Source organism: Embiotoca jacksoni, unplaced genomic scaffold (assembly GCF_022577435.1).
Source record: "Embiotoca jacksoni isolate LCO1_2020_lvr unplaced genomic scaffold, fEmbJac1.0.p SCAF_92, whole genome shotgun sequence".
Classification (NCBI taxonomy): Eukaryota; Metazoa; Chordata; class Actinopteri; family Embiotocidae; genus Embiotoca; species Embiotoca jacksoni.
In genome coordinates this window covers 98,707-242,885 of record NW_027185450.1, presented here as the reverse complement: position 1 = coordinate 242,885, position 144,179 = coordinate 98,707, and the positions used below count along the sequence as shown (strand labels likewise).

At 39.0% G+C, this 144,179-nt stretch overlaps 2 protein-coding genes across 4 annotated transcripts; one reads left to right on the top strand and one right to left on the bottom strand.

The window, feature by feature from the left end:
- The first annotated feature begins 49,305 nt into the window (after positions 1-49,305).
- Positions 49,306-104,324, top strand: rasgrp3 (RAS guanyl releasing protein 3 (calcium and DAG-regulated)). The gene is made up of 17 exons (XM_069141865.1): positions 49,306-49,445; positions 75,798-75,955; positions 76,569-76,674; positions 77,395-77,454; positions 77,883-78,014; positions 78,773-78,920; positions 80,980-81,153; positions 81,546-81,662; positions 87,089-87,367; positions 91,638-91,718; positions 92,454-92,567; positions 92,654-92,769; positions 96,131-96,278; positions 98,784-98,820; positions 100,949-101,098; positions 101,287-101,654; positions 103,538-104,324. Exons 2-17 carry the CDS (start codon positions 75,886-75,888, stop codon positions 103,544-103,546), a joined length of 2,109 nt encoding a protein of 702 aa, XP_068997966.1. The 5' UTR covers positions 49,306-49,445; positions 75,798-75,885; the 3' UTR covers positions 103,547-104,324.
- A 2,862-nt stretch (positions 104,325-107,186) lies between these two features.
- Positions 107,187-130,155, bottom strand: LOC138193684 (B-cadherin-like). 3 transcript variants are annotated; one of them, XM_069141862.1, is made up of 19 exons: positions 129,984-130,155; positions 128,757-128,871; positions 122,583-122,671; positions 120,712-120,924; positions 119,585-119,725; positions 119,020-119,175; positions 117,881-118,025; positions 116,627-116,799; positions 116,277-116,405; positions 115,034-115,219; positions 114,606-114,850; positions 114,113-114,255; positions 113,563-113,654; positions 113,319-113,451; positions 112,880-113,098; positions 111,814-111,944; positions 111,542-111,685; positions 110,456-110,700; positions 107,187-107,382 (listed from the first exon to the last, which is right to left on the bottom strand). In XM_069141862.1, exons 1-18 carry the CDS (start codon positions 130,032-130,034, stop codon positions 110,488-110,490), a joined length of 2,718 nt encoding a protein of 905 aa, XP_068997963.1. In that variant the 5' UTR covers positions 130,035-130,155; the 3' UTR covers positions 107,187-107,382; positions 110,456-110,487. The 3 variants fall into 3 exon arrangements, with proteins under 3 accessions (XP_068997963.1, XP_068997962.1, XP_068997964.1); XM_069141861.1 differs by lacking the exon at positions 107,187-107,382 and having other exon boundaries at positions 109,913-110,700; XM_069141863.1 differs by lacking the exons at positions 107,187-107,382; positions 128,757-128,871; positions 129,984-130,155 and adding an exon at positions 123,499-123,518 and having other exon boundaries at positions 109,913-110,700.
- Between the last annotated feature and the right edge of the window lie 14,024 nt (positions 130,156-144,179).

Sequence of the window (144,179 nt, the reverse complement as noted above, 5' to 3'; positions counted from 1 at the left end):
GAAGACACGTTACAGTTTGACAGTTTTATTATATGTTTGACGACATGTTACAGTTTTATCATATTTTAGACGACATGTTACAGTTTGACAGTTTTATCATATTTTAGAAGACACGTTACAGTTTGACAGTTTTATCATATTTTAGACGACACGTTACAGTTTGACAGTTTTATCATATTTTAGACGACACGTTACAGTTTTATTATATTTTAGACGACACGTTACAGTTTGACAGTTTTATCGTATGTTTGACGACACGTTAGTTTGACAGTTTTATCGTATTTTAGACATGTTACAGTTTGACAGTTTTATCGAATGTTAGACGACACGTTACAGTTTGACAGTTTTATCGTATTTTAGACGACATGTTACAGTTTGACAGTTTTATCATATTTTAGACGACATGTTACAGTTTGACAGTTTTATCATATTTTAGACGACACGTTACAGTTTGATAGTTTTATCGTGTTAGATGACGCGTTACATGTTTGACAGTTTTATCGTATGTCAGATGACACGTTACAGTTTGACAGTTTTATCATATTTTAGACGACACGTTACAGTTTTATTATATTTTAGACGACACGTTACAGTTTGACAGTTTTATCGTATGTTTGACGACACGTTAGTTTGACAGTTTTATCGTATTTTAGACATGTTACAGTTTGACAGTTTTATCGTATGTTAGACGACACGTTACAGTTTGACAGTTTTATCGTATTTTAGACGACATGTTACAGTTTGACAGTTTTATCATATTTTAGACGACATGTTACAGTTTGACAGTTTTATCATATTTTAGACATGTTAGTTTGACGGTTTTATCATATTTTAGACGACATGGTACAGTTTGACAGTTTTATTACATGTTTGATGACATGTTACAGTTTTATTATATTTTAGACGACACGTTACAGTTTGACAGTTTTATCATATTTTAGACGACACGTTACAGTTTGACAGTTTTATTATATGTTTGATGACATGTTACAGTTTTATTATATTTTAGACGACACGTTACAGTTTGACCGTTTTATCGTATGTTAGACGACACGTTACAGTTTGATAGTTTTGTCGTATGTTAGACGACATGTTACAGTTTGACAGTTTTATAGTATTTTAGACGACATGTTACAGTTTGACAGTTTTGTCGTATGTTAGACGACAAGTTACAGTTTGACAGTTTTATCGTATTTTAGATGACATGTTTCAGTTTGACAGTTTTATTATATGTTTGACGACATGTTACAGTTTTATTATATTTTAGACGACACGTTACAGTTTGACAGTTTTATCATATGTTTGACGACACGTTAGTTTGACAGTTTTATCATTTGTTTGACGACACGTTAGTTTGACAGTTTTATCGTATTTTAGACATGTTACAGTTTGACAGTTTTATCGTATGTTAGATGACATGTTACAGTTTGATCATTTTATCGTATGTTAGACATGTTACAGTTTGACAGTTTTATCGTATGTTAGACGACACGTTACAGTTTGATAGTTTTATCATATTTTAGACATTTTACAGTTTGACAGTTTTATCGTATGTTAGACAAGTTACAGTTTGACAGTTTTATCATATTTTAGATAACATGTTACAGTTTGACAGTTTTATCATATTTTAGAAGACACGTTACAGTTTGACAGTTTTATTATATGTTTGACGACATGTTACAGTTTTATCATATTTTAGACGACATGTTACAGTTTGACAGTTTTATCATATTTTAGAAGACACGTTACAGTTTGACAGTTTTATCATATTTTAGACGACACGTTACAGTTTGACAGTTTTATCATATTTTAGACGACACGTTACAGTTTTATTATATTTTAGACGACACGTTACAGTTTGACAGTTTTATCGTATGTTTGACGACACGTTAGTTTGACAGTTTTATCGTATTTTAGACATGTTACAGTTTGACAGTTTTATCGAATGTTAGACGACACGTTACAGTTTGACAGTTTTATCGTATTTTAGACGACATGTTACAGTTTGACAGTTTTATCATATTTTAGACGACATGTTACAGTTTGACAGTTTTATCATATTTTAGACGACACGTTACAGTTTGATAGTTTTATCGTGTTAGATGACGCGTTACATGTTTGACAGTTTTATCGTATGTCAGATAACACGTTACAGTTTGACAGTTTTATCATATTTTAGACGACACGTTACAGTTTTATTATATTTTAGACGACACGTTACAGTTTGACAGTTTTATCGTATGTTTGACGACACGTTAGTTTGACAGTTTTATCGTATTTTAGACATGTTACAGTTTGACAGTTTTATCGTATGTTAGACGACACGTTACAGTTTGACAGTTTTATCGTATTTTAGACGACATGTTACAGTTTGACAGTTTTATCATATTTTAGACGACATGTTACAGTTTGACAGTTTTATTGTATTTTAGACTACATGTTACAGTTTGACAGTTTTGTCGTATGTTAGACGACATGTTACAGTTTGACAGTTTTATAGTATTTTAGACGACATGTTACAGTTTGACAGTTTTGTCGTATGTTAGACGACAAGTTACAGTTTGACAGTTTTATCGTATTTTAGATGACATGTTTCAGTTTGACAGTTTTATTATATGTTTGACGACATGTTACAGTTTTATTATATTTTAGACGACACGTTACAGTTTGACAGTTTTATCATATGTTTGACGACACGTTAGTTTGACAGTTTTATCATTTGTTTGACGACACGTTAGTTTGACAGTTTTATCGTATTTTAGACATGTTACAGTTTGACAGTTTTATCGTATGTTAGATGACATGTTACAGTTTGATCATTTTATCGTATGTTAGACATGTTACAGTTTGACAGTTTTATCGTATGTTAGACGACACGTTACAGTTTGATAGTTTTATCATATTTTAGACATTTTACAGTTTGACAGTTTTATCGTATGTTAGACAAGTTACAGTTTGACAGTTTTATCATATTTTAGATGACATGTTACAGTTTGACAGTTTTATCATATTTTAGAAGACACGTTACAGTTTGACAGTTTTATTATATGTTTGACGACATGTTACAGTTTTATCATATTTTAGACGACATGTTACAGTTTGACAGTTTTATCATATTTTAGAAGACACGTTACAGTTTGACAGTTTTATCATATTTTAGACGACACGTTACAGTTTGACAGTTTTATCATATTTTAGACGACACGTTACAGTTTTATTATATTTTAGACGACACGTTACAGTTTGACAGTTTTATCGTATGTTTGACGACACGTTAGTTTGACAGTTTTATCGTATTTTAGACATGTTACAGTTTGACAGTTTTATCGAATGTTAGACGACACGTTACAGTTTGACAGTTTTATCGTATTTTAGACGACATGTTACAGTTTGACAGTTTTATCATATTTTAGACGACACGTTACAGTTTGATAGTTTTATCGTGTTAGATGACGCGTTACATGTTTGACAGTTTTATCGTATGTCAGATGACACGTTACAGTTTGACAGTTTTATCATATTTTAGACGACACGTTACAGTTTTATTATATTTTAGACGACACGTTACAGTTTGACAGTTTTATCGTATGTTTGACGACACGTTAGTTTGACAGTTTTATCGTATTTTAGACATGTTACAGTTTGACAGTTTTATCGTATGTTAGACGACACGTTACAGTTTGACAGTTTTATCGTATTTTAGACGACATGTTACAGTTTGACAGTTTTATCATATTTTAGACGACATGTTACAGTTTGACAGTTTTATTGTATTTTAGACTACATGTTACAGTTTGACAGTTTTGTCGTATGTTAGACGACATGTTACAGTTTGACAGTTTTATAGTATTTTAGACGACATGTTACAGTTTGACAGTTTTGTCGTATGTTAGACGACAAGTTACAGTTTGACAGTTTTATCGTATTTTAGATGACATGTTTCAGTTTGACAGTTTTATTATATGTTTGACGACATGTTACAGTTTTATTATATTTTAGACGACACGTTACAGTTTGACAGTTTTATCATATGTTTGACGACACGTTAGTTTGACAGTTTTATCATTTGTTTGACGACACGTTAGTTTGACAGTTTTATCGTATTTTAGACATGTTACAGTTTGACAGTTTTATCGTATGTTAGATGACATGTTACAGTTTGATCATTTTATCGTATGTTAGACATGTTACAGTTTGACAGTTTTATCGTATGTTAGACGACACGTTACAGTTTGATAGTTTTATCATATTTTAGACATTTTACAGTTTGACAGTTTTATCGTATGTTAGACAAGTTACAGTTTGACAGTTTTATCATATTTTAGATGACATGTTACAGTTTGACAGTTTTATCATATTTTAGAAGACACGTTACAGTTTGACAGTTTTATTATATGTTTGACGACATGTTACAGTTTTATCATATTTTAGACGACATGTTACAGTTTGACAGTTTTATCATATTTTAGAAGACACGTTACAGTTTGACAGTTTTATCATATTTTAGACGACACGTTACAGTTTTATTATATTTTAGACGACACGTTACAGTTTGACAGTTTTATCGTATGTTTGACGACACGTTAGTTTGACAGTTTTATCGTATTTTAGACATGTTACAGTTTGACAGTTTTATCGAATGTTAGACGACACGTTACAGTTTGACAGTTTTATCGTATTTTAGACGACATGTTACAGTTTGACAGTTTTATCATATTTTAGACGACATGTTACAGTTTGACAGTTTTATCATATTTTAGACGACACGTTACAGTTTGATAGTTTTATCGTGTTAGATGACGCGTTACATGTTTGACAGTTTTATCGTATGTCAGATGACACGTTACAGTTTGACAGTTTTATCATATTTTAGACGACACGTTAGTTTTATTATATTTTAGACGACACGTTACAGTTTGACAGTTTTATCGTATGTTTGACGACACGTTAGTTTGACAGTTTTATCGTATTTTAGACATGTTACAGTTTGACAGTTTTATCGTATGTTAGACGACACGTTACAGTTTGACAGTTTTATCGTATTTTAGACGACATGTTACAGTTTGACAGTTTTATCATATTTTAGACGACATGTTACAGTTTGACAGTTTTATCATATTTTAGACATGTTAGTTTGACGGTTTTATCATATTTTAGACGACATGGTACAGTTTGACAGTTTTATTACATGTTTGATGACATGTTACAGTTTTATTATATTTTAGACGACACGTTACAGTTTGACAGTTTTATCATATTTTAGACGACACGTTACAGTTTGACAGTTTTATTATATGTTTGATGACATGTTACAGTTTTATTATATTTTAGACGACACGTTACAGTTTGACCGTTTTATCGTATGTTAGACGACACGTTACAGTTTGATAGTTTTATCATATTTTAGACGTGTTACAGTTTGACAGTTTTATCGTATGTTAGATAAGTTACAGTTTGACAGTTTTATCGTATGTTAGACGACACGTTACAGTTTGATAGTTTTATCATATTTTAGACCACACGTTACAGTTTGACAGTTTTATCATATTTTAGACGACATGTTACAGTTTGACAGTTTTATTATATGTTTGACGACACGCTAGTTTGACAGTTTTATTATATTTTAGACGACACGTTACAGTTTGACAGTTTTATCATATTTTAGACGACACGCTAGTTTGTCAGTTTTATTATATTTTAGACGACACGTTACAGTTTGACAGTTTTATCATATTTTAGACGACACGTTACAGTTTGACAGTTTTATCATATTTTAGACGACATGTTACAGTTTGACAGTTTTATTATATGTTTGACGACATGCTAGTTTGACAGTTTTATTATATTTTAGACGACACGTTACAGTTTGACAGTTTTATCATATTTTAGACGACATGTTACAGTTTGACAGTTTTATTATATGTTTGACGACATGTTACAGTTTTATTATATTTTAGACGACACGTTACAGTTTGACAGTTTTATCTTATTTTAGATGACATGTTACAGTTTGACAGTTTTATTATGTGTTTGACGACATGTTACAGTTTTATTATATTTTCGACGACACGTTACAGTTTGACAGTTTTATCATATTTTAGACGACACGTTACAGTTTGACAGTTTTATCGTATGTTTGACGACACGTTAGTTTGACAATTCTATCGTATTTTTGACATGTTACAGTTTGACAGTTTTATCGTATGTTAGACATGTTACAGTTTGACAGTTTTATCGTATGTTAGACGACACGTTACAGTTTGACAGTTTTATCGTATTTTAGACGACATGTTACAGTTTGACAGTTTTATCATATTTTAGACGACATGTTACAGTTTGACAGTTTTATCATATTTTAGACGACACGTTACAGTTTGATAGTTTTATCGTGTTAGATGACGCGTTACATGTTTGACAGTTTTATCGTATGTCAGATGACACGTTACAGTTTGACAGTTTTATCATATTTTAGACGACACGTTACAGTTTTATTATATTTTAGACGACACGTTACAGTTTGACAGTTTTATCGTATGTTTGACGACACGTTAGTTTGACAGTTTTATCGTATTTTAGACATGTTACAGTTTGACAGTTTTATCGTATGTTAGACGACACGTTACAGTTTGACAGTTTTATCGTATTTTAGACGACATGTTACAGTTTGACAGTTTTATCATATTTTAGACGACATGTTACAGTTTGACAGTTTTATTGTATTTTAGACGACATGTTACAGTTTGACAGTTTTGTCGTATTTTAGACGACATGTTACAGTTTGACAGTTTTATAGTATTTTAGACGACATGTTACAGTTTGACAGTTTTGTCGTATGTTAGACGACAAGTTACAGTTTGACAGTTTTATCGTATTTTAGATGACATGTTTCAGTTTGACAGTTTTATTATATTTTAGACGACACGTTACAGTTTGACAGTTTTATCATATGTTTGACGACACGTTAGTTTGACAGTTTTATCATTTGTTTGACGACACGTTAGTTTGACAGTTTTATCGTATTTTAGACATGTTACAGTTTGACAGTTTTATCGTTTGTTAGACGACATGTTACAGTTTGATCATTTTATCGTATGTTAGACATGTTACAGTTTGACAGTTTTATCGTATGTTAGACGACACGTTACAGTTTGATAGTTTTATCATATTTTAGACATTTTACAGTTTGACAGTTTTATCGTATGTTAGACAAGTTACAGTTTGACAGTTTTATCATATTTTAGATGACATGTTACAGTTTGACAGTTTTATCATATTTTAGAAGACACGTTACAGTTTGACAGTTTTATTATATGTTTGACGACATGTTACAGTTTTATCATATTTTAGACGACATGTTACAGTTTGACAGTTTTATCATATTTTAGAAGACACGTTACAGTTTGACAGTTTTATCATATTTTAGACGACACGTTACAGTTTGACAGTTTTATCATATTTTAGACGACACGTTACAGTTTTATTATATTTTAGACGACACGTTACAGTTTGACAGTTTTATCGTATGTTTGACGACACGTTAGTTTGACAGTTTTATCGTATTTTAGACATGTTACAGTTTGACAGTTTTATCGAATGTTAGACGACACGTTACAGTTTGACAGTTTTATCATATTTTAGACGACATGTTACAGTTTGACAGTTTTATCATATTTTAGATGACACGTTACAGTTTGATAGTTTTATCGTGTTAGATGACGCGTTACATGTTTGACAGTTTTATCGTATGTCAGATGACACGTTACAGTTTGACAGTTTTATCATATTTTAGACGACACGTTACAGTTTTATTATATTTTATACGACATGTTACAGTTTGACAGTTTTATCGAATGTTAGACGACACGTTACAGTTTGACAGTTTTATCGTATTTTAGACGACATGTTACAGTTTGACAGTTTTATCATATTTTAGACGACATGTTACAGTTTGACAGTTTTATCATATTTTAGACGACACGTTACAGTTTGATAGTTTTATCGTGTTAGATGACGCGTTACATGTTTGACAGTTTTATCGTATGTCAGATGACACGTTACAGTTTGACAGTTTTATCATATTTTAGACGACACGTTACAGTTTTATTATATTTTAGACGACACGTTACAGTTTGACAGTTTTATCGTATGTTTGACGACACGTTAGTTTGACAGTTTTATCGTATTTTAGACATGTTACAGTTTGACAGTTTTATCGTATGTTAGACGACACGTTACAGTTTGACAGTTTTATCGTATTTTAGACGACATGTTACAGTTTGACAGTTTTATCATATTTTAGACGACATGTTACAGTTTGACAGTTTTATTATATGTTTGACGACATGTTACAGTTTTATTATATTTTCGACGACACGTTACAGTTTGACAGTTTTATCATATTTTAGACGACACGTTACAGTTTGACAGTTTTATCGTATGTTTGACGACACGTTAGTTTGACAATTCTATCGTATTTTTGACATGTTACAGTTTGACAGTTTTATCGTATGTTAGACATGTTACAGTTTGACAGTTTTATCGTATGTTAGACATGTTACAGTTTGACAGTTTTATCGTATTTTAGACATGTTGCAGTTTGACAGTTTTATCGTATGTTAGACGACACGTTACAGTTTGACAGTTTTATCATATTTTAGACGACACGTTACAGTTTTATTATATTTTAGACGACACGTTACAGTTTGACAGTTTTATCGTATGTTTGACGACACGTTAGTTTGACAGTTTTATCGTATTTTAGACATGTTACAGTTTGACAGTTTTATCGTATGTTAGACGACACGTTACAGTTTGACAGTTTTATCGTATTTTAGACGACATGTTACAGTTTGACAGTTTTATCATATTTTAGACGACATGTTACAGTTTGACAGTTTTATCATATTTTAGACATGTTAGTTTGACGGTTTTATCATATTTTAGACGACATGGTACAGTTTGACAGTTTTATTATATGTTTGATGACATGTTACAGTTTGACAGTTTTATTGTATTTTAGACGACATGTTACAGTTTGACAGTTTTATTGTATTTTAGACGACATGTTACAGTTTGACAGTTTTGTCGTATGTTAGACGACATGTTACAGTTTGACAGTTTTATAGTATTTTAGACGACATGTTACAGTTTGAAAGTTTTGTCGTATGTTAGACGACAAGTTACAGTTTGACAGTTTTATCGTATTTTAGATGACGTTTCAGTTTGACAGTTTTATTATATGTTTGACGACATGTTACAGTTTTATTATATTTTAGACGACACGTTACAGTTTGACAGTTTTATCATATGTTTGACGACACGTTAGTTTGACAGTTTTATCATTTGTTTGACGACACGTTAGTTTGACAGTTTTATCGTATTTTAGAAATGTTACAGTTTGACAGTTTTATCGTATGTTAGACGACATGTTACAGTTTGATCATTTTATCGTGTGTTAGACATGTTGCAGTTTGACAGTTTTATCGTATGTTAGACGACACGTTACAGTTTGATAGTTTTATCATATTTTAGACATTTTACAGTTTGACAGTTTTATCGTATGTTAGACAAGTTACAGTTTGACAGTTTTATCATATTTTAGACGACACGTTGCAGTTTTATTATATTTTAGACGACACGTTACAGTTTGACAGTTTTATCGTATGTTTGACGACACGTTAGTTTGACAGTTTTATCGTATTTTAGACATGTTACAGTTTGACAGTTTTATCGTATGTTAGACGACACGTTACAGTTTGACAGTTTTATCGTATTTTAGACGACATGTTACAGTTTGACAGTTTTATCATATTTTAGACGACATGTTACAGTTTGACAGTTTTATCATATTTTAGACGACACGTTACAGTTTGATAGTTTTATCGTGTTAGATGACGCGTTACATGTTTGACAGTTTTATCGTATGTCAGATGACACGTTACAGTTTGACAGTTTTATCATATTTTAGACGACACGTTACAGTTTTATTATATTTTAGACGACACGTTACAGTTTGACAGTTTTATCGTATGTTTGACGACACGTTAGTTTGACAGTTTTATCGTATTTTAGACATGTTACAGTTTGACAGTTTTATCGTATGTTAGACGACACGTTACAGTTTGACAGTTTTATCGTATTTTAGACGACATGTTACAGTTTGACAGTTTTATCATATTTTGGACATGTTAGTTTGACGGTTTTATCATATTTTAGACGACATGGTACAGTTTGACAGTTTTATTATATGTTTGATGACATGTTAGTTTTATTATATTTTAGACGACACATTACAGTTTGACAGTTTTATCATATTTTAGACGACACGTTACAGTTTGACAGTTTTATTATATGTTTGATGACGTTACAGTTTTATTATATTTTAGACGACACGTTACAGTTTGACAGTTTTATCATATTTTAGACGACACGTTACAGTTTGACAGTTTTATCATATTTTAGACGACATGTTACAGTTTGACAGTTTTATTATATGTTTGACGACACGTTACAGTTTGACAGTTTTATCGTATGTTTGCCGACACGTTAGTTTGACAGTTTTATCGTATTTTAGACATGTTACAGTTTGACAGTTTTATCGTATGTTACACGACATGTTACAGTTTGATCGTTTTATCGTATGTTAGACATGTTACAGTTTGACCGTTTTATCGTATGTTAGACGACACGTTACAGTTTGATAGTTTTATCATATTTTAGACGTGTTACAGTTTGACAGTTTTATCGTATGTTAGATAAGTTACAGTTTGACAGTTTTATCGTATTTTAGACGACATGTTACAGTTTGACAGTTTTATTATATGTTTGACGACACGCTAGTTTGACAGTTTTATTATATTTTAGACGACACGTTACAGTTTGACAGTTTTATCATATTTTAGACGACACGTTACAGTTTGACAGTTTTATCATATGTTTGACGACATGTTACAGTTTGACAGTTTTATTATATGTTTGACGACATGTTACAGTTTTATTATATTTTAGACAACACGTTACAGTTTGACAGTTTTATCATATGTTTGACGACACGTTAGTTTGACAGTTTTATCATTTGTTTGACGACACGTTAGTTTGACAGTTTTATCGTATTTTAGACATGTTACAGTTTGACAGTTTTATCGTATGTTAGACGACATGTTACAGTTTGATCATTTTATCGTATGTTAGACATGTTACAGTTTGACAGTTTTATCGTATGTTAGACGACACGTTACAGTTTGATAGTTTTATCATATTTTAGACATTTTACAGTTTGACAGTTTTATCGTATGTTAGACAAGTTACAGTTTGACAGTTTTATCATATTTTAGATGACATGTTACAGTTTGACAGTTTTATCATATTTTAGACGACACGTTACAGTTTGACAGTTTTATCATATTTTAGACGACATGTTACAGTTTGACAGTTTTATTATATGTTTGACGACACGTTACAGTTTGACAGTTTTATCGTATGTTTGCCGACACGTTAGTTTGACAGTTTTATCGTATTTTAGACATGTTACAGTTTGACAGTTTTATCGTATGTTAGACGACATGTTACAGTTTGATCGTTTTATCGTATGTTAGACATGTTACAGTTTGACCGTTTTATCGTATGTTAGACGACACGTTACAGTTTGATAGTTTTATCATATTTTAGACGTGTTACAGTTTGACAGTTTTATCGTATGTTAGATAAGTTACAGTTTGACAGTTTTATCGTATGTTAGACGACACGTTACAGTTTGACAGTTTTATCATATGTTTGACGACACGTTAGTTTGACAGTTTTATCATTTGTTTGACGACACGTTAGTTTGACAGTTTTATCGTATTTTAGACATGTTACAGTTTGACAGTTTTATCGTATGTTAGACGACATGTTACAGTTTGATCATTTTATCGTATGTTAGACATGTTACAGTTTGACAGTTTTATCGTATGTTAGACGACACGTTACAGTTTGATAGTTTTATCATATTTTAGACATTTTACAGTTTGACAGTTTTATCGTATGTTAGACAAGTTATAGTTTGACAGTTTTATCATATTTTAGATGACATGTTACAGTTTGACAGTTTTATCATATTTTAGAAGACACGTTACAGTTTGACAGTTTTATTATATGTTTGACGACATGTTACAGTTTTATCATATTTTAGACGACATGTTACAGTTTGACAGTTTTATCATATTTTAGAAGACACGTTACAGTTTGACAGTTTTATCATATTTTAGACGACACGTTACAGTTTTATTATATTTTAGACGACACGTTACAGTTTGACAGTTTTATCGTATGTTTGACGACACGTTAGTTTGACAGTTTTATCGTATTTTAGACATGTTACAGTTTGACAGTTTTATCGTATGTTAGACGACACGTTACAGTTTGACAGTTTTATCGTATTTTAGACGACATGTTACAGTTTGACAGTTTTATCATATTTTAGACGACATGTTACAGTTTGACAGTTTTATCATATTTTAGACGACACGTTACAGTTTGATAGTTTTATCGTGTTAGATGACGCGTTACATGTTTGACAGTTTTATCGTATGTCAGATGACACGTTACAGTTTGACAGTTTTATCATATTTTAGACGACACGTTACAGTTTTATTATATTTTAGACGACACGTTACAGTTTGACAGTTTTATCGTATGTTTGACGACACGTTAGTTTGACAGTTTTATCGTATTTTAGACATGTTACAGTTTGACAGTTTTATCTTATGTTAGACGACACGTTACAGTTTGACAGTTTTATCGTATTTTAGACGACATGTTACAGTTTGACAGTTTTATCATATTTTAGACATGTTAGTTTGACGGTTTTATCATATTTTAGACGACATGGTACAGTTTGACAGTTTTATTATATGTTTGATGACATGTTACAGTTTTATTATATTTTAGACGACACGTTACAGTTTGACAGTTTTATCATATTTTAGACGACACGTTACAGTTTGACAGTTTTATTATATGTTTGATGACGTTACAGTTTTATTATATTTTAGACGACACGTTACAGTTTGACAGTTTTATCATATTTTAGACGACACGTTACAGTTTGACAGTTTTATCATATTTTAGACGACATGTTACAGTTTGACAGTTTTATTATATGTTTGACGACACGTTACAGTTTGACAGTTTTATCGTATGTTTGCCGACACGTTAGTTTGACAGTTTTATCGTATTTTAGACATGTTACAGTTTGACAGTTTTATCGTATGTTAGACGACATGTTACAGTTTGATCGTTTTATCGTATGTTAGACATGTTACAGTTTGACCGTTTTATCGTATGTTAGACGACACGTTACAGTTTGATAGTTTTATCATATTTTAGACGTGTTACAGTTTGACAGTTTTATCGTATGTTAGATAAGTTACAGTTTTATCGTATGTTAGACGACACATTACAGTTTGATAGTTTTATCATATTTTAGAACACACGTTACAGTTTGACAGTTTTATCATATTTTAGACGACATGTTACAGTTTGACAGTTTTATTATATGTTTGACGACACGCTAGTTTGACAGTTTTATTATATTTTAGACGACACGTTACAGTTTGACAGTTTTATCATATTTTAGACGACACGCTAGTTTGACAGTTTTATTATATTTTAGACGACACGTTACAGTTTGACAGTTTTATTATATTTTAGACGACACGTTACAGTTTGACAGTTTTGTCATATTTTAGATGACATGTTACAGTTTGACAGTTTTATCGTATGTTTGACGACACGTTAGTTTGACAATTCTATCGTATTTTTGACATGTTACAGTTTGACAGTTTTATCGTATGTTAGACATGTTACAGTTTGACAGTTTTATCGTATGTTAGACATGTTACAGTTTGACAGTTTTATCGTATTTTAGACATGTTGCAGTTTGACAGTTTTATCGTATGTTAGACGACACGTTACAGTTTGACAGTTTTATCATATTTTAGACGACACGTTACAGTTTTATTATATTTTAGACGACACGTTACAGTTTGACAGTTTTATCGTATGTTTGACGACACGTTAGTTTGACAGTTTTATCGTATTTTAGACATGTTACAGTTTGACAGTTTTATCGTATGTTAGACGACACGTTACAGTTTGACAGTTTTATCGTATTTTAGACGACATGTTACAGTTTGACAGTTTTATCATATTTTAGACGACATGGTACAGTTTGACAGTTTTATTATATGTTTGATGACATGTTACAGTTTTATTATATTTTAGACGACACGTTACAGTTTGACAGTTTTATCATATTTTAGACGACACGTTACAGTTTGACAGTTTTATTATATGTTTGATGACGTTACAGTTTTATTATATTTTAGACGACACGTTACAGTTTGACAGTTTTATCATATTTTAGACGACACGTTACAGTTTGACAGTTTTATCATATTTTAGACGACATGTTACAGTTTGACAGTTTTATTATATGTTTGACGACACGTTACAGTTTGACAGTTTTATCGTATGTTTGCCGACACGTTAGTTTGACAGTTTTATCGTATTTTAGACATGTTACAGTTTGACAGTTTTATCGTATGTTAGACGACATGTTACAGTTTGATCGTTTTATCGTATGTTAGACATGTTACAGTTTGACCGTTTTATCGTATGTTAGACGACACGTTACAGTTTGATAGTTTTATCATATTTTAGACGTGTTACAGTTTGACAGTTTTATCGTATGTTAGATAAGTTACAGTTTGACAGTTTTATCGTATGTTAGACGACACGTTACAGTTTGATAGTTTTATCATATTTTAGACCACACGTTACAGTTTGACAGTTTTATCATATTTTAGACGACATGTTACAGTTTGACAGTTTTATTATATGTTTGACGACACGCTAGTTTGACAGTTTTATTATATTTTAGACGACACGTTACAGTTTGACAGTTTTATCATATTTTAGACGACACGCTAGTTTGACAGTTTTATTATATTTTAGACGACACGTTACAGTTTGACAGTTTTATTATATTTTAGACGACACGTTACAGTTTGACAGTTTTATCATATTTTAGATGACATGTTACAGTTTGACAGTTTTATTATATGTTTGACGACATGTTACAGTTTTATTATATTTTCGACGACACGTTACAGTTTGACAGTTTTATCATATTTTAGACGACACGTTACAGTTTGACAGTTTTATCGTATGTTTGACGACACGTTAGTTTGACAATTCTATCGTATTTTTGACATGTTACAGTTTGACAGTTTTATCGTATGTTAGACATGTTACAGTTTGACAGTTTTATCGTATGTTAGACATGTTACAGTTTGACAGTTTTATCGTATTTTAGACATGTTGCAGTTTGACAGTTTTATCGTATGTTAGACGACACGTTACAGTTTGACAGTTTTATCATATTTTAGACGACACGTTACAGTTTTATTATATTTTAGATGACACGTTACAGTTTGACAGTTTTATCGTATGTTTGACGACACGTTAGTTTGACAGTTTTATCGTATTTTAGACATGTTACAGTTTGACAGTTTTATCGTATGTTAGACGACACGTTACAGTTTGACAGTTTTATCGTATTTTAGACGACATGTTACAGTTTGACAGTTTTATCATATTTTAGACGACATGGTACAGTTTGACAGTTTTATTATATGTTTGATGACATGTTACAGTTTTATTATATTTTAGACGACACGTTACAGTTTGACAGTTTTATCATATTTTAGACGACACGTTACAGTTTGACAGTTTTATTATATGTTTGATGACGTTACAGTTTTATTATATTTTAGACGACACGTTACAGTTTGACAGTTTTATCATATTTTAGACGACACGTTACAGTTTGACAGTTTTATCATATTTTAGACGACATGTTACAGTTTGACAGTTTTATTATATGTTTGACGACACGTTACAGTTTGACAGTTTTATCGTATGTTTGCCGACACGTTAGTTTGACAGTTTTATCGTATTTTAGACATGTTACAGTTTGACAGTTTTATCGTATGTTAGACGACATGTTACAGTTTGATCGTTTTATCGTATGTTAGACATGTTACAGTTTGACCGTTTTATCGTATGTTTGACGACACGTTAGTTTGACAATTCTATCGTATTTTTGACATGTTACAGTTTGACAGTTTTATCGTATGTTAGACATGTTACAGTTTGACAGTTTTATCGTATGTTAGACATGTTACAGTTTGACAGTTTTATCGTATTTTAGACATGTTGCAGTTTGACAGTTTTATCGTATGTTAGACGACACGTTACAGTTTGACAGTTTTATCATATTTTAGACGACACGTTACAGTTTTATTATATTTTAGACGACACGTTACAGTTTGACAGTTTTATCGTATGTTTGACGACACGTTAGTTTGACAGTTTTATCGTATTTTAGACATGTTACAGTTTGACAGTTTTATCGTATGTTAGACGACATGTTACAGTTTGATCGTTTTATCGTATGTTAGACATGTTACAGTTTGACCGTTTTATCGTATGTTAGACGACACGTTACAGTTTGATAGTTTTATCATATTTTAGACGTGTTACAGTTTGACAGTTTTATCGTATGTTAGATAAGTTACAGTTTGACAGTTTTATCGTATGTTAGACGACACGTTACAGTTTGATAGTTTTATCATATTTTAGACCACACGTTACAGTTTGACAGTTTTATCATATTTTAGACGACATGTTACAGTTTGACAGTTTTATTATATGTTTGACGACACGCTAGTTTGACAGTTTTATTATATTTTAGACGACACGTTACAGTTTGACAGTTTTATCATATTTTAGACGACACGCTAGTTTGACAGTTTTATTATATTTTAGACGACACGTTACAGTTTGACAGTTTTATTATATTTTAGACGACACGTTACAGTTTGACAGTTTTATCATATTTTAGATGACATGTTACAGTTTGACAGTTTTATTATATGTTTGACGACATGTTACAGTTTTATTATATTTTCGACGACACGTTACAGTTTGACAGTTTTATCATATTTTAGACGACACGTTACAGTTTGACAGTTTTATCGTATGTTTGACGACACGTTAGTTTGACAATTCTATCGTATTTTTGACATGTTACAGTTTGACAGTTTTATCGTATGTTAGACATGTTACAGTTTGACAGTTTTATCGTATGTTAGACATGTTACAGTTTGACAGTTTTATCGTATTTTAGACATGTTGCAGTTTGACAGTTTTATCGTATGTTAGACGACACGTTACAGTTTGACAGTTTTATCATATTTTAGACGACACGTTACAGTTTTATTATATTTTAGATGACACGTTACAGTTTGACAGTTTTATCGTATGTTTGACGACACGTTAGTTTGACAGTTTTATCGTATTTTAGACATGTTACAGTTTGACAGTTTTATCGTATGTTAGACGACACGTTACAGTTTGACAGTTTTATCGTATTTTAGACGACATGTTACAGTTTGACAGTTTTATCATATTTTAGACGACATGGTACAGTTTGACAGTTTTATTATATGTTTGATGACATGTTACAGTTTTATTATATTTTAGACGACACGTTACAGTTTGACAGTTTTATCATATTTTAGACGACACGTTACAGTTTGACAGTTTTATTATATGTTTGATGACGTTACAGTTTTATTATATTTTAGACGACACGTTACAGTTTGACAGTTTTATCATATTTTAGACGACACGTTACAGTTTGACAGTTTTATCATATTTTAGACGACATGTTACAGTTTGACAGTTTTATTATATGTTTGACGACACGTTACAGTTTGACAGTTTTATCGTATGTTTGCCGACACGTTAGTTTGACAGTTTTATCGTATTTTAGACATGTTACAGTTTGACAGTTTTATCGTATGTTAGACGACATGTTACAGTTTGATCGTTTTATCGTATGTTAGACATGTTACAGTTTGACCGTTTTATCGTATGTTTGACGACACGTTAGTTTGACAATTCTATCGTATTTTTGACATGTTACAGTTTGACAGTTTTATCGTATGTTAGACATGTTACAGTTTGACAGTTTTATCGTATGTTAGACATGTTACAGTTTGACAGTTTTATCGTATTTTAGACATGTTGCAGTTTGACAGTTTTATCGTATGTTAGACGACACGTTACAGTTTGACAGTTTTATCATATTTTAGACGACACGTTACAGTTTTATTATATCTTAGACGACACGTTACAGTTTGACAGTTTTATCGTATGTTTGACGACACGTTAGTTTGACAGTTTTATCGTATTTTAGACATGTTACAGTTTGACAGTTTTATCGTATGTTAGACGACACGTTACAGTTTGACAGTTTTATCGTATTTTAGACGACATGTTACAGTTTGACAGTTTTATCATATTTTAGACGACATGGTACAGTTTGACAGTTTTATTATATGTTTGATGACATGTTACAGTTTTATTATATTTTAGACGACACGTTACAGTTTGACAGTTTTATCATATTTTAGACGACACGTTACAGTTTGACAGTTTTATCATATTTTAGACGACATGTTACAGTTTGACAGTTTTATCGTATGTTTGCCGACACGTTAGTTTGACAGTTTTATCGTATTTTAGACATGTTACAGTTTGACAGTTTTATCGTATGTTAGACGACATGTTACAGTTTGATCGTTTTATCGTATGTTAGACATGTTACAGTTTGACCGTTTTATCGTATGTTAGACGACACGTTACAGTTTGATAGTTTTATCATATTTTAGACGTGTTACAGTTTGACAGTTTTATCGTATGTTAGATAAGTTACAGTTTGACAGTTTTATCGTATGTTAGACGACACGTTACAGTTTGATAGTTTTATCGTATTTTAGACCACACGTTACAGTTTGACAGTTTTATCATATTTTAGACGACATGTTACAGTTTGACAGTTTTATTATATGTTTGACGACACGCTAGTTTGACAGTTTTATTATATTTTAGACGACACGTTACAGTTTGACAGTTTTATCATATTTTAGACGACACGTTACAGTTTGACAGTTTTATCATATTTTAGACGACATGTTACAGTTTGACAGTTTTATTATATGTTTGACGACATGTTACAGTTTTATTATATTTTCGACGACACGTTACAGTTTGACAGTTTTATCATATTTTAGACGACATGTTACAGTTTGACAGTTTTATTATATGTTTGACGACACGCTAGTTTGACAGTTTTATTATATTTTAGACGACACGTTACAGTTTGACAGTTTTATCATATTTTAGACGACACGCTAGTTTGACAGTTTTATTATATTTTAGACGACACGTTACAGTTTGACAGTTTTATCATATTTTAGACGACACGTTACAGTTTGAAAGTTTTATCATATTTTAGACGACATGTTACAGTTTGACAGTTTTATTATATGTTTGACGACATGCTAGTTTGACAGTTTTATTATATTTTAGACGACACGTTACAGTTTGACAGTTTTATCATATTTTAGACGACATGTTACAGTTTGAAAGTTTTATTATATGTTTGACGACATGTTACAGTTTTATTATATTTTAGACGACACGTTACAGTTTGACAGTTTTATCATATTTTAGATGACATGTTACAGTTTGACAGTTTTATTATGTGTTTGACGACATGTTACAGTTTTATTATATTTTCGACGACACGTTACAGTTTGACAGTTTTATCATATTTTAGACGACACGTTACAGTTTGACAGTTTTATCGTATGTTTGACGACACGTTAGTTTGACAATTCTATCGTATTTTTGACATGTTACAGTTTGACAGTTTTATCGTATGTTAGACATGTTACAGTTTGACAGTTTTATCGTATGTTAGACGACACGTTACAGTTTGACAGTTTTATCGTATTTTAGACGACATGTTACAGTTTGACAGTTTTATCATATTTTAGACGACATGTTACAGTTTGACAGTTTTATCATATTTTAGACGACACGTTACAGTTTGATAGTTTTATCGTGTTAGATGACGCGTTACATGTTTGACAGTTTTATCGTATGTCAGATGACACGTTACAGTTTGACAGTTTTATCATATTTTAGACGACACGTTACAGTTTTATTATATTTTAGACGACACGTTAGTTTGACAGTTTTATCGTATGTTTGACGACACGTTAGTTTGACAGTTTTATCGTATTTTAGACATGTTACAGTTTGACAGTTTTATCGTATGTTAGACGACACGTTACAGTTTGACAGTTTTATCGTATTTTAGACGACATGTTACAGTTTGACAGTTTTATCATATTTTAGACGACATGTTACAGTTTGACAGTTTTATTGTATTTTAGACTACATGTTACAGTTTGACAGTTTTGTCGTATGTTAGACGACATGTTGCAGTTTGACAGTTTTATAGTATTTTAGACGACATGTTACAGTTTGACAGTTTTGTCGTATGTTAGACGACAAGTTACAGTTTGACAGTTTTATCGTATTTTAGATGACATGTTTCAGTTTGACAGTTTTATTATATGTTTGACGACATGTTACAGTTTTATTATATTTTAGACGACACGTTACAGTTTGACAGTTTTATCATATGTTTGACGACACGTTAGTTTGACAGTTTTATCATTTGTTTGACGACACGTTAGTTTGACAGTTTTATCGTATTTTAGACATGTTACAGTTTGACAGTTTTATCGTATGTTAGATGACATGTTACAGTTTGATCATTTTATCGTATGTTAGACATGTTACAGTTTGACAGTTTTATCGTATGTTAGACGACACGTTACAGTTTGATAGTTTTATCATATTTTAGACATTTCACAGTTTGACAGTTTTATCGTATGTTAGACAAGTTACAGTTTGACAGTTTTATCATATTTTAGATGACATGTTACAGTTTGACAGTTTTATCATATTTTAGAAGACACGTTACAGTTTGACAGTTTTATTATATGTTTGACGACATGTTACAGTTTTATCATATTTTAGACGACATGTTACAGTTTGACAGTTTTATCATATTTTAGAAGACACGTTACAGTTTGACAGTTTTATCATATTTTAGACGACACGTTACAGTTTGACAGTTTTATCATATTTTAGACGACACGTTACAGTTTTATTATATTTTAGACGACACGTTACAGTTTGACAGTTTTATCGTATGTTTGACGACACGTTAGTTTGACAGTTTTATCGTATTTTAGACATGTTACAGTTTGACAGTTTTATCGAATGTTAGACGACACGTTACAGTTTGACAGTTTTATCGTATTTTAGACGACATGTTACAGTTTGACAGTTTTATCATATTTTAGACGACATGTTACAGTTTGACAGTTTTATCATATTTTAGACGACACGTTACAGTTTGATAGTTTTATCGTGTTAGATGACGCGTTACATGTTTGACAGTTTTATCGTATGTCAGATGACACGTTACAGTTTGACAGTTTTATCATATTTTAGACGACACGTTACAGTTTTATTATATTTTAGACGACACGTTACAGTTTGACAGTTTTATCGTATGTTTGACGACACGTTAGTTTGACAGTTTTATCGTATTTTAGACATGTTACAGTTTGACAGTTTTATCGTATGTTAGACGACACGTTACAGTTTGACAGTTTTATCGTATTTTAGACGACATGTTACAGTTTGACAGTTTTATCATATTTTAGACGACATGTTACAGTTTGACAGTTTTATCATATTTTAGACATGTTAGTTTGACGGTTTTATCATATTTTAGACGACATGGTACAGTTTGACAGTTTTATTACATGTTTGATGACATGTTACAGTTTTATTATATTTTAGACGACACGTTACAGTTTGACAGTTTTATCATATTTTAGACGACACGTTACAGTTTGACAGTTTTATTATATGTTTGATGACATGTTACAGTTTTATTATATTTTAGACGACACGTTACAGTTTGACCGTTTTATCGTATGTTAGACGACACGTTACAGTTTGATAGTTTTGTCGTATGTTAGACGACATGTTACAGTTTGACAGTTTTATAGTATTTTAGACGACATGTTACAGTTTGACAGTTTTGTCGTATGTTAGACGACAAGTTACAGTTTGACAGTTTTATCGTATTTTAGATGACATGTTTCAGTTTGACAGTTTTATTATATGTTTGACGACATGTTACAGTTTTATTATATTTTAGACGACACGTTACAGTTTGACAGTTTTATCATATGTTTGACGACACGTTAGTTTGACAGTTTTATCATTTGTTTGACGACACGTTAGTTTGACAGTTTTATCGTATTTTAGACATGTTACAGTTTGACAGTTTTATCGTATGTTAGATGACATGTTACAGTTTGATCATTTTATCGTATGTTAGACATGTTACAGTTTGACAGTTTTATCGTATGTTAGACGACACGTTACAGTTTGATAGTTTTATCATATTTTAGACATTTTACAGTTTGACAGTTTTATCGTATGTTAGACAAGTTACAGTTTGACAGTTTTATCATATTTTAGATAACATGTTACAGTTTGACAGTTTTATCATATTTTAGAAGACACGTTACAGTTTGACAGTTTTATTATATGTTTGACGACATGTTACAGTTTTATCATATTTTAGACGACATGTTACAGTTTGACAGTTTTATCATATTTTAGAAGACACGTTACAGTTTGACAGTTTTATCATATTTTAGACGACACGTTACAGTTTGACAGTTTTATCATATTTTAGACGACACGTTACAGTTTTATTATATTTTAGACGACACGTTACAGTTTGACAGTTTTATCGTATGTTTGACGACACGTTAGTTTGACAGTTTTATCGTATTTTAGACATGTTACAGTTTGACAGTTTTATCGAATGTTAGACGACACGTTACAGTTTGACAGTTTTATCGTATTTTAGACGACATGTTACAGTTTGACAGTTTTATCATATTTTAGACGACATGTTACAGTTTGACAGTTTTATCATATTTTAGACGACACGTTACAGTTTGATAGTTTTATCGTGTTAGATGACGCGTTACATGTTTGACAGTTTTATCGTATGTCAGATGACACGTTACAGTTTGACAGTTTTATCATATTTTAGACGACACGTTACAGTTTTATTATATTTTAGACGACACGTTACAGTTTGACAGTTTTATCGTATGTTTGACGACACGTTAGTTTGACAGTTTTATCGTATTTTAGACATGTTACAGTTTGACAGTTTTATCGTATGTTAGACGACACGTTACAGTTTGACAGTTTTATCGTATTTTAGACGACATGTTACAGTTTGACAGTTTTATCATATTTTAGACGACATGTTACAGTTTGACAGTTTTATTGTATTTTAGACTACATGTTACAGTTTGACAGTTTTGTCGTATGTTAGACGACATGTTACAGTTTGACAGTTTTATAGTATTTTAGACGACATGTTACAGTTTGACAGTTTTGTCGTATGTTAGACGACAAGTTACAGTTTGACAGTTTTATCGTATTTTAGATGACATGTTTCAGTTTGACAGTTTTATTATATGTTTGACGACATGTTACAGTTTTATTATATTTTAGACGACACGTTACAGTTTGACAGTTTTATCATATGTTTGACGACACGTTAGTTTGACAGTTTTATCATTTGTTTGACGACACGTTAGTTTGACAGTTTTATCGTATTTTAGACATGTTACAGTTTGACAGTTTTATCGTATGTTAGATGACATGTTACAGTTTGATCATTTTATCGTATGTTAGACATGTTACAGTTTGACAGTTTTATCGTATGTTAGACGACACGTTACAGTTTGATAGTTTTATCATATTTTAGACATTTTACAGTTTGACAGTTTTATCGTATGTTAGACAAGTTACAGTTTGACAGTTTTATCATATTTTAGATGACATGTTACAGTTTGACAGTTTTATCATATTTTAGAAGACACGTTACAGTTTGACAGTTTTATTATATGTTTGACGACATGTTACAGTTTTATCATATTTTAGACGACATGTTACAGTTTGACAGTTTTATCATATTTTAGAAGACACGTTACAGTTTGACAGTTTTATCATATTTTAGACGACACGTTACAGTTTGACAGTTTTATCATATTTTAGACGACACGTTACAGTTTTATTATATTTTAGACGACACGTTACAGTTTGACAGTTTTATCGTATGTTTGACGACACGTTAGTTTGACAGTTTTATCGTATTTTAGACATGTTACAGTTTGACAGTTTTATCGAATGTTAGACGACACGTTACAGTTTGACAGTTTTATCGTATTTTAGACGACATGTTACAGTTTGACAGTTTTATCATATTTTAGACGACACGTTACAGTTTGATAGTTTTATCGTGTTAGATGACGCGTTACATGTTTGACAGTTTTATCGTATGTCAGATGACACGTTACAGTTTGACAGTTTTATCATATTTTAGACGACACGTTACAGTTTTATTATATTTTAGACGACACGTTACAGTTTGACAGTTTTATCGTATGTTTGTCGACACGTTAGTTTGACAGTTTTATCGTATTTTAGACATGTTACAGTTTGACAGTTTTATCGTATGTTAGACGACACGTTACAGTTTGACAGTTTTATCGTATTTTAGACGACATGTTACAGTTTGACAGTTTTATCATATTTTAGACGACATGTTACAGTTTGACAGTTTTATTGTATTTTAGACTACATGTTACAGTTTGACAGTTTTGTCGTATGTTAGACGACATGTTACAGTTTGACAGTTTTATAGTATTTTAGACGACATGTTACAGTTTGACAGTTTTGTCGTATGTTAGACGACAAGTTACAGTTTGACAGTTTTATCGTATTTTAGATGACATGTTTCAGTTTGACAGTTTTATTATATGTTTGACGACATGTTACAGTTTTATTATATTTTAGACGACACGTTACAGTTTGACAGTTTTATCATATGTTTGACGACACGTTAGTTTGACAGTTTTATCATTTGTTTGACGACACGTTAGTTTGACAGTTTTATCGTATTTTAGACATGTTACAGTTTGACAGTTTTATCGTATGTTAGATGACATGTTACAGTTTGATCATTTTATCGTATGTTAGACATGTTACAGTTTGACAGTTTTATCGTATGTTAGACGACACGTTACAGTTTGATAGTTTTATCATATTTTAGACATTTTACAGTTTGACAGTTTTATCGTATGTTAGACAAGTTACAGTTTGACAGTTTTATCATATTTTAGATGACATGTTACAGTTTGACAGTTTTATCATATTTTAGAAGACACGTTACAGTTTGACAGTTTTATTATATGTTTGACGACATGTTACAGTTTTATCATATTTTAGACGACATGTTACAGTTTGACAGTTTTATCATATTTTAGAAGACACGTTACAGTTTGACAGTTTTATCATATTTTAGACGACACGTTACAGTTTTATTATATTTTAGACGACACGTTACAGTTTGACAGTTTTATCGTATGTTTGACGACACGTTAGTTTGACAGTTTTATCGTATTTTAGACATGTTACAGTTTGACAGTTTTATCGAATGTTAGACGACACGTTACAGTTTGACAGTTTTATCGTATTTTAGACGACATGTTACAGTTTGACAGTTTTATCATATTTTAGACGACATGTTACAGTTTGACAGTTTTATCATATTTTAGACGACACGTTACAGTTTGATAGTTTTATCGTGTTAGATGACGCGTTACATGTTTGACAGTTTTATCGTATGTCAGATGACACGTTACAGTTTGACAGTTTTATCATATTTTAGACGACACGTTACAGTTTTATTATATTTTAGACGACACGTTACAGTTTGACAGTTTTATCGTATGTTTGACGACACGTTAGTTTGACAGTTTTATCGTATTTTAGACATGTTACAGTTTGACAGTTTTATCGTATGTTAGACGACACGTTACAGTTTGACAGTTTTATCGTATTTTAGACGACATGTTACAGTTTGACAGTTTTATCATATTTTAGACGACATGTTACAGTTTGACAGTTTTATCATATTTTAGACATGTTAGTTTGACGGTTTTATCATATTTTAGACGACATGGTACAGTTTGACAGTTTTATTACATGTTTGATGACATGTTACAGTTTTATTATATTTTAGACGACACGTTACAGTTTGACAGTTTTATCATATTTTAGACGACACGTTACAGTTTGACAGTTTTATTATATGTTTGATGACATGTTACAGTTTTATTATATTTTAGACGACACGTTACAGTTTGACCGTTTTATCGTATGTTAGACGACACGTTACAGTTTGATAGTTTTATCATATTTTAGACGTGTTACAGTTTGACAGTTTTATCGTATGTTAGATAAGTTACAGTTTGACAGTTTTATCGTATGTTAGACGACACGTTACAGTTTGATAGTTTTATCATATTTTAGACCACACGTTACAGTTTGACAGTTTTATCATATTTTAGACGACATGTTACAGTTTGACAGTTTTATTATATGTTTGACGACACGCTAGTTTGACAGTTTTATTATATTTTAGACGACACGTTACAGTTTGACAGTTTTATCATATTTTAGACGACACGCTAGTTTGTCAGTTTTATTATATTTTAGACGACACGTTACAGTTTGACAGTTTTATCATATTTTAGACGACACGTTACAGTTTGACAGTTTTATCATATTTTAGACGACATGTTACAGTTTGACAGTTTTATTATATGTTTGACGACATGCTAGTTTGACAGTTTTATTATATTTTAGACGACACGTTACAGTTTGACAGTTTTATCATATTTTAGACGACATGTTACAGTTTGACAGTTTTATTATATGTTTGACGACATGTTACAGTTTTATTATATTTTAGACGACACGTTACAGTTTGACAGTTTTATCTTATTTTAGATGACATGTTACAGTTTGACAGTTTTATTATGTGTTTGACGACATGTTACAGTTTTATTATATTTTCGACGACACGTTACAGTTTGACAGTTTTATCATATTTTAGACGACACGTTACAGTTTGACAGTTTTATCGTATGTTTGACGACACGTTAGTTTGACAATTCTATCGTATTTTTGACATGTTACAGTTTGACAGTTTTATCGTATGTTAGACATGTTACAGTTTGACAGTTTTATCGTATGTTAGACGACACGTTACAGTTTGACAGTTTTATCGTATTTTAGACGACATGTTACAGTTTGACAGTTTTATCATATTTTAGACGACATGTTACAGTTTGACAGTTTTATCATATTTTAGACGACACGTTACAGTTTGATAGTTTTATCGTGTTAGATGACGCGTTACATGTTTGACAGTTTTATCGTATGTCAGATGACACGTTACAGTTTGACAGTTTTATCATATTTTAGACGACACGTTACAGTTTTATTATATTTTAGACGACACGTTACAGTTTGACAGTTTTATCGTATGTTTGACGACACGTTAGTTTGACAGTTTTATCGTATTTTAGACATGTTACAGTTTGACAGTTTTATCGTATGTTAGACGACACGTTACAGTTTGACAGTTTTATCGTATTTTAGACGACATGTTACAGTTTGACAGTTTTATCATATTTTAGACGACATGTTACAGTTTGACAGTTTTATTGTATTTTAGACGACATGTTACAGTTTGACAGTTTTGTCGTATGTTAGACGACATGTTACAGTTTGACAGTTTTATAGTATTTTAGACGACATGTTACAGTTTGACAGTTTTGTCGTATGTTAGACGACAAGTTACAGTTTGACAGTTTTATCGTATTTTAGATGACATGTTTCAGTTTGACAGTTTTATTATATGTTTGACGACATGTTACAGTTTTATTATATTTTAGACGACACGTTACAGTTTGACAGTTTTATCATATGTTTGACGACACGTTAGTTTGACAGTTTTATCATTTGTTTGACGACACGTTAGTTTGACAGTTTTATCGTATTTTAGACATGTTACAGTTTGACAGTTTTATCGTTTGTTAGACGACATGTTACAGTTTGATCATTTTATCGTATGTTAGACATGTTACAGTTTGACAGTTTTATCGTATGTTAGACGACACGTTACAGTTTGATAGTTTTATCATATTTTAGACATTTTACAGTTTGACAGTTTTATCGTATGTTAGACAAGTTACAGTTTGACAGTTTTATCATATTTTAGATGACATGTTACAGTTTGACAGTTTTATCATATTTTAGAAGACACGTTACAGTTTGACAGTTTTATTATATGTTTGACGACATGTTACAGTTTTATCATATTTTAGACGACATGTTACAGTTTGACAGTTTTATCATATTTTAGAAGACACGTTACAGTTTGACAGTTTTATCATATTTTAGACGACACGTTACAGTTTGACAGTTTTATCATATTTTAGACGACACGTTACAGTTTTATTATATTTTAGACGACACGTTACAGTTTGACAGTTTTATCGTATGTTTGACGACACGTTAGTTTGACAGTTTTATCGTATTTTAGACATGTTACAGTTTGACAGTTTTATCGAATGTTAGACGACACGTTACAGTTTGACAGTTTTATCGTATTTTAGACGACATGTTACAGTTTGACAGTTTTATCATATTTTAGACGACATGTTACAGTTTGACAGTTTTATCATATTTTAGATGACACGTTACAGTTTGATAGTTTTATCGTGTTAGATGACGCGTTACATGTTTGACAGTTTTATCGTATGTCAGATGACACGTTACAGTTTGACAGTTTTATCATATTTTAGACGACACGTTACAGTTTTATTATATTTTATACGACATGTTACAGTTTGACAGTTTTATCGAATGTTAGACGACACGTTACAGTTTGACAGTTTTATCGTATTTTAGACGACATGTTACAGTTTGACAGTTTTATCATATTTTAGACGACATGTTACAGTTTGACAGTTTTATCATATTTTAGACGACACGTTACAGTTTGATAGTTTTATCGTGTTAGATGACGCGTTACATGTTTGACAGTTTTATCGTATGTCAGATGACACGTTACAGTTTGACAGTTTTATCATATTTTAGACGACACGTTACAGTTTTATTATATTTTAGACGACACGTTACAGTTTGACAGTTTTATCGTATGTTTGACGACACGTTAGTTTGACAGTTTTATCGTATTTTAGACATGTTACAGTTTGACAGTTTTATCGTATGTTAGACGACACGTTACAGTTTGACAGTTTTATCGTATTTTAGACGACATGTTAGTTTGACAGTTTTATCATATTTTAGACGACATGTTACAGTTTGACAGTTTTATTATATGTTTGACGACATGTTACAGTTTTATTATATTTTCGACGACACGTTACAGTTTGACAGTTTTATCATATTTTAGACGACACGTTACAGTTTGACAGTTTTATCGTATGTTTGACGACACGTTAGTTTGACAATTCTATCGTATTTTTGACATGTTACAGTTTGACAGTTTTATCGTATGTTAGACATGTTACAGTTTGACAGTTTTATCGTATGTTAGACATGTTACAGTTTGACAGTTTTATCGTATTTTAGACATGTTGCAGTTTGACAGTTTTATCGTATGTTAGACGACACGTTACAGTTTGACAGTTTTATCATATTTTAGACGACACGTTACAGTTTTATTATATTTTAGACGACACGTTACAGTTTGACAGTTTTATCGTATGTTTGACGACACGTTAGTTTGACAGTTTTATCGTATTTTAGACATGTTACAGTTTGACAGTTTTATCGTATGTTAGACGACACGTTACAGTTTGACAGTTTTATCGTATTTTAGACGACATGTTACAGTTTGACAGTTTTATCATATTTTAGACGACATGTTACAGTTTGACAGTTTTATCATATTTTAGACATGTTAGTTTGACGGTTTTATCATATTTTAGACGACATGGTACAGTTTGACAGTTTTATTATATGTTTGATGACATGTTACAGTTTGACAGTTTTATTGTATTTTAGACGACATGTTACAGTTTGACAGTTTTATTGTATTTTAGACGACATGTTACAGTTTGACAGTTTTGTCGTATGTTAGACGACATGTTACAGTTTGACAGTTTTATAGTATTTTAGACGACATGTTACAGTTTGAAAGTTTTGTCGTATGTTAGACGACAAGTTACAGTTTGACAGTTTTATCGTATTTTAGATGACGTTTCAGTTTGACAGTTTTATTATATGTTTGACGACATGTTACAGTTTTATTATATTTTAGACGACACGTTACAGTTTGACAGTTTTATCATATGTTTGACGACACGTTAGTTTGACAGTTTTATCATTTGTTTGACGACACGTTAGTTTGACAGTTTTATCGTATTTTAGAAATGTTACAGTTTGACAGTTTTATCGTATGTTAGACGACATGTTACAGTTTGATCATTTTATCGTGTGTTAGACATGTTGCAGTTTGACAGTTTTATCGTATGTTAGACGACACGTTACAGTTTGATAGTTTTATCATATTTTAGACATTTTACAGTTTGACAGTTTTATCGTATGTTAGACAAGTTACAGTTTGACAGTTTTATCATATTTTAGACGACACGTTACAGTTTTATTATATTTTAGACGACACGTTACAGTTTGACAGTTTTATCGTATGTTTGACGACACGTTAGTTTGACAGTTTTATCGTATTTTAGACATGTTACAGTTTGACAGTTTTATCGTATGTTAGACGACACGTTACAGTTTGACAGTTTTATCGTATTTTAGACGACATGTTACAGTTTGACAGTTTTATCATATTTTAGACGACATGTTACAGTTTGACAGTTTTATCATATTTTAGACGACACGTTACAGTTTGATAGTTTTATCGTGTTAGATGACGCGTTACATGTTTGACAGTTTTATCGTATGTCAGATGACACGTTACAGTTTGACAGTTTTATCATATTTTAGACGACACGTTACAGTTTTATTATATTTTAGACGACACGTTACAGTTTGACAGTTTTATCGTATGTTTGACGACACGTTAGTTTGACAGTTTTATCGTATTTTAGACATGTTACAGTTTGACAGTTTTATCGTATGTTAGACGACACGTTACAGTTTGACAGTTTTATCGTATTTTAGACGACATGTTACAGTTTGACAGTTTTATCATATTTTAGACGACATGTTACAGTTTGACAGTTTTATCATATTTTGGACATGTTAGTTTGACGGTTTTATCATATTTTAGACGACATGGTACAGTTTGACAGTTTTATTATATGTTTGATGACATGTTAGTTTTATTATATTTTAGACGACACATTACAGTTTGACAGTTTTATCATATTTTAGACGACACGTTACAGTTTGACAGTTTTATTATATGTTTGATGACGTTACAGTTTTATTATATTTTAGACGACACGTTACAGTTTGACAGTTTTATCATATTTTAGACGACACGTTACAGTTTGACAGTTTTATCATATTTTAGACGACATGTTACAGTTTGACAGTTTTATTATATGTTTGACGACACGTTACAGTTTGACAGTTTTATCGTATGTTTGCCGACACGTTAGTTTGACAGTTTTATCGTATTTTAGACATGTTACAGTTTGACAGTTTTATCGTATGTTACACGACATGTTACAGTTTGATCGTTTTATCGTATGTTAGACATGTTACAGTTTGACCGTTTTATCGTATGTTAGACGACACGTTACAGTTTGATAGTTTTATCATATTTTAGACGTGTTACAGTTTGACAGTTTTATCGTATGTTAGATAAGTTACAGTTTGACAGTTTTATCGTATTTTAGACGACATGTTACAGTTTGACAGTTTTATTATATGTTTGACGACACGCTAGTTTGACAGTTTTATTATATTTTAGACGACACGTTACAGTTTGACAGTTTTATCATATTTTAGACGACACGTTACAGTTTGACAGTTTTATCATATGTTTGACGACATGTTACAGTTTGACAGTTTTATTATATGTTTGACGACATGTTACAGTTTTATTATATTTTAGACAACACGTTACAGTTTGACAGTTTTATCATATGTTTGACGACACGTTAGTTTGACAGTTTTATCATTTGTTTGACGACACGTTAGTTTGACAGTTTTATCGTATTTTAGACATGTTACAGTTTGACAGTTTTATCGTATGTTAGACGACATGTTACAGTTTGATCATTTTATCGTATGTTAGACATGTTACAGTTTGACAGTTTTATCGTATGTTAGACGACACGTTACAGTTTGATAGTTTTATCATATTTTAGACATTTTACAGTTTGACAGTTTTATCGTATGTTAGACAAGTTACAGTTTGACAGTTTTATCATATTTTAGATGACATGTTACAGTTTGACAGTTTTATCATATTTTAGAAGACACGTTACAGTTTGACAGTTTTATTATATGTTTGACGACATGTTACAGTTTTATCATATTTTAGACGACATGTTACAGTTTGACAGTTTTATCATATTTTAGAAGACACGTTACAGTTTGACAGTTTTATCATATTTTAGACGACACGTTACAGTTTGACAGTTTTATCATATTTTAGACGACAAGTTACAGTTTTATTATATTTTAGACGACACGTTACAGTTTGACAGTTTTATCGTATGTTTGACGACACGTTAGTTTGACAGTTTTATCGTATTTTAGACATGTTACAGTTTGACAGTTTTATCGAATGTTAGACGACACGTTACAGTTTGACAGTTTTATCGTATTTTAGACGACATGTTACAGTTTGACAGTTTTATCATATTTTAGACGACATGTTACAGTTTGACAGTTTTATCATATTTTAGATGACACGTTACAGTTTGATAGTTTTATCGTGTTAGATGACGCGTTACATGTTTGACAGTTTTATCGTATGTCAGATGACACGTTACAGTTTGACAGTTTTATCATATTTTAGACGACACGTTACAGTTTTATTATATTTTATACGACATGTTACAGTTTGACAGTTTTATCGAATGTTAGACGACACGTTACAGTTTGACAGTTTTATCGTATTTTAGACGACATGTTACAGTTTGACAGTTTTATCATATTTTAGACGACATGTTACAGTTTGACAGTTTTATCATATTTTAGACGACACGTTACAGTTTGATAGTTTTATCGTGTTAGATGACGCGTTACATGTTTGACAGTTTTATCGTATGTCAGATGACACGTTACAGTTTGACAGTTTTATCATATTTTAGACGACACGTTACAGTTTTATTATATTTTAGACGACACGTTACAGTTTGACAGTTTTATCGTATGTTTGACGACACGTTAGTTTGACAGTTTTATCGTATTTTAGACATGTTACAGTTTGACAGTTTTATCGTATGTTAGACGACACGTTACAGTTTGACAGTTTTATCGTATTTTAGACGACATGTTACAGTTTGACAGTTTTATCATATTTTAGACGACATGTTACAGTTTGACAGTTTTATCATATTTTAGACATGTTAGTTTGACGGTTTTATCATATTTTAGACGACATGGTACAGTTTGACAGTTTTATTACATGTTTGATGACATGTTACAGTTTTATTATATTTTAGACGACACGTTACAGTTTGACAGTTTTATCATATTTTAGACGACACGTTACAGTTTGACAGTTTTATTATATGTTTGATGACGTTACAGTTTTATTATATTTTAGACGACACGTTACAGTTTGACAGTTTTATCATATTTTAGACGACATGTTACAGTTTGACAGTTTTATTATATGTTTGACGACACGTTACAGTTTGACAGTTTTATCGTATGTTTGCCGACACGTTAGTTTGACAGTTTTATCGTATTTTAGACATGTTACAGTTTGACAGTTTTATCGTATGTTAGACGACATGTTACAGTTTGATCGTTTTATCGTATGTTAGACATGTTACAGTTTGACCGTTTTATCGTATGTTAGACGACACGTTACAGTTTGATAGTTTTATCATATTTTAGACGTGTTACAGTTTGACAGTTTTATCGTATGTTAGATAAGTTACAGTTTGACAGTTTTATCGTATGTTAGACGACACGTTACAGTTTGATAGTTTTATCATATTTTAGACCACACGTTACAGTTTGACAGTTTTATCATATTTTAGACGACATGTTACAGTTTGACAGTTTTATTATATGTTTGACGACACGCTAGTTTGACAGTTTTATTATATTTTAGACGACACGTTACAGTTTGACAGTTTTATCATATTTTAGACGACACGCTAGTTTGACAGTTTTATTATATTTTAGACGACACGTTACAGTTTGACAGTTTTATCATATTTTAGACGACACGTTACAGTTTGACAGTTTTATCATATTTTAGACGACATGTTACAGTTTGACAGTTTTATTATATGTTTGACGACATGTTACAGTTTTATTATATTTTCGACGACACGTTACAGTTTGACAGTTTTATCATATTTTAGACGACATGTTACAGTTTGACAGTTTTATTATATGTTTGACGACATGTTACAGTTTTATTATATTTTAGACGACACGTTACAGTTTGACAGTTTTATCATATTTTAGATGACATGTTACAGTTTGACAGTTTTATTATGTGTTTGACGACATGTTACAGTTTTATTATATTTTCGACGACACGTTACAGTTTGACAGTTTTATCATATTTTAGACGACACGTTACAGTTTGACAGTTTTATCGTATGTTTGACGACACGTTAGTTTGACAATTCTATCGTATTTTTGACATGTTACAGTTTGACAGTTTTATCGTATGTTAGACATGTTACAGTTTGACAGTTTTATCGTATTTTAGACATGTTGCAGTTTGACAGTTTTATCGTATGTTAGACGACACGTTACAGTTTGACAGTTTTATCATATTTTAGACGACACGTTACAGTTTTATTATATTTTAGACGACACGTTACAGTTTGACAGTTTTATCGTATGTTTGACGACACGTTAGTTTGACAGTTTTATCGTATTTTAGACATGTTACAGTTTGACAGTTTTATCGTATGTTAGACGACACGTTACAGTTTGACAGTTTTATCGTATTTTAGACGACATGTTACAGTTTGACAGTTTTATCATATTTTAGACGACATGTTACAGTTTGACAGTTTTATTATATGTTTGACGACATGTTACAGTTTTATTATATTTTCGACGACACGTTACAGTTTGACAGTTTTATCATATTTTAGACGACACGTTACAGTTTGACAGTTTTATCGTATGTTTGACGACACGTTAGTTTGACAATTCTATCGTATTTTTGACATGTTACAGTTTGACAGTTTTATCGTATGTTAGACATGTTACAGTTTGACAGTTTTATCGTATGTTAGACATGTTACAGTTTGACAGTTTTATCGTATTTTAGACATGTTGCAGTTTGACAGTTTTATCGTATGTTAGACGACACGTTACAGTTTGACAGTTTTATCATATTTTAGACGACACGTTACAGTTTTATTATATTTTAGACGACACGTTACAGTTTGACAGTTTTATCGTATGTTTGACGACACGTTAGTTTGACAGTTTTATCGTATTTTAGACATGTTACAGTTTGACAGTTTTATCGTATGTTAGACGACACGTTACAGTTTGACAGTTTTATCGTATTTTAGACGACATGTTACAGTTTGACAGTTTTATCATATTTTAGACGACATGTTACAGTTTGACAGTTTTATCATATTTTAGACATGTTAGTTTGACGGTTTTATCATATTTTAGACGACATGGTACAGTTTGACAGTTTTATTATATGTTTGATGACATGTTACAGTTTGACAGTTTTATTGTATTTTAGACGACATGTTACAGTTTGACAGTTTTATTGTATTTTAGACGACATGTTACAGTTTGACAGTTTTGTCGTATGTTAGACGACATGTTACAGTTTGACAGTTTTATAGTATTTTAGACGACATGTTACAGTTTGAAAGTTTTGTCGTATGTTAGACGACAAGTTACAGTTTGACAGTTTTATCGTATTTTAGATGACGTTTCAGTTTGACAGTTTTATTATATGTTTGACGACATGTTACAGTTTTATTATATTTTAGACGACACGTTACAGTTTGACAGTTTTATCATATGTTTGACGACACGTTAGTTTGACAGTTTTATCATTTGTTTGACGACACGTTAGTTTGACAGTTTTATCGTATTTTAGAAATGTTACAGTTTGACAGTTTTATCGTATGTTAGACGACATGTTACAGTTTGATCATTTTATCGTGTGTTAGACATGTTGCAGTTTGACAGTTTTATCGTATGTTAGACGACACGTTACAGTTTGATAGTTTTATCATATTTTAGACATTTTACAGTTTGACAGTTTTATCGTATGTTAGACAAGTTACAGTTTGACAGTTTTATCATATTTTAGACGACACGTTACAGTTTTATTATATTTTAGACGACACGTTACAGTTTGACAGTTTTATCGTATGTTTGACGACACGTTAGTTTGACAGTTTTATCGTATTTTAGACATGTTACAGTTTGACAGTTTTATCGTATGTTAGACGACACGTTACAGTTTGACAGTTTTATCGTATTTTAGACGACATGTTACAGTTTGACAGTTTTATCATATTTTAGACGACATGTTACAGTTTGACAGTTTTATCATATTTTAGACGACACGTTACAGTTTGATAGTTTTATCGTGTTAGATGACGCGTTACATGTTTGACAGTTTTATCGTATGTCAGATGACACGTTACAGTTTGACAGTTTTATCATATTTTAGACGACACGTTACAGTTTTATTATATTTTAGACGACACGTTACAGTTTGACAGTTTTATCGTATGTTTGACGACACGTTAGTTTGACAGTTTTATCGTATTTTAGACATGTTACAGTTTGACAGTTTTATCGTATGTTAGACGACACGTTACAGTTTGACAGTTTTATCGTATTTTAGACGACATGTTACAGTTTGAAAGTTTTATCATATTTTAGACGACATGTTACAGTTTGACAGTTTTATCATATTTTGGACATGTTAGTTTGACGGTTTTATCATATTTTAGACGACATGGTACAGTTTGACAGTTTTATTATATGTTTGATGACATGTTAGTTTTATTATATTTTAGACGACACATTACAGTTTGACAGTTTTATCATATTTTAGACGACACGTTACAGTTTGACAGTTTTATTATATGTTTGATGACGTTACAGTTTTATTATATTTTAGACGACACGTTACAGTTTGACAGTTTTATCATATTTTAGACGACACGTTACAGTTTGACAGTTTTATCATATTTTAGACGACATGTTACAGTTTGACAGTTTTATTATATGTTTGACGACACGTTACAGTTTGACAGTTTTATCGTATGTTTGCCGACACGTTAGTTTGACAGTTTTATCGTATTTTAGACATGTTACAGTTTGACAGTTTTATCGTATGTTACACGACATGTTACAGTTTGATCGTTTTATCGTATGTTAGACATGTTACAGTTTGACCGTTTTATCGTATGTTAGACGACACGTTACAGTTTGATAGTTTTATCATATTTTAGACGTGTTACAGTTTGACAGTTTTATCGTATGTTAGATAAGTTACAGTTTGACAGTTTTATCGTATTTTAGACGACATGTTACAGTTTGACAGTTTTATTATATGTTTGACGACTCGCTAGTTTGACAGTTTTATTATATTTTAGACGACACGTTACAGTTTGACAGTTTTATCATATTTTAGACGACACGTTACAGTTTGACAGTTTTATCATATGTTTGACGACATGTTACAGTTTGACAGTTTTATTATATGTTTGACGACATGTTACAGTTTTATTATATTTTCGACGACACGTTACAGTTTGACAGTTTTATCATATTTTAGACGACATGTTACAGTTTGACAGTTTTATTATATGTTTGACGACATGTTACAGTTTTATTATATTTTAGACGACACGTTACAGTTTGACAGTTTTATCATATTTTAGATGACATGTTACAGTTTGACAGTTTTATTGTATTTTAGACGACATGTTACAGTTTGACAGTTTTATTGTATTTTAGACGACATGTTACAGTTTGACAGTTTTGTCGTATGTTAGACGACATGTTACAGTTTGACAGTTTTATAGTATTTTAGACGACATGTTACAGTTTGAAAGTTTTGTCGTATGTTAGACGACAAGTTACAGTTTGACAGTTTTATCGTATTTTAGATGACGTTTCAGTTTGACAGTTTTATTATATGTTTGACGACATGTTACAGTTTTATTATATTTTAGACGACACGTTACAGTTTGACAGTTTTATCATATGTTTGACGACACGTTAGTTTGACAGTTTTATCATTTGTTTGACGACACGTTAGTTTGACAGTTTTATCGTATTTTAGAAATGTTACAGTTTGACAGTTTTATCGTATGTTAGACGACATGTTACAGTTTGATCATTTTATCGTGTGTTAGACATGTTGCAGTTTGACAGTTTTATCGTATGTTAGACGACACGTTACAGTTTGATAGTTTTATCATATTTTAGACATTTTACAGTTTGACAGTTTTATCGTATGTTAGACAAGTTACAGTTTGACAGTTTTATCATATTTTAGACGACACGTTACAGTTTTATTATATTTTAGACGACACGTTACAGTTTGACAGTTTTATCGTATGTTTGACGACACGTTAGTTTGACAGTTTTATCGTATTTTAGACATGTTACAGTTTGACAGTTTTATCGTATGTTAGACGACACGTTACAGTTTGACAGTTTTATCGTATTTTAGACGACATGTTACAGTTTGACAGTTTTATCATATTTTAGACGACATGTTACAGTTTGACAGTTTTATCATATTTTAGACGACACGTTACAGTTTGATAGTTTTATCGTGTTAGATGACGCGTTACATGTTTGACAGTTTTATCGTATGTCAGATGACACGTTACAGTTTGACAGTTTTATCATATTTTAGACGACACGTTACAGTTTTATTATATTTTAGACGACACGTTACAGTTTGACAGTTTTATCGTATGTTTGACGACACGTTAGTTTGACAGTTTTATCGTATTTTAGACATGTTACAGTTTGACAGTTTTATCGTATGTTAGACGACACGTTACAGTTTGACAGTTTTATCGTATTTTAGACGACATGTTACAGTTTGACAGTTTTATCATATTTTAGACGACATGTTACAGTTTGACAGTTTTATCATATTTTGGACATGTTAGTTTGACGGTTTTATCATATTTTAGACGACATGGTACAGTTTGACAGTTTTATTATATGTTTGATGACATGTTAGTTTTATTATATTTTAGACGACACATTACAGTTTGACAGTTTTATCATATTTTAGACGACACGTTACAGTTTGACAGTTTTATTATATGTTTGATGACGTTACAGTTTTATTATATTTTAGACGACACGTTACAGTTTGACAGTTTTATCATATTTTAGACGACACGTTACAGTTTGACAGTTTTATCATATTTTAGACGACATGTTACAGTTTGACAGTTTTATTATATGTTTGACGACACGTTACAGTTTGACAGTTTTATCGTATGTTTGCCGACACGTTAGTTTGACAGTTTTATCGTATTTTAGACATGTTACAGTTTGACAGTTTTATCGTATGTTACACGACATGTTACAGTTTGATCGTTTTATCGTATGTTAGACATGTTACAGTTTGACCGTTTTATCGTATGTTAGACGACACGTTACAGTTTGATAGTTTTATCATATTTTAGACGTGTTACAGTTTGACAGTTTTATCGTATGTTAGATAAGTTACAGTTTGACAGTTTTATCGTATTTTAGACGACATGTTACAGTTTGACAGTTTTATTATATGTTTGACGACACGCTAGTTTGACAGTTTTATTATATTTTAGACGACACGTTACAGTTTGACAGTTTTATCATATTTTAGACGACACGTTACAGTTTGACAGTTTTATCATATGTTTGACGACATGTTACAGTTTGACAGTTTTATTATATGTTTGACGACATGTTACAGTTTTATTATATTTTAGACGACACGTTACAGTTTGACAGTTTTATCATATTTTAGATGACATGTTACAGTTTGACAGTTTTATTATGTGTTTGACGACATGTTACAGTTTTATTATATTTTCGACGACACGTTACAGTTTGACAGTTTTATCATATTTTAGACGACACGTTACAGTTTGACAGTTTTATCGTATGTTTGACGACACGTTAGTTTGACAATTCTATCGTATTTTTGACATGTTACAGTTTGACAGTTTTATCGTATGTTAGACATGTTACAGTTTGACAGTTTTATCGTATGTTAGACGACACGTTACAGTTTGACAGTTTTATCGTATTTTAGACGACATGTTACAGTTTGACAGTTTTATTATATGTTTGACGACACGCTAGTTTGACAGTTTTATTATATTTTAGACGACACGTTACAGTTTGACAGTTTTATCATATTTTAGACGACACGCTAGTTTGACAGTTTTATTATATTTTAGACGACACGTTACAGTTTGACAGTTTTATCATATTTTAGACGACACGTTACAGTTTGACAGTTTTATCATATTTTAGACGACATGTTACAGTTTGACAGTTTTATTATATGTTTGACGACATGTTACAGTTTTATTATATTTTCGACGACACGTTACAGTTTGACAGTTTTATCATATTTTAGACGACATGTTACAGTTTGACAGTTTTATTATATGTTTGACGACATGTTACAGTTTTATTATATTTTAGACGACACGTTACAGTTTGACAGTTTTATCATATTTTAGATGACATGTTACAGTTTGACAGTTTTATTACGTGTTTGACGACATGTTACAGTTTTATTATATTTTCGACGACACGTTACAATTTGACAGTTTTATCATATTTTAGACGACATGTTACAGTTTGACAGTTTTATCATATTTTAGACATGTTAAAGTTTGACAGTTTTATCGTATGTTAGTCATGTTACAGTTTGACAGTTTCATCGGATGTTAGACATGTTACAGTTTGACAGTTTTATCGTATGTTAGACGACACGATACAGTTTGACAGTTTTATCATGTTTTAGACGACACGATACAGTTTGACAGTTTTATCATATTTTAGATGAGACGTTACAGTTTGACAGTTTTATCATATTTTAGACGACATGTTACAGTTTGACAGTTTTATTATATGTTTGATGACATGTTACAGTTTTATTATATTTTAGACGACACGTTACAGTTTGACAGTTTTATCATATTTTAGGCGACACGTTACAGTTTGACAGTTTTATCATATTTTAGATGACATGTTACAGTTTGACAGTTTTATTACGTGTTTGACGACATGTTACAGTTTTATTATATTTTAGACGACACGTTACAGTTTGACAGTTTTATCATATGTTTGACGACACGTTAGTTTGACAGTTTTATCATTTGTTTGACGACACGTTAGTTTGACAGTTTTATCGTATTTTAGAAATGTTACAGTTTGACAGTTTTATCGTATGTTAGACGACATGTTACAGTTTGATCATTTTATCGTGTGTTAGACATGTTGCAGTTTGACAGTTTTATCGTATGTTAGACGACACGTTACAGTTTGATAGTTTTATCATATTTTAGACATTTTACAGTTTGACAGTTTTATCGTATGTTAGACAAGTTACAGTTTGACAGTTTTATCATATTTTAGACGACACGTTACAGTTTTATTATATTTTAGACGACACGTTACAGTTTGACAGTTTTATCGTATGTTTGACGACACGTTAGTTTGACAGTTTTATCGTATTTTAGACATGTTACAGTTTGACAGTTTTATCGTATGTTAGACGACACGTTACAGTTTGACAGTTTTATCGTATTTTAGACGACATGTTACAGTTTGACAGTTTTATCATATTTTAGACGACATGTTACAGTTTGACAGTTTTATAATATTTTAGACGACACGTTACAGTTTGATAGTTTTATCGTGTTAGATGACACGTTACAGTTTGACAGTTTTATCGTATTTTAGACGACATGTTACAGTTTGACAGTTTTATCATATTTTAGACGACATGTTACAGTTTGACAGTTTTATCATATTTTAGACGACACGTTACAGTTTTATTATATTTTAGACGACACGTTACAGTTTGACAGTTTTATCGTATGTTTGACGACACGTTAGTTTGACAGTTTTATCGTATTTTAGACATGTTACAGTTTGACAGTTTTATCGTATGTTAGACGACACGTTACAGTTTGACAGTTTTATCGTATTTTAGACGACATGTTACAGTTTGACAGTTTTATCATATTTTAGACGACATGTTACAGTTTGACAGTTTTATCATATTTTGGACATGTTAGTTTGACGGTTTTATCATATTTTAGACGACATGGTACAGTTTGACAGTTTTATTATATGTTTGATGACATGTTAGTTTTATTATATTTTAGACGACACATTACAGTTTGACAGTTTTATCATATTTTAGACGACACGTTACAGTTTGACAGTTTTATTATATGTTTGATGACGTTACAGTTTTATTATATTTTAGACGACACGTTACAGTTTGACAGTTTTATCATATTTTAGACGACACGTTACAGTTTGACAGTTTTATCATATTTTAGACGACACGTTACAGTTTGACAGTTTTATCGTATGTTTGCCGACACGTTAGTTTGACAGTTTTATCGTATTTTAGACATGTTACAGTTTGACAGTTTTATCGTATGTTACACGACATGTTACAGTTTGATCGTTTTATCGTATGTTAGACATGTTACAGTTTGACCGTTTTATCGTATGTTAGACGACACGTTACAGTTTGATAGTTTTATCATATTTTAGACGTGTTACAGTTTGACAGTTTTATCGTATGTTAGATAAGTTACAGTTTGACAGTTTTATCGTATTTTAGACGACATGTTACAGTTTGACAGTTTTATTATATGTTTGACGACACGCTAGTTTGACAGTTTTATTATATTTTAGACGACATGTTACAGTTTGACAGTTTTATCATATTTTAGACGACACGTTACAGTTTGACAGTTTTATCATATGTTTGACGACATGTTACAGTTTGACAGTTTTATTATATGTTTGACGACATGTTACAGTTTTATTATATTTTCGACGACACGTTACAGTTTGACAGTTTTATCATATTTTAGACGACATGTTACAGTTTGACAGTTTTATTATATGTTTGACGACATGTTACAGTTTTATTATATTTTAGACGACACGTTACAGTTTGACAGTTTTATCGTATGTTAGACATGTTACAGTTTGACAGTTTTATCGTATGTTAGACGACACGTTACAGTTTGACAGTTTTATCGTATTTTAGACGACATGTTACAGTTTGACAGTTTTATTACGTGTTTGACGACATGTTACAGTTTTATTATATTTTCGACGACACGTTACAATTTGACAGTTTTATCATATTTTAGACGACATGTTACAGTTTGACAGTTTTATCATATTTTAGACATGTTAAAGTTTGACAGTTTTATCGTATGTTAGTCATGTTACAGTTTGACAGTTTCATCGTATGTTAGACATGTTACAGTTTGACAGTTTTATCGTATGTTAGACGACACGATACAGTTTGACAGTTTTATCATGTTTTAGACGACACGATACAGTTTGACAGTTTTATCATATTTTAGATGAGACGTTACAGTTTGACAGTTTTATCATATTTTAGACGACATGTTACAGTTTGACAGTTTTATTATATGTTTGATGACATGTTACAGTTTTATTATATTTTAGACGACACGTTACAGTTTGACAGTTTTATCATATTTTAGGCGACACGTTACAGTTTGACAGTTTTATCATATTTTAGATGACATGTTACAGTTTGACAGTTTTATTACGTGTTTGACGACATGTTACAGTTTTATTATATTTTCGACGACACGTTACAATTTGACAGTTTTATCATATTTTAGACGACATGTTACAGTTTGACAGTTTTATCATATTTTAGACATGTTAAAGTTTGACAGTTTTATCGTATGTTAGTCATTTTACAGTTTGACAGTTTCATCGTATGTTAGACATGTTACAGTTTGACAGTTTTATCGTATGTTAGACGACACGATACAGTTTGACAGTTTTATCATATTTTAGATGAGACGTTACAGTTTGACAGTTTTATCATATTTTAGACGACATGTTACAGTTTGACAGTTTTATTATATGTTTGATGACATGTTACAGTTTTATTATTTTTTAGACGACACGTTACAGTTTGACAGTTTTATCATATTTTAGGCGACACGTTACAGTTTGACAGTTTTATCGTATGTTTGCCGACAAGTTAGTTTGACAGTTTTATCGTATGTTCGACAAGTTACAGTTTGACAGTTTTATCGTATGTTAGACGACACGTTACAGTTTGATAATTTTATCATATTTTAGACGACATGTTACAGTTTGATCGTTTTATCGTGTTAGACGACACGTTACAGTTTGACAGTTTTATCGTATGTTAGACAAGTTACAGTTTGACAGTTTTATCGTATGTTAGACGACACGTTACAGTTTGATAATTTTATCATATTTTAGACGACATGTTACAGTTTGATAGTTTTATCATATTTTAGTCGACACGTTACAGGTTGACCGTTTTATCATATTTTAGACGACATGTTACAGTTTGACAGTTTTATTATATGTTTGACGACATTTTACAGTTTTATCATATTTTAGACGACATGTTACAGTTTGACAGTTTTATCATATTTTAGACGACACGCTAGTTTGACAGTTTAATATATTTTAGACGACACGTTACAGTTTGACAGTTTTATCATATTTTAGACGACATGTTGCAGTTTGACAGTTTTATTATATGTTTGACAACATGTTACAGTTTTATTAAATTTTCGACGACACGTTACAGTTTGACAGTTTTATCATATTTTAGACGACACGTTACAGTTTGACAGTTTTATCATATTTTAGACGACACGTTACAGTTTGACAGTTTTATCGTATGTTTGACGACACGTTACAGTTTGACAGTTTTATCATATTTTAGACGACACGTTACAGTTTGACAGTTTTATCATATTTTAGACGACATGTTGCAGTTTGACAGTTTTATTATATGTTTGACAACATGTTACAGTTTTATTATATTTTCGACGACACGTTACAGTTTGACAGTTTTATCATATGTTTGACGACACGTTACAGTTTGACAGTTTTATCGTATGTTTGACGACACGTTAGTTTGACAATTTTATCGTATTTTTGACATGTTACAGTTTGACAGTTTTATCGTATGTTAGACGAGACGGTACAGTTTGATAGTTTTATCATATTTTAGACATGTTACAGTTTGATAGTTTTATCATATGTTAGACATGTTACAGTTTGACAGTTTTATCGTATGTTAGACATGTTACAGTTTGACAGTTTTATCGTATTTTAGACATGTTACAGTTTGACAGTTTTATCGTATGTTAGACGACATGCTACAGTTTGACAGTTTTATTGTATTTTAGACGACATGTTACAGTTTGACAGTTTTATCGTATTTTAGACATGTTACAGTTTGACAGTTTTATCGTGTTAGACGACAAGTTACAGTTTGACAGTTTTATCATATTTTAGATGACATGTTACAGTTTGACAGTTTTATTATGTTTGACGACACGTTACAGTTTGACAGTTTTATCATATTTTAGACGACATGTTACAGTTTGACATTTTTGTTAAATTTTTTGCATCACATAATGAAGTTTTTATCTAAGTTTCAAAAAGATGATCTATTAATTTATTTTTATTGTCAGGTGATCGACTGGGCCGTTCTAGCAGCTTTATTTTCTTTCTCTGAAACCGATGAGAGTTTCCTTGGCTGTGTTTGGGATCATTGTCCTGCTGAAATGTCCACCCTCGTTTCATCTTCATCATCCTGGTGGATGGCAGCAGACCAGGATGGTGGATGGCAACAGATATTTATCATGAATGTCTCGGTACATTTTTCAATTCATCCTTCCTTCAATTCTGTGAAGTTTTCCAGTAGCGTATGTTGAAAGCAGCTCACACCATGATGTTCCCACCTCCAGACTTTACTGTTGGTATGGCGTTGTTAGGGTGATGTGCAGTGTTGTCCTCCTAACATGGTGTATTATGGCATCCAAACAGTTCATTTTTCTCTCATCTGACCAGACTATATTCTCCCAGTATTTCACAGGCTTGTCCAAATGTTGTGCAGCAAACTTTAAACGAGCTTCAACATGCTTTTTCTTCAGCGATGGAGTCTTGCGTGGTGAGCGTGCAGACAGGCCGTGGTGGCGGTTGAGTACATTACTTATTGTTTTCTTTGAAACAATTGTACCTGCTACTTCCAGGTCTTTCTGAAGCTCTCCATAAGGGTCCTTGTCTCTTGGACAACTCTTCTGATAATTATTTTCACTCCTGTCAGAAATCTTGCGAGGAGCATCTGCTCGGCCACAAGCAGGTGCTCCTGCGCCTCCTCCTCCTCCTTCTTCTTCTTCTTCTTCTTCTGTTGTCTCTCAGTGTCTCATCACAGTTTAAACTGCAACATTTACATATATTCAGCTGTGACTTTCAGCAGGTGATGTCTGTTTGAAATTTAGTTTCAGCTTTTGGTGTTTCTTTTCTCCACTTCAGCAATAAGTGGTGTCACGTGTTGTCGATGAAGTCTGTCTGTGTTTGGTGGAAGCCTTCAGAGACCAGAACAGCATGGCTGCAGGTGACTGCTGACCTCAGGTCTGCTGACAAACATCTCATCATTTGGATGGCTGAACACAGATGTTGACTCCTGGTTGTTAACTGTCGTATTGAAGGTTAGTTCACAGAAATAATTATTTAAAGCTTGAAAACACATTTAAACCCGAACCTTGAACCCAAACAGTCTGTATTGAAGTTTTCAGCCTCCAGAGACCTGCTGTTTTATTCTCAGGGTTTCTAACTCCAGTTTGCCAACAAACGAAGCTGAAGTTTGCTGCATGTTGGTGGAAAAAGCTTCTGTGTGGCTTCACTCTCCGCAGACGAACAGTCAGCAGAGTCAAGGACATTTTTAGCTTTTAACTCTAATTTCTTATGACTGTTGGATGTTTGTACATCGGTTGAGTGTTGACCTGTGAGTGCACAACAGCTCTGAGTCTTCATTTATCTGTTCACAAGAATGAGCAACAGCCCTGTGGTTTATATTCAATTATTAAATTTAGTTGTTTTAAGGTGCAATCAAGAAGTTCAGACTTGCTGTTGAGCACACAGAGTAGAGCACACTAATGTGCACACAGCACGAGGATGAGAAACCTTCATCAGTGTTCGTGACCACTGGTCCATCACCACATTTACAGTTTCATCATGGACCTGAAATCTGAGCATAGAGCTCCAATCAAATTTTTTGGGGAAAAGAAAGAAGTCACAGGGAGACGAATCCAACAGGAGGGAGGGGGGGCGGAGCTACAACTGTGTTGTTGTGGTTGAGGAACTTGCCTGTTTTCAACCAGCTGTGAGCGGCATGTTGTCATGGTGGAGAAGCCTGTTGCCATGGTGCCACATTTCAGGTGGTTAGCAATGAATGTTTCCCCTCAGAAGGTCCAGTAGAGCTCGGTGTCGACAGTCTGACTGAAAACTCACCTGGTGTCTCCTGACCTGACGCCTTCTTCGGTCTTGGACAGTGAAGCTCCGCCCCTCGTGAAACGTGAATGTCACTCATCGCTTTATCGCCGTAGATTTTCTGAAGCATTTCAAGGGTCTCTGTGGACAATTTCCAGAGTTTGATATAAAATTTAACGTGTTCTCTTCTCACGTTTGAGGGGAAATCACAAACACACGGACCAGTTGTCACAAAAACAGGTGTCACCCAGGAGCTGATGTTTATCCAACAACGTAACTGAGTACTGACTCATTAAGGTTGTTGCTTCCTTCTTCTCCAGGAGCGTGATTGTGCTCAACAGACATTAGATGGAATGACACACTTTGTTTGGCTGCATGTCCCTGAAGAAGTCTGAGCCTTTGACTTGAGCTGATTTAGTTGCTGTAAGTGTGACGATCAGCTGTCACATCATCAAGATCACTGCTGGTCCAATGAGCAGGAAGAAGCAGTGAGTCCCAGACGTGTTCAGCAGTTTATCAGGTCCCCTGGAAACATGAATATTGCCATCTGTGCTGCAGCTTTTCTAAATGTCGTTTAGATTTGTGAAGATGTTTCTTAGATTACTCGTGTTTTGTGTTTGTTTGCTTGTTTTCTGAAGTTGCAGTAAATTGATCTGTAACTGATTCACTCAACATAATTCTACAGTAATTTACAGGTTGTATTATTATAACTTATTACTTATTTTTTTAATGAAAAGAGACACTTTGTTCTGATTATGTGAAGTTGTTGAAGCCTTAACTTTAGAATAGAAAGATTAATGTGGAGTTTAGGAGGTGATAAGGACATGTGAGTATAAAAGCAATATAGATATAGATGGCTAGAAAATATATCAACCTTCCCTTTGAGGTTGTAGTATTATCTTCATCGTATTTTCATACCAACCGCGTTTCATTAAAGATTCTGTGCAAAACTTTAATTCTTCCATTTTCATCCCAACTTTTCCACTAAAATGTATCCGTCTTTCATTCAAGCCGCAATCACCCTTTTTTTCAAAGTTGAACCACTTTGCGCCCCCATAATATGCCCTCCCCCACTAACCCTCCCCCACCCCACCCACCCCCTGTATGCTGAAATGAGACAATAAAAGCTGGAGTTGAGTTGTTTCTGTCCGGCCGGCAGCAGGATGTTCTGTCACTGCTTTTGTTCCACGGACATTTTTAGAAGCCCAGAGAGACAAAACAATGTGGACCACGTCATGCGAGGGGAACATGGGCCGGCCGGCCCTCCCGCACAACCACACAGATGCACTGCTTCTATCTCTCTATCACAACAATTAGAAAATAAAGAGCAGCTCGTCCACTTTGTGCTTCACTGGACAACGTTATCACGACGGTTTCTGGAGTCTGAAACAGGAAGACACGCAGAAACAAACGCCAACGTGCGCACAAGCGTATTGTGCTCCATTTCCTGCTCTGCCTTTTTGCACTTTACCTTGTGTGGTCTCTATATTTAGACCCGTCCGACCAACACAGGCAGGAAAACTAAGTTGGGAAGAATAGCAGGAAGTCTAGTGGCCGTTTGGACAAACAAACTCCCACACTAGGATCAGAGGTGGCTGAAGACGCAGCAGCGCTGAGACAGACGAAGAGCCTCCGAGGGACGCAGGACATCTGAAGACGGCTGGAGGACTCTGCAGCTTTCTGTAGGACCGGTGGATCCTGGTGGATTTGGGTTTTGATGTGAAGGAACAAACAGGTGGATCTACTCATGGACGTGTTTACAAGTCTCAGATGAGGTAAGGAGGATATGTGGATACCTGAATGTTTGTGTCGTCCAATCAGCTGCTGGCATTGTAAAATCTGGAATCAAAATGTGTTGCTAAGGTCAGGTGGAAGGTGAACTTTCATGTTCTCTAACAGCACCTTTCTGCTGCTTTGGATGGACATGAATCATCTCCGATATGTTGGATTTGTCAGAACTTGTTTGATTACAGGATTGTGTTTCAGTTTTATGGTCGTTACAAAGAAAGTGTGAATCCATTAATTACAATCATTTTGATGTCAAATTTTACTTCTATATAAACTGTGCTTTTATGATGAATGAAATCATTATGAACAAGGCCAATTACCATATTATTTATTGTATTTACCAACAAACACAAACACTTTTTCAGAATTAGTTTTAGATATTAGTATTATTTTATATCGTGGCAGCTTGTGCCAGTTTTATATCTAACATATGTACAGTCCTGTGAAAAAGGTTTTAGACACTAAAGTGAGGATATTTTTTTCAAGAATTGACATTAATGGTTTTTAATCAGTTAACTCGAAAGAGAGAAAAAACTAAATCAAATAAATATTTTGGGTGAGCCTCCATCTTGGAGAAGTTAATACACCTCCTCTGAGGACTCAGACGGTCTCAGTGTCTTCAGTCTGGAACTCCACGCGGACTCGCGGTGTTGAGATCAGGACCCTGAACGTCTCTTACAGGTGTGTTGAGATCAGGACCTTGAACGTCTCTTACAGGTGTGTTGAGATCAGGACCTTGAACGTCTCTTACAGGTGTGTTGAGATCAGGACCCTGAACGTCTCTTACAGGTGTGTTGAGATCAGGACCCTGAACGTCTCTTACAGGTGTGTTGAGATCAGGACCCTGAACGTCTCTTACAGGTGTGTTGAGATCAGGACCCTGAACGTCTCTTACAGGTGTGTTGAGATCAGGACCTTGAACGTCTCTTACAGGTGTGTTGAGATCAGGACCCTGAACGTCTCTTACAGGTGTGTTGAGATCAGGACCCTGAACGTCTCTTACAGGTGTGTTGAGATCAGACCCTGAACGTCTCTTACAGGTGTGTTGTGTTGTGTAGATTTGTACTCTTTACTAGCTCAACATGCAGGAGAGTTATCAGATGACTTTCTTTAATCTTTTCACAATACTGTTGCAGTTTTAATGTCAGTCTGGACAGACTCCTCACCAAGTAAATGTTCTTCTTCTCTTCTTCTGCTGTCTGTAGTGTAGTTGACAAAGAATTTGTCCGTTTTTATTTTTATTATGGAACAGAGGAGGCTGGAGGATGATTCATATCTAAAAATATATCTTCACTGCACCAAAACAAACAGGAGTCATGTAATGTGTCAGAAATGTCCCCCTGCTGCTACGGTTGAAGTGGACACGCCTTCAAACAAGAAGTTCCAGACTGTAATGTGTGTTATGTTTGACATATAGTGGACTGTACATATCTATTCATACTACAATAGCAGGTACATGTACACAAACACGGACTAGAAAACCATTGCGACCTGACAGTTTGTTTGTGAAAAACTCAAAAAAGGAAATAAGACCCTTATTTCCTGGGTTAGGGATAATGATACATGATACATGCCCACAACGAGTGTCCAGTTTAGTTTTAGTTGAAGACAGTGACACACTTTATAAACCATTCAAGTCTCTGCATAATTTTCGGAGTCAGAAAGGTCTCTTGATTGGCTGTAAACTCCAAGTTGAATCAAACTCCGTGTTTTCAACAATCTGCTGCAGTTGCATAAATTCAAAACAAGCAGCAGCACGACCGACACGTGAATCACCTGATCAGAATAATTTTCTCATTGGCTGTCACCTGAGAAACTGCACATAATGGGCTGACGGTAATCTGACTCTGGATTTATAAAGCAGGTCCATTTATTCATGAAGCCAACAGCCTGGCTGCAGCGTCGCCACGTGTGGTTACTTCTGGATTTAATGATTAAATATGGGTTTATGTGATTTGCAAAACATTGCATTCTGTTTTTATTTACATTTTACACAGCGTCCCAACGTTTTGCAAAACGATGTTCTCAGATGAAGAGACCATAATTGTACATCAGTCTATCAGCCTGTGGATCAGAGACACACTGAAGAACAGATGAAAAGGAAACCGAGAGGTTCTTCTTTATTCTCCGGCTGCAGATGTGTGTCCAGTGTGCATGTTCATGTTTGCAAGGTAAAAACACAGTGAAGTGTTGTACTTGGGTTCAGCGAATGAAGTGAAACGGTGCGCTCCTGATCCATTTGATTCTTGTACAACAACTTGTCCTCACCCTGAACTCTAAAGGGCTTCACAAAGGTCCAGGACAGTTTATCACGTTTCTGTTTACCATTTTGTTACAGTTCTACCAGATGACAGTGTGATTAATTCAGATTTATTTCTCCTGTTTGATCCCAAACAGCTGAAATAAGAAGCGTGCCCTGGTTTATTCATGGCTGTGCATGTGAGTGCTCGTCCTCTGATCACAGAGCTGCTCTGAGACCTCGTGACGACACATCAGATGAACTTATCTGTCTCTGCTGTCACAAACACTGCTGGAATTTGAATGTCACAAGTAGACAATCATGAAAACGTAAACAATGAGGTTTACACACACACACACACACACAAATAGAAAGCAACCAAGTGCAACAGTGATTTACATTTTCAGAAAAAAACCCACTTGATTAGAATCTTTTTTTTCAGTGTTTAACTTTAACCTCACTAATATTTTTCCAGAAATGTTTATATTTGTTTTATGGCTCAGTTTGAACTCAGTGCACGAATCACTGAAACAGTCCACTACAGCAAAATGAGAAATAGCCACGCTTCAGCCTGTCTCGGCGTGACAGTTACAAGTTTTGAAAGCGTGAAACTTACACGCACGCAAGTTTAGCCTCTGCTGCGGGATCATGTGACCAAGGCCCCGCAACAGAGGTAACACAGGACAGGTGGGGGTATTAGGAGAAGTAGGGGTTTGTTGGCATTAGTCACATGCTGCCATGTGGGACGATGAGGTTTGAATCCAGGAGGTGACAAAGTTTTAGTTGAGTTGTTTTTTGTTTTCTAACTCCAACCATGAACTTACTCAGTAACCCCAACCTTGTGTTTTAGCTAAAAGTGAAATTTTCCTGTAAATCACACAGCTCTACGCATGCAGTAGTTTTAATTTTCGTCCACTGCAGGAAAACGTGTAACTTCAACACAGAGACAGGCCAAGGCGTGTCCATGTCACACTTTGCTGTGATACCGGGTGGCACAGACACAGTTAAGATGAAGTAGTGAACATAACTGAGCACCCAGCAGCTGAAGACAGATTGTTTCCAGGATTTCCTGAAGACAAATCACAAGCGAAAGGAGCAAATATTGGCCTTCATGTTAATTGTTAAGTGACAGTCAGACAATGGACCGTAACTTTTCCACTTTTCTGGTGGCTTTTCTGTTACTTTTTTACCTCTTTGTAACGGAGAGCCATGCACAGTGGACTGGGGGCATCGTTTACTTGCGCGATCAGCTGATTGCGCTCATAAACCGCTGCTGCTGCCCGGAGCGAGGCCTGAAATCCCGGAGGAACTTCGGAGAAGTCGGGATTGCAGAGCTGGCGGTAAGATGAAGGCGAAGAGGAGGAAATACAAACCATCGGTACTGGCGATTTTAATGGGGAACGTGAGGTCTTTGACCAATAAGACTGATGAGCTCGGCGCGCTGGTAAAGACCTAGAGGGAATACCGGGAGTGCAGCATCCTGTGTTTCACTGAGACATGGCTGCACTCACATTTCCCGGACCACAGCGCGGCTGTACCCGGCTTCAGGACCGTACCGTAGCCCGGACATTGAACTTCTAGCCGTGGGGATGCGCCCGTATTATTTGCAGAGGGAGTTCTCGTCTGCCATTGTTATCGCTGTATACGTTCCTCCATCAGCTGACGTAGAGGCAGCAGTGGACACCATCCACTCCACTGTGTCCAAACTGCATACTCAGCATCCCGGTGCATTTTTGGCAGTTACTGGAGACTTTAACCACTGGGGAAATCCCGAGGTCCTCTACAGCGAGCAGCAACAGACTGGGTACTGGAGTGACCGGGCAGCACGGACTGTAGCACTGGCTAGTAGCAGAACGGGAGCAGGAACAGAGAGACAGAGACTGAGACAGGGAGGGAGGAGGGACGGAGACAGGGAGGGAGGGACAGACAGACATGACTGGCAGTGACAACCTCTCACTGGCAGTATGGACCAACAACTCATGACTGCAGACACCGGGTTCATATAGTCCAGTGAGGTGATCAGTGGAATGAGCCACCTGCAGGTGGTGATTAGTGAGAGTGGTGGCAGCTGCTCAGACCGGTGAGGGGTGTGGCTAGGGGAGGTGACAGGAGGCGGGGAGAGGAGGACACAGAACACATGGGAAAACAATAACAAACAGACAGGGGACTGACAGCACACAGGAGGAGAAGCGACTGGGGACAAAACAGAGGGAGACACACCAGGGTCAGACAGGGATCCTGACAAGCCTGTAACAACCAGCACTGTGAGGAGGTGGACACAGGAGGCTAAAGACACCCTGCAGGACTGCTTTGAGTCCACGGACTGGGATGTGCTGTGTGGACCACATGGGGAGGACATCAACAGCAGGACGGACTGTATCACAGAATACATCAAATTCTGTGAACACTCCACTGTATCATCCCGGACTGGACACTGCTTCCTCAACAACAAGCCATGGATCACCAGTGAGCCTTCAGCTCTGGAGACAGGGAGGAGCTCAGGAGAGTTCAGCGCGACCTGAAGGAGAAGCTCAGGGAGGTCAACGACTCCTACAGGAGGAAGCTGGAGGCCAAACTCCAGCAGAACAATGTGAGGGAGGTGATGACCGGGATGAAGGAGATAACTGGGTTCAAGGTTGGAGGGAGACAACCAGGGGGAACCTGGAGAGGAACAATGAGCTCAACTGATTTAGTTCACAGCCCTCATCTGTCTCCTCCACACACCTCTGCTGCCTCCTCCCCCCCCTCAGTCCTCTCTGGTGAGCTGCATGGACACAGAGCCCTCAACATCAAAGGGCTCTTCCTCCATCTACACCTCGGACCCCCCCCCCCCCCACACACACACACACACCCCTCTCTGTGACGACTGGCCAGGTTAGGAGACAGCTGGAGAGACTCCACCAGCGCAAGGCTGCAGGACCTGACGGCATCAGCCCCGGGGTCCTGAAGACCTGCGCCGTCCAGCTGGCTGAGGTCCTACAACACCTCTTCAACCTGAGCCTGAAGCAGGAGGTGGTCCCGGTGCTGTGGAAGACGTCCTGTCTGGTTCCTGTCCCCAAGAAGAAGACTCCATCTGGCCTCAACGACTACCGACCGGTTGCCCTCACATCTCATGTGATGAAGGTGCTGGAGAGGCTGATCTTGGCCCACCTCAGGCCGCTGGTGAAATCTTCTCTGGACCCTCTGCAATTTGCGTACCAGCCTCATGTTGGAGTGGACGATGCCATCATCTACCTGCTGCAATGAGCTCAGTCTCACCTGGATGGAACCGGTGAATCTGTGAGAATCACTTTCTTTGATTTCTCCAGTGCATTCAACACCATCCAACCACTGCTACTGAGTGAGAAGCTGCAGGTGGTGGAGGTTGGGGGGGTGGACGCGTCCACCGTCTCCTGGATCAATGACTACCTGACAGGCAGACCACAGTTTGTCCATCTGGGCAGTGTGCTGTCTGATACGGTGGTCAGTGGTACTGGAGCTCCTCAGGGAACTGTTCTGTCTCCTTCCTGTTCACCTTCTACACAACTGACTTCCAGAACAACTCAGAGTCAAGACATCTGCAGAAGTTCTCTGATGACTCTGCAGTGGTTGGGTGTATATGTTATGTGGTGGGTGTTTTACCAGGACCCAAATGCAGGCTCACAGACTCGGGTATCGGTTCCAAAATACAGTCTTTATTTCCATAAATAAAAACAAACAAATGAAAAAACAAACCAAAAGGTAGCACCTACAGTGTCCACTTGCTTCCAGTCCGACAGGTCCGCTGGAAAAAATAGAGTCTATAATCCTCCGAGTCGGGAGGGCAACTCCACCAACTGGTGACTCCGACAGGGAGCTCTGCAGGTGGAACAGGAGCCGGAGGAACGGGAACAGGACGGACGGAGGACGGACGGAGAACGGATGGGTGACTAACTAATGAACTGACCACCAGAGGAGTGCCAGGGCAGGGTATATATAGTCCGGGGAGGTGATCAGGGAGATGCAGCACACCTGCAGGTGGTGATCTGGGGTGAGTGGCTGCAGCTGCTGGGACTGGTGAGGGGCCACCTCCACGGGAGGTGAGAAGAGGAGGACACAGAACAAGCAGACAGAGGACTGAGGGGACACAGGAGGAGAGGAGATCGGGGGCAAAACGGAGGAAAACAGGACTCCTGACAGCATAAGGGATGGACGGGAGGAGGAGTCAGTGGTTGGGTGTATAAGGGATGAACCCTAACCCCTGTCCTGAGGGGGGAGGCTTAACAACAGACCAACAGACTTAACAAACTGGTTAAGAAGGCCGGCTCCATCATTGGCTGCACACTTGATAGTCTGGAAAAGGTGGTGGAGAGGAGGACGCTGAACAAACTATTATAATAATACCTGGTAATACCACCTGCTGCAGGGACAGAGGAGTACTTTTTCCAAAAGACTCCTCCAGCTCCGCTGTCACAAGGACAGATACAGGAGATCATTCCTGATACAGGAGATCATTCCAGATACAGGAGATCATTCCAGATACAGGAGATCATTCCAGATACAGGAGATCATTCCAGATACAGGAGATCATTCCTGATACAGGAGATCATTCCTGTCCACTGCAATAAGACTGTACAATAACTCACCTCTGGCAAAATTCATCACACAACAATAACACTGTTGTCTGTTTTCTTGTTTGTTTAAATGTTAAAAAAAAAACAACTATCTATCTATCTATCTATCTATCTATCTATCTATCTATCTATCTATCTATCTATCTATCTATCTATCTATCTATCTATCTATCTATCTATCATTATCTATATTGCTTTCATTCTAAAAGCGTTCAGAAATGTCAACACAAACTACATTTTACAGCCCATTACTCCTGATGAAAGCATTTTTATGTTGTTGCTGAGATAATAAATCAGTATTACAGCAAAATATCATCAGAAAACATGTAAAGAAAAGCAGCTTAATCTGCGGTTGACTGTGTGTAAGAACATTCCTGGAATGGAGCTGAGACGTGCCGTTACTGTCAAACAGTCTATTAAATTATTCACTGTATCTCCTGGAAGAGCATGAACACGAAGATGGCAGAGTGAAGCATTATGTTGAAGGTTATGTGAGTGTGTGTGTGGATGTGTGTGAGGTCAGATTGTCCTACTGATGTGTTCTGATGGATGTAAAACGTATTGCAGGATGAATTTACATCGTGAGTGTGTGCGGCAGCTGGCAGGAAATCACAGAAACTCTCTAAACGAGCATGTTGTCATCCCTGTGTTTTGTTTTTAGTGCGCAGCTTTTATTGGAATGAATGTGTTATCCATGATCAGGAAGTTTGGGCAAACTGAAAATTGCACCGTCAGCAATGCAGGGACACAAATTTGAATGTAAGTTGTAACCCGCTGGTGTCGCTGCTGTGAAGAGTTGTTCAGCGCTGTTAAAGCCATCAGTGTGTTTTCACACAGAAATTAACCAAATAGAAGTTTAAAACCATTTTTATTACATGTTGCCAAAACAGTTTTTATTTCATAATTATTTTGAAATATGTAATTAAATAATGTTAAACATATTTATCTGGATAATGGGGGGGGGGTGTCTTGCACATGCAACCATAGCCATGTTTGAGTCTGGAGCATCAGACCGGCCAGAACTCAGCAGTCTCTCCGTCTTTCTCCAGGTACATCATTTACTGAGGATGATGATGATGATGATGATGATGCTTTTTTTCACTGAATACTGGAAGGATTTTTGAGGATGATGAAACTCGCAAACAAGTCACAAATGACAGAGAATATTGGAGTTTAGTGGAAACACACATTCCTCTTTCAGTTTCATCTCATTAGCAGCTGATGAAGAACACGAGCTGAGACATCTCACATTAAGAAAGCCAAGTCATCAGTGATGAAACAGGATGTGTGATTGACTGTGAACACTCAGAAACACAGAGACCATCTGCTTCCGCCGTCCTACCAGCTGTGTGAAGCCAGATCACCACATCTTGTCCATTCCCAATGAGCTACCTGTCAATGTGCAAATGTTTTAAATCTTCTTCCTAAAGTCTTCCTCGGTCAGTTAGATTACAGACGAAGGTTCAGAGCAGCAGTTATTTGTTGTAAAACTGTATATTCACTGAATTTTGGGCTTCAGCAGGCAGCTGTGGGGACAAGTATGATTACAATTTAGATTTCACCTGATCCATACTCTCATCAGTCTGGTTCTTCATCAATATTCTTGTTGGTTCTTTTTAGACTATCGGTCTGTTTGACCAGTTTCAACAAACATTACAAACTATCAGCAACTCTGTTAAGCTGCTACTTTCACACTCTGCTGTGGTGTCGTTGTCATCTTCACTGCCCTTCCACGCACTCAATCGTTTTTTGTGTTAAAAGTAGTGCAAACCCTGTTTGTTGAGAACAGCTCGCTGCAGGAACTGAAGACTCCTTCTGTTGTGATGTTCTGTGGAACAGCCGATTGCGTTTTTTATTTAACTTCATTACTTTTAAACGTGTCACACGTCCAAATTGCACGAAATTCACTAGAACACGACTGTGGCTCGGCACAAGTGGCCAGCACTCTGTGCAGCAGTGGGGGCGGAGTCACCTCTCCACAGCCACTGTTCCAGAGATCATTGCAGCAGACTTAGTCGAGCACAATCATCAACCATCAGTGATGTCATCATCCATCAGTGATGTCATCAACCATCAGTGATGTCATCGTTGGTTTGTGAATGTCATTAAGCCTCCAGTTTATATTCTGTACATCACCATCTTGCTAGTTCAATTCAATTCAACTTTATTTATATAACGCCAAATCACAACACAGGTTATTTCATGGCACTTAACACATTAAAGTCTTTACAGCAAGACGTTACAATATTATACAGAGAAACCAACAATTGAACAATTCAACAATTCCCACATAACATAGGAGGGGAAAAAAACCTCCAACAGAGGGAGGAAAAACTCCCTTTAACAGGAAGAAACCTCCGACAGAACCAGGATCAGAGGTGGGCGGAGCTTCTGTTAACAGAACCAGGCTCAGGGGTGGGCGGAGCATCTGTTCACAGAACCAGACTCAGAGGTGGGCGGAGCATCTTTTAACAGAACCAGGATCAGAGGTGGGCGGAGCATCTGTTAACAGAACCAGGATCAGAGGTGGGCAGAGCATCTGTTCACAGAACCAGGATCAGAGGTGGGCGGAGCATCTGTTAACAGAACCAGGATCAGAGGTGGGCGGAGCATCTGTTCACAGAACCAGGCTCAGGGGTGGGCGGAGCATCTGTTAACAGAACCAGACTCAGAGGTGGGCGGCCATCTGCCTCGACCGGTTGGGGTGAGAGGAGAGCAGAGAGAGAAAAGGACAGCATAGAGATAGAAGAGAAGAACTGTTGGTGGAGACGACAATCACAGAGCAGAGACATGCAGCTCCATGACGGGACATCTGGAAAAGAAAGAAGAGAAACTACACGAGTGAAGGAACTGAATGGAGACAACAGATAATAAGAAGAAACTATGGGAGAGAAGAAGATGGTGAGGTATGAGTCAGTTAAAGAGTAGGAGGAAAGAAAAGAAGCTCAGCATGTAACGAGGTCCTCCAGCAGCCTCGGCCTATAACAGCATAACTAAGGGTTGGTTCAGGTCTACCTGAGCCAGCCCTAACTATAGGCTTTATCAAGAAGGAACGTTTTGAGTCTAATCTTAAAGCTAGAGAGGGTTTCTGCCCCTCCAACACAAACTGGGAGCTGGTTCCACAGGGGAGGAGCCTGAAAACTGAAGCTCCGCCTCCCATTCTACTTCTATAAACTCTAGGAACCACAAGTAGACCAGCGTACTGAGAGAGAAGTGCTCTGCTAGGATTATATGGTTCTATAAGATCTCTAAGATATGATGGAGCCTGGTCATGTAGAGCTTTGTAAGTCATCAAGAGAATTTTAAATTCTATTCTTGATTTAACAGGAAACCAGTGAAGAGAAGCTAAAATGGGAGAAATATGATCTCTCTTGTTAAATCCCGTCAGTACCCTCGCTGCAGCATTTTGGATCAGCTGCAGGTTTTTAATGAGTAATTTGGACATCCTAACAACAAGGAATTACAACAATCTAGTCTAGAAGTAACAAACGCATGAATGAGTTTTTCTGCGTCACGCTGAGGAAGGATTTTCCTAATTTTATTTATATTACTTAGATGAAAGAAGGCAGTTCTGGAGATTTGCCTTATGTGGTGTCTAAAGGACAAATCCTCATCAAAGATGACTCCAAGGTTCCTCACAGTTTTGCTGGAGGCCAAGACAACATCATCTAGAGTAACTAAGTGATTACAGAAAGAGTTTCTGAGGTGTTTAGGACCAAGTACAAGAACTTCCGTTTTGTCTGAATTTAGAAGCAGGAAGTTTTTGGTCATCCAGGCCTTTATGTCTTTTAGACAGGCTTCAAGTTTTACTAACTGATTAGTTTCATCTGGTTTTATAGAAAGATATAGCTGAGTGTCATCTGCATAACAATGGAAGTTGATGCAGTGCTTCCTGATGACATCTGCTAATGGAAGCATGTACAAAGTAAAAAGTATTGGGCCTAACACTGAGCCTTGTAGAACTCCATAACTAACTCGTTTGTCTGGAAGACTCATTGTTGACATGAACAAACTGGAATCTATCTGATAAGTAGGATTTGAACCAGTCTAATGCAGTTCCTTTAATCCTCGTAACGTCTTCTAATCTCTGTAATAAGATTGTATGATCAATCGTATCAAAAGCAGCACTGAGGTCCAGAAGAACAAGTACAGAGACGAGTCCATTATCTGAGGCTAATAAAAGGTCATTAGTAACTTTCACCAGAGCTGTTTCTGTGCTATGATGAACCCTAAAGCCTGAAAATCTTCAAACAGATCATTCCTTTGTAAATGATCAAGAAGTTGATTTACAACAACTTTTTCAAGGATTTTAGAAATAAACGTCAGGTTGTAAATTGGTCTGTAGTTTCCTAAAACAGCTGATCAAGAGTCGGCTTTTTAAGTAAAGGTTTAATTACAGCCACTTTAAAAGTCTTCGGTACATAGCCGGTTACAATAGATAGGTTGATCTGATCTAATATGGAAGTATTAATTAAAGTGAAGACTTCCTTAAAAAGTTTAGTTGGGATGAGATCTAACAGACAGCTAGAGGATCCAGATGAAGAAATAATTCTAGTTAACTCAGAAAGCTCATTAGGGGGCTAAAAGCTCCTAAAAGCTGCTAAAAGGTCCTAAAAGTTCATAAAAGCTGCTAAAAGCTCCTAAAAGGTCCTATAAGCTGCGTATGTTTCCAGAACAGAGCGTCTGTGACTGGAATATAGAAACAAAGACTACATCAGCTGTCAAAATAAGAGCTTTAGATGCTGTTTAATTCATGTTCATTCAACACATAGACCTGCTGGATGAAACAAACAAAGAGACGTCTCTGACAACTGGACGTGTGGAGAAAACTCATTTAACATCCAATAATATGGAATCACTTCCTTTGATCACAAACATTTAATCATCATTTTAATGTGAAGAACACATTTCCCACAAACCCTGTCACTTCCTGTTTCTCCTCTTGTTCCTGTTTCTACAGTGAAGAGAGTTTTATTTGATGAAAACCGCAGCAGAGACTTTCTGGTTGGAAATGAGGAGTTATTGTTGGTAATTAAGAGTTTTGTTTGAAAAGATTTACTTTATGACGTTAATATTTTCAGCACAGATTCTGATGATGACGTTTTTTGCTAAACAATATTAGGAATTCAAAAAAATTGCAAGTTCCCGCAAAAATTGCGAAGTTTGCTTAAATTTGCGGTAATTATAGCGATCGAAATATTTCCTAGAGGGGCTGAAAATACAAAACCCTGGTCCGACAATACAGGGTTTTGAGGGAATACAATTAAATTTTCAGTTTCCATCCCATACGACAGAACCAGATGGAGGGTGTGGTTACCACGGTGACAGGGTTTTCAAAAATCTGTCAATTTTTATGACATTTTTATTGACAGATCTTTTGTTGAGTTTTTTAAATACAGGTGGTCTGGGTACAGACACAACCTCTATAGGATGTTGAAGGTTTTGGGTGAGAGGCAGCTCTAAAGAAGCTGCAGAGGAGCAGCTCTGCGTCCTGGCCTCAACCCTGGATGTCAGGTTTTAGGGCTGTTAAGAGACATGGCCATATTTCTAGAAAGAAGAGCTGCACCATCCAAAGTAGGATGGATGCCGTCTCTCCGGATCAGACCAGGTTTTCCACAGAAAGTATTCCAATTGTCAATGAAGCCCACATTGTTAGCGGGACAGTTCAGAGTGGTTTGGAGCAGGAAGTGACCATATTTGGACGAGCTGGGGGAGGAGCCAGCAGTGGATCTGACCGATCTGATTGGAAACCTGACGATACTACGTCCTGCCCAACGATAGCTGTAACCTGACTGCACCACAGGCCTGTCAATCAAACAGACACGCCCCCAAAAACAGGTCTTCTTGAATCTTCTTTTCTAATGAATGAGGGATTATTTTCAGATGGACCTCCAGAAAACTAATAAGAAGGAGTGACTTTAGCTAACAACACCGAGATAACTGATGGACACATTTTATTCACTTTGGATTTGATGAGAGAAGTTGAATGGGAGTCTATGGAGCCGGAGGCTTTTTGGAGCCGACCTCTAGTGGCACTCGCTGGTATTGCAGCTGAAGACACTTCTGGATCAGAACCATTTTACAGACCTGAAGCTACGAACTCTTTTATATCCAGTCTGTGGTTTTATATCCAGTCTGTGTTTTATATGCAGCTTGTAGTTATATATCTAGTCTGTAGTTTTATATCCCGTCTGTGGTTATATATCCAGCCTGTATTTATATATCCAGTCTGTGGTTTTATGTCCAGTCTGTGTTTTATATCCAGTCTGTAGTTTTATATCCAGGCTGTGGTTTTATATACAGGCTGTAGTTTTATATCCAGTCTGTAGTTTCATATACAGTCTGTAGTTTTATATCCAGTCTGGTGTTTTACATCCAGTCTGGTGTTTTACATCCAGTCTGTATATTTATAACCAGGCTGTGGTTTTATATCCAGTCTGTAGTTTTATATCCAGTCTGTGTTTTATATCCAGTCTGTGGTTATATATCCAGTCTGTAGTTTCATATCCAGTCTGTGGTTTTATATCCAGGCTGTAGTTTTATATGCAGCTTGTAGTTATATATCTAGTCTGTAGTTTTATATCCAGTCTGTAGTTTTATATCCAGCCTGTAGTTTTATATCCAGTCTGTAGTTATATGTCCAGTCTGTCATTTTATCTCCAGTCTGTGGTTTTATATCCAGTCTGTAGTTTTATATCCCGTCTGTGGTTATATATCCAGCCTGTATTTATATATCCAGTCTGTGGTTTTATATCCAGTCTGTGTTTTATATCCAGTCTGTAGTTTTATATCCAGGCTGTGGTTTTATATACAGGCTGTAGTTTTATATCCAGTCTGTAGTTTCATATACAGTCTGTAGTTTTATATCCAGTCTGGTGTTTTACATCCAGTCTGTAGTTTTACATCCAGTCTGTATATTTATAACCAGGCTGTGGTTTTATATCCAGTCTGTAGTTTTATATCCAGTCTGTGTTTTATATCCAGTCTGTGGTTATATATCCAGTCTGTAGTTTCATATCCAGTCTGTGGTTTTATATCCAGGCTGTAGTTTTATATACAGTCTGTAGTTATATGTCCAGTCTGTCATTTTATCTCCAGTCTGTGGTTTTATATCCAGTCTGTGGTTTTATAACCAGTCTTATATCCAGTCTGTAGTTTTATATCCAGTCTGTAGTTTTATATCCAGTCTGTATATTTATAACCATGCTGTGGTTTTATATCCAGTCTGTAGTTTTATATCCAGTCTGTGTTTTATATCCAGTCTGTAGTTTTATATCCAGTCTGTAGTTTTATATCCAGTCTGTAGTTTTACATCCAGTCTGTAGTTTCATATCCAGTCTGTGGTTAAAAAAACACGGCAAACTGTTGGCAGGTCAGACACAGTTCACCTGTTACATGGTACATGGTCTTGTGACAAGAATTTTGGGCAGAGATGTGTGATAATCTCATTGAGATTCAGCTGCTGATTATTTGGGAGGAGAGCTGTGGACTGTCACCTGTCCCGATCCATGTATTTGTGTTGTACTACCTTCATTTAAAAAGGCTTGTTTGTGGAGTTCTGTCTTTCTCTCATTGCAGGCTGTGGCTCAGACAGCAGAGTGGGTTGCACACTAATTAGAAGGTTGGTGGTTCAATCCCCAGCTCCTCCTGCCCACATGCCTAAGTGTCCTTGAGCAAATCACTGAACCCTAAGCTGCTCCCGATGGTGTACTATCGGTGTGTGAATCTTCTCCTGATGGCAGCACCTTGCATGGTGATCTGTCTCATTAGTGATTGAATGGGTGAATGGAAAAACATGTTAAAGCGCTTTGAGACCGAAAGGTGATAAAACTATACAAATACAGACCATTTTACCATTTATTACCTGCGTGTTGAAAACCCAAGATAACTGTTGTTATGGTGATGATGATAAATTGGAGGATTGCGGTTATTTTGTAATTGTTTAAGAAACAAACTGTTCTTAAAGAAATCTACATTATATTTTCTGTCTTAATTATCAAAGTGAGCATAGCATTAGTTCAGGTCTCTTGACAGCTCATCATCTGATCTCGAGGCCGGCCCCCATCAGCTGACACTCAGCTGATTCCCCACAATGCATTGATTGGTTCATCTCAAACAGGGCGCCTTATTTAAGCGTCTTCAGCCTGCCTGCTCTTCCTGCTTCCTCTGCTAGCCGCTTCCCCCCCACCACCACCCTAGATCTGCTCTGTCTGATTTAATCACTCGTTTCTGTTGTCAATGATGCTGCTCTGTTCTGTCGGTCTTATTCTTCCATGAAGGACGGGGAGTCCCAGAACAGAACCACACCACCAAACGTAACTTACTGCTCAGGCAAAATATAAAACTGGGTCTTCAGGGGCATCAATGATACATGTTCTATTTTAAATCATCTCTACATTTGCATGTACTGATAGTTGAGATTAAGACCAGTGCAATCAGTGGGAGGTTCTCCCAAATCTAAAAAACCTGCCGTGTTTGTGTGTGTGTGGTGGGGGTGGGGGGGGGGGGGGGGGGGTGGGGTCACATGGCAGACTGCAGCTGCTCCAGGCTGCTGTGTTTACCAACAAGAGGAGGAGGAGGAGGAGGAGGAGGAGGAGGAGGAGGAAGCGTAGTATTCTCTCCACCATGGGAGTCTCTGTGTGCTGGACAGCCAGCAGCTTCCAGCAGTTTGTTTTCTCAGCAAAACAACTGGTTATTATTCTGGATGGTTGTTCAGCCGCTGATTCACGGTAAGTTCTGTTTGTTGAATGCTCTACAGATTTGATAGTTTTTGTATTTGCTGTAAATCTTTATACAGCTTTAAAGGCCGGTGAAGAGTGAACATGTTTGAATAAGTAACTCTGGCTTCACTCTTTGTTATTGAGGTTGTCAGTGTTGGAAAGAAACAACATGTTACTGTATTGCTGTGGTACATTCTCTCTGGATGAAGAGGTGTGTGTGTGTGTGTGTGTGTGTGTGTGTGTGTGTGTGTGTGTGTGTGTGTGTGTGTGTGTGTGTGTGTGTGTGTGTGTGTGTGTGTGTGTGTGTGTGTGTGTGTCACTCGACGATGCACATAAGCGCACAATGACGCATCCGCGAGTCAGAGGCAGAGACACAGTGACCCATTGTGGGGGCAGGAAAAGCACAAGTCCTGCTAAAGGGCACAGCTGACTGTAACATGCACAGCCAAGCTGTGAAATCAGAAGGCAGAAAAACTGAAGAATGTTAGTGGGTGTGTCCCATCGATGGACATGTAACACATTACTGTGACATGCCTTGAAAGCAGTGTGATGTAAAGTGAAAGAGGCACTTTGAAAAGTTTCAGAACCGTCTGTTGTGTGTGAGGCGTCACGCCGTCAGCAGGAAGAGTGCTGCTTCAGTTGATTTGGGCTTCTTACTTTTAGTAATTCATTTGTTTGATGATTGATTTGTGCTTCAATTGGCCAACATTGAATGTCACACTCCAACGATGGAGTCCAGTCCCGAGTTGGACGACGAGTCTTCGCTGAAGAAAAAACTCTTTGGATGTGAGATAGGGGATCAAAGCTGTTGCGGTTTAATTATGAAATGTTGGCTAACTCTCTGATGGGTTTCCTGATGGTTCTGGTTTCCTCCCGCTCTCCAAACACATGATGTGTGAATGTGAGATTGAACCCTTTAACAGTTGAAGATCCCGGCGAGGCTCCGGGAGCCCGATCAGCATAAGTGTTTAACATCACATCAGTGATGGTGTCAGGAAGGGTCGGCCCGATTCTCTCCCTGATAGTAAGAATTTTATTAGTAAAGAAGTTAATGAAGTCATTACTGCTGAGAGCTGAAGGAATAGAGGACTCAATAGAACTGGGACTCTTTGTCAGCCTGCTACAGTGCTGAAAAGAAACCTGGGGTTGTTCTTGTTGTCCTCTATTAATGATGAATAATATAAAATAAATGGACTGCTTTCTAATGGATGTGGTTATGTAATGCTGCCTCTGATGTACAGAACTTCTCATCATACATGTTATGCTGCTTTTATGGATGTGGTTGTTTTGCTCAGCCAAGAAAAGTTGTGATAAAGAAATGCTTTCTTATAACAAACAGGTCTGGATTTAGACGTTTCTAAATCCTGCTACCACAATTAATAAAGCATGAGCCAAGCTGGGTGCACTAAAGTTGGCAACGAGGGTTGAAAAATTTACTACTAATTTTACTTCATAAAATAATTTATAGATTACCCTTTTAATTGGTATTAACTATAAGTTATGACTGTATCCTGTCATTTCTACTGCTATTTTTTGCACATATATTAGATTGTACGTCAATGTTTTCTGAATATATCATAAGTGCAACACACTAAAATTTGAAATCCAGTTATTAAGTTGATCTAAGGTCGAGATCAGACCTTATTTGTATCAGTTTGTATTTCACGATGGTAACTATGCTGGTTGTTATGCCATAAATTCTCACCGTGTTTTTGGAAGACCAGCAACACTACAAGTACGATCGTTCCTGTTTGTTGGTGAGTTACTGTGTTGTTGGAGAGGACGGTCAACAAGTTAGCATCAAGTCTGAGGATTACTAACGGTATTTTACAAATGCACGCCAGAGAGCTATCTGTCGTCTTATTGGTCGACATTAAGGAACACCTGGTAGGATATGTCAAACGAGGCAGGTAAAAGCGATAAATTCTGACCTGTTTCCGTTGGGGTGTCGTGTCTTGTCCTGGAAGTTGCATCACTATTCTTCAGTTGTGTCACCTTACGATGCCCCTTCGTTCCCAACGTTCCCACTCGGGCCACAACGCTGGAAATTTGTCTGCGACGACTGAATCGTTTGAAAATTTAGCTGAATATGTGTCATCTCAGTCCGGCGTAAGTGTTGGTCGAGTGGACAGTTCGACCTTAGGGTGGCGCTAGAGTCAAGGAACTGAGCGTCACCAATGTCACCTCTTCTTGGAACAACAAACATCAAGACCTAATTTATTGTTATGTACTATGACATAACAAAAAGGTAACGAGGTAAATTATCAACCACTGGTCACGCTTCAAAATGATTTGTATTTCTATCCTGACTTAGATAGTTTACCTATTTTAGTTTTTTGTCTATTTACCGTTGCTGCAGATAGCAAAACATTGTACATCCAATCCTGGACCTGTTAGGTGAGACCTGGTTGGTGCCAAAGGTCCAGAGGATTGTATCCAAGCAGAAACATGAAATGCTACATCAGAGCGTAGACCCATTTATAATGGTTGCATACTCACAGAACCAGGCCTGAAGAGGCATTCAACACTCAGAAATTAGTATTAATAAAATCTTGATGGGACAATGTGATCACCTGCTGACCCATATACTCTAAATAACTCTGACCCATGCGTACCACAATGTTGTAGACAGGAGCATCATTATATGTATAATGATGTATTTTATATATATATAATAATGCCTCAAATAAATCAAATTTCACTTCATATCATGTTTTATTGATCAGATGGTTGATTTACTTTATCATAAAGGTTCAAACCAGCAGTGTAATTGTGTAAAAGTGAGCGATAAGTATTCCACAAGATTCTTCAAGTTATAAATATATTACATTATATTTAGCTGATGCTTTTATCCAAAGCAACTTACAACATGCTGATGGTGCACCATCGGGAGCAACTTAGGGTTCAGTGTCTTGCTCAAGGACACTTAGGCATGTGGACAGGAGGAGCTGGGGATTGAACCACCAACCTTCTGATTAGTATGCAACCCACTCTACCGACTGAGCTACAGTCTCTCAAATATAGAAGCGCCAGCAGTGTGTAAAGTTTCAGTTTATTGTCGTGGACAACCGGCTCGTGACTATCAGGGTCAAAGCACCACGATACATTAGGTGAGTCCAGAGCTGTGTTCCAGATGTTGTTCTTGTGTTCCAGATGTTCTACTTGTGTTCCAGATGTTGTTCTTGTGTTCCAGATGTTCTACTTGTGTTCCAGATGTTGTTCTTGTGTTCCAGATGTTCTGCTTGTGTTCCAGATGTTGTACTTGTGTTCCAGATGTTGTACCTGTGTTCCAGATGTTCTACTTGTGTTCCAGATGTTCTACTTGTGTTCCAGATGTTGTTCTTGTGTTCCAGATGTTCTGCTTGTGTTCCAGATGTTGTACTTGTGTTCCAGATGTTGTACCTGTGTTCCAGATGTTCTACTTGTGTTCCAGATGTTGTACTTGTGTTCCAGATGTTGTTCTTGTGTTCCAGATGTTCTGCTTGTGTTCCAGATGTTCTACTTGTGTTCCAGATGTTCTACTTGTGTTCCAGACGTTCTACTTGTGTACTAACACTAACATCAGAACACTACCAGTTCCAGGATGAAGCACTCAGAACGCTGCAGAAAAAGAAAAGTTTGAAACTCTGGACGCTTTCCCCCCTAAACGGTCGCCATCTTGGCTCCGTAGTGGAAGGGGCGGGGCCACCGACGTAAAGGATTTTCAGATTAAAAGCGTGTGAGGAAGCTGCAGCTGTTCCTTAACACAAAGTGTTTCTTTTCCACTGCTGCTGCTGGACAGAAGAATCAGTGTGTTTGTGGAGTGCAGTGTGTGAGCAGTGTGATCTGAAACAACACGACTGTCGAGATGAAGACATAGTAAGAGTCCGAACATGGAAGAGAACTATTTGTTCGGGTACTAGAGGAAGTACGTTCTCTGGAACACAGCATAAGGTCTCCTAGTGAGTCTAATACAACTCTGTACGGCTCCTTTCAGTGGGGAGCAAGTTTTATATGGTCTTTCTTTGGATTATGCAGCTATACCAGATCCCCTTTAACCAACAGTTGGTGACAAACCACTCTATTAAAGTATAGTTTTACTTACCGTGTGCATTGGCCTCTAGAAGCCTTCTCCAGCCCCCCAACAGAGAGCTCACAAAGTCAGCATGCGAAAAAAGGTAATTCAAAGTCCCCCATTTTGAGATGGCACCAACACATGCACTGGGACATGGGCTTCCCCTTCATGAGTGAAGTAGCGGGGAGCATAGTTAGTGCAGGCCTGAACCGAGGTGTCTCTTTCACCTCTGCTGGCAGGAAGCGCTCTGGCAAGCTGGTCAATGAGAGCCGATGTGTTGTGTTGTTTCTTAATCGATAAACGCTGATTGACACACTCTTTGAAAAATTTTAGCAATGAACTGCCCTGATCATTAAACCGGACAAGGAACGTAGTCTTCACACAAACATTGTGCTCCTGACGGGGCTGTTTGATTGGTCAGAGCATGCAGATTTACAAACTTAGTAGTCTTCCATTACCAACACATCTGCTTCCCGTAAAAGTCGCTGGTAATTCAAAAAGGTCAGTTGCCATTCTCTGGAGTCACCTGGGATTCCTCCATTGGTGTTCGGTGCTTTGGCAGAGATATGGGTTTGACATGGGATGATCTTCTCATGACCACTGTCAAATACCTTTGGACTTCAAGGTCTGCTCAAGATGACGTGGGAGCGTCAAAATCTCACATTATAGTGAGTTTACCCACAGACTAGATATAAAACTACAGACTGGATATAAAACCACAGACTAGATATAAAACTACAGACTGGATATAAAACCACAGACTGGATATAAAACTACAGACTGGATATAAAACTACAGACTGGATATAAAACCACAGACTAGATATAAAACTACAGACTGGATATAGAACTGCAGACTGGATATAAAACCACAGACTGAATATAAAAAACACAGACTGGATATAAAACCACAGACTGTGCAATACCAGCGAGTGCCACTAGAGGTCGGCTCCAAAAAGCCTCCGGCTCCATAGACTCCCATTCAACTTCTCTCATCAAATCCAAAGTGAATAAAATGTGTCCATCAGTTATCTCGGTGTTGTTAGCTAAAGTCACTCCTTCTTATTAGTTTTCTGGAGGTCCATCTGAAAATAATCCCTCATTCATTAGAAAAGAAGATTCAAGAAGACCTGTTTTTGGGGGCGTGTCTGTTTGATTGACAGGCCTGTGGTGCAGTCAGGTTACAGCTATCGGTGGGCGGGACGTAGTATCGTCAGGTTTCCAATCAGATCGGTCAGTTCCACCGCTGGCTCCTCCCCCAGCTCGTCCAAATATGGTCACTTCCTGCTCCAAACCGCTCTGAACTAGCAAGATGGTGACGGACAGAATCTGAACTGGAGGATTCATAACGTTCACAAACCAATGATGACACCACTGATGGTTGATGACCTCACTGATGGTTGATGACCTCACTGATGGTTGATGACCTCACTGATGGGTTGCTTGGTTACAAAACACTTTACTACTCTGATACTCAACGTGACTGAGTTTAAGTTTACAGTGAGAACTGGCTGTCAGGCATGATGAAGCAAACCTCAGGTTTTAGACCGGCAGCAGAGTTCAGGTACAGCATGAAGGTTCAGAGTGATGTAGGAACAGAGGGGAGATCCTCAGGAGGTAGACAGGCAGGGATGAAGAGAGGACAGGTGAGGTGTTACAGGTGAACTCACAGCAGACATCTTGACTTGTCAGCTCTACTTCATAATATCACTGATGAAGTGTCCCATTAGCCATGAAACAGAAACAGATTTTACATGTTTACATTTCAAGATGTTCAGGATTAAACCAAATGTTTCCTGAACTTTATTTCTTGAGCTTGCAGGAACACATATATCAATGAATGTCATTTCAGTCATGACACTGCGTCAGATTTAACTATTTAATAAGGATATACACACATTTGTGGTTTGGCACGAGTGAAGGTCTCGAACAGTCTGAGCGAGACCAATTCTAAGATCACAAAACATTTAGCAGAACTTGAAATTCACCCTTTTTAATGAGAGGACACAATATAAAGGGAGAAAACATTTGTTAATGAGGGAGAAGGGGGAGCTTTGCAGCAGGTTCATAGTGCTGTGCAGAATGAATGAACGGTTTTAAAGCGCACTAGTTGTGAGGGGGAACTGAAGCCTTTGTATGATTGGATGGGAAAGAGGCCAGAGACCGACTCTGTGCCGGCCTGAACTATTGTGAAGCTCCTCTAATGCACCTTTGTGTTTAATTCTCTGATGAGTCCCGATGTCTGCTGTGAACAAGTTTTCTTCAGTTGCTGAGGAGGTGCAGGAGTCACCACGGTTCTTCCCTCCTCAGTGGGAGTACAGCATGTCTGATTTATGTAATGAATGTAAAATAAACGGACCTTCTCTGATGTATTGTATGATGCTGCTGCTGCTCTGGGTGACGTTCTGTATTCTGCTTCCAGTTTTGAGTTTTGCTTTTGTAACCCCCCTGCAGCTGTTGCTTTAGAGACAGTACAGAATAGACAGAAAATAGGGGAATTATCAAATCTAATCTAGGTTCGATGAGGAGACTGGTTAATAGGTCACTCGTCTGAATGCTGCACAGACAAGAAATATCCACCCCGAATTACACTTACAACAACAGGTTTAATGAGAACACAATATAATAACCAATACTACAACAAATTGACAATTCCACACATCAAAAAGTGTCCAAGCAGGTAATATGAAAATCAAAAACCTCTGAGATCTCAGGAATAAATTAAATTGAAAAAAAGTATAAAAGAAAGAGTTGAGTTCTCAAATCTTCTCAGATTTATCCTGACTGGTTTTAGTAAAATCCACAACTTATTTCTAAATATTGTCTTCCCGCTAATGAAGCTAACATGCAACAGTAAAAGCATTGAACTTCAATAAACTCACCAGGATATCAAATGTTCAAAGTTCTAAGGATCTGTTGGAGAACCTGAAGCTCTTCAATGGCTCGTCGTTCAACATTCAATTTAAAGTTGTTAACTTTTCTTTAGCAGAATCTGATTAATCTTTTCCTGCTCACAACTCCTACCATACCGAAGAACAGACGACAGAAAAACAAAGACCCTCTATTAAGAGATGGATGATCACTTCTTTTTTAAAAATTTTATATCGTTTTTTTATTTGGAAATATTGACAGACACAGAATACAGTAAACATATACTTTGATTAATATTTCCATTGTTTTTCAGCTTTTTGTTAACATATACAAACGAACAACAACCCTATCCCACCCAACCCACCCACTAGTACACCCACCGAGAAGAACAGAGAGAGAAGAAAAACAAAAGAAAAAAAACAAGCACACATACATTGTACCTCTGTATGTAGACATGCCTGCGTCACTCTACAAAGTAAATACACAGTCAGTCCATCATATCAGCACAATATACCCAAAAATCAGATAACAATAACATTGGCCAGTAGGTAGAAATTAAGGTAAAATGAATAAGTAAGTGGATGATCACTTCTATTGATCTCTGTGCATGGAGTAACAAAGATGGTATATTAAGGAAAAGATTGACTCTCCTCATACTTTTCTGTGTACAAAGGAAAAAACGGCTATGTGACAACCTGTCGACCTTACTTAAGGGGACAGTAACATAGTTCCAAAACATAATAATTAAGATCCCAGATTAAATTATTCTGGTTACACTTATACAACCCTAATAGGCCTTAAACCCTAACCCTTAAATCAAAAAAAAAAAATAATAGCCTCATTTTAAAAAAAGGGGCGGCACGGTGGTGCAGTGGTTAGCACTGTCACCTCACAGCAAAAAAAGGTTCCGGGTTCGAATCCGGTCCTGGGCCTTTCTGTGCGGAGTTTGCATGTTCTCCCTGTGCTTGCGTGGGTTCTCTCCGGGTTCTCCGGCTTCCTCCCATCATCCAAAAACATGCACCTCAGGTCAGGTTACCTGGCGCCGAGCTAGTGGCAGCCTGCTGCAGCATCTCCCCCCTGAGAGCCCCCCTGCTGTAGTGAAGACATTTCCCCTCGGGGATTAATAAAGTGTATCAAATCAAAAAAATTAAAAAATTAAAATAAAAAATCAACAAGTAGCTCCGCCCCAGAGATCTGATTGGTCAACAGAACATCTGGAACAAATCATGATGACATCACATCCTGCTTATCACTAGAAATATCACTCCACCTCCTCAATGGGAAAATAGAATTAGAATAGAATTTCATATAATATGTAATATAATGTAGTTTCTACTTGTTATAGTTCTATTAAATGACCCATTTGGTGAAGTCGGGTCTCTTTTGGTCCTTTTTGGTCGCTCCGAGCACCCGTACCGTAACACCACGGATAGTCACGCACTTACAATCCTAGAGGAGGCTAGCTGGACCGGTTTGGTTTGAACACATGACACGGAGCTAAAATGTTAAAAACACATGAGAACATGGATATCTTTGTTCATCAGATATCTTTGTTCATCAGATATCTTTGTTCATTACATATCTTTGTTCATCAGATATCTTTGTTCATCAGATATCTTTGTTCATTACATATCTTTGTTCATCAGATATCTTTTTTCATCAGATGTCTTTGTTCGTCAGATATCTTTGTTCATCAGATATCTTTGTTCATCAGATATCTTTGTTCCAACCAGACTGAGCTAGCTGATCAGTTTAGTGTTTCTATGTTCTGTGTTTATTCAGTTGGAGACTAGAAATCCTCTCTGTTAAAAAATTTACCCTTGGGGATTAATAAAGTAACTACCTAACTACCTAACTACCTACCTACCTACCTGTTGCTAGGTGGTTGCTTGGTGGTTGCTAAGGGTCTGACTACTTCCTGGAGTAGGAAACATTACATACGTTACATAAGAGTACTGACGCCACTGGATGTTTCCCAGTTGTTAGTGTTACCCCATGTGTTGCCATGGAAATGGAGATCAACGTAACAAAAAGTTTTATATTTTAAGAGTGAATTGCTCCACAATATGAACACATGTAGATTACATGTTTTATTTAGATGGAACTTGTTGTATGATCTCAGTATTACACTTTAGTGATGCTTGTGGACTTCGGTCCTGACCGCTGTCGTGTCAATAATCACGTTAAAGTTCAACCTCAAGTGTAATATTGCTTAAATAACAACTAACTAATGTTGAAGTGTCACTCAAACCCACGGAGAACATTCACTCAACTCTCAGCTCTGTTTCGCTCTTTAGCCTCTTTTCGCTCATTGTTTTGGTTTGTTTCCTCAGACTCAGTGTTCTCATGTTTCCACCAAGTGGAGCTTTCAGTGAACAGTACTGACATAAACCCGACATACGCTTCCTGTAGCACCAGACAGACACATGGCGAGCTGCATGCTGGAGCGTTGTGCTGCTAAAGAGACAGAAATGTTCATCAGTCTTGTAATTTTTTGTTGAACCATTATGGTTGTGCGTAAAAATGTTATGTCATGAGTAGAGATGCCCGTGTTGTGGATGGAAACGTGGAATATTTACTTTCACACTGGTTTGGATACATTCATTGTGCTACTTTAATTCATTAATCATTCATTGAATTGATGTAGATTATGTTTAGAGGCTGGTGTCTGCTGATCCCAGGTCTGCTGGTATCTCATCAGGATAAAGGCTGCAGCAGCAGCAGGAGATTCAGATGAGACTCTGAAACTCCTTTTCTGCGGTCACAGTGTTGGAAACAGAAGCAGCAGCTCATATGAACAGGCCACAGTGAGAAGAGGGCAGGTCAGTGAAGGCGGTCAGAGAAAGCTGAACACAGGAAGCAGAAGTGTGTCTGCTATGATGAGTTTACTACTAAACAGGCAGTAACTACGAACTGAACTGTGACCAGGTGAGATGTCCTCTGATGCAGTGAAGAAATGTTTTCAGCAGACATCCCTATAATATGCTGGAACTGCAAATATATCTCACATTGTTATGGATTACACAGTTTTCCTTTATTCATCACATTACCTCATGCACATGCTCTGTTATTATGACATAATCTGTGGCTTCACTTCATCTTTCAGTGGTGCTGACTGACAGGTGTAATGTGCTCTGCAGCTCTTACACAACCCCATTTCTAAAAAAGTTAGGACGCTGTTTAAAATGTAAATAAAAACAGAATGCTATGATTTACATTTATATATTTAATTGAAAATAGACCAAAGACAACATATCAGATGTTGAAACTGAGACATTTTATTGTTTAAAGAAAATAAAAATGCTCTTTTTATAATAAATGATGTCACTGATCTTTAGTTGTCAGATGTTCCACCAGATGTATTTTTTTTTTAGCTTTATGCAACTTTTCCATCTTTTGTTGACCCTGTCTTAACTTTTTTGAGATGTGTTGCAAATTCAAAATAAACATATATTTTTTAATAAAACAATACAATTTCTCCATTTCAACATCTGATGTTGTCTTTGGTCCATTTTCAATTAAATATGGGTTTATGCGATTTGCAAATCATCACATTCTGTTTTAATTTACATTTTACCCAACGTCCAACTTTTTTGGAAACTGATTTTTGTTAACGCACTGTTGAAGCCTCCAGTATGTGTAAAGAGTGAATCATGCCTCTCCTGGTTGCTTCATACAGATTAGTGTTGCTTTTAGATAAAGCATGAATACCTGTGATACAAGTGTTTTCTAAAAGCTATTTAAATAAAGACAAACAACATGACATCGTAGAGTTTCAGGAAACATCTTCATTTCCATGTGAAGAGTTTAGTCCGTTTTTTCAACAGCTTATAAAACTGAGTGATGATGACTCTCTTCTTCCAGGAAAACCCTTGTTGGTGCAGAGCCGTGAGCGAGAAGAGTTGACCCCTGACCTGTGACCCCTGACCTCCCCCACCTGCAGCTCGGCACCATGGGATCGTCCACGCTGGGGAAGGCAGCGTCTCTTGACGCTCTCTTAAATGAATGCATTCATGCATTTGGTGAGTCTGTCTGTGGTCATGTTATGAATGATATCAACTAAAATGGAAACTTGTTTTGTAAAGGAGCCCTGTGTTAAAATCCACTTACAGTCATAAATCAGTTAACAGTATGTTAATTCTTACTTTGAACCAGACGAACTAACTGCAGTATAAAGCTCACAGCTTAGTTTTTACCTTTTGACCCACCTGCAGATTAAATAATAATTAATAAGAAGAAGAAGAAGACTTTAACATTTCATAATTGCTTTAATAAAGCTCAGTAATTTCAAAAGATGGCTGTGATGTAGTTTTTAACAAACAGGAGGACCTGTTGTGCATTTGTTGGGAACTACTTTCAGCAGCGGATGAATCCCCACTTGGTGCTGTGATGAGTTTGGGTCAGCAGGACGGTTTCTGCAGTTTTCATAGGATACATGTTCAGAAACATGTAGACAATCAGCAGATGACATGTTTCCAGGTTGAATCTCGTTCCTTTTTAATAAAGCTCTGTTTATCATAATTCCCAGTCATGCTGCTGAAGGACCAGGTTACTACAATAAATTACTTTAATCTGGATCGTGTTGTTTTGTGGTTGTGATTTTACACTTGAATTGAGTCTTTGTCTCCTCTGCAGATGAGCGTGGAGAGCTGCAGGCCGACCTGCTCCCTCGCAGCCTGCTACTGATGCACCGCTGGTATGTTACATCCTCGGAGCTGGCAGGAAAACTCCTCATGATATATCCCACCTAACTACTGCTGGTTCACAACATGATCACAGATCGTCCGCAGTGTTTGAACAGCAGCGTGAGATCCTGCTGATGAAGACATGTCAGCCTGTAAAGTGATACTGCACTAACTGTCCTTCATCCTACAGGAAATCCTACATGAATATTTCATGGTGTTAATGGGATCCTCATCATTCTTGAGCTGCTGATGTTCACAGTCATTTCAGTGACTCTCAGCTCTCTGACTGAACCACTGTAAGCTAATCAGAAAGTATTGATCTCATCCTGGATCAACGTCCTCAGAGCTGCTCAGGAAGTGCTCTGTTGGTCTGTCGGCATGCATATCTTCAATACTGTATGTGACGTGTAACTTAAAAACTTCAAATAAGTTGACATAAGTTGCAGTAATTTATGCTAAAAAACAAATAAAGGCAGCAAATTTTGAATTAATGCAACAAAAATAATAGCAACAGGGGGATAATATGGGATATGCGAGGCCAATCAGAGCTTTATTAATAAATAAATGATTTACAATACAAAGCCTGTACACGCACAGTCTCTTCAGTAAGAAGCGTCTAATTTTTTTAAGTCATTTTTTGTTTTTGGTATTAAATCAGAGGAGTCATTATCAGTAACTTTACAGACAACATTCACAACGTTATTTATGTCCTCACTGAGTGGATTTATTTCACAGTAGAGTCCTTAAAAAAAAAATCCTTAACTGAACCCCACATACCGCGACTGTGAAGGAGACGGCTGCCAGAGAAGTCGACTGAAGATCTGTTACCTGATGAGGTGAGCTAGTCCACAAACTCACAGAACAGCAGAGAACCTCCTGTTCTCACGGCACACTGATGTACTCTGGTCTTAACCCTGACTTCACACTTTCACATTAAACACCAGCACTCTGGATCAGTGGAAGGTTTCTGGGAGCTAAAATGAAATGTTTTCCAATACATGTCACAGTATCATGAAATATATGAGTGTCATCAGTGGAGGCTGTGGCTCAGACGGTAGAGTGGGTTGCACACTAATCAGAAGGTTGGTGGCTCGATCCCCAGCTCCTCCTGTCCACATTCCTAATTGTCCTTGAGCAAGACACTGAACCCTAAGTTGCTCTCGATGGTGTACCATCAGTATGTTGTAAGTTGCTTTGGATAAAAGCGTCAGCTAAATGAAATGTAATCAGTGTTTGCTGTAAAACTGTAACCGTGTGCATTCAGGTACTGGATCGTGACCTTCCCCGCAGAGTTCAACCTGGACTTGGGTCTGATCCGGATCACTGAGGAGTTCAGAGATGTGGCGGCTCAGCTCGGCTGTGAGGAGCATTTCAATCTCATTGACATCTCCACCATGTAAGACGTCAGACGCACAAACTACCGACAGGATCCAACACAACACATAGATTTAGAGGAATATCTTTATTAACTTTGTTAAGTATTTTTATACTCTCATGCGTGAGAGTATAAAAATACTTCACTACATGTAAAAGTCCTGCATTCATAACTTTAATTCATTAGCAGCAACTTTACCCATTAACGTGACCAGGATAGGACTACTATATAACTAATGATTTTCATGAAGGAATAATCTGCTGACTGTTCTCTTTGTTCATTATTTGGTTTTCCAGCCTCCACATGATTTAAAATAAATTTGAATTAATAAAATGAGCATTTTAAAAAAGGAGAAAAAACTCACATTTGAGAAGGTGAACCATGAAATGTTTGGGATGAAAAATTACGAACGAGAAGTTGATCACCTTCTTGTTTCATCTCTGCTGCTATAAACTGTTTGGCAGTTTAATCTGTGATCATGTTGTGGAGTAGAAGCATAATGAGCAAGAAAATTAAAATACTTCCATAAAGTGCAAGCTCATTAAAATGCTATTTAAGTATGTTACGGAAGAGAATTCATCCCACCAATGATTGAAAATGAATCCCAACTCCAGTTGAGCTCTAAATCTAAATCCTGATCCTGAACTACCTGAAGGATGAATAAAGTTAAAGAGCCAGTTGTTCTTGTTTTGTACCTGATATTCATCACAGGACCGACAGAACAACAGAAACAAAGTGGTTCTTATCGGCTGATAGTTTCTCAACTGTTCTCCTCGCAGTCCGTCGTACGACTGGATGCGGAAGTTGACGCAGCGGAAGAAACAGGCCAAGAAAGGCAAAGCATCACTGCTGTTCGACCACCTGGAGCCCATCGAGCTGGCCGAGCATCTCACCTTCCTGGAGTTCAAGTCCATCCGCAGGATATCGGTACGTTAAGTTTAGTTTCTGCAGGCGACTGTAGCTCCAGAGATCAGATCATCTGGTATTGGTCTGATGAACATGAATCCTCCTGACTCGGGTAATTCCTGGACTTTTTTTTTACTTTTCCTTGGCTCTGCTGTGAGGTTCACATTTTCAGTGATAAATAGAGTATCTTGGCAGCTATTAGATGGAGTGCCATGAAAGTTGATTTTTCAGCTACACGAGCTCCATCCAGGTTAAGATTTCAGTTTGGTTGATGATCAAATACCTGAAAAACTATTTCCATCAGCCTCAGTACTGTTCAGAGAGAGTTTGCACTTCTTGGCATGCACACAAAAAACACAGGAAACAGTTTAAAAAACGGACAAATATCAACATCCCACTGGGAGGATGTGAGCACGTCGAGATTAGAAGTGAATATCCTGCAGGATCCAAGCAGTCGCTGATCACTGATCGCCGACTGAAGACTCCTCTAATGTGCTTTCTTCATCTTTTTCACAAAATTAAAGATCTTTTTATTTTCTGTTACAAATATACATTAAATCTGAAAGTCAATACAAATAACGATTTCCAAATCTTCCAAGATATTGATGAGTATTTAATCTGATCAATAAGATGCTTTGATGAAATGATATAAGGACCATTTACAGGCTAATAAAAGGTACTAATGGAATTGGTAGGTTTTATAATGAGGACATGTTCAAGTATATGTAATGAAAACCAAAGTTTGTTAGAGGTACATATTTGGTTTGGAGCAATTAATGCAAAACAGACCATTTATTTAATGTGTCTTATTTCCTGTAGTCTAATGAAATTGTGTATTTATTACAGTTTCATAATTAGTGTAATTATATCAATTTACATGGAAGCACAGTAGTGATTTAAGTACTTAAATGGTTTATACTTTACTGAACGTTCTAATAAAGAACATACTGCTTCTAGTTTTCTTCTTTCTTCTAAGTACAACTTATTACATTTAATTTATACAGCGTAAAATAAAATGTGACCAGTATTTCTACACTGTGCGTACTTACATGTGTAAGTTTATAGTTACTTTTTACAAACCTAATGTGTTTGCATAACAGAAGCATTTCAAAAAGACGGATAAATCCTACAGAAGAAGCCCTTTACTCTGTGATGTTCGGCTAGTTGACCTCTGACCTGCCTCATGTCCACTGACATGACTGATCGAGCACAATGATCAAAGTCAATATTCAGTGCATTATTGTAAATGTGATAAAACCATGAAATACACGCGTTGTGTTTGTCTTTGAAATGATGTCCTGATGGTGCTTTGAGTCACTTTTCCTACATGCGGTCAGACGTGTCAAATCTCCTTCAGTATGTGAGTTTCCAGTTGACATGTGCAACACTTCATCAGAAAGATTAAAAACTCACTGCCAGATTGCTGTTAGACTCACAATGTTTTCTTAGTTGTGTTGCTGTTAAGTATTGTAATAATAATTGCAGGCTCAGTCCATTTGAAAAGAAGGGCCCCATATTTGATTGAAATCAGTTTGTCAAAAACAAATTGTTCTACCATAAAAATTTGTAATTGTGGAGAAAAGTAGGAGGAAGTTCCTTAGGAAGTAAAAACCAAACACAGTAATCACACTCTGCTAGTTACAGCTAACTGCTAGCCTTAGCTAAACATAATTCACCTCCTTTTTCTTGTTTCTTGAAATTGGAAAACTCAGTTTTGAAGCTCTAACACTTAACACATTGAATTCATTTGACCATATAAATAAGACAGAAACTGAATCTTAAATCATAATGGCATAATAAGACGTCGTCCTGCTAGAGGCTAACTAGCCTAGCGTAGCAGCGTAGCAGTAGCTACTTTGTCTTCAGCAGAATGCAACATATATTAAAGATTAATACAGTAAAGTACCTCATTGGACCCTGCCGTGTCCAAACATTTTGTTTCGGTTTGTGACAATGACTGATTATCAACCTAAAAAAAGACCTGAGAGTTTTGCTGACATTTTTTGAACTACGCTGCCTTTTTGTCCGCTCGTGAAGATGTTGTTGATAAATGATATCTGATTTTCCGCTCCATCTTCAGTTCACCGACTACCAGAGCTACGTGACCCACGGCTGCCTGGTGGACAACCCGACCCTGGAGCGTTCCATCGCTCTGTTCAACGGCGTCTCGCAGTGGGTCCAGCTGATGGTGCTCAGCAAGCTCACCCCTCAGACCCGCGCAGAGGTCATCACCAAGTACATCCACGTGGCCCAGGTGAGGCAGGTTGCTCCCTCGCTGCGAGCTAAACACTCAACAAAATCAAGACTGTTTGCTGTCCTGGCTCCTAAATGGTAGAATGAGCTCCCCACCGACATCAGGACAGCAGAAACTCTGAACATCTTCCACCACAAACTAAAAACACACCTCTTTAGACTTTACCTTGAACAGTAGAACATGAATACTTTCATTTACATCTTTCAAACATCTTCCACGTCGTATCCTGAACTCTACTGAGCTTTTTCTGCTCTTGTATGAAGAACTTTACTATGAAATGAAAAGTACAGAAAACTTCAGGTGTCCTCACCTTTTCCAAACAAATAATATGTTTGGTTGGATGTGCATGAAAAAAGTAAAAAAAGTGAACATTTCCACACGTGACTCTCCAGAAACTGCTGCACCTGCAGAACTTCAACACTCTGATGGCGGTGGTGGGCGGGCTTAGCCACAGCTCCATCTCTCGCCTCAAGGAGACACACTCTTATCTGGCTCCGGAAGTTGTCAAGGTAAATCCCAAACTTTTATTGATCTTATTGCATATTTATTTAGTTCTAGTCACAGGAGATCCAGTAGTCATGTGTTTTTAGAGCCACTGGGCTTGACAGGGTTTTTATGGAACTTTTCCTTCCACTGGTTTCATAATTTAATCATTTAAATCACAAAGTTGGTTGAAAACAGTGTGAAGGGATTTTTATCAATGGAAAACCAACCTTCATAGTTTCATAAGTTTCCCATGTTGAAAAACACACGTGATCACGTGTGTCTCGTGTTTTTTCTGTAAGAGGATGAGATGGTCTACAATTTACTACAATTAAGTCAGCAGCTAAATCCTCCAACTTTTCTCAAAATTCAAATCACTGCAATTTTTCGACATAATGTTGACTGAAAGATTCCATCAGTAAGAACATTTTATATTTGAAAATGGAAAGCATCAGTTTTCATTGCCTTGATGAGTGAACCACAACAGAAACTTTCTGATCCATGTGAAGTGTCACAGACTGTCTATAAAAGTGTCCGGCGCTTCTGTGTCATCATATCATAAATGTGAAGAATTCGCATCTTTTTTTTAAAAGAAAAAATAGTGAACATCAGAGCTGGTATCACAAGCACCAACACTAATACTTCACTAACCTTCCTGCTCGTACACCTTCATCTATGATGTCATCGTTTAGTACTATGACAGAAGATCCCGTCAGTGAAGTAGTTTGCTGATGAAGTCCTCCACTTGTGCTCCAGACTTCATCCCAACCAAGCCGAAGCCTCTCCCAGGTCACAGTCACAACAGACTGGAGAAATGGGCAGGTCCCTCTGGGCATGACCTGGGTTGGTTCAGATCATATTTAACTGGTAGAATTTTTTTTTGTTAACCTGGGTGATCATGTATCGGAAACTCATTCCATCATTTATGGCATTCCCCAAGGAAGGATTCTTGGCCCACTTTATTTTTCATTGTAAATGCTTCCACTTGGAAACATTATCAGTCAACACCAAGTCAGCTACCATTTCAATTCAATTCAATTCAACTTTATTTATATAGCGCCAAATCACAACACAAATTATTTCATGGCACTTAACACATTAAAGTCTTTACAGCAAGACTTTACAATATTATACAGAGAAACCAACAATTCAACAATTCAACAATTCAACAATTCAACAATTCCCACATAAGCTAGGAGGGAAAAAAAACCCTCCTCTTTAAGGGAGAAAAACCTCCAACAGAGGGAAGAAAAACTCTCTTTAACAGGAAGAAACCTCCAACAGAACCAGGATCAGAGGTGGGCGGAGCATCTGTTAACAGAACCAGGCTCAGAGGTAGGCGGAGCATCTGTTAACAGAACCAGGCTCAGGGGTGGGCGGAGCATCTGTTAACAGAACCAGGCTCAGAGGTGGGCGGAGCATCTGTTAACAGAACCAGGCTCAGAGGTAGGCGGAGCATCTGTTAACAGAACCAGGCTCAGGGGTGGGCGGAGCATCTGTTAATAGAACCAAGCTCAGGGGTGGGCGGAGCATCTGTTAACAGAACCAGGCTCAGAGGTGGGCGGAGCATCTGTTAACAGAACCAGACTCAGAGGTGGGCGGCCATCTGCCTCGACTGGTTGGGGTGAGAGGAGAGCAGAGAGAGAAAAGGACAGCATAGAGATAGAAGAGAAGAACTGTTGGTGGAGACAACAAGCGCAGAGCAGAGACATGCAGCTCCATGACGGGACATCTGGAAAAGAAAGAACAAAAACTACACGAGTGAAGGAACTGAATGGAGACAACAGATAATAAGAAGAAACTATGGGAGAGAAGAAGATGGTGAGGTATGAGTCAGTTAAAGAGTAGGAGGAAAGAAAAGAAGCTCAGCATGTAACGAGGTCCTCCAGCAGCCTCGGCCTATAACAGCATAACTAAGGGTTGGTTCAGGTCTACCTGAGCCAGCCCTAACTATAGGCTTCATCAAGAAGGAACGTTTTGAGTCTAATCTTAAAGCCAGAGAGGGTTTCTGCCCCTCCAACACAAACTGGGAGCTGGTTCCACAGGGGAGGAGCCTGAAAACTGAAGCTCCGCCTCCCATTCTACTTCTGGAAACTCTAGGAACCACAAGTAGACCAGCGTAGTGAGAGAGAAGTGCTCTGCTAGGATTATATGGTTCTATAAGATCTCTAAGATATGATGGAGCCTGGTCATGTAGAGCTTTGTAAGTCATCAAGAGAATTTTAAATTCTATTCTTGATTTCACAGGAAGTCAGTGAAGAGAAGATAAAACTGGAGAAATATGATCTCTCTTGTTAAATCCCATCAGTACTCTTGCTGCAGCATTTTGGATCAGCTGCAGGTTTTTAATGAGATGACATCCTAACAACAAGGAATTATAATAATCTAGTCTAGAAGTAACAAATGCATGAATGAGTTTTTCTGCGTCACGCTGAGGAAGGATTTTCCTAATTTTATTAATATTACGTAGATGAAAGAAGACAGTTCTGGAGATTTGCTTTATATGGTGTCTAAAGGACAAATCCTCATCAAAGATGACTCCAAGGTTCCTCACAGTTTTGCTGGAGGCCAAAACAATGTCATCTAGAGCAGGGGTGGGCAAACTTTTTGGCTCAGGGGCCACATTGACTTTTTAAATTTGACAGACTGGCTGGGCCAGCACCAGATGCATACATATCAAACATAAACATAAAAAAGGCATTACAGTGTTAATACCTACATTCACTTTTAGTGGGAACAGTGTTGTTGATCACCTTCTCTGTCAGTGCATCGAAGTCTGCTGTTAGTTTGGTTGTGTTCTCAGAACAGATCTGAGGTTTCATCACTCAACTGGGATCTGTGAGGTGCTTTGTTGGTGTTCATCACACTAAAAGTCTGTTCACACACAGTAGAGACAAACAACACCAGCATCTTCTGGGACATCTTCTGGATGTTTGGAAATTTGGCTGCTTTAATGAAGCAAAAAACTCATCCAGTTTAAGAGAGTTGAACTTCTCCTTGAAGACGGTGTCACATTGGAGATCAGTCGGTTCCAACTGCAGCTCCTGTGGCGCCGTTTCAGGGTCTTGTGTGAAGGGACAGGACACCAGCTGGAGGGACACGACACCAGCTGAAGGGACATAACACCAGCTGGAGGGACAGGACACCAGCTGAAGTGACTTGTCAATTTTTCCAAAATCAGAGAACCGATGGCAGAACTCTCCGTGCAGGTCGTCCAGTGATTTCCTGTATGTCTTCATGTCGAGGACGTCTTCCAGCGTAGCCAGCGTGGGGAAATGAGCAAATGACTTGTTTGACATTTGCTTTGAGAATAAAGCTAGCTTGGTTTTGAAGGCTCTGACATTTGTGTACATTTCATGGACAAACTGGTCTTTCCCTCGTAGCTTCACGTTCAGCTCATTCATGTGTGTCAGTACGTCCTCAGCAAAAGATAAATCACAAAGACGATCTGCGTCACTCAGCTCAGGAAAATCGTCAGCTTTCTCAAGTAGCTCCAAAAATGAGATAATCTCCTGTTTGAGCTCCCACACTCGTTGACATACTTTCCCCAAACTTAACCAGCGGATGTTGGAGTGGTGAAGCAAGTCCTGGTGATCAGAGTCAGTTTCTTCAAGAAACTTAATAACCTGATGGTGAAGTCCCCTCGCTCCAATAAAGTTAACCACTTCTACAACTGGCTTCACTACGTGGTCGAGCTGCAGGATGGATTTACACAGTGTAAGAAAATGACCTCCTGCTCAGGGTTGTCCTCTTTCACCCTCTCCTGGATTCTTTTGAGCAACCCGACGTTTTTTCCAGTCAGATTTGGCGATCCGTCTGTGGTAACGTTGGTGAGCGGACTCCAAGGTAGCTTGAGCCTCTCGATGACCCCCGACACGCCGTCATACAAGTCCTCTCCCCGCGTTTTCCCCTTCAGGGATAACTTCTGTTTTGTCTGAATTTAGAAGCAGGAAGTTTTTGGTCATCCAGGCCTTTATGTCTTTTAGACAGGCTTCAAGTTTTACTAACTGATTAGTTTCATCTGGTTTTATAGAAAGATATAGCTGAGTGTCATCTGCATAACAATGGAAGTTGATGCAGTGCCTCCTGATGACATCTCCTAATGGAAGCATGTACAAAGTAAAAAGTATTGGGCCTAACACTGAGCCTTGTGGAACTCCATAACTAACTCTTGTTTGTCTGGAAGACTCATTGTTGACATGGACAAACTGGAATCTATCTGATAAGTAGGATTTGAACCAGTCTAATGCAGTTCCTTTAATCCTCGTAACATCTTCTAATCTCTGTAATAAGATCGTATGATCAATCGTATCAAAAGCAGCACTGAGGTCCAGAAGAACAAGTACAGAGACTAGTCCATTATCTGAGGCTAATAAAAGGTCGTTAGTAACTTTCACCAGAGCTGTTTCTGTGCTATGATGAACTCTAAAGACTGAACATCTTCAAACAGATCATTCCTTTGTAAATGATCACAAAGTTGATTTGCAACAACTTTTTCAAGGATTTTAGAAATAAATGTCAGGTTGTAAATTGATTCTTATAACTTTGTTTTTACTGTTTTAATTTCTTTATTTTATTTAACCAATATTTTTATGAGTTTTACCTTATTTCTTATCTTATTGTTTTGTTTTGTATGCCTGTCAGTTTTTTTGGATCTTTGCTTTTTATGTGTGTATGTTGCTCCGATGTGAAGCACTTTGGGCTACAGGCTTGTATGAAAGGTGCGATATAAATAAAGCTGAGTTGATTTGAAGTGTCTTGAACTGCAATACCAGCGAGTGCCACTAGAGGTCGGCTCCAAAAAGCCTCCGGCTCCATAGACTCCCATTTAACTTCTCTCATCAAATCCAAAGTGAATAAAATGTGTCCATCAGTTATCTCGGTGTTGTTAGCTAAAGTCACTTCTTCTTATTAGTTTTCAGGAGGTCCATCCGAAAATAACCCCTCATTCATTAGAATGCGGGGCGTGACATCACTGATGGTTGATGACATCACTGATGGTTGATGGTTGTGACGTGTGAAGCATTTTTATCCAGAAGTTCTGCATTTGAATAATTTAGTCAGTTAAAAATATCAGCTCGGTCAGCTGGGATGGTGAGTTCCAGAAAATGTTCCAGAAGAAAGAGCTTCAGCTCCTCTTTGAGCTCTTAAGTTGACTTTTCCCTCCACTGGACTTGGATCAGGTGCACCAAATGGGTCTGAATGAAGCCAAACTCCAATTATTCCTCATCATATTTTCTGCTTCTACAACTGTGTGTTTTCTTGTGTTGGCCTTTTGGCTTCATTGAATACAAATTGCTCTTTGTGTCTGTTGTCCATCTACACTGATGAAGTAACCCGTGCAATCAGGTGACAGCTTCATGTACAGCAGAACCATCCATGACACATGAGTATCCACACTACATACTTTGTAATTTATACAAATCCAAACGTTTGAACCTTCCTGCCGCAGATCTGGAGCGAGATGACCGAGCTCGTCTCCTCCAACAACAACTACTCCTGCTATCGAAAGGCCTTCAGCGAAAGCCAGGGCTTTAAAATCCCCATTCTGGGCGTGCACCTCAAGGACCTGATTGCAGTGCATGTGGTCTTTCCTGACTGGTTTGGTGACAGTAATAAGGTGAACCTGGTGAAGATGCATCAGCTGTACATGACCTTCAATGAGCTGGTGTCTCTGCAGAGCACAGTGGCTCAGGTGGAGCCCAACATGGACCTGATCTACCTGCTCACGGTGAGGGATTACCACAGGAAGTGTCTTACAGACAAAAGACTTTTATATAAAGACGAGTTATCTCAAGGCATAAACACAGTACAGTCCTCAGGAACGAACTTCACATCGTTATAGAGAGGAGGGGAGTTTAAAAGAGAAGGTAATATTGATACTGGATATAAAACACAGACTGGATATAAAACCACAGACTGGATATAAAACACAGACTGGATATAAAACTACAGACTGGATATAAAACTACAGACTGGATATAAAACCACAAACTGAATATAAAACTACAGACTGGATATAAAACCACAGACTGGATATAAAACCACAGACTGGATATAAACCCACAGACTGGATATAAAACACAGACTGGATATAAAACTACAGACTGGATATAAAACCACAAACTGAATATAAAACTACAGACTGGATATAAAACCACAGACTGGATATAAAACCACAGACTGGATATAAACCCACAGACTGGATATAAAAGTGTTTGTAGCTTCCAGGTCTGAAAAATGGTTCCGATGCATAAGTGTCTTAAGCTGCAAAACCATCGAGTGCCACTAGAGGTTAGTTGGTTTGGACATACAAGGAATTTGCCAAATGTTTACAAAACAGATGCAAATTTGCTGTTTCTTCTTCCTCTGCTTTCTACGAAGCCCCTGAAAGGTCACAGCGAGGATTTGTTTGAGGACTAGTTTTGCACTTTTAGGTTTTATTATTCTAAATGGCAAAACTCTGCAGATATTCCAAAAAGGAGAAAAGATGTGTAACTTCACATGATGCATTTTGTGCTCATGACTTATTTTTAAAAGGCTGAACTCTGACAGGATCCAACACTCACCAGCACAACCACTAAACACCCATCAGAGTTTTCGTGACATTGGAAGCACAGCCACAGCTACAGCCACCATCAGAGCGGCAGCTACAGCATATAGTCTGCCGTCAGTCACAGGTCCAGCCTGTCTCAGCAGCGATCAGTCACCGTGTTTGATTTAGAGACAGAACTGGACCCAAACACTGGACACTGGCCAGAAATTACAAGAACAAGAGATATTTTAGGTTAGGTTAGGTAAGTTACTTTATTAATCCCCGAGGGGAAATTTTTTTCGCCACAGCAGCATACAGGAAAGCAATAAAATAATAATAAAATAATAAAAAGCAATAAAATAACAGTAAAAAATATTAAATATAAAATGCACAGTATATACAGTATATATAGTACAGTATATATATAGTATATACAACAACCAAGAAACACAGACAACAGTGTTATTGTTGTGTGATGGATTTTGCCAGAAGTGAGTTATTGTAAAGTCTTATTACAGTGGACAGGAATGATCTCCTGTATCAGGAATGATCTCCTGGATCAGAAATGATCTCCTGTATCTGGAATGATCTCCTGTATCTGGAATGATCTCCTGTATCTGGAATGATCTCCTGTATCAGGAATGATCTCCTGTATCTGGAATGATCTCCTGTATCAGGAATGATCTCCTCTATCAGGAATGATCTCCTGTATCAGGAATGATCTCCTCTATCAGGAATGACCTCCTGTATCTGGAATGATCTCCTGTATCTGGAATGATCTCTTGTATCAGGAATGATCTCCTGTATCTGGAATGATCTCCTGTATCTGGAATGATCTCTTGTATCGGGAATGATCTCCTGTATCTGGAATGATTTCCTGTATCAGGAATGATCTCCTGTATCAGGAATGATCTCCTGTATCTGGAATGATCTCCTGTATCAGGAATGATCTCCTGTATCTGGAATGATCTCCTGTATCAGGAATAATCTCCTGTATCTGGAATGATCTCCTGTATCTGTCCTTGTGACAGCGGAGCTGGATGAGTCTTTTGGAGAACGTCCTCCTCTGTCCCTGCAGCAGATGGAGAGGGTGGTCAGGATTATCCAATATGGATAATAGTTTGTTCAGCGTCTTCCTCTCCACCACCTTTTCCAGACTATCCAGTTTGTAGCCAATGATGGAGCCGGCCTTCTTAACCAGTTTGTTAAGTCTGTTGGTGTCTCCGGCTCCAATGCTGCCCTCCCCTCCCCCCTTTTCCCCCTCAGCAGACTACTAGAAGTACAGTTCACTGGCCACAACAGATGGTAGAACATCTCCAACATCTTGCTGCACACATTGAAGGATCGAAGTTTCCTCAAGAAAAAGAGTCGACTCATCCCCTTCTTGTAGACAGCGTTGATGTTGGTCTTCCAGTTCAGTCTGTTGTCATGGAGACACCAGGTACTTGTACTCCTCCACCATGTCCACCTCCTCTCCCAGAACTCTCAGCGGTTGTTGAGCCGTCGTCTTCCTCCTGAAGTCGACCACCATCTCTGGTTTTGGCCACGTTCAAGAGGAGGTGATTTCTACCAGCCCACTCCACAAAGTCCTCCACTACTGCCTTGTACTCCTCCGTCCATCCCTTATACACCGACCACTGACTCCTCCTCCCGTCCATCCCTTATACACCGACCACTGACTCCTCCTCCCGTCCATCCTTATACACCGACCACTGACTCCTCCTCCCGTCCATCCCTTATACACCGACCACTGACTCCTCCTCCCGTCCATCCCTTATACTCCGACTACTGACTCCTCCTCCCGTCCATCCCTTATACACCGTCCACTGACTCCTCCTCCCGTCCATCCCTTATACTCTGACCACTGATTCCTCCTCCCGTCCATCTCTTATACACCGACCACTGACTCCTCCTCCCGTCCATCCCTTATACACCGACCACTGACTCCTCCTCCCATCCATCCCTTATACACCGACCACTGACTCCTCCTCCCGTCCATCCCTTATTTTTTTTTTTTTTAATTTTTTTTTTTTTTTTATAGTACTCTATTAATCCCCGAGGGGAAATGTCTTCACTACAGCAGGGGGGCTCTCAGGGGGGAGCTGCTGCAACAGGCTGCCACGAGCGCGGCGCCAGGTAACCTGACCTGAGGTGCATGTTTTTGGATGATGGGAGGAAGCCAGAGAACCCGGAGAGAACCCACGCAAGCACAGGGAGAACATGCAAACTCCGCACAGAAAGGCCCAGGACCGGATTCAAACCCGGAACCTTTTTGCTGTGAGGCGACAATGCTAACCACTGCACCACCGTGCCGCCCTTATACACCGTCCACTGACTCCTCCTCCCGTCCATCCCTTATACATCCTACCACTGCAGAGTCATCAGAGAACTTCTGCAGATGTCTTGACTCTGAGTTGTTCTGGAAGTCAGTTGTGTAGAAGGTGAACAGGAAGGGGGACAGAACAGTTCCCTGAGGAGCTCCAATACCACTGACCACCGTATCAGACATCACACTGCCCAGACGGACAAACTGTGGTCTGCCTGTCAGGTAGTCAGTGATCCAGGAGACGGTGGACGTGTCCACCCCCACCACCCGCAGCTTCCCACTCAGCAGCAGTGGTTTATTGGAGGGAGTTGAGCTGGAGGAACTGGTGGTCAGAGAATGGAGGCAGGTGGAGCAGTGGTGAGTGGAGATCAGGCTGGCTGAAGAGACTGACCAGGTGGATCACTGGGAGATAACAGAGGTGAAGAAGACCACGAGGAACTTAGAAAGCTGCGTGTTAACACACTAGGAGACTCAACAGTCTGACACTGTGAGGACTGAAGTATTGAAGTAGGCAGGACTGATGAGATGATTGACTCCAGGTGTGCAGCAGGTGATCAGAGGCAGGTGAGGTGGAGGTGGAATCTGGAGGAGGCGGGGCTAAACTCATGAGAGACAAACAGGAGCCAGAATGATTGACAGATATCCTAACCGAGAGAGGTGAACCATGATCTCTGATCCTGAGCAGCCATAGCCAAAAAATCTCACTGTGGTCACAACCAGTGGTCCATTACATATTACATGATACCGTATCATAACACATACAAACAAATACAATACAACTGAGACGCAACGCAAGGGAACACAAAACTAGTCTTTAAACAAGATGTCGCTGTGACCCTTCAGGGCCTCTGTACCTGTCTGCTCTTTATCATCAATCAAATCAGAAAACTTCCTGTTGGACAACAATGTATATCATGAGATATGACTGAGAATGTAGGCTTTACAATGAACCTATTAATAGTATTATAGTTTAGGACAAACCACTTCATAAACTTTGGAAAAAAAATTATTCAAAATCTCTTCACATGGAACTGTCCTGAGACGATGGTGACTCATAATTTACACAATTTAGAGATGATAAAATATCTGAAAACTTCAGACTGCTTTACTGAATTAAATTCTGACTCTTGTGTTTTTCAGCTTTCTTTGGACCTTTATTACACAGAGGATGAGATTTACGAGCTATCGTTGCTGAGGGAACCACGTAACCCCAAATCACTGGTAAGGATCAGTTCAAGTGATGATCAGTGATCAAACTAAACTGATGTCTATGGAAGGTTTTCATCATCTAAAGGCTCTTTAGTAGCGTAGCTCAAGATGTTTGGCCATCTCACAACTCATTCTCTTATTTAACATGCAGGGCAAGAAAAATACAACTTTAAGATAAGATAAGATAAGATAAGATAAGATAAGATAAGATAAGATAAGATAAGATAAGATAAGACTTTATTAAAGTGAGAAAATTTAGTTTCAACAGTTCAAGAATACAGGTTGGAAAGATAAGTACACAAACAAAAATTACAAATACGCATGCAATAAAAAAAAAGAATAGATGAAACAAAAAAGTTTTTAGAAAAATGTAAAAAATGAAAAACCAATGTATAAATACACTCACACAAGCTATATAAATTAAATAAATAAATACACCTTGTTATGTTCAGAGAAATGTAAAGAAAAACAGATAATTATTGCACGGTGATTCAAAATATATTGTTAATCGTTAATTCCCAGCATATATTGTATATTGCACATCAGTGATATGGTTTACTTTGAGTAATGTGCATAGGATATATAAATATATATTATACAGTATAGTATAAATATACAGAAAAAATAAATACAGTATGAAATAAGGTATATATTTGTATATATATTGTACTTTATTTTCCCCGTGTGAAGTTGCGTCATGAGACAGACTCGTTGCTGAGCTCCATGTTTGTGTGTCCGTCTTCACAGCCGACCTCTCCAACAACTCCCAACAAGCCGGTGGCCCCACTGGACTGGGCCTCCGGGGTCCCCAGCAAACCGGACCCGTCTGTGGTCAACAAACACATCAGGAAGGTGGTGGATGTGAGTACCAGCATCCCTCTGGACAGAAACTTCCATGTGTGTGATATATTATTGAAGTAATCTGTTTATTTTGTGGCTTCGGGAAGTCGGTGTTCAGGAATTACGACCACGACCACGACGGGTATATTTCTCAAGAGGACTTTGAGAGCATTGCTGCTAACTTCCCCTTCCTGGACTCCTTCTGCGTCCTGGACAAAGACCAGTGAGTGTCCAACACTGAAACTAACTTCTTTAGCTGTCAGTCACCCTTCTGTACACACAGTGGGATGATAGCAGCACCAGAGCTGTGGTTCTCAGTCTGTGGTCCGTGTACCTCCAGTGGTCTGGTGCCTGGTGGAGGTGTTGTGTATTACACCTGCAGTGGCAGACAACCACCTTCATTTGTTTGTGAATAAACTGAGTTAATTTCTCTGTTACATTAACAATGTTTGTTGTGTGAAACAGCTTCAGCTACTTTTTGTCAGTAGTTTATTTTTTTTTAAGTCGAGTGTTTGTTTTGGATAACAGATAATTCTACTTTATTTAAACTTTTTATTTCAATACGTTTTTAACATGATTCATGAAACAATCTTTTCTTTCAAAGCTACAGGGAGCTTGTCTTAGTTGCATCGATACAGTGCACACTCTAAATATGGAGAGTTCAACTTTAGCATGAGCCATGGAGACAGAATAGGCACATTAATGTGAAATAAACCAGGTTGAAAAAAAGATTAGATTGTAGACAAGCGGCAACCATCAGTGATGTCATCAACCATAATCCATCAGTGATGTCATTGTTGGTTTGTGAACGTTATGAATCCTCCAGTTCAGATTTTGTCCGTCACCATCTTGCTAGTTCAGAGTAGTTTGGAGCAGGAAGTGACCATATTTGGACGAGCCGGGGGAGGAGCCAGCGGTGGAACTGACCAATCTGATTGGAAACCTGACAATACTACATCCCGCCCACCGATAGCTGTAACCTGACCACAGACCTGTCAATCAAACAGACACGCCCCCAAAAATAGGTCTTCTTGAATCTTCTTTTCTAATGAATGAGGGATTATTTTCAGCTGGACCTCCAGAAAACTAATAAGAAAGAGTGACTTTAGCTAACAACACCGAGATAACTGATGGACACATTTTATTCACTTTGGATTTGATGAGAGAAGTTGAATGGGAGTCTATGGAGCCGGAGGCTTTTTGGAGCCGACCTCTAGTGGCACTCGCTGGTATTACAGCTAAAGACACTTCTGGATCGGAACCATTTTACAGTCCTGAAGCTTCGAACACTTTTATATCCAGTCTATAGTTTATATCCAGTCTGTAGTTGTACATCAAGTCTGTGGTTATATATCCAGTCTGTGGTTTTATATCCAGTCTGTGGTTTTATATCCAGTCTGTAGTTTTATATCTAGTCTGTAGTTTTCTATCCAGTCTGTGGTTTTATATCCAGTCTGTAGTTTTCTATCCAGTCTGTGGTTTTATATCCAGTCTGTGTTTTATATCCAGTCTGTGGTTTTATATCCAGTCTGTAGTTTTATATCCCGTCTGTGGTTTTATGTCCAGTCTGTAGTTTTATATTCAGTCTGTAGTTTTCTATCCAGTCTGTAGTTTTCTATCCAGTCTGTGTTTTATATCCAGTCTGTAGTTTTATATCCAGTCTGTGTTTTATATCCAGTCTGTGGTTTTATATCCAGTCTGTGTTTTATATCCAGTCTGTGGTTTTATATCCAGTCTGTGTTTTTATATCCAGTCTGTGGTTTTATATCCAGTCTGTAGTTTTATATCCAGTCTGTGGTTTTATATCCAGTCTGTGTTTTTATATCCAGTCTGTAGTTTTATATCCCGTCTGTGGTTTTATGTCCAATCTGTTTTATATCTAGTCTGTAGTTTTATATCCAGGCTGTAGTTTTATATCCAGTCTGTGGTTTTATATGCAGTCTGTAGTTTTATATCCCGTCTGTGGTTTTATGTCCAGTCTGTGGTTTTATATCCAGTCTGCAGTTTTCTATCCAGTCTGTGGTTTTATATCCAGTCTGTGTTTTATATCCAGTCTGTGGTTTTATATCCAGTCTGTAGTTTTATATCCCGTCTGTGGTTTTATATCCAGTCTGTGTTTTATATCCAGTCTGTGGTTTTATATCCAGTCTGTAGTTTTATATCCCGTCTGTGGTTTTATATCCAGTCTGTAGTTTTATATCCCGTCTGTGGTTTTATGTCCAGTCTGTAGTTTTATATTCAGTCTGTAGTTTTCTATCCAGTCTGTAGTTTTCTATCCAGTCTGTGTTTTATATCCAGTCTGTAGTTTTATATCCAGTCTGTGTTTTATATCCAGTCTGTGGTTTTATATCCAGTCTGTGTTTTATATCCAGTCTGTGGTTTTATATCCAGTCTGTAGTTTTATATCCCGTCTGTGGTTTTATATCCAGTCTGTGTTTTATATCCAGTCTGTGGTTTTATATCCAGTCTGTAGTTTTATATCCCGTCTGTGGTTTTATGTCCAGTCTGTAGTTTTATATTCAGTCTGTAGTTTTCTATCCAGTCTGTAGTTTTCTATCCAGTCTGTGTTTTATATTCAGTCTGTAGTTTTCTATCCAGTCTGTAGTTTTCTATCCAGTCTGTGTTTTATATCCAGTCTGTAGTTTTATATCCAGTCTGTGTTTTATATCCAGTCTGTGGTTTTATATCCAGTCTGTGGTTTTATATCCAGTCTGTGTTTTATATCCAGTCTGTGGTTTTATATCCAGTCTGTGTTTTATATCCAGTCTGTGGTTTTATATCCAGTCTGTAGTTTTATATCCCGTCTGTGGTTTTATATCCAGTCTGTGTTTTATATCCAGTCTGTGGTTTTATATCCAGTCTGTAGTTTTATATCCCGTCTGTGGTTTTATGTCCAGTCTGTAGTTTTATATTCAGTCTGTAGTTTTCTATCCAGTCTGTAGTTTTCTATCCAGTCTGTGTTTTATATTCAGTCTGTAGTTTTCTATCCAGTCTGTAGTTTTCTATCCAGTCTGTGTTTTATATCCAGTCTGTAGTTTTATATCCAGTCTGTGTTTTATATCCAGTCTGTGGTTTTATATCCAGTCTGTGTTTTATATCCAGTCTGTGGTTTTATATCCAGTCTGTGTTTTTATATCCAGTCTGTGGTTTTATATCCAGTCTGTAGTTTTATATCCAGTCTGTGGTTTTATATCCAGTCTGTGTTTTTATATCCAGTCTGTAGTTTTATATCCCGTCTGTGGTTTTATGTCCAATCTGTTTTATATCTAGTCTATAGTTTTATATCCAGGCTGTAGTTTTATATCCAGTCTGTGGTTTTATATGCAGTCTGTAGTTTTATATCCAGGCTGTAGTTTTATATCCAGTCTGTGGTTTTATATGCAGTCTGTAGTTTTATATCCAGTCTGTGGTTTTATATCCGGTCTGTGGTTTTATATCCAGTCTGTGGTTTTATTTCCGGTCTGTGTGTAAGATGCAGATGGGACATGTGCTGAGGTGTGACCACAGGTTGAGAACCACTGCTGAATCTTGTGATTGAACAACAGAGCAGCTGTAAATCATCATTCTCTCGTCTCTCCTTCCAGAGACGGACTGATCAGTAAGGATGAAATGATTGCGTACTTCCTGCGGGCCAACCCTCTGCTCCAGTGCAAGATGGGACCAGGATTCATCCACAGCTTCCAGGAGATGACGTACCTGAAGCCCACCTTCTGTGAACATTGTGCTGGATTTGTGTGTATCTCTAACATCCTGTCACTACATGTCTCACACTCCCTTTAGTTTTACTGACTGCACAAAAATTTCACAGTTACTGTGACAAGCATCTTTGTCGTCAGCGGGGTTCTGTCAGCACGAATGAACAACACTTAGCCAAAGGACCGTTCAACGTATTTATTCTAACAACAACAACTCCACATCAATATCCGTGCGCTCTTCCGCCGAGCCTCTGATCACCCGACACACGTCAAGCCATTTATCCCAATTATGTTCATCGTCATGTATAAATTTATGAATCATGGACTTTAAAGTCTTATTCAGACGCTCCACAAAACCGTCAGTCTGTGGGTGATAAACACTGGTCCGAATAAACTTAATGCCCAGTAATCCATAAAGTTCTCTCAGTGTTCGTGACATGAACTGGGTTCCCTGCTCAGTCAGAATCTCTTTCGGGATTCCGACTCTGGAGATGACCTGAAACAGAGCCTGCGCAACACTCTTTGCTGAAATGCTGCGCAACGGCACTGCCTCGGGATATCGTGTTGCGTAATCCACCAGGACTAACACAAAGCGATATCCGCGTGCATTCCAGTGAAATTGCCCGATGAGGTCCATGCCAATACGGTCAAATGGAACCTCCATCAAGGGTAGCGGATGTAAAGGTGCCCTCGGAATGGCCGGCTGGTTTACCAGCTGACACTCCGGGCAAGATGCACACCAACGGCGCACATCCCCCCGGATGCCCGGCCAGTAAAACCGGGCCATTATCCGGTCCAGAGTTTTATCATATCCCATGTGGCCAGCCATCGGGTTATAATGAGCCGCCTGGAAAATCATTTCCCGACGGCTTTTCGGCACCAACAACTGGGTGTTTTCTTGACCTGTTTGAGTGTCACGACTCACTCTATATAGTCTGTCCCTAATCAATAAGAAGTGCAGATATGACAGCGCTGCGTCAGGGCGCACCAGCTGACCATCAATTCTCATCACTTGGTCAAAGGCGAAGCGTAGAGTATCGTCCCGAGACTGCTCAAGTGGAAAATCCTCCATGGAGTGTAATTCGGGAACCAGCAGAGACTCCGCTGTTTCCCCCTCCCCGTCTGCAGTGTCGGACAACTTCGCGTCACAGCTGAGCACCCTCAGTGCCCTCCAACACTAAGATCATCTGGATTACATCCATGAGTGGATACTCCTTCCGGCAGTGCCCGGGCCGCCCACACCTCCAACACTCCTGCCCTGACATCTGAGGGGCCCCCGGTAGGTTGGAAAAGGTGCCTGTAGCTGCTGGGACCTGTGGAGACACAACATGAGGGAGAGGGTGAGGCCGTGGAGCTGGCAGTGGCCGAGCCGGGAGCTGTGGCTGGAACTTCCTCCAAGGGGCAGGAATCAGCCAAGCGGGGCCCCACGAGCGCCCGCCGTCTTCCTGACCGTGGGGGTGGAGCGCGAGGTGGTCCTCTGCCAAAGTGATGGCGGTCTCCAGCGACGCGGGACGGTGGCAGCGGACCTACGCTGACGTCTTGACTGGCAGCCCCTCCACGAACTGTTCGGTCACCACATTTTCCAGCACGGCCTGCTCCCCCACCGAGCTCCCCAGCTGCAACCACCTGGCTGCGGCATCCCATAGCCGCTGGGCGTGAGCGAAGGTCCGGTCCTAGGGCCCCAGCCTGGCTTCGCGGAACCGCCGTCTATGTTCCTCCGGGGAGAGGCCAAGCCGGTCCACGATGGCTTTTCTCACGTCAGCGTAGTCCTGTCTGGCAGCGGGTGGCAACCCCAGGGCCGCCGTTTGAGGCTCCCCAGCCAAGAGAGGCAAGAGCCGAACCGCCCACTCCACTGCAGGTCAACCACACGCCTCCGTCATTGCCTCGTCTCTAAAAATGACTGCACATCGTCTGCTACAGTCATTTTATGCAGAACCACTCCTGCTAATGTAGCGGGGGGCGGCGCCAGCAGAGCTGCAGCCGACCGTGCAGCGAGCTGTTCCAGCGCTAACACTCTAACACAACAACTCCACATCAATATCCGTGCCTCCGATCACCCGACACACATCCGGTCTGCAGCCAGTCTTCTGCTCAGTCTCTCCAGGAGTGCCCCGTCTGGTGTCCTGCTACTTGGTTTCATGCAGGAAGAGAGGGACAGTCAGGGATCAGTTTCAGCTGAGGCCAATTAACCCTCTCTCAGGCATCATTCCCTGAACCACTCCCCCAATCAGCCCCTCCTGGAGCTGAGCCAAACCACACCCCACTACCAAAGTTACATAATAATTAAACTGACTTGTCTAATAGCATAAGTGTTATGGGACATGACAAATCTATAAATTCAGACACATACTTTATATTTTTGTATATCTTTAGAGTAGTTTCACCAGCTCATGTTTTCTGTGTTAGAGCATCACAATAAGTGTGATCAGCACAACAGAGACCCACTCATATGTTTGTTTTTACAATATGTTTCTAATCTTTATTACCAGATGTTATTTTTTTCTGTTTTCTGTACCAATGTTCTTTATTTTTGGCCCTGCAGCTCTGGGGAATCATCAAACAGGGATACAAGTGCAAAGGTACAGTTTCACCTCTGAAAGCTTTTCCAGATATAAAAATCACACACATAACATTTCAATTTAACACTATCTTGTCATGTCTTACCATGCCTTAATATTTTATAACATTTAATAATACTTTATTTTGAATAATAATTTCTCTGATTTGGCTTTAAAGAACAAACAAGGAAAACGGGTAATGATTTTGCTGGGAAATCAGTAGAAGCATATTTATTCCTTCCTTTTCCCTGAAAAATTCAGACTCCAGTGTTTGGTGTGAACACAGTTTCAAGAAAACAGATGAAAAGATCTCAAGGTTCACTTGCTTCCTTATTCTTGATTTTTTGACCATATCCCAGAGTCTTCATCAGTAACAAGTCTTTTAACCTTAATGAGCATACACAGTAGGTCTGATTTGGCTACCGACAACCTGCTATTTATGAGGTAGCAGCGCTGTAGTAAAGTTTTAACCAGGTTTAGGTAAAAATCATGGTTTAGTTTAAAAATACAAACTTCATTAAGGATAGCAGACTTTTGTGATAAGGGTTACAATAATAAACAGAGAATTAAGGTCATGTAAAGGTTATGGTTAAAAGAAACAACACTGACTATCGTTATGAAACAGAAAATAAGGAGCAGTCTCCCATTTTGAAGTCCAATGTTTGGTCGACCCTTTCATCCACCCCGACCTCCTCCCTTCATTATTTGTGCTTTAGTTTACTGCAACTGACGTCTGCTTTTGCGCCAATCAAAACCTTTTTACAGCCACTAGAGGTCGCCTAACAGTTTAATGTAACTAAGGGTCAGTAATCTGCTACACGGATGACCAATGGAGTCGTTTTTGTCCCAGAATTGTCGACTTTTAACTTTTCAACCATTCTGAGCACCTTGACGACGACCAAGCCAGTAGGAGCCATCTGTGCTCTTCAGGACTGACTCCACCAACCTGAAGCTGTGGATGACTGCAAAAGTACGTGTAGGAAGCCAATACTCCACCATCAGAGCAGGTGACAAGGTGGCCCATTACAACTGCAAGGGACAAATGATCTTGGGCCATCTAAGTAGAAAAGGCCGCACACGCCCCGAGAATCAGCATCCATTTCCAGGACAGAGGCCAAACGTGGTGCATGTGGAAGGACATCCAGGACATCACCAACTACAAGATCCCCTGCTTGTTACAGGCAGGTGATGTTGTTCCGATGTGCTGAACAACTTCTACAAAGAGTTTCAGGTGCAGAGTGAAGAAGACCCGTCCTCCCAGAAACCAGGTGCTGTGTCCAACCAGGGCTAATGTTTCAACGTGCTTCAAGGCCACCTCTATCGTCCATGTGGCCTGCCTCAATGACTACCATCTCATTTCACTCACAGCCATAATGAAGAAGTGCATCAGAAGGCTCTTCAGGTATCATCCAAACTGTTTTAAACGTGATGCAATCACCACCACCCTTCAACTGGCCTTCACCCATCTGGACAGAAAGGAACTGGAAGACAGGAGGATCCCCGCCAGTTCAGATCAGGAGCATCTCCAACACCACCACGCCGACCAAACAGGCCTTCAGATAATCAAGTTCGTCGATGACAGGACTGTGGTGGGTCTCATTAGGAAGAACGATGAGTCAGCATGCAAAGCGGCTAGAGGACTGGTGCAGCGAGCGGTGGATCTGACCAATCTGATTGGAAACCTGAAGATACTACATCCCGCCCACCGATAGCTGAAACCTGACTGCACCACAGGCCTGTCAATCAAACAGACACGCCCCCAAAAACAGGTCTTCTTGAATCTTCTTTTCTAATGAATGAGGGATTATTTTCAGATGGACCTCCAGAAAACTAATAAGAAGGAGCGACTTTAGCTAACAACACCGAGATAACTGATGGACACATTTTATTCACTTTGGATTTGATGAGAGAAGTTGAATGGGAGTCTATGGAGCCGGAGGCTTTTTGGAGCCAACCTCTAGTGGCACTCGCTGGTATTGCAGCCTAAGACACTTCTGAGTCTGAACCATTTTTCGGAGACGGAAGCTACGAACATTTTTATATGGTTTCAAACTGTCGTGACACCCAAGATTCTTCTTCGTGGTGCATCTCCATTAAGACCAATGCTTGAACTTTTGACTGCAAGTTAATGTACCGTTTGTTTTTGCAGACTGCGGCGTTAACTGTCACAAACAGTGCAGAGAGCTGCTGGTTCTGGCCTGCAGGAAGCTGATCCGCTCCGGCTCCCTGGGCAGTGTTTCCCCGGACAGACTGACCCACAGCTCTCTGCCCAGCAGCCCTGCACTGCCCACCTGTAAAGGTAACCTTCAACTACTACATATATATTCTGCACAAATACCATGAATTGCACACAAGTATTTATTCAGGTAAAGCTAAACGCATACGCAAAGATATCTTTATTTTACATGTTAGATTTTACTGACTTTCATCAGGGTGTAAACGGAGTACCAACGATGAGCTGAGAATCGTTTATGTTTCCTTCTTCAGATGAGGATGAAGTCTTTGAGTTCCCAGCAGTCCCATCAGCAGGTCCAGCTCTGGACCCCCAGTCCATCACCCTGATGACCGGCTCGGCCCAGAGGATCTCCGTCCGCCTACAGCGGGCCACGGCCAGCCAGGCCACCCAGACAGAGCCCTTGTGGCCCGAACACAACTGGGGGGCCACGGACGGCGGCTCCCACACCTTCCCCAAAATGAAATACAGGACTCACAGGAAGACATCTAAAAATAAGGGTTTTGCGCGCTGGGAGAACCAGAACGACGGGCAGCACCAGGTGGTTTCCTCCCGGTGCAGCGTGGAGAATCCGAACATCTCCGGAGAGCATGTACAGAATGGGCTGACGCACCGAGAGAAGGTAAAGGAACAAAGAGCTGTACATTTGTTCTTAAAGGGGACATGTTTCATATTTTAACTCCAGAAAAACATTCACTCATCTGGAAGTCACATGGAGACATGAAAACTTTCAGGTGGAGGGACTCGGACAGGACACAGTCCACTCTGGACTCGGGAATCATCGGCCACTTACGAGGTTCTTTCAGAACTTACAGCTTCTTCTCATTGTCCTCAGAGAATCACATTGTCGTACTGATAATGTCATTTGTTGATAAGGACTGAGATTATTTCATCAAACAGCATTGATATCTTCTTCACCAAAAGTTCCCAGAATCGAATTTATCCTCAAGAACCAACGTCCAAGATCGTCCTCAGGGACAGACGCTTCACCAGCACATCGGTTGGTCGCTCGTCAATTATTCCCTCTCTTAAAAAGTCCTGAACCTTCAGAGAGTATCACCCCCTGATAGAACTGGTACAGGACATGCGGTCCTCAAAATGTTCCTGTGATGTGTCCTTGGGAGGAAAATTTAACTCTAAAATTATGACGCAGTTTTTCCAACTTTAGTCACAGGGAGAGGCTTTTTTTCAAAAACGTGTCGTTTCCTGAACATGGCCTTAGTTTTAAAAGAAGCTGCAGTAACGTCTGATGTCAGTGTTTTGATTGTGAAACCAGAGGTGGAAACCATTCGGTTCCTTGACTGTCTTCTACTGACAACTAAATACTGATGACCAGAAAAACTCCTGAAACAGAAAATATTCAAACTCTCTTAAACAGTGAATTTGACAACCTGAAGTCTCAGGGCATCCTTTTGTTTCCTCTAATGTGTGTTTTGGTGGAGATTACTGAGAATCACTGATCACATGATGACATGTTTAGTCGTGAAGTACGGTTGAGTTGACTGCATGTTGAGGAAATTGACACTCGTTTTGACGTTACCAGACATTAACTCACGTGACATTATGTTTTAAAAAAGAAACTCAGCAACATTCAGGGTTTCAGATTTATTCAGATTTTTATTTAGTGATTTGAATTTAAATCATGTTTGCACAGTGATCGTCAGTGAGAGAACCGAAGAGAACGACACATTTGGCAGCTTTTCTATGAATCAGAAGAGAGTCCAAAATAAAGTGAAAGAAACAAAACCAAAAACTCTGTAGCTCAAACAGACTAAAACCAGAACCGGCCCAGGGGAGGCGCAGCCAGCTCTGGACCGGGCTAGAGGTGAACTGAGAAACCAGCCGTCTGAAGACATTAAGCAGGTTGAAAAAACAAAGTTCCCCATCGGCCAGGTTCATGTTGCCGGCTGGGTTGTAGAAGGACCTAAACTCAGCACACAGTGGAACATGTTCAGTAAACATAAAGCTTTACTTCCAAAGACTCATAGAGAGTCCAGACAAGAGAAGGCAAAGAAAAGTCCAAAAACTTTAAAACAGGAAGTGCAGTCCAGAGTTTATTAAACCTCCAAATAAAGAAGCACGTCATGAAGACGCTGATTTCCAATCCAGCATGTAGGAGAACCTGAAGGGGATTTTATGTACCGGCTGGGTGATTGCAGAGTGGCTGCAGGTGGGGCAGACTGGGAACAGGTGAGGTAGGCGGGACATACAGGTAAGGTGGGTGGGGCATACAGGAGGCCAAGCCCACAGAGCGACCGAGGCTCTCTGGTGGGTGGAGGGAGCGATGCAGGCAGCAGATCAGAATCTTGACAGCGAGGGCTGATGCTTTGAGCTGAGATTACATTTTTGATATTTCAACATTTTCTTTTATGAATAAACACAAATAACAGCTAATTATAGAAAGAAAAAAAAAAGGCATGGGAAGAACAGTGGTTTAGTAAATGTTTTGATGCCAGAATTTCAGACGCAGAAGACCAAATGTGTCTCCTCTTTCTTCCCCTCCAGGACAGCTGACTTGGTCACCGGGCTGAGGGCCAGTTCCAGGGGCCCAGAGAGCCTCTAGCAGCTGGGACCAGGAAGCTTCCTTCATTGTGGGAGGTTCTGGGCTGCCTAAGGTCTCCGTTCACGGACCCGGAGCTGTCACGTCCTCTTCAGACTTGATCCCGGATGGAGTAGCTGCCACCAGAGAGGATCTCAGTGAATCATCGCTGCAGAAAGATTTCGTTCGGTTCCAGGATGCACAGAACATCAGCACTTGAAACAGTGAGCAGACACAAAGTGTGTAACAGGTTCAGTTTAGTGGATCAGCGCCGGCCAGTTAATTTACAGCAGCTCAGGAACTGTTTGACGGAAGTAAAGACAGGAACAGGAATCATCTCCTGCTGGACCTGCAAGTTCTACAGTGAGCTGATCAGAGGAAACCCGGTGGATGTGGGAGAGTGTGCAGATATCTGGATGTGAGTTGCCAACAAAGGGAAAGTGAAATGGAAAGTGAATGTTAAGGGAATCCAACCTGCTGCCATACAGACCAAGGAGCAGGACTGATGACACCTGCTTTTATTTTGAAGGAGATTTCTGAATGTGTGCTGCTTTAAAACGTATTCATTCCTCCAGTGTCTGTATCTGACAGTGTGGTTAACCCTGCCTTCAGCTTACAGGCTGCTCAGTTAACTTCCCCAAAACACGAGGAAAAATGTAATTATATTTTTTTTAAATGATCATCAGGTATGGAACATTTCAACTGCGACATTAAAACAAATAACCAAGAAATAAAGTGAAATATGATATACGCTATTATTTGTATTTCCTTTGTACAGATGTATTTTGTGTGTCCGAATTAAAAGGGCAGGATTGTAACTATGTTTCACTAACTGAAAGACTTTTTTATTGTGAGATGAATTTTCCTGCCACATTACAACCAAACCACATGTCTGCACAAAAGAGTGAGTCAAAAGTGGAACTAAATGTAAGTTCCGCTAACTCTGAATATGAAGCAGGGTTGGAAGTTATCGCGGTAACTTCAGGTTTAACTCTGGGATTGAATACTGAGAAAATGGTTCCCTTCTTACATCACCATGGCAACTAATGCTGCAGACATAACCTGCTCCTGAGCAGACGGTCCTGTGTGGAGTGAGACGGTTCTCTGTGGGGTGAGACGATCTACTGTGGGGTGAGACAGTCCTCTGTGAAGTGAAATGGTCTGCTATGGAGTGAGACAGTCTACTGTGGGGTGAGACAGTCCTCTGTGAAGTGAAATGGTCTGCTTTGGAGTGAGACTGTCCTCTGTGGGGTGAGACGGTCCTCTGTGGGGTAAGACGATCTACTGTGGGGTGAGACAGTCCTCTGTGGAGTGAAATGGTCTGCTATGGAGTGAGACGGTCTTCTGTGGGGCGAGACGGTCCACTGAGGGGTGAGACGGTCCTCTGTGGAGTGAAATGGTCTGCCATGGAGTGAGACGGTCCTCTGTGGGGTGAGACGGTCTTCTGTGTGGTGAGTCGGTCTTCTGTGGGGTGAGATGGTCCTTTGAGGTGTGAGACAGTCCTCTGGGGTGAGACGGTCCTCTGTGGAGTGAAATGGTCTGCTATGGAGTGAGATGGTACTCTGTGGGGTGAGACTGTCCTCTGTGTGGTCAGACGGTCTTCTGTGGGGTGAGACGGTCCTCTGGGGTGAGACGGTCCTCTGTGGAGTGAAATGGTCTGCTTTGGAGTGAGACTGTCCTCTGTGGGGTGAGACGGTCCTCTGTGGGGTAAGACGATCTACTGTGGGGTGAGACAGTCCTCTGTGGAGTGAAATGGTCTGCTATGGAGTGAGACAGTCTACTGTGGGGTGAGACAGTCCTCTGTGGAGTGAAATGGTCTGCTATGGAGTGAGATGGTCTACTGTGGGTTGAGACAGCCCTCTGTGGAGTGAAATGGTCTGCTATGGAGTGAGACGGTCCTCTGTGGGGTGAGACGGTCTTCTGTGGGGTGAGACGGTCCTCTGTGGAGTGAAATGGTCTGCTATGGAGTGAGACGGTCCTCTGTTGGGTGAGACGGTCTTCTGTGTGATGAGAAGGTCTTCTGTGGGGTGAGACGGTCCTCTGTGGGGTGAGACGGTCCTTTGGGGTGAGACGGTCCTCTGTGGAGTGAAATGGTCTACTATGGAGTGAGACGGTGCTCTGTGGGGTGAGACGGTCTTCTGCGGGGTGAGACGGTCCTCTGGGGTGAGACGGTCCTCTGTGGAGTGAAATGGTCTGCTATGGAGTGAGACGGTCTACTGTTGGGTGAGACAGTCCTCTGTGGCGTGAAATGGTCTGCTATGGAGTGAGACGGTCTTCTGTGGGGCGAGACGGTCCACTGAGGGGTGAGACGGTTTACTGTGGGGTGAGACGGTCCTCTGGGGTGAGACGGTCCTCTATGGAGTGAAATGGTCTGCTTTGGAGTGAGACTGTCCTCTGTGGGGTGAGACAGTCCTCTGTGGAGTGAAATGGTCTGCTATGGAGTGAGACAGTCTACTGTGGGGTGAGACTGTCCTCTGTGTGGTGAGACGGTTTACTGTGGGGTGAGACGGTCCTCTGTGGGGTGAGACGGTTTACTGTGTGGTGAGACGGTCTACTGTGGGGTGAGACGGTCCTCTGTGGAGTGAGACTGTCCTCTGTGGGGTGAGACAGTCCTCTGTGGAGTGAAATGGTCTGCTATGGAGTGAGACAGTCTACTGTGGGGTGAGACTGTCCTCTGTGTGGTGAGACGGTTTACTGTGGGGTGAGACGGTCCTCTGTGGGGTGAGACGGTTTACTGTGTGGTGAGACGGTCTACTGCGGGGTGAGACGGTCCTCTGTGGGATGAGACGGTCTACTGTGGGGTGAGACGGTCCTCTGTGTGGTGAGACGGTCTACTGTGGGGTGAGACGGTCCTCTGTGTGGTGAGACGGTCTACTGCGGGTTGAGACGGTCCTCTTTGAAGGTCTTTCTTGTTTCCAAAAAGTTGATTCCAGTAACAGGTTTTTTTTTAGACGTGTTGGTTCTATCAAATTCAACGTTCTGTCCTCAGGACTGGGGAACCGGCGTCCCCTCTTGGGCCCTTTAGGTTGTGTTGTTAATTTGCCTTTATTTTGACATGCACTTTGACCTGGAACAGGAAGTTCACTGCTGCCCTCCTTCATCTGTTTACGTCTTCGATAGCATAGTCTAAGCATTTGTTTAGCACAGACCACAGAATAGTATTTGAGTAATATTTTCTTCTTAACTATATTTTGTAAAGTCTAATTTTGTATCCGTAACTAGTAGTTGTTACACTATACGTTTGACTGCTACAGAAGCGTAGGAGCTACATCAAGTTAAATTCATAGTGTGTAATAAATATGCATTCTTGCTCATTGTGTTTTTCTGTTTGTTTTAGTTTTACTCCTATTTGATTGGTGGACGTTGGTGCTGCACATTAAAGCATCTGGAGCTTGGATGCTACCTCCTGACTCCCGTATTCATTTGAATGGAGTTTGGCTTACTGCTGAATTGTGTACCAAGTTACACACACAAGGAGAGCAGTACAGTAAAAATGAGCATAATTTTTAGTAAAACAATGTTTTTCAGTTTCAGCATTTTATATGTTGTGTTTGTTCTATTTTTTTTTTTAATTATTATTAAATATGAGTTTACATGATTTGGAAAATCATTGCAATATGTTTTTATTTACATTTTACACGGCATCCCAACTCTTTTAGAAACGGGGTTGTACCTCTCAGGCAGTACAAGCTGAAAGAGTGAGCTGCGTTCATGTACCGCTAACGGTCTGCAGTCAGGTGAAAGGGACATGAAGAGACAGCCGGCAGCAGACGGTCCGACACAGAGGTGACAGCAGGTGGGACATCTCAGCCTAAACAAAGACATACAGGAGGATGTGTTCGAGCTGTCAGTCAAACATCTCGGAGGATCAGAGCTTTCAGCGGGCAGGAAGAGACATCTGACAGTCTGCACTGTTCATGACATGAACGCATAAATCATTTAGCTGGGCAGGATAGTGAAGAAATCTCATCCAGCTGATGTGCTTATAGGGCTGCATTGATGCGTTTTTTTTTTCCAAACTGAAGTAACTATGGAGACCAATTCAAAACGAGCACCAACTAACAGCAGGACAGGAACATGTCAATTCTACCAAACTGCAGAAACTCTGAGAGCTGGTGTTACACTGAAATCTGTCCCCTCATTCTTCTCCTCACTCTTCACCAACAGTCAGTCACAGAATCTGAAGGGGGACAGATGTCAGTGTAACACCAAGGCCAGGCTGACTCACTACTGCCCCCTAATGTACACAGAAACGGGATTTAATTCTTATACTGTATATGACCTTTTCTTATGCTTTTATGTTGTATTGTTATAATATCAGATGCTCATATTAAACAGGGAAACATTTTCAGATGAGGTTATCACATGTCAAAGTTACTCCTTAGAGGTACGGAGCTCAGGCCTCAGCACATTACAGATTTATTTATGTCATCTGTTGCAGGTGCAGCACGCCGTCCACCACCACCTTCACGACCTACACACCTGCAGACTGATGGTGCAAGATGATCGCACTCCGTCGTTTGCTGACAGCAGAATAACATTTTACTAAATATGTTTCCCACGTTAACCAGGACATACGTAGAAGAGAAATGTTTGCAGGCCTACATCTTATGATTAAAAGACTAAATCCACCATCAGTCACACAAAACGCAGGTAATGAACGTCCTGCTCGGCTGACCAGTAGAGGGCACCGTGTCGCTCCTGTGGGCGGGTCACTGGAAATTCATCCAATTTCTGATTGGAGATATTACGGAGCCCGTCAAGAGAAAAACATTTGAATTGTGCACACGAAATACTAAATCCAGGCCACAAAATAGCATTTTGTTTCCACATTTTAGTTAATCCGTTCATGTGTTTTCATGAATTCGTTCCCACGTTTTACTTAAACTCCTTCGCTTGAGGCAGGAACTCCGTCCCCATCTAGAGGGAGCAATCCACCGGTTTCCGGCAGAGAACCATGGCCTCAGATTTGGAGGTGCTGACTTTCATCCCCACCAGTTCACACTCGGCTGCAAAATGCCCCAGTGCATGCTGGGAGTCCGAAGAGGCCAACAGGACCACATCATCTGCAAACAGCAGAGATGCGATCCGGAGACCCCCAAACCCAACGTGCTCCTCCCCAGCTGCTCCTAGATATCCTGTCCATGAAGGTCACAAACAGGATCGGTGACAAAGGACAGCCCTGGCGGAGGCCACGCCCACCAGAGGCCACGCCCACCAGAAATGTGTCTGACTTATTCAGAGAATATGAAAACAACTCCTACTGCGGTTGTACAGAGACCGGATGGCCCGTTGCAACGGGTCCGGCACCCCGAACTCCCGCAGCACCCCCCACAAAACCCTCGGTGGACCCGGTCAAATGCCTTCTCCAAGTCCACAAAGCACATGTAGACTGGATGGTTAAACTCCCAGGACCCTCCAGTAGTCCTGCGAGGGTAAAGATCTGGTCCACTGTTCCACGACCGGGACGGAATCTGCACTGATCCTCTTCAATCTAAGGTTCCACAATCGGTCGGAGTCATTTCCAGCAGCCTGATATAAGCTTTCCCCGGGAGGCTGAGTAGTGCGATACCCCGACAGTTGGAGCAACTCTCCGGTCCCCTTTTTTGAACATAGGAACCCCCCCTCGGTCTGCCAGTCCAATGGTACTGATCCCGACCTGCATGCTGCATTGAAGAGGCGTATCAGCCAAGACAGACCAGCAATGTCCAGGGCCTTCAGCATCTCAGGACAATACATCAACAAGGATTAACAATAATCCTTTGCATCATTTGCATTACAACGTGCTCTATATTTAGTAGTTAGTATTTTGTGCACAAGATCAAATTTTTTTCTCTCTATGTCCATTCCCGGCCTCCGTAAGATATTAATGTATGATTATAAATTCAGCCAATCAGTCTCCTATCCGATCTGAAAAGGACCGGTACTTTATCTCCCACTAAAGTCCTGGACAGCCTCAGTTCTTGGGGTCCTGGACACAAGATGTCGGAGACTCCGCCCCATGGGCACATGACTGCATCATCATCTCTGCTGTCAATCTGCTGTTCCTCTAAATTCAGATCAGGTGATCGTCGTGTTCATGAAACCAGGAAAATAATTTTTTTTGTTGGTTTCATGAATAAAAAAATTGAAAATAGCTTCTGCAGCTAAAACACATCAGAGCAAGTCCTTCATTAAAAGGTGATGCAATGAACTTCATCGGAGACATCAGCCTCCCCGGAGGTTATCAGCTGCAGTCATTTGGACTGAAGCAGCGCTGCTTACTGAAGATCTACTTTTATGACTGCTGAACCTCGAGTACAAAACTAATCTCATTAATGAAAATAAAACATTCACATGTCCAACTTTGTATTAAGATAACTTTATAAAAAAAATCAATTTAACAAAGCATTGGTAATAAAGTACATTTGAAAGTAACTTGCATGAAGATTTGTCACCAGTGTAATCAAGTTATCAACTTATCCAACATTTTTAAAAAGCATTTATTAATGACTCAGCACAGCGTCAGAGGGGGCGTGGCTTTGGCTGCCTACCTGGATTCACCTCGATCATTTCATTTCAACTCCTTAAACAAATACAAAACAGCAGAACAAAGTCCAGAAAACAGAACACAGTACCGTGCCGACAAGTTTACACAAACGTTAGTAGTGCAGCGGCGAGCCTCCGTGTGTCCGGTGAGATCCGATGACCCGCCGGCTTCACGAACCGGAGAACAAAAAACACTTCTATTTTTCAGCATACAAGTGGAACAGGCGGTAAAAGAGGCACAGAACTGAACCCATCAAATGTTTTAAAAGACAAACTCATCCTGTGGTTGCTGATGGACCGCTGAACACCAACATCCAGCTGATGTCGGTTTCATTCAGATCTAACAAAGCAATCACCTGTCCGTCATCGCGTCGGTTCTCCACTACGTTTACAGCATGTCATCCTCTCCGCCTCCGTACATGTCGGCCAGTTTCTTGAAGCGGGGACCCCACTCGCCCAGGCAGTCGTAGTCCTGATCGCCGCTGCTCGACGAGTTCAGAGAGGAGAGGCTTCCTGCGTCGGAGCCGCCGCCCTCGTAGTCGAACACCAGCAGGGAGTCGTAGGGCGGCGCGGTCGGGTCGTTGTCAGCCGCCTTCAGGTTCTGAGAAGAAGCAGAGGAAACATGTTCTTAATGTTTTTATAGGTCAGGAAATACAGATCATCCAACCATCAGTGACGTCATCAACCATCAGTGAGGTCATCGTTGGTTTGTGAACGTTATGAATCCTCCAGTTCAGATTCTGTCCGTCACCATCTTTGCTGGTTCGGAGCGGTTTGGAGCAGGAAGTGACCATATTTGGACGAGCTGGGGGAGGAGCCAGCGGTGGATCTGACCGATCTGATCGGAAACCTGACGATACTACGTCCCGCCCACCGATAGCTGTAACCTGACTGCACCGCAGGCCTGTCAATCAAACAGACACGCCCCCAAAAACAGGTCTTCTTGAATCTTCTTTTCTAATGAATGAGGGATTATTTTCAGATGGACCTCCAGAAAACTAATAAGAAGGAGTGACTTTAGCTAACAACACCGAGATAACTGATGGACACATTTTATTCACTTTGGATTTGATGAGAGAAGTTGAATGGGAGTCTATGGAGCCGGAGGCTTTTTGGAGCCGACCTCTAGTGGCACTCGCTGGTATTGCAGCTGAAGACACTTCTGGATCAGAACCATTTTACAGACCTGAAGCTACGAACACTTTTATATCCAGTCTGTAGTTTATATCCAGTCTGTGGTTTTATATCCAGTCTGTGGTTTTATATCCAGTCTGTGGTTTTATGTCCAGTCTGTGGGATCAACTGATATCTAACTCATATCGTGACAAACGTGACATCAACAGCTGGGACTCCACTCGTGTTAATCACATTCTGTCAGAGAAGCTGTGAAGAATAATAAAATATCAGGTATGTTTGGATTAGCTCCCGAGTCTGTCACTCACATCAACGATGAAGTTTCCGATCTCCTCCGGGTTAGCGGGGCGCGGTCGGTACTGAGGGGCTGGCATGAAGTTTGGTACCACGTCGTTCCTGAAGACCTCAGGCCGGTTGTCTAGACCACGATGGAGGACGCCCAGGTCATAGTCCTGATGGAGAGACAACACGCAGAGCTACGTCTTAAACATTGAAGGTTTGAATAGAAGCAGCAGAACACATCATCACTGCATCTCTTCATGAACATTGAAAATCAGAGTGAGCGTCTGTCGGACTTCACCTGGTCGTCCTCTCCTCCTCCCTCCTCGTCGTAGTAGTAGATGTTGTCTCTGATGTCGTCGTCCTGCAGTAGAGGCTCCTTCTTCTCTCCTCTGCGTCGTCGTGCGAACAGCAGCAGCAGCAGAACCAGCACTGAACACAGAAAAAACAGCCGTCACACACCGACATCATCAAGTCGCCACAAACAGACATGTCACAAAGAGGAGAAAGTTCTGGTGCTAATGATCCGTTCAGAATGCGTGAGAGGAACTTCCCCCCAGAACTAAACCGGTTCTGAGAACTTTTTCTCTTTGTATTCTCACCACCAACAGGAACTGTGGAACGACGCTCCGCCACTTATCTGTCTAATGGAGGAAATACAGTTTTCAGTTTACTTGATCTGGTTGAAAGTCATGAACATATTTGATCTGTTTGAAGATCCAAAGTGTTTCATTCAATAAAAACAAATGGAGCAGTTTAAATTTCTCATAATTACATTTAAGATGTATGAACTGATTCACCTGAAGCCTCGTTATGATCCGCTATCATTTGTGTTGTCAGTTACTGCATTACGGGTCAATAGAAACGCAACACTTCCTGTATCTTTCAAATTAAAAGCCCTACAGCCTTTTAGAAGAAAGAATCCCCTCATAAAATGGCTTTTATTGTGAAACATTTCCAGGAAGGTGTTGCGCCTGAAGTCGGTGGATCAAACTTTAGATGAAACCTCCAGAAGAACCTGCGGCGCTTCAAACAGCATCACAGCGCTGCAGCAGCTCGTCAGCGGAGACACTTCTGATATTTCTCTTGTTGAATCCAAGTCACGCTGGATTTCCTTCCTGGACTTTGTTGTCGCTCCATTTCTCAGTATTGTTTCCTCCAGTTGGAACTTTCTTCTGCTCTTTTAAAAGGCTTCATCGGTAGCTGTAGTTTACTGTCAGCTTCCTGTGTTTTAAACCCAGCGGTTGTCTGTGCTGCTGTGCGTCACCACAGTTCCCATGGTAACGGGGAGAGTACCCAGTTCCAAACTGGCGATGAACTGACATTAATAATCTCCACAGACTAAACAATAATGAGTTGAGACTCACTGAGCAGCAGCAGGATGCCTCCCAGTATTCCCAGGATGGCGGGCAGGTTGTCGGATCCGGCGATGCGCTCGTCACAGTACGAGATCTCCCCGGTGCAGTCGCACACTTTGGCCTTCACGGTGCAGGCCTGCTCCAGGCCCTGGTTGTCGGCGACCTTCAGGATCACCTTGTATTCTCCACGGGCCAGCTCTGTGACCAAGTTCAGGATGATGCCCGTTTCTGCAGCGGAGACAACAGGAGGACACTTTAGGACCTCTGCAGTGTTTGAGTTTATACAGGAACGTATTCAGACGGATAATCTGTGGAGAGTTTCAGCACCAAAATATTTAAAAATCATTTCACTGTCCGTCTTCATCGAACTCCATATTATGGGTTTGTCTGTGCAGACGCTAGATATTAGTCTCTCCTGCTCCTGTCTCGGTGTTCATCGTGTACATACTGGTGTCGTTCATCCTGGCGGTCCAGTTGGTCCTGGACATATCATCTAAAGAGACGCTGTACGGAGCGGTGAAGCCCGGTCCGTCAATGTCCGTCACCGACAGCAGGCGAGGACCCGACTCCTTGTTACACACCTGAAGAGACAGGAGGTCACCGTCATGTTACTAATTTAATATTAATCCGTTTCAGAAACACCTTCCTGTCAGGAGCTCAACACCAGACCAGCGACTGGAAACAGGACGCACCTCGATGGAGCGCTCATTGATGGTGGGGGCGTTGTCGTTGACGTCTTCCAGCAGAATGATCAGAGTACCCGTTCCTGTAGCCGGGACTTCATCTGGACACACAACAGACACATTACAATCAATTCTGGAGACGTTTTCGTCCTCACATGAGGATAAAGTCGATATTCAGGCTTCTTTATTTATTTTAGTTTTACTGTATTAATCCCCGAGGGGAAATTTTTTCGCTACAGCAGCATCTCGGGGGGGAGCTGCTGCAACAGGCTGCCACTAGCGTGGCGCCATCTAACCTGAGGTGCATGTTTTTTGGGTGTTGGGAGGAAGCCGGAGAACCCGGAGAGAACCCACGCAAGCACAGGGAGAACATGCAAACTCCGCACAGAAATGCCCAGGACCGGATTTGAACCCGGAACCTTTTTTGCTGTGAGGCGACAATGCTAACCACTGTGTTCTTAACTTCATATTTTGATGTGACGTGGAACTAACACCATTTGAAGCTTCATTTCAGGTTTCCTCTCCCATGAAGAAGCAGCTGTACGAGTGTCCCGCCTACCGTTGTCATACCCTCCAATGAGAGCGGTGTATTTGTTGTCCTTGACGAAGTGGGACTCTCTGTCCATGAGGCTTTTCACCGTAATCAGGCCCGTTTCCTTGGCAATGTTCAGCCAGCCTGCAGGGTCGCTGATGATTTTATACCTGGACAATGACAAGACGGATGTAAATGCTTCATCATGGGGCACAATGTGTTAGAACACAGTACATATATTCTTCTTAATAAATGGTGACATATTTAGGATGCTGGCAGCTGTTGTTGACACCAATTTCAGAATTTAATCGTGATTGTCGTTTGCAGGAGAACTTTCTACTTGATGAATATCCTGCAGTGGAAACCTGAAAGCTGCTTGAGACAAACTGCAGAGCTGAATGCGTTCCAACTGCCCTGATCTTTCATCACATTTTAAAATGTTAAGTCTTCAAGTGCTGACATTGAATTAAAAGATCAGGTTGCCTTTTGGATTTTAGAGAGAGTATGTTTGTCATCTTACATGACTTTCTGTTTGCGTGCGGTGTCCGGGTCGGAGGCGGTGTACTGCACCACATCCGTGTCCACTTCCAGGTCCTCCCGTTTGGACACGATCTTCTCCATGGGATCGAAGACGGGAGGTTCGTTGACATCCTGCACGGTCACCACCACCGTGGCGGTTGCCGTGAGCAGATCAGTGGAAAAAGGAACCTCGTTCTCCACTGTGACCAGCAGAGTGTGTTTGCTGGTCTTCTCAAAGTCCAGACCCTGATCGGAAGAACAGAACCAGAGAACAAAGCATCAGACACATCTGACCGGTCGGCCTGCTGCATAACTCAAACAACATTCTTTCACAAAAATTTATGAACTGCCGTACGACACAGAAACATCATCCATTAAATAAAACAAGTATTAATTTAAAGTTTTTTTTATTTAATTTTGACTTCCTACCTTGGCAGTAGAGATGATTCCCTCCTGTTTGTTACTTCCTGTTTTCACAGAGAAAAGTCCTCCAGGGTCTCCGTCAACAATCATGAACTTTGCGTTCCAGGCCGGTGAATGAGGTTCATCGCTGTCGCTGACCGACATCATGACGACCAGAGCGTCCGCTTTATTCTCTGCTATTGTGCTTTCATACTGGGAAAGAAATAAAGGATGTGGTAAACACTGCGGAAAGTAGTAAAGAGTGTAATACTGTGATCATACAACAAGTTCCATCTCAATAAAACATGCAATCTACACGTGTTCATATTGTGGAGCAATTCACTCTTAAAATATTAAACTTTTTGTTAGTGTGATCTCCGTTTCCATGGCAACACAGGTATGACTACCAACTGGGAAAGATATGATGAACAAAGATATCTGATGAACAAAGATATCTGATATACAAAGATATCTGATGAACAAAGATATCTGATATACAAAGATATCTGATGAACAAAGATATCTGATAAACAAAGATATCTGATAAACAAAGATATTACTGCTATTTTATTGCTTTTCTATTGTTCTATTATTATCTTATTGCTTCTGTATGCTGCTGTAGCGAAAACATTTCCCCTCGGGGATTAATAAAGTAAATACCTAACCTATCTGATAAACATCTGATGAACAAAGATATCTGATGAACAAAGATATCTGATAAACTAATATCTGATGAACAAAGATATCTGATGAACTAAGATATCTGATGAACATGGTTGAAATGCACTTATTGTAAGTCGCTTTGGATAAAAGCGTCAGCTAAATGAAATGTAACAAAGATATCTGATGAACAAAGATATCCATGGACTCATGTGTTTTTAACATTTTAGCTCCGTGTCATGTGTTCAAACCAAACCAGTCCAGCTAGCTGCTGCTAGGATTGTAAGTGCGTGACTATCCGTGGTGTTACTCGGAGCGACCAAAAAGGACCAAAAGAGACCCGACTTCACCAAATGGGTCATTTAATAGAATTATAACAAGTAGAAACTCCATTATATTACATGGAATTCTACTCTAATTCTATTTTCCCATTGAGGAGGTGGAGTGATATTTCTAGTGATGAGCAGGGTGTGATGTCATCATGATTTGACCAATCAGATCTCGGTCAGAACTACTTGTATAAATTTTGTACGTGAGGGTAAGATTGGAAAGTCCATGGGCTCCATTAATGAGAAGATAGATTTATATTAGATATATATGCTGTACTCACAGAGGGCTGAGTGAAGCCTGGAGCGTTGTCATTGCTGTCCGTCACCTTGAGGATGACCTTGGCTTCTCCAGACAGACCTTCTCCCATCCTGTCTGCTGCTTCGACCACCAGAGTGTATTGTGGGTATTTCTGTTGAAGAGACACGTGATGAATCTGTTAGTTTACAGACTCAGCTGAAGGTGGATCCATTAAAACATTTCTCAATTTAAAGATCTTAACATTTGAGCTCATGTGTTCTGCTCAGAGGACACGGGTATATTTTTAGAAACAGAACTGAACACATCAAAACAGAAAACTGATTACTTCAGCAGCTTCGTGTCAAAGCAGCATGAATATGTTTAGAGCCTCACCTCTCTGTCCAGCCCATCATCATTGACCCTGATACCTCCGTTGATGGGGTTGATGGCAAACAGGCCATCACTGGGCAGCTGTGGGTCCTGGCTCTTGATACGGTAGCGGATATCAGAGTTGTCGTTATTCGCCTCATCGATATCTGTGGCCTCAACCCGAATCACCTCAAAACCTGCAGGATTCAGAGGTGGACGTTAGAAACTTCTCAGAGTTTAAGACACTTCATTACAAAGGTGATTAACTAAATAAAGCTGGGAGCCAGTTGGGAGCCGGTCAGTTCTGCTGGGACCTTCTGAGGAGTCAGGGTGAAAACATTCACTGTGGACCACCTGAACTATGTCGCCATGGCAACAGACTTCTCCACCATGACAACACCGTGCTCACGGCGCGTTAAAAACACACAAGTTTCTCACCACCAACAACACAATCGTAGCTCCCCCCCTACTTGTTGGATTCGTGTCCCTGCTGCTTCTTACTGTTTCCCAACAATTTGTCACAAACTTTGACGTTTCTCTGCTCAACTTTCAGGTGTGTAAGAAAGTCTCAGACCCACCTGGACCACTCATAACCCGCTGTATCTATTTAGGAAGGTTCTCCGATCACGGCACGGCGCTGTGTTCACACGTAACACCAGCAGACTCTGAACTTTCTGATCCTCCATATAAGCAAAGTGACAGTCGGAGCTGCTGTGGATGTTCCAGCACATTCCCAACATCCTGCTTATCTTTCCTCTGATAAGTAGCGCACACAGCAGGCCTCGCTCTGACCTTAGTCCTTGTTATTGCTCACACAACCTCCCCCTCAGGCAGCACAGTGAAGCTCCACAGACTTCCCTGGTTAGTTAATCAAGAAAGATTTCTACGTTATTAAAAAGGTGAAGAGCAGCACACTTCGATCTTCTGTCAATTCATCTTCCCAAATCTTCTGAAAATACAACAGCACATGGATCTAAAGGCAATGTTTCACAATGGAAATGCACTTATTGTAAATCGCTTTGGATAAAAGCGTCAGCTAAATGGAATTTAATGTTTCAAAAGGGACGTTTGTCTCATGTGATGTACTTATTCTTTAGCCTGGTGACTGTATCTACATCAGATTATGAGGATACAGGTTGTGTTAGAAAAAGTCCCAATAAAGGTGGCACTGTGTTGGATCCAAGAGCTCTGTCCTTTTCATTCTGTTGTAAAAGTAAAACAGACCAACAGACCCATTTTTCAGGTTAAAATTAAAATAGGTGTTAAATCCACTGATACCTATTCGTGAGGACTCAGCAACTTCTCCCACAAAGGTGTCTTTTGCAAAAATAGGATTGTTGTCATTCTGGTCGGTCACTTTGACGACGATCTCCATCGGCTCCTCAGCTTTTGATGAACCTTCTGCCACAGCATGCGCTTGAAACTGCAGACAGACACAGTTTTATTACACAAAACGTGCAAGGACAAATCCATATAGAAGCTGTCATCATTAAAAATATATATACTTCAAAACATACTGGCTTAATAAATGTTTTTTAGAGAGAGAAACAAAGTCAACATGTTAGTTAGACATCAAAAAACCTCCACATTGCACCTTTGATGATTTCCAATGATTTCTGTCTGCATGTCATGTTAACATACAGACTGTCATTCTTATTCCTCAGGAAGAAAAACAGGCCTTTAAAATACACGGATGAATTTGTTGGTAACACTCCGGAAAAAAAAAGAAAGAAGAAACTCAGTTTTCTCTGAAATAATTTTAAATTGACAAAAGTAATTGGTCTCCATCATTTATTCACCATCTAATAGAAATCAGACTTTACGTTTGACTTTTTCTTCAACAGAATATTTTAAATAATTAAATTGTTGGTACCCTTAACTTATCATTTGGTTGGACAACCAGACACTAAAAAGTCTTCCAGAACAAACTGCTCCATGTGTCTCAGGCTGGAAGACGTCCTCCTCCAGACCGCGTGTTTCATCTCTGGAGATGTTTGATAGATTCAGATCAGGACTCATAGAAGGACCCTTCAGAACAGTCCAGTGTTTGGTTCTGATCCGTTGTGGCTGCTTTCAGCTGTGTTTTGGCTCCTGGTCCTGTTGGAGGACCTGAGACGGAGCTCTATAACTGCGGGCAGTATGTTGCGCTGCAGAGTTCCTGGAGAGTCTTCAGCTTTCATGGAGCTGAACAGATTCAAGGCTCCAGAAACAGAACCCAACCTCCTCCAAGTTTACAGCAGGCATGAAGTTCTGCTCTTATATTATATTTATATCAATTCTTTCTTTTAGGGGTACCAACATATCCATCAAAGCCATTCGAGAAGAAACACTAATCGATCTCTTTTTGCACCTTCTGTTCGGACTGAAGGCTGCAGGGACACAATTATTTTTTAATTTCATCACTTTTGGATGCTCACCGTGTACTTTGCCTGCTTCTCTCTGTCCAGAGGTTGAGTGATATAGAGAATACCGGAGTCTCGGGCCATCGTGAACAGACCGACCGGAGGCAGATCAGCTCCTGGACCAGTGATGCTGTAGTAGATCTTCATCGATTTATCTTCATTGGAGCGGATCTGGAACAAAACACAGGGGACCGAGTTAAACCACTCAACACACACACACACACACACACACACACACACACTCTATATATATATACACACACACCACTGTAAAGAGGAAATGTACAGGTTTCTTGTGATCCTTGGATAACAGTCATTTCATCATACTGGACATTTTAGCAGAGTAATTAAACTGCTATCATAAGAAATTAATCCTGTAATTTACTTTTTATCTCAAGTTTTCAGGTTAGGAGACAAACAAGAAAACTGAAGGTTATTTTAACAGCGTAAATAGATTAAAAAGAATTCAAACCAGAATATAAATATTAAACTAGAGAAAGCTGCAGTAGAACCCAACATGGAGATGACGTTTGTAGAAACAAACATTTAAAAAGCAGTTGAGTGACAGTTGTCCTGTTACCTGAGAAACCTTCAGAGGATACGGCCCTCTGCTGTTCTCCGACACGGAGAGCTCAGGAATCACCCAGTCCCTCTTCCTCCGCCTCAGCCCGTCACCAGATTTGGGGAAATACACAACCGGCACCTGTGGCTCAGTTGCACTCTGGGAACACATGCAAACATTTTTGTCAGTGACAGCTTGACCAGTCTAACACTCCTGGAAATCGGAAACAACTACGATGAAATGCACGAATCTTAAATACTACTGTGGTGAAACCGCCGTCCTCTTTAACAATGTGAGCGGGGATAAGCTCCTCCCACGTAACCCTGAACTACAAACAGATGATGGGTGTCATCTAATCAAATGCAGATCCACCCGTGTTACCAAACAGAACTGCAGGCAGAAAAAAAATGCATATCTTAATAAAGGCAATTTTCTGCCCTGGTGATGTAATGACATCACACCGTTACCCAGCAGAACTGTGTCATACGTTTGCAGGTTATTGAGCAACACGCGTGACTGAGCTGCTGTATTCTTCAGGTTTTCAGCTGAGTGTGGGTTTAACTGACGGTCGCACTATTTCTCCTCCGTTCCTGCTCTGTCCTCTCTGTTTCACACCGGGAAGCTCCGCCCCCTTCACACAGAGCGCAGCAGACGCTCAGGTGAATGACTCGACTCCAACAATGTTATTAATGGGTCGACGTCGCCCTAAACTAAAGAAAATCCGTCCCAAAGGTCGCTGAATCTGCCGACGTTGGTGAGGAAGTAGTTGGAAGCAGCTCTCAGCACTGCACTACCCCACAGCTGTTTACAGGATCTGAATCTCACTTTGAGATACTGTTCCCAAACTAAAGAACCCAGAGGTAATTTTTGTTTAGTTTTCAATGAATATTTGAAGACATAATATTACGTTTATGCTGACATAAATCTATAATACATATTTTGTTTAAATTGTATGTAAATATTATATATATAATATCATTATTGCAAAAATACCCAGATATATCTGGATAAATTCTTCAATTAAATTGAAGCCAGGTGTTGCAGGTTCATGTGCAGCCACCGGGTGGCAGTGTCTGCCACAGAACAACAGGTTGTTTCACTGCACACACAGTGAGTTTAAGTCTGCTTCATGTCTGTACACCCACCGTTGTGTTATTGTGTTGATGCGCCCCCGGGTGATGCTCAACATTTTGGTGGTGGTTCTCGTGGTGGTTCTCGTGGTGGTGCCCGTGGTGGTGCCCGTGGTGGTGCCCGTGGCGCAACACCTTGACAGGAACTGTGATTCTGCGGCCCCGTGAGTCCCAGGACTGGACGAGGAAGTCCCGATGTCCCTCGTGAAGGACGACCTGTCTCTTCACCTGGAGAGGAAACAACGTCAGCATGATGAGAGCTCACTGCATGAAGTGTGAAGGGAGCAATCGGTGAGCAACGTTATTCACAGCTACTGTTGTCAACAGGTGGGTTCAGGTCAGTATGTGAGGAATGAAAATGTACTCAGCAGAGCAGCTAGGTCTGAGAGTCCAGGTTTTGTTAATGCACATTTAAATGTTTACTATATTATATTTCAATCTGACTGGTTTTCCCAATTAGTTACTTGCGTACCGTGCTGTGAACAGATTGGGTCCAGTGTACATTCAGGACATGGTCCAACCCTACATCCCAGCCCCTCCCTCCACTCTGCTTCTACCAATCAGCTTGTTGCTCCTCACTGAGTTAAACACTCTATAAAATCACGACTGTTTGCTGTCCTGGCTCCTAAATGGTAGAATGAGCTCCCCACCGACATAAGAACAGCAGAAACTCTGAACATCTTCCACCACAAACTAAAAACACACCTCTTCAGACTTTACCTTGAACAGTAGAACTTTAGTATCTTAAAATAGAACTTACTGACTTACTTGTACCCTCATGGTTGAAATGAACTTATTGTAAGTCGCTTTGGATAAAAAAGAGTCAGATAAATGTAATGTAGTGTAATGTAATGTAGTGTAATTAACTACCAGACTACAACGTGCAAACGTTACATCCTTCAATGGATGATACAAAATTCCTTACACTTCTATTATCTTGTTATTACCCTGAACTCCTGAGACTTTCAACCCATATGGGTGTAAATGAAGGATGTGTGAGTGTTTTGAAGAGAATTAAACAGTCTTTCCAGGAAATCAAAATCTTGCGATCGCAAAAATTTAAACTAGTTCAAGTAATTTTTTAAAATTCATGCCATTTTTCTGCAAAAAAACGTTGTCATCAGAATCTGTGCTGAAAGTATTAACGTCATAAAGTAAATATTTTCAAACAAAACTCTTAATTACCAACAATATCTCCTCATTTCCAACCAGAAAGTCTCTGCTGCTGTTTTCATCATCAAATAAAGCTCTGTTCACAGGAGAAACAGGAAGTGACGGGGTTTGTGGGAAATGTGTTCTTCACATTAAAATGATGATTAAATGTTTGTGATCAAAGGAAGTGATTCCATATTACTGGATGTTAAATGAGTTTTCTCCACACGTCCAGTTGTCAGAGACGTCTCTTTGTTTGTTTCATCCAGCAGGTCTATGTGTTGAATGAACATGAATTAAACAGCATCTAAAGCTCTTATTTTGACAGCTGATGTAGTCCTTGTTTCTATATTCCAGTCACAGACGGTCTGTTCTGGAAACATACGCAGCTTTTAGGACCTTTTAGGAGCTTTTTTTTCTCCACGGTTCCCAAGATGACAACAAAAATATTTCTGTGGTATTGCATCATGATTATTATCAAAGGAAGTGATTACATATGTATTCCTTCATCAGCTAGTGCTTCAAATAAATCACATTTTTCTTTTTTTACTTTTTCTCATTTCTGCAATTTTAAACAAAATAACTCACTTAAAACTCTGCAAATTACATCAGAATTTTTGAGAAAATCTAATGCAAAAATCAAACATTTTTCATCTCAACAATCACAAAAAAACTCCTGGAGGGACTGGTTAGAAATTCTATTTGAACAGTTAATGATGTTGGGTGTTACTTACAGTTAATACTCCGTCAGGCTGTACCATGAAGCGGCTGTCGTCGCTGCTGAACAGAAATGTGGTGCGGTCGGTGCAGTCGGTGAAACCCACTGAGAACCGACAGAAGGAAGTTCTCCATTAATACTGTGGTCCATACAGAGAAACAACTGAACAGCTTCAATACATACACATTAAAAACATAACATGGCATTACTACAGATAGTGAGTGTGCGTCATTCTCACACACTTTACAAAGAAAGAAAAAGAAAAGTACACAGTTCCAGGATGCAACATTTTAACACTTAGAGCACACGATGTGCCGAGAAGACGGTTCACTGGATGAACTGCAGGACACACACCTGCTCTGGGGGGACGTGTGTGTGTGTGTGTGTGTGTGTGTGTGTGTGTGTGTGTGTGTGTGTGTGTGTGTGTGTGTGTGTGTGTGTGTGTGTCAGTGATCGCTCCAAAACAAAAGGATGTCATGTCTTCATAAGTTATATAAAATATAGTTGGAACGCTACTTCGTCACTTCTTGAATCAACTCGCCATTTTTTCTGAGATGCTTGTTCAAACCAACCGTCAGTGATGTCATCATCCATCAGTGATGTCATCATTTTTCCACCAACTGAAGCTTCAGTTTAGATTTTACTGACAGCAGTGAGTGTGCAGCAGTCAGTCACTATAAAGTCGACTGTTTACTCTAAAAACAGACGCTTCAGACCCTTTCGCCATTAAAGTCTTTTGTATTTTCAGCCCCTCTAGGAAATATTTCGATCTCTATAATTACCGCAAATTTAAGCAAACTTCGCAATTTTTGTGGGAACTTGCAATTTTTTTGAATTCCTAATATTGTTTAGCAAAAAACGTCGTCATCAGAATCTGTGCTGAAAATATTAACGTCATAAAGTAAATCTTTTCAAACAAAACTCTTAATTACCAACAATAACTCCTCATTTCCAACCAGAAAGTCTCTGCTGCGGTTTTCATCAAATAAAACTCTCTTCACTGTAGAAACAGGAACAAGAGGAGAAACAGGAAGTGACGGGGTTTGTGTGGAAATGTGTTCTTCACATTAAAATGATGATTAAATGTTTGTGATCAGAGGAAGTGATTCCATATTACTGGATGTTAAATGAGTTTTCTCCACACGTCCAGTTGTCAGAGACGTCTCTTTGTTTGTTTCATCCAGCAGGTCTATGTGTTGAATGAACATGAATTAAACAGCATCTAAAGCTCTTATTTTGACAGCTGATGTAGTCCTTGTTTCTATATTCCAGTCACAGACGGTCTGTTCTGGAAACATACGCAGCTTTTAGGACCTTTTAGGACCTTTTAGCAGCTTTTAGCAGCTTTTAGCCCCCTAATGAGCTTTCTGAGTTAACTAGAATTATTTCTTCATCTGGATCCTCTAGCTGTCTGTTAGATCTCATCCCAACTAAACTTTTTAAGGAAGTCTTCACTTTAATTAATACTTCCATATTAGATCAGATCAACCTATCTATTGTAACCGGCTATGTACCGAAGACTTTTAAAGTGGCTGTAATTAAACCTTTACTTAAAAAGCCAACTCTTGATCAGCTGTTTTAGGAAACTACAGACCAATTTACAACCTGATGTTTATTTCTAAAATCCTTGAAAAAGTTGTTTGTGATCATTTACAAAGGAATGATCTGTTTGAAGATTTTCAGGCTTTAGAGTTCATCATAGCACAGAAACAGCTCTGGTGAAAGTTACTAACGACCTTTTATTAGCCTCAGATAATGGACTAGTCTCTGTACTTGTTCTTCTGGACCTCAGTGCTGCTTTTGATACGATTGATCATACAATCTTATTACAGAGATTAGAAGACGTTACGAGGATTAAAGGAACTGCATTAGACTGGTTCAAATCCTACTTATCAGATAGATTCCAGTTTGTCCATGTCAACAATGAGTCTTCCAGACAAACAAGAGTTAGTTATGGAGTTCCACAAGGCTCAGTGTTAGGCCCAATACTTTTTACTTTGTACATGCTTCCATTAGGAGATGTCATCAGGAAGCACTGCATCAACTTCTATTGTTATGCAGATGACACTCAGCTATATCTTTCTATAAAACCAGATGAAACTAATCAGTTAGTAAAACTTGAAGCCTGTCTAAAAGACATAAAGGCCTGGATGACCAAAAACTTCCTGCTTCTAAATTCAGACAAAACAGAAGTTCTTGTACTTGGTCCTAAACACCTCAGAAACTCTTTCTGTAATCACTTAGTTACTCTAGATGATGTTGTCTTGGCCTCCAGCAAAACTGTGAGGAACCTTGGAGTCATCTTTGATGAGGATTTGTCCTTTAGACACCACATAAGGCAAATCTCCAGAACTGCCTTCTTTCATCTACATAATATTAATAAAATTAGGAAATCCTTCCTCAGCGTGACACAGAAAAACTCATTCATGCGTTTGTTACTTCTAGACTAGATTATTGTAATTCCTTGTTGTTAGGATGTCCAAATTACTCGTTAAAAACCTGCAGCTGATCCAAAATGCTGCAGCAAGAGTACTGACGGGATTTAGCAAGAGAGATCATATTTCTCCAGTTTTATCTTCTCTTCACTGACTTCCTGTGAAATCAAGAATAGAATTTAAAATTCTCTTGATGACTTACAAAGCTCTACATGACCAGGCTCCATCATATCTTAGAGATCTTATAGAACCATATAATCCTAGCAGAGCACTTCTCTCTCAGTACGCTGGTGTACTTGTGGTTCCTAGAGTTTCCAGAAGTAGAATGGGAGGCGGAGCTTCAGTTTTCAGGCTCCTCCCCTGTGGAACCAGCTCCCAGTTTGTGTTGGAGGGGCAGAAACCCTCTCTGGCTTTAAGATTAGACTCAAAACGTTCCTTTTTGATAAAGCCTATAGTTAGGGCAGGTAGACCTGAACCAACCCTTAGTTATGCTGTTATAGGCCGAGGCTGCTGGAGGACCTCGTTACATGCTGATCTTCTTTTCTTTCCTCCTACTCTTTAACTGACTCATACCTCACCATCTTTTTCTCTCCCATAGTTTCTTCTTATTATCTGTTGTCTCCATTCAGTTCCTTCGCTCGTGTAGTTTCTGTTCTTTCTTTTCCAGATGTCCCGTCATGGAGCTGCATGTCTCTGCTCTGTGATTGTCGTCTCCACCAACAGTTCTTCTCTTCTATCTCTATGCTGTCCTTTTCTCTCTCTGCTCTCCTCTCACCCTAACCGGTCGAGGCAGATGCTCCGCCCACCTCTGAGTTTGGTTCTGTTAACAGAAGCTCCGCCCACCTCTGATCCTGGTTCTGTTAACAGATGCTCTGCCCACCCCTGATACTGGTTCTGTTAACAGAAGCTCCGCCCACCTCTGATCATGGTTCTGTTGGAGGTTTCTTCCTGTTAAAGGGAGTTTTTCTTCCCTCTGTTGGAGGTTTTTCTCCCTTAAAGAGGAGTTTTTTTTTCCCCTCCTAGCTTATGTGGGAATTGTTGAATTGTTGGTTTCTCTATAATGTTGTAAAGTCTTGCTGTAAGGACTTTAATGTGTTCGGTACCATGAAATAACCTGTGTTGTGATTTGGTGCTACATAAATAAAGTTGAATTGAATTGAATTAATGGTTCTCTAAGTTCAATAAATATATAAATAAACATTAGAAGTAAAATATTTCTGTGATGTGCAGCATAATTATTATCACAGGAAGTGATTACAGATTTATTACTTCATCAGGTAGTGATAAAAAAAAACAAAAAAAACAAAAAAAACATTTTTGATCACAACAATCAGAAAAAAACTCCTCAAAATCCTTGAGGGACTGAATTTCAAACCCAAATCAAAGACATTACCAACTCGGACTCATTTTCCAATCACCATCCAGGACTTAACTGCATCACCACTGGTGAAAAGAACGGTGTATAAAACCTACTTTTCAATTTATTACTACCATTATGATGGAGTTCACATGATCGATATTCCAGCTGCAGTAAACGGCTCCACTGCAGGATAAGATAGTAACTAAGGAGTATACCAGCCCAACCTCCCATCCATTACATACAGACTGAAGGTTTAAAAATCTGAGGGCAATTATAAACTTAAAGTTCAGTTATAAGACTTAGTGTAATAATCAATAAAGACATGCTAGGACCAGATGGACTGACTGTGTTTCTGGTAAACGAAGATGAACCACTTCCTTATGCACTTATCAAGATTACACAACCACTAATCTACAAGTCAAAGCACTCTGGCATCCTGCTGCTTCACCCTCTGATGCATTTCTTTACTTGTACATCATGAACACTCACAGGATCAGCAGCTCATTATGAGGATTATGGGAGGAGCCTCAGGTCTGTGGTCATCACTGACTAGGTGTCCAGGTCACACCACAAAAAACTATCAACTGTCTGAGGAGAGTTCATCTCAATGAAGTACTGTGGGAACGTTTTTACAAGTACATGACAGCAGCAATTCAGCATCAGCCCGAGAGAGAGAGAGAGAGAGAGAGAGAGAGAGAGAGAGAGAGAGAGAGAGAGAGAGAGAGAGAGAGAGAGAGAGTGTGTGTGTGTGTGTGTGTGTGTGTGTGTGTCAGTGATCGCTCCAAAACAAAAGGATGTCATGTCTTCATAAGTTATATAAAACATAGTTGGAACGCTACTTCATCACTTCTTGAATCAACTCGCCATTTTTTCTGAAATGCTTGTTCAAACCAACCATCAGTGATGTCATCATCCATCAGTGATGTCATCAACCATCAGTGATGTCATTGTTGGTTTGTGAACGTTATGAATCCTCCAGTTCAGATTCTGTCCGTCACCATCTTGCTAGTTTGGAGCGGTTTGGAGCAGGAAGTGACCATATTTGGACGAGCTGGGGGAGGAGCCAGCGGTGGATCTGACCAATCTGATCGGAAACCTGACGATACTACGTCCCGCCCACCGATAGCTGTAACCTGACTGCACCGCAGGCCTGTCAATCAAACAGACACGCCCCCAAAAACAGGTCTTCTTGAATCTTCTTTTCTAATGAATGAGGGATTATTTTCAGATGGACCTCCAGAAAACTAATAAGAAGGAGTGACTTTAGCTAACAACACCGAGATAACTGATGGACACATTTTATTCACTTTGGATTTGATGAGAGAAGTTGAATGGGAGTCTATGGAGCCGGAGGCTTTTTGGAGCCGACCTCTAGTGGCACTCGCTGGTATTGCAGCTGAAGACACTTCGGGATCAGAACCATTTTACAGACCTGAAGCTACGAACACTTTTATAAACAGTCTGTAGTTTTTAAGTGATCTCGTTTTCATGGCTGTCATTTGTTAAAGAGAAAAAAAGTCCTGCAACTTCACCGCACCGTTACAACAAACACATCTAACAGGAACACACAAGAAAACACATTATTTGAACCAGTGTCCCTTAAAGAAACATCCTAAACTTAAGTTAGTTCATCGTTGACAAAGTCTTTATATTTAAATCAGTTAAGGCTGTTGATAATACAACAGTGTGCTGATGCAACTTAATTCAGGAAACAAAGAGCTGATGATGAGCTGGAAGAATGAATGACAGCTAATGTACTGTGATGTGAACTTGGTTGTTCAGTCCATCTCTTTTTATCACACAGAACATTTTCAGACTACAGGACAGAACCACATTAAAGTGGGTAGTTAGCTGGGAGACAACTGTGTTAAACTAACATGAACTGACAAAGATGCAAAACTGCAGCTACATTCAAAAACTACAAAAGTTACAATCCAGTGAAAATGAAACTCCTTCCAGCAAATCAACACAAAAATAAAAAAGCGAGTGCTGCTTTTCTGTGAGCATGTGACAGCATTGAGAGGAAATCCTGCTGAACAGGCTCGGCCACGTTGTTCTGGCTTGCAGGTAAGAAGCATTACAGGAGGTGCAGAGTGAGTGCAAGCTGAAACCTGCGCTTGTTTGGGCTTCATGTGGGAACAATGTGATCAGATAATCTGCAGAAGGCCGTCTGACGAGGACTTCACAAACTAACAAGCTTCATTCCTGCTTGTAACTTTGGTCGATTCCTTTAATTCTTGCTGTAAAGCACTTTGTGCTGCAATTCTTGTATGAAAAGTGCTATACAAATAAAGTTTATTATTATTATTATTATTATCTCTTCGAACTGAAAATCTTTCACGTCTAATTTGACTTTTACTAATTGATAAAGAATAAACAGCACAGCAACTCTCACCTCGGCCCAGTCGGGTTCCCTGCTTCAGGTGCTTCCGGCTCACTTTGAAAATCAACATATTTGAGTCAAATCCAGGAACACATGTTGGCGTCTCGGTGGTTCCCTCAGCTGAGGCCTAGCAGTGACAAACAGAGCACTTTAAATTACACCCACAATCATAAATCAATAACCAACTCACAGAAAATTCATCAAAACCTGTTTTGATAATTTAATTATTTTTTTTTAAAAGGTCAAACTTTCTCCGTTTCCAGCTTTGCTAATAGGATGATTTCATGTTTTCCTTCGTCATATAGTCGTAAAATAAATATCTTTGGGTTTTGGACTGTTGGTCAGACATTCGGGTTCAACACTCCCAGCAGGCAAGTTTATTATTTTCTCAAATTTTGCATATAAAAGAATATCCCATTAATCAACACAATAATTATCAAATTTAGTGGATAATGAAAACAATCTGTTATCATGTCATCAGTAAGCTGAAAAAAACCTTTTTCATTCTGGTTTTGTTGATGTTTCCAGTTTGTTTCCCTGTTTTTAACATCAATTCTTAATTTGATCAAAAGAACCTAAAAAATGAGAGATAAAAGTTTACCTTTTAAATGTATAAAATAAAAGGGAAAAAATATGTACTTGATTTTTACATTTTAAAATCTAAAAGACTTTTTTTCCCCTAAAGTAACAATAAATAGATTATCAACATTGTTGTGTGTCCATCAATCAATCACGCTGAGATTTGAGTCGAACTCAATAAGATTAGTGTTAAAAGTGTTTGTAAGCGATCAAACACGACGAGTTGGACTTTAATCTGCAGACCGCGTCATCAGGAACAGGGCGAGGCCGCGAGGTGGAGGAACACTCGGGGACAAATGAAAAAAGGCGATTGAATGCGACCGTTTGTGCTCCGAGTTTAACACATTCATTCAGACATTACGTGAAATAAAGCAGTTGTAGTTTCAGATATTGTCCAACTTGTGAGGTGTGAAGCTGTTGCGAACCTCCGGCAGCAGCAAGTGTCTCATCATGGAGGTGATTCATTAAACCAGAGAACACCGACACGACGCTAAACATCCGCAGAAAACAACAGAGGCTTTTACAAAATGACTAAACGTTGTTAAATCTGATGTAAAGAAGTAAATTAACAACATTAACGGTCAGATCTTGAAGTTGTACACCGGAGAAATGGGTGGAGACCGCCAGTAGTCAACTTTTACCGACAGGAGGAAGTCTCACCTGAAGAACGACGATTAAAACGCTCAACACCGCGAACCGAGCGGTCCCCATCGGTGAGCAGATCCCTCTCAGCTGTGCTGAAGAACACAGCGCGGGAAAACCAACAAAAAGACCAGAAGTGTGGATATATTCCTCCGAGAAGCGTCCGCGCGGCGTTTCTCTGTCTCGCGCCCTCGCGGTAGTTTCAGTAACTGAGCGCGTTCAGCCGGGCGAGTTGCTGCAGGTACTCTCAGCGCGTGACGTCAGCTCACAGGTGCGCGTTGTTCCGGGTTCCTTATATGGTCATACAGGCTTGGACACACCTGACGAGACAGATACCTGAGGTTTCTATTACTCTCTGTCGACGGAGCGCGAGCACATCTGGGCTGACAGTGACGTTATTAATCAGAGATGAGCTGTGTGTGAGTTTAGGAGCACTTTCTGTGTCATTTCCACACACATACACACACATACACACACACATACACACACATACACATACACACACACATACACACACATACACACACACATACACACACATACACATACACACACACATACACACACATACACACACACATACACACACATACACACACACATACACACACATACACACACATACACACACACATACACACACATACACACACACATACACACACATACACACACACACACACACACATACACACACATACACACACACATACACACACATACACACACACATACACACACATACACACACACACACACACACATACACACACATACACACACACATACACACACATACACACACACATACACACACATACACACACATACACACACACATACACACACACATACACACACATACACACACACACACACACACACACACACTACCACTTATGATCGATTAAACATTGATTTATATTTATATATTATATTTTTACCATGTGGTAGAACACCAGACACACAAGTAAATAAAATGGATCAAATCAAACAAAATTAAATGAATAAACATGTTTTTTTTAATTATATAAAGTTGTCCATTGTCATTTACATATCACATAAACCAACTTTATAGACACAGATTTCATAACATTTATTCTGGCTGTAGATAAAGCAGGACATTTTTATTTTTTTTACAACATTTTGAAGTATTAATAGTAATTTGCTGTAGTTTAATTTTGGTTGAAACACCATTGAAGTACTGTTGATCTTTACTTATGATTTCAATATTGTTTCAATATCTATATATAATATATAATCAATGTTAACGGAATAACAATGATTTAACACAGTTTGGATGAAACCAACAGCTCTGATTTTTCATGCAACTAAATGAGAAAATAATGTAAATGTGAAGACAGAACAGATTTCAGACACAAATAAACACTCGGATGAAAGCAGAGTTGCGTTAATAGATTTCAGTCTTCTGATTCCTTTTTCTCTCCAAACACACGGATCCATTTCAGTTTGCAGAACTCAACTCATTTCTAGCAGGCTGCAGTCTTCTACTCCATTTCTTTGTGTGCACATTACTGCGGTGATAAACATCAATATTTAATCCCTGAGAAAAGAGCACTTCCTCCATCCGTCCGCGCTCTTCATCTCCTGACTGAGTGGACGTCAGCCGACTGGAGGAGCCGTGGGTCAAAGGTCAGCACTGCAACTGACCGTCAGCCATGATGTCATTTACTATTTGTTAACTCATAACAAGGAACTGAAAGGTTTTTGTGTGCATGAGTTAACCACCGGGAGGCGGCTAACACAACACACCTACAAAGAGATTACAATAAAATACATTACATTAGATTACATTACAGGTTAGATTACATTACATTACATTAGATTACATTAGATTACATTACATTACATTAGATTACATTACATTACATTACATTACAGGTTAGATTACATTACATTACATTACAGGTTAGATTACATTACATTATAATAAATTACATTATATTATAATAAATTACATTGCATTATATTACATTACATTACAGGTTAGATTACATTACATTACAGGTTAAATTACATTACTTTACATTACATTACATTACATTACAGGTTAGATTTAGGTTATAGGTTACATTTCCTTCTTTTTATGAATCAGTCAGTGTATCTACAAAATGTGCAAACATTCACAAATATTTCTTACCAGAGGGTGAGCAGTTATAACAAATTAAACACGAATAAAAAAGGATTTTAAAAATAAAGAAGAGATGCCTTCCTGATGTGTCCCAACTTAAATGTGATCTGTGTTGAGATTTCTGTGGCTTTGTTTATTATTTTCAATACTTATTTGTCTTCATACATATAATGGACTGTTGGTTCACCGGTCTCAGTTGTATGTGAGCAGCATGCCAACACGCTGCAACCATCGGGCCTATTTTCTCAGATTCGGCCCTGTAAGTGGGAAAAATACACGAATATATTAGATGCACTTATTTTTCATCATAAAATAGTTTTGTTTTCTGCTGCTTATTTATACAGACAGCTCATATATTAACTATAAAATGGAATTCATTAATAACTCTTGCCATGAAAATATTCAGAGTGCTGTGTTTTTGCAGATTTAGATATTCAACAGGTTTAATACACATCTGCATGTAATTGTTGAAACATTTTCACACGTAAAACACACAGATGAAAGTAAAAAAGAAAGAAAGGAGAACTGTGAGGTTTAACGAGGCAGAACTGAGATTTCATGTTTCACGCAACATTGAATTGTAAAACTGTTGATGTCAGTGCTGCTCTCATCATAATTGTTCTAATATAATCTGTAGTCGTACAGCTTTGGAGAGAGCAGGCATGAAAGACGAGGGGCTTTTCAAAAAAGCAATTAAGTGATGTTATCTTTCCCTCCACGCCTCCGTCAGTCATCCATCCTTCCCACGGAGAGACAGGGATGTGAGGGCAGAAGAAAGAGCGGTCAGTTTACAGTGGCCAGCACTTACCACTGAAAGGGTCAGTGTGGGATGAAGAGGGAGGAGAGGAGCGACGAGGAGGAATGAGGAGGCAGAGGAGGAGGAAGGAGACAACAGTGTCGAATTACATTGTAGGTTTCTTGCGTTTGAAAAATGGGGGATTCACTTCTTAATGTGTGACAGTGGGTGTGAACACGCGTCTGATGTTAATGTGCAGGTTGATTCTTTTGTCTGTTTGTGAGTCATTTGAATTCAAATATCTCCAAATATCTGGACATATACGTGATTTCTTTTATTGAGCATCATGTCAACATCAATTTTTCATTTTGGTGAAATTAAACCACAAGTGAAAGAATTTAACAAACAGTATACTGGTGGTGGAAGAGTCTTTGAATGGTGTATGCTCGGGTAACCGTAATGTTGGGGTCCAGTTTATTTGAGAATTGTTTTCTATTTATTTTGAGAATTTACAGGCCTAATTCAGAAGATATTACAAGTTCTGTAATGATGGTTTTAGTGTCACATTTTTAGTGGGTCCTCCAATTCAATATGTGCCGTGACATTTTAAACAGGCATCCATGATCCTTCAACTTTTCCAACACCAGCTTGAGGTAGATATTTTTTTGATGGATGGAATTTGGTGCACATTAAGACACCCACAGGATGGGTTCGTTGTGTGAGCCGCCCATTACGACCAATCAGAGGAAAAAGTCAGGCAACTTTTTCTAAAGTAGTTATAGAGCCTAAAAGTCCATAAGGGAGGAGGTCGGGGTGGATGCACAGGTACACAAGAGATTGAACTTTAGTTGTACTTTTAACAACACTCATTCCATAACCTCAACCTTGTGTTTATTTCTGTAGCCATAACAACAAAGATCCTCAATTTGAACTCAAGCCCTGACCTTTCCCTGAATCTCACCACGTTGATGCCGAAGATGCTGCTTTAAATAATTTGTGTATAGTTTTCCATAAAACTGTGAAATTAGTTGTTAATAAAACATAAAATAATTGTTTACTGTTAATTTTGTGACTGTGTTTTGCTCACCACGTGTTTTGTGAATGTTTGGACCAGCCAGTAAAGAGAGCAGGTTCTTGTGGGATTCTTCAGTTTTGTTACATCATCAATTTCTACAGCTCATTCATTTGCTATGATGTTTGAGGTCATTTCTGGTTTGCAGAGCTCCTTTGGGGCCAAATAAATGTTTACTCACTGCTGTTTAGGTTTTTCAAATCTTTGTGGCAAGTAAAGCAAACTGTTTTGGGGAACTAAATTTCAGCATCCTGAACATTGCTCACAGGAACTTCACAAAAAAAGTTCCTGTGCCTTTCTGCTTTAATAGGTACACTGCTAACATAGAGCACAAACATTGAAGAGCCTATGAATAACAATGCAAGAAAACTAATAAGAAGGAGTGACCTTAGCTAACAACACCGAGATAACTGATGGACACATTTTATTCACTTTGGATTTGATGAGAGAAGTTGAATGGGAGTCTATGGAGCCGGAGGCTTTTTGGAGCCGACCTCTAGTGGCACTCGCTGGTATTGCAGCTGAAGACACTTCTGGATCGGAACCATTTTACAGACCTGAAGCTACGAACTCTTTTATATCCAGTCTGTAGTTTTATATCCAGTCTGTAGTTTTATATCCAGTCTGTGGTTTTATATCCAGTCTGTAGTTTTATATCCAGTCTGTGGTTTTATATCCAGTCTGTAGTTTTATATCCAGTCTGTGGTTTTATATCCAGTCTGTGGTTTTACATGCAGTCTGTGGTTTTATATCCAGTCTGTGGTTTTATATCCAGTCTGTAGTTTTATATCCAGTCTGTGGTTTTACATCCAGTCTGTGGTTTTATATCCAGTCTGTAGTTTTATATCCAGTCTGTGGTTTTATATCCAGTCTGTAGTTTTATATCCAGTCTGTGGTTTTATATCCAGTCTGTAGTTGTATGTCCAGTCTGTGGTTTTATATCCAGTCTGTAGTTTTATATCCAGTCTGTGGTTTTATATCCAGTCTGTGGTTTTATATCCAGTCTGTAGTTTTATATCCAGTCTGTGGTTTTATATCCAGTCTGTGGTTTTATATCCAGTCTGTAGTTGTATGTCCAGTCTGTGGTTTTATATCCAGTCTGTAGTTTTATATCCAGTCTGTGGTTTTATATCCAGTCTGTAGTTTTATATCCAGTCTGTGGTTTTATATCCAGTCTGTAGTTTTATATCCAGTCTGTGGTTTTATATCCAGTCTGTAGTTTTATATCCAGTCTGTGGTTTTATATCCAGTCTGTGGTTTTATATCCAGTCTGTGGTTTTATATCCAGTCTGTAGTTTTATATCCAGTCTGTGGTTTTATATCCAGTCTGTAGTTTTATATCCAGTCTGTGGTTTTATATCCAGTCTGTAGTTTTATATCCAGTCTGTGGTTTTATATCCAGTCTGTGGTTTTACATCCAGTCTGTGGTTTTATATCCAGTCTGTGGTTTTATATCCAGTCTGTAGTTTTATATCCAGTCTGTGGTTTTATATCCAGTCTGTAGTTTTATATCCAGTCTGTGGTTTTATATCCAGCCTGTGGTTTTATATCCAGTCTGTAGTTTTATATCCAGTCTGTAGTTTTATATCCAGTCTGTGGTTTTATATCCAGTCTGTAGTTTTATATCCAGTCTGTGGTTTTATATCCAGTCTGTGGTTTTATATCCAGTCTGTAGTTTTATATCCAGTCTGTGGTTTTATATCCAGTCTGTGGTTTTATATCCAGTCTGTAGTTTTATATCCAGTCTGTAGTTTTATATCCAGTCTGTGGTTTTATATCCAGTCTGTAGTTTTATATCCAGTCTGTGGTTTTATATCCAGTCTGTGGTTTTATATCCAGTCTGTAGTTTTATATCCAGTCTGTGGTTTTATATCCAGTCTGTGGTTTTACATCCAGTCTGTGGTTTTATATCCAGTCTGTAGTTTTATATCCAGTCTGTGGTTTTATATCCAGTCTATAGTTTTATATCCAGTCTGTGGTTTTATATCCACTCTGTGGTTTTATATTCAGTCTGTAGTTTTATATCCAGTCTGTAGTTTTATATCCAGTCTGTAGTTTTATATCCAGTCTGTGGTTTTATATCCAGTCTGTGGTTTTATATCCAGTCTGTGGTTTTACATCCAGTCTGTGGATTGGAGGAATCTCGTCTAACGTCACGGTGAGCGTATTGCATCACTTCCTGTCTACAAACATTGTGACTGGTGTTACTTCTGTTATTTCAGCTTCTCTTCCTGAATTCTACGTATCTAACTCTATCTATATATATACATATATAACTCTATCTATATATATCTACATATATACGTATCTAAATCTCTCCACTTCTTCTCATCTCAAGTTAAAACTCACGTTTGCTCTTCTTGAACAATTCTCCTGTTAAATCTTTGACCAACGTTTACTAACTTGGTGTTTTGGTGCTGTTAGCTTAGCAGTTAGCAACGTCTTCCCTCTCTCCCTCCTCCTCTTCTGGTTTTTCCTGCTGTGACATGTTTAGTTACAACCCTGCTTCCTTTAATGAGGAGGAGGAGGAGGAGGAGGAGGAGTAGTTAGGGCTCTGGAGACCAGGGTCACCGAGGAGGAGGAGGAGGAGTGTAGTTAGGGCTCTGGAGGCCAGGGTCACCGAGGAGGAGGAGAAGGAGGAAGAGGAGGAGGAGGAGGAGCAGTGTAGTTAGGGCTCTGGAGACCAGGGTCACCGAGGAGGAGGAGGGGGAGGAAGAGGAGTGTAGTTAGGGCTCTGGAGACCAGGGTCACCGAGGAGGAGGAGGAGGAGTGTAGTTAGGGCTCTGGAGGCCAGGGTCACCGAGGAGGAGGAGGAGGAGGAGGGGGAGGGGGAGGAGGAGTGTAGTTAGGGCTCTGGAGACCAGGGTCACCGAGGAGGAGGAGGAGGAGGAGTGTAGTTAGGGCTCTGGAGGCCAGGGTCACCGAGGAGGAGGAGGGGGGGGAGGAGGAGGAGGAGTGTAGGTAGGGCTCTGGAGACCAGGGTCACCGAGGAGGAGGAGGAGTGTAGTTAGGGCTCTGGAGACCAGGGTCACCGAGGAGGAGGAGGAGGAGGAGGAGGAGTTGTGTAGTTAGGGCTCTGGAGGCCAGGGTCACCGAGGATGAGGAAGAGGAGGAGGAGGAGGAGGACGGGGAGGGGGAGGAGGAGTGTAGTTAGGGCTCTGGAGACCAGGGTCACCGAGGAGGAGGAGGAAGAGGAGGAGGAGGAGGAGGAGGAGTGTAGTTAGGGCTCTGGAGGCCAGGGTCACCGAGGAGGAGGTGGAGGAGGGGGAGGGGGGGGGGTGTACAGCTGTCCAGGATACAGGTTTAGTTAGCCGGTCCCCCGCAGCACCGAACAGCCGGGTGGCTGGGGGACAGTACGAAGGAGACATCGTCCCAAGAAGAAGCCCACGGTTCACCACCGACCCCTTCACGTCGGACAGAGACAGATGTCTTCCAGGGGCCAGAGACAGATGTCTTCCAGGGGCCAGAGTCAGATGTCTTCCAGGGGATAGAGTCAGATGTCTTCCAGGAGACAGAGTCAGATGTCTTCCAGGGGCCAGAGTCAGATGTCTTCCCGGGGACAGAGTCGGACATCTTCCCGGGGCCAGAGTCAGATGTCTTCCCGGGGCCAGAGTCAGATGTCTTCCCGGGGTCAGAGTCACAATGTCTTCCCGGGGCCAGAGTCACAATGTCTTCCCGGGGCCAGAGTCACATGTCTTCCCGGGGCCAGAGTCAGATGTCTTCCCGGGGCCAAAGTCAGATGTCTTCCCAGGGCCAGAGTCAGATGTCTTCCAGGGGCCAGAGACAGATGTCTTCCCAGGGCCAGAGTCAGATGTCTTCCCGGGGCCAGAGTCAGATGTCTTCCCGGGGACAGAGTCAGATGTCTTCCAGGAGACAGAGTCAGATGTCTTCCAGGGGCCAGAGTCAGATGTCTTCCCGGGGCCAGAGTCAGATGTCTTCCCGGGGACAGAGTCGGACATCTTCCCGGGGCCAGAGTCAGATGTCTTCCCGGGGCCAGAGTCAGATGTCTTCCCGGGGTCAGAGTCACAATGTCTTCCCGGGGTCAGAGTCACAATGTCTTCCCGGGGCCAGAGTCACAATGTCTTCCCGGGGCCAGAGTCACATGTCTTCCCGGGGCCAGAGTCAGATGTCTTCCCGGGGCCAAAGTCAGATGTCTTCCCAGGGCCAGAGTCAGATGTCTTCCAGGGGCCAGAGCGGGCGACATTGAATCAAACCTGAAACTGCTGACTAAGGCGAATCATATATCCAGTCAGATTGTTATTAACGTCGGCAGTAACGACACCCGGTTACACCAATCGGAGGTCACTAAAGTTAATCTTGAATCGGTGTCCAACTTTTCAAAAACAACGTGGGACTCCGTAGTTTTCTCTGGACTCCTTCCTAACCGGACCAGTGATGATATGTTCAGCCGTACGTCTTCACTTCACCGCTGGTTGTCGAGGTGATGTCCCGCTAACAACGTGGGCTTCATTAACAACTGGAATACTTTCTGGGGGGAGCCTGGTCTGATCTGGAGAGACGGCATCCATCCTACTTTGGATGGTGCAGCTCTTCTTTCTAGAAACATGGCCATGTCTCTTAACAGCCCTAAAACCTGACATCCAGGGTTGAGGCCAGGACGCAGAGCTGCAGTCTTACAGCTCCTCTGCAGCTTCTTTAGAGCTGTCACTCACCCAAAACCTTCAACATCCTGTAGAGGTTGTGTCTGTACCCAGACCACCTATATTTAAAACACTCAAGGAAAGATCTATCAATACAAATGTAATAAAAATGGATCCTACCAAATTAATGGATCAAAAAAATCTGACAATTAAAAGCGGACTATTAAATATCAGATCTCTCTGGTCTAAATCTCTGTTAGTAAATGACTTGATAACTGATCATCAGATTGATTTACTCTGTCTCACAGAGACCTGGCTGCAACAGGAAGAATATGGTAGGATTAATGAAGCAACTCCTCCCAGTCATATTCATTATCATATTCCTAGAGATTCAGGAGGAGGAGGAGGAGGAGGAGGAAGAGGAGGAGGAGGAGAAGGGGTAGGAGGAGGAGGAAGAAGAGGAGGAGGAGGAGGAGGAGGAGGAGGAAGAGGAGGAAGAAGAGGAGAAGGAGGAGGAGGAGGAGGAGGAGTGGCAGCAATCTTCCACTCAAGTTTATCAATTAATCCAAAGCCTAAACTTAGTTGTAAATCATTTGAGAGTCTGACTCTTAGTCTCTCACCCAAACTGGAAAGCAGAGAAACGGATTGTATTGTTGTTGTTTATCTCCCACCTGGTCCTTATTCAGAGTTTCTAACTGAATTCTGACTTTTGATCAGATTTAGTGCTGAGTTCAGATAAAGTGATGATAGTGGGAGACTTTAACATTCATGTTGACGTGGACAACGACAGCCTCAGTTCTACTTTCAGCTCATTATTAGATTCTATAGGCTTTTATCAGGATGTAAATAAACCCCGTCACCGTGGTAACCACACCCTCCATCTGGTTCTGTCGTATGGGATGGAAACTGAAAATGTAATAGTATTTCCTCAAAACTCTGTTTTGTCGGACCACTTCTTATTAACATCTGAAGTTACAATAATGGACTACACAGCATGTGGGAATAAATCCCACTACAGTAGATGTCTGTCAGATGATGTCGTGGCCAAGTTTAAGGAAGCAGTTACATGTTTATCCTCTTCGATGCCGTGTGTTAAAGCAGTGGAAGACATCTACGTTGATCTTAGTCCCACACAAGTGGATCATCTGGTAGAAAACACTGCAGTATCTCTGCTACAACTCCAGATGATGTCGCCCCTCTGAAGAAGAGAGTCATGAACCAGAGGAAGTTGTCTCCATGGTACAACTCAGAACTACGCTCTGCTAGGCAGCGACTAGAAAGATGGAAAGGAAATGGAGTTCCACTAATTTAGAAGAATTTCACCTGCCTGGAAGGATAGTCTAATATTATATAAGAAAGCTCTTCGTAAGGCCAGAACTTTATATTATTCATCATTAATAGAGGACAACAAGAACAACCCCAGGTTTCTTTTCATCACTGTAGCAGGCTGACAAAGAGTCCCAGTTCTGTTGAGTCCTCTATTCCTTCAGCTCTCAGCAGTAATGACTTCATTAACTTCTTTACCAATAAAATTCTTACTATCAGGGAGCGAATCGGGCCGACCCTTCCTGACACCATCACTGATGTGTTGCTAAGCAACAGCAGCCCTGAAAGCAACTGTAGGACCAGATGTAAACTTGGAACATTTCTCTCCTGTTGAGCTCTCTGAGTTAACTAGAATTATTTCTTCATCTGGATCCTCTAGCTGTCTGTTAGATCTCATCCCAACTAAACTTTTTAAGGAAGTCTTCCCTTTAATTAATACTTCCATATTAGATCAGATCAACCTATCTATTGTAACCGGCTATGTACCGAAGACTTTTAAAGTGGCTGTAATTAAACCTTTACTTAAAAAGACGACTCTTGATCAGCTGTTTTAGGAAACTACAGACCAATTTAAAACCTGACGTTTATTTCTAAAATCCTTGAAAAAGTTGTTGTAAATCAACTTTTTGATCATTTACAAAGGAAAGATCTGTTTGAAGATGTTCAGTCTTTAGAGTTCATCATAGCACAGAAACAGCTCTGGTGAAAATTACTAACGACCTTTTATTAGCCTCAGATAATGGACTCATCTCTGTACTTGTTCTTCTGGACCTCAGTGCTGCTTTTGATATGATTGATCATACAATCTTATTACAGAGATTAGAAGACGTTACGAGGATTAAAGGAACTGCATTAGACTGGTTCAAATCCTACTTATCAGATAGATTCCAGTTTGTCCATGTCAACAATGAGTCTTCCAGACAAACAAGAGTTAGTTATGGAGTTCCACAAGGCTCAGTGTTAGGCCCAATACTTTTTACTTTGTACATGCTTCCATTAGGAGATGTCATCAGGAGGCACTGCATCAACTTCCATTGTTATGCAGATGACACTCAGCTATATCTTTCTATAAAACCAGATGAAACTAATCAGTTAGTAAAACTTGAAGCCTGTCTAAAAGACATAAAGGCCTGGATGACCAAAAACTTCCTGCTTCTAAATTCAGACAACACCTCAGAAATTCTTTCTGTAATCACTTAGTTACTCTAGATGACGTTGTCTTGGCCTCCAGCAAAACTGTGAGGAACCTTGGAGTCATCTTTGATGAGGATTTGTCCTTTAGACACCATATAAAGCAAATCTCCAGAACTGCTTTCTTTCATCTACGTAATATTAATAAAATCAGGAAAATCCTTCCTCAGCGTGACGCAGAAAAACTCATTCATGCATTTGTTACTGCTGGACTAGATTATTGTAATTCCTTGTTGTTAGGATGTCCAAATTACTCATTAAAAACCTGCAGCTGATCCAAAATGCTGCAGCAAGAGTACTGATGGGATTTAACAAGAGAGATCATATTTCTCCCATTTTAGCTTCTCTTCACTGGCTTCCTGTTAAATCAAGAATAGAATTTAAAATTCTCTTGATGACTTACAAAGCTCTACATGACCAGGCTCCATCATATCTTAGAGATCTTATAGAACCATATAATCCTAGCAGAGCACTTCTCTCAGTACGCTGGTCTACTTGTGGTTCCTAGAGTTTCCAGAAGTAGAATGGGAGGCGGAGCTTCAGTTTTCAGGCTCCTCCCCTGTGGAACCAGCTCCCAGTTTGTGTTGGAGGGGCAGAAACCCTCTCTAGCTTTAAGATTAGACTCAAAACGTTCCTTTTTGATAAAGCCTATAGTTAGGGCAGGTAGACCTGAACCAACCCTTAGTTATGCTGTTATAGGCCGAGGCTGCTGGAGGACCTCGTTACATGCTGAGCTTCTTTTCTTTCCTCCTACTCTTTAACTGACTCATACCTCACCATCTTCTTCTCTCCCATAGTTTCTTATTATTATCTGTTGTCTCCATTCAGTTCCTTCGCTCGTGTAGTTTCTGTTCTTTCTTTTCCAGATGTCCCGTCATGGAGCTGCATGTCTCTGCTCTGCGCTTGTCGTCTCCACCAACAGTTCTTCTCTTCTATCTCTATGCTGTCCTTTTCTCTCTCTGCTCTCCTCTCACCCCAACCAGTCGAAGCAGATGACCGCCCACCTCTGAGCCTGGTTCTGTTAACAGATGCTCCGTCCACCTCTGATCCTGGTTCTGTTAACAGAAGCTCCCCCCACCTCTGATCCTGGTTCTGTTAACAGACGCTCCGCCCACCCCTGAGCCTGGTTCTGATAACAGATGCTCCACCCACCTCTGATCCTGGTTCTGATAACAGATGCTCCGCCCACCCCTGAGCCTGGTTCTGTTAACAGATGCTCCGCCCATCCCTGATCCTGGTTCTGTTAACAGATGCTCCGCCCACCTCTGATCCTGGTTCTGTCGGAGGTTTCTTCCTGTTAAAGGGAGTTTTTCTTCCCTCTGTTGGAGGTTTTTCTCCCTTAAAAGAGGAGTTTTTTCCTCCTAGTTTATGTGGGAATTGTTGAATTGTTGAATTGTTGGTTTCTCTGTATAATATTGTAAAGTTCTGCTGTAAAGACTTTAATGTGTTAAGTGCCATGAAATAACCTGTGTTGTGATTTGGCGCTATATAAATAAAATTGAATTGAATTAATGTGTCATCAGTTAACCTTTTCTTGAAGAAATTGTATTTTCTTGATTCTTGTTGTTCTGGTTTGTTGTTCTGGTTTTGTACCCTCATGGTTGAAATGCACTTATTGTAAGTCGCTTTGGATAAAAGCGTCAGATAAATGAAATGTAACGTAATAATGTAACGTAACCTTCTTATGACGCATTTCATATAACTTATTCCTGTCACTCTTTCTATCAAAGTTATCAAATGATGTGGGCAGGCTGCTGCTGGTTGCTTCATAATTAGTCTTGTTCTTGCGAACTTGGTTGAACCGAACAGCTCTTTAACACTTCAATTATTACCTCTTACACAAAGAAACTAACATTAAACATGAAACACAGTTTACATTGTTCTCTGAACAAACATGATTCCTTCACATACACTTGGTTTCTTGTCATGCTAACTCTATACCCAGCTAAATGCTTTACATACATCAACAGCCTCAAATAAATCTAATTACAACTGAGGACACAATATACAAGTTTGTCCTTCTGGGCTTGTTTTCATGAAACAGCAGGATTCATACATTTATAAATGATGTAATACTTTAGAAAAATGATTTAATTAAGGACAATGAAAAGGCTGGACCGTCACAATGTTCATTATTTAGTCCATCAGTGAAGCAGCAGTCCTCCTCCTTCAGAACAATACGTTTTGGATTACAGCTATTTTCCAGCAGTGACACCTCTCCTCTCAAGTATAATAATAAATACTAATACAATCCAGCGACCTGTAATGGTGCTCATATGACTAAATCAAGCACCAACAGACATTTACACCAACTCTCTAGCAGAGAAGTGAAGCCCACCATTTTTCCCCACGTGAAAAGACTTGGAAGAGTTTCCAGTGATAACTTCTAATATCTGATGCCGTGTTTGTGTTTCACATGCAGCTATTCATCTCTCATTAAATCATACAGAAGTTTTAAGAGTTCAGTTCAAATAAAACAGGAAAGAAACCTGGAGGACCACAGCTGCAGCACTCAATCAGCTTGAACTAATAACCGCTGACCTTCACTGGTTCATGTGTCTCAGATATGAGACCAAGTTTGTCCCAACCAGAGGTCTTATCCTCTCTGACAGTGAAATATTCTCCATCTCACACAAAGAAGCCCCGTGTCCTTCATTATCATCCTGGAATGTATAAAACGCTCCCAGACTCAGATGAACTTGAATCTGGTTAATTAATAGAAAAAGCAAACTGGTGGGAGGGGAGAGAGATAGTGGCAGAGGAGGAGCAAAACAAACGATATTTATGTAAAAAGGGGGAGAGCTGTGAGAAAAAAATATATATCAAGAAAACCAAAGTTAGTGTAAGTGTTCAAAGTGTTCTCACCATGAAGTATGAGCCAAAAAAAAGGCCAAAGAAACAAGTGAATCAAACCACAGACTGGATATTGTCAAGATGTGGCAGGGTAGGACCCGATAGCAGACACAGGACCGAGATCAGGTACAGAACAGCCTTTATTTTCTAGTGGATGAGTCAGAGGCAGTAGGTGTACGCGTCCCCGCACTCCACACTGGGTTGGGTGGGTTCGGACCGACACCGGACAGCAGGCAGGATCGACTGTGTGGAACCCGTGGACCGCCGCAGGGCATCAGGTCAG

Bases quoted from the DNA above. Each gene is read 5' to 3' on its own strand.
- LOC138193684 (XM_069141862.1), bottom strand. From the start codon at position 130,034: ATGGGGACCGCTCGGTTCGCGGTGTTGAGCGTTTTAATCGTCGTTCTT. The intron at 116,406-116,626 runs GTGAGGCTCTAA...TCTCTTCAACAG, and splicing joins ATGATGGGCTGGACAGAGAG to AAATACCCACAATACACTCT. The intron at 114,256-114,605 runs GTAAGATGACAA...GTCATTGTCCAG, and splicing joins GCACGCAAACAGAAAGTCAT to GTATAAAATCATCAGCGACC.
- rasgrp3 (XM_069141865.1), top strand. From the start codon at position 75,886: ATGGGATCGTCCACGCTGGGGAAGGCAGCGTCTCTTGACGCTCTCTTA. The intron at 76,675-77,394 runs TCCCACCTAACT...GAACCCCACATA, and splicing joins GGAAAACTCCTCATGATATA to CCGCGACTGTGAAGGAGACG. The intron at 78,921-80,979 runs GTACGTTAAGTT...CTCCATCTTCAG, and splicing joins AGTCCATCCGCAGGATATCG to TTCACCGACTACCAGAGCTA.